This window comes from Crinia signifera, chromosome 3 (assembly GCF_055691185.1).
Source record: "Crinia signifera chromosome 3, ASM5569118v1, whole genome shotgun sequence".
NCBI classification, from domain to species: domain Eukaryota; kingdom Metazoa; phylum Chordata; class Amphibia; order Anura; family Myobatrachidae; genus Crinia; species Crinia signifera.
The window spans coordinates 75540553-75646222 of record NC_139219.1 but is presented as its reverse complement, the minus strand read 5'-3'; the positions used below and the strand labels follow the sequence as shown (position 1 = coordinate 75646222).

General features: G+C 43.6%; 1 protein-coding gene across 1 annotated transcript; it reads left to right on the top strand.

Annotated features, from left to right (window-relative positions):
- Nucleotides 1–7909: 7909 nt before the first annotated feature.
- LOC146063559 (regulator of microtubule dynamics protein 2-like) lies at nucleotides 7910–90044 on the top strand. Its single transcript, XM_083176033.1, has 10 exons — nucleotides 7910–8687; nucleotides 14035–14233; nucleotides 16432–16534; nucleotides 34393–34453; nucleotides 64732–64807; nucleotides 66005–66082; nucleotides 71691–71789; nucleotides 77204–77257; nucleotides 77353–77433; nucleotides 89595–90044. Exons 1-10 carry the CDS (start codon nucleotides 8254–8256, stop codon nucleotides 89646–89648), a joined length of 1239 nt encoding a protein of 412 aa, XP_083032159.1. The 5' UTR covers nucleotides 7910–8253; the 3' UTR covers nucleotides 89649–90044.
- The last annotated feature ends 15626 nt before the right edge of the window (nucleotides 90045–105670 follow it).

Sequence of the window (105670 nt, the reverse complement as noted above, 5' to 3'; positions counted from 1 at the left end):
TAGCCTGACTAAAGGTGGCACTTGAAAGGGTTAAAAAATTTGGATCATAATCCCTCGACACGTAACACACACACATATAATATGATTATGCATATATTTGTTATAGTTTGGCTATATAATCACTATGAGAGCCTGCGAAAATATGCAGTTTCAAGAATTAGATTAATAACCTTCTAATGGGGTGGGGCATACACACGGAGCTATTTAAGCGCCTTTTCTAAGCGATCTCACTTTGGGGAGATTCTCTCATTGTGGGATTCTCTAAAAAAAAAACCTGTTTGGTTAACGCAACGGGGGGCATCGCCAGCAAAAGCTGGCGATGCCCAATAGAAGCCTATGGGCTTCTACCGTGACCCACCGCCGCCCTGCACCAACCCCCTCACCTATGTCCGGTCAGCACAGTGCTGTGCTGCCCGGACCTGTGTCCTCCTCCTCCCTGCACTGTAATCCTCTTCCGGGTGCAGGGAGGAGGAGAGGCTGCCCGGCAGCAACAGCATCCAGGCTGGGTACGGGAGGTAGGGAGGAGGGAGCCGCCGCACATCGCCGGTTAGATCGCAAAGGACAGCTCTTAACGCAAGAGCTTTCCTTTGCCATAATTATCGCATATGTTACAGCATATGCGATCATTGTCACCGCGGTAGCCGGCGATGTGCGGCGGACGGAGTCCTCGGATGTTACAGCATCGCGCATTGCTATCGCTGGGTTAGATATTTCAAACATGTTTGAAATATTTAATCATCGCCAATGTTTGCTCCCGACAGAACACTGGCCTGCTAGATCGCTCAGCACACATTGCTGGTGCAGCATTGTGCGATCTTTGCTTAACTAGATCGCTCAACTACCCCATGTGTACGGGCATTTAGTTAAATAATCCAAAATCATTTGTGCAAAGAGTCATATAATTAATAATATTTTTTTAGAACTCTGGAACAGTCCTTACTAGTTTTAATAATACTTGTTGCACCTATTTTCAATAAATGTGCTCCCAATTGAATGCAAAGTATTTATTTTCCTCCCAGATAATCTCAGTGCTATTTAATTTACATTTCAGAAGAAATGACTGTAACTTTCTGTGAGAATGAAATAGGTCAGATGTAAACACTTCAGGTATTGCTCACCATTCTCACTGACTGCTTATTCTATGGGGGTAAAGGAATAGTGGGGGAGGGGAGAAAAAGAACAGGGTGTAGTGGGTGTGTGATAGGGTAGGGGTCATAGGGTTGACATGGCTTGGGTCAACGCATGAAATATATTGACAAGTTCGGAAGGTCGACACAAGCATTAGGTTGACAATGGGAAGGTCAAAATGTCGACATAAGGTTTTCATGTTTTTTTTGTGCCGAATATTGAGGTAAGTCGACATGAGCAATGGGCTCGGTGCCTCGCTGCGCTCGGCACACTATTCTGTTCTCCCTACGAGCTCCCGGCAGCAGGCCCCGGGGATCAGAGCTCCGGCAGCAGCAGCGGGTGGCCTGGGCAGAAGGCCCCGGGGATCAGAGCTCCGGCAGCAGCAGCGGGTGGCCTGGGCAGAAGGCCCCAGGGATCAGAGCTCCGGCAGCAGCAGCAGTGGGTGGCCTGGGCAGCAGGCCCCAGGGATCAGAGCTCCGGCAGAAGCGGGTGGCCTGGGCAGCAGGCCCTGGGGATCAGAGCTCCGAGTGCAGCAGCGGGTGGTCCGGGGAGCAGGACAGCTCTTAGCAGCATTCCCTAGGGATCAGAGCTCTGGCAGCAGCAGCGGGTGGCCCAGGGAGGAGAGCTATGGCAGCAGGCCCCGGGGATCAGAGCTCCGGCAGCAGCAGCAGCGGGTGGCCTGGGCATCAGGCCCCGGGGATCAGAGCTCCGGCAGCAGCGGGTGGCCTGGGCAGCAGGCCCTGGGGATCAGAGCTCCGGCAGCAGCGGGTGGCCTGGGCAGCAGGCCCCAGTGATCAGAGCTCCGAGTGCAGCAGCGGGTGGTCCGGGGAGCAGGACAGCTCTCAGCAGCATTCCCCAGGGATCAGAGCTCTGGCAGCAGCAGCAGGTGGCCCAGGGAGGAGAGCTATGGCAGCAGGCCCCGGGGATCAGAGCTCCGGCAGCAGCAGCGGTTGGCCTGGGCAGAAGGCCCCAGCGATCAGAGCTTCGGCAGTAGCAGCAGCGGGTGGCCTGGGCATCAGGCCCCGGGGATCAGAGCTCCGGCAGCAGCGGGTGGCCTGGGCATCAGGCCCCGGGGATCAGAGCTCCGGGTGCAGCAGCGGGTGGTCCGGGGAGCAGGACAGCTCTCAGCAGCATTCCCCAGGGATCAGAGCTCTGGCAGCAGCAGCGGGTGGCCCAGGGAGGAGAGCCATGGCAGCAGGCCCCGGGGATCAGAGCTCCGGCAGCAGCAGCGGTTGGCCTGGGCAGAAGGCCCCAGCGATCAGAGCTTCGGCAGTAGCAGCAGCGGGTGGCCTGGGCAGCAGGCCCCCGGGATCAGAGCTCCGGGTGCAGCAGGACAGCTCTCAGCAGCATTCCCCAGGGATTAAGAGCTCTGGCAGCAGCAGCAGCGGGTGGCCCAGGGAGTAGAGCTATGGCAGCAGGCCACGGGGAGCAGTGTGGGTATCCAGCCCTTCCCCTCACAGGATCTGGTCGCCAGGGAGGAAATTCTGGTGGCCGTGACGACCTGGTGCCCGGGATTTGTTGAGCCCTGCTTTAAAATAAAACTTATCTTATGGAAAGTACATTTTGGTCCAGAATAGGTTGAGGAACTCAGTTCCTGATGATGTCATATTTATTAAGAAGTTGAGGAACTGAGTTCCTGCTGGTTCCCGCTGAAAAATAGCACTGAATATTAAGTTTGGCTTACAGCAAGTTTTGTACATTTTAGGACCACAACAGATGCAGTTGCGCATATGACTATTGAACCGATTGTTTTTGCGACTGAAAGGAAATACATTTATATGATCAAAAGTGTGACTATTCCCACACGAGCGCACTAGAGGTCCCCATACATGCTGCAATAGCAGCATGCAATGCGACGCGATGCGTGCTCCCGTTGGCATCGTATCGCACACTACAAAAAGTATGTGCTGCACATACTTTTTGTACTGCCCGTGGATTGCATTGCGCCACACGCAAATCACATGCAAAACGCATGTGTTGCGATGCGATCCGCCCGATAACGCTATCGCAGCATATATGGGGACCTTTAGACATTGCTGCAACCAGGAGGGCTGTTATATCTGTATTTGTCTTCTGCTGCTAATCCCTCTTGATAGCTGTTCCCATTGTATTACTAGCTCCTTTTTTTTTCTCTTATTTTTTTTTTGGCTCTATAACTGTAAATTTGTAATTGAGATATTGACAAGCTATTCTATAACATGGGGAAAATCTGTAAAAGTACTGCAGTCATTCAGTTGGGTAGCAGACCAGTATTTTTCCATACAGAGAGAGTTTCCACCTCATCTTACCTGCTGAAATAATTAATTAAATTATTTAATAACAGATATTTATATAGCGCACACATATTCCGCAGCGCTTTTACAGAGAATATTTGAACACTCACATCAGTCCCTGCCCCAGTGGAGTTTACAATCTATATCCCCTACCACATGTATACACACACATTCATTCTAGGGTTAATTTTGTTGGGAGCCAATTAACCTACTGGTATGTTTTTGAATTGCGTCAGGAAACCGGAGTACCTGGAGTAAACCCACGCATACACACTCTGCACAGTTCGCAATGGTGCGAATCACACCCATGACCTCAGCGCTGTGAGGCAGTAATTCTAACACTACACCACCTGCACTGCCCTTAACCCTTTGAGTGGCAAGTGAATTTGTGAAAATTGACAAGCAAACAGTTAAATTCATCATAATGACCTGTAATGTTTACCATACTGTATATAGGAAATACAATCTTTTTTTGCATATCCTTATTTAATTTATTGATTGATTTTATTTATATAACAAATGTGAGCGACTCTGGCATTTTTAGCGGATATCTCACAGAGATGTCGGCATTCAATGGGTTAATAGCATACACCAAATCTAAACAGTTGTGTTCATTTCTGGATGTAAAATTTTGTATTTGGTTTTTGAATATACTTGTATTATATGCTGAACATTTACTGTATAAACATGTTAAATCTATGTAATAACACACAAAGAAGAACTTTAATGTCATGAATTCAGAGAGTATAGACATGTAAGTCCACCAGGTTAATTTATTGAGAAGTTTATAAAATGTTCGCTCTGTTCCAGTTGAACTAACCAATTTAAATGGCAGAACCTTTCCATTACAAAAGTTTAATATATTAACATGAATTAGAAAATCAATTTGATAGAGCACATAAATAACTACTCACCAATAGTAATAGTGTAGAGAATATCCAGTATCAAGTAAGTGAGAAGCTCTTTATCAAATGTACCATAATATACAGTATCACATGTACTTTCTAGGAAGCGAACGTATCCCCAATACTGGCGATCATGAGGGGAGGAATAAAAATGTTTGTGCTGCGGGCACCAACGGGCGGAGCGGCGGAGGGCGGTGGTAGGCTCTGACGAAACAGGGTGCGCGAGTGTCTCGTGCGCCTCCTTCTGTCTGAAGGTGGATCCTGGTGATTATCGATAGCATTCACAGGACCTGGCCAAATGAGAGGCTCTCCATCTGTATATCTGCCTCAACCATAAATCTGTTTCTCAGATTCTTTTCTTGCAGATTTATAGTTTGAAAGATTTGACGCGTTTCCCTTGCACTTTCCGCAGAAGATAACATGAATAACTAAGTTATTTTATTCATTGAACTTGAAGTACACCGCATCCCATCGCATCGCTCGCTATGCTTCGGGCACGGTGCCTCGCTACGCTGGCACACTATTTTATTCTGCCACCGCGCCCTAGTGGATGGTAGGGCATGAAATACCACCTGTCGGCACATGTCGGCTCAAAAAACAGTGAAAAACCCCATGTCGACCTTACTGCATGTCGACCTAGTGGTGTCGACCCAATGCTTGTCGACCTAGTTCTTGTAGACCTAATGACCATATCCCTCCTCGAGTACCACCAACAGTGCACATTTTCCAGTTCACATGGCAGGTGCACAGGTGCAGTCATTATTCACTGACACATTTTAAAACATCACAGGTGGAGCTAATTATTTTATCTGTGATTCTGTGTGGAGACCTGAAAAAAAACTGTTGGGAGTCCTTGAAGACAGAGGATGAGAACCACTACTGTAAGTAACTTCACTAATACCCCTTTCACATTCGCAGTCCCGGGTCATACCCGGGAATGTGTTCCCGGATGCATCCCGGGACACTACCCGGGAATGTACCCTTTCACACCGGCCACCTGACCCGGAATGAAGTCAGGCAGGTGGCGTCATCTTGAGGCTTGGCCGGGGTGGTGCTGGGAGGGGTCAGCACCTCCCAGCGGTGTATTTTCACTGCAGTGAACGGGATGTGGGTCACGCTGACCCGGAATACCCGTTCACACTGACCGCATCCCGTGTCGATTCCGGGTTCTACACAGGTCGTCCAAGACCCTTTCACACTGAGCTAAATCCCGGGTTGATGCGCTTTCATGTGCAAAAAACCCGGGATATTTTTGCAAGTGTGAAAGGGGTATAAGTGGTTTTATTAGTTGTGTTATTGCTGTTAGACTAATAAAAGTGGTACAGATTCCAGTTGAACCCATTAAGGCTTCAATGCTTTAACTCACGGGTGTCAAACACAAGGCCTGCGGGCCAAATCCGGCCCGCCAGACCTTGTCATGTGGCCCGCGCGAGGAGATAGCACGCAGGGGCAGTGTGTCCCAGCTCCTGCCTAGGCCACCTCCTCTCACCCACCCCCCACCCCGCGCGCACTCGCTCGCTCGCCGGAGCTGCGGGGTTGGTTGCTGGGACTGGGACGTCTTTCAAAAACCTAGCGAGGGGGAAACGGCATGTGAAGGGGGTCAGTTGAATACTGACCCACGAGATGTAACAGCGAGCAGTCAGCACTGCTTGCAAAAACCATTGAATACACCTCTATAGTGTGAACAGGGCCCAGGTAACTTGACCCGGGTTACCTGTTCACATTGCCCACAAACGGGGTCCAACCCAGGATTAACCCTTCTTTTAACCCGGGTCAGATTGCTGGGTTGCTGGCCCAGGATTTTTCAAAAGTCCCTTTGACACCTCACACACCTCACCTGGGTGAACCTGGAATCGACCCGGGTTATTTTTACAATGTCAATGGGGTACTACTTACTGTAGTGAGAGAAAGAGCTCTATTCCTAGAAAGGATAAAGCAGTGACCTGGAACATAGCTATACAGAAAATTCCTGTCCATAGTAAATATAATGATTTACCAGCTGTTTGTTGTATATATTATTCTAGTTAAGCCATAATTACAATAGTCCCACTAAAGGACAGCTTTGTGACCATATCATTCTCACATTTACAAGTGAGGCTTTAGGTATTTAGGAAAGGACTGAAGCAAAGTGCAGGGGTTTATAAATCCTATAATAGGAACAGATCTAGAACCACTACAGCCTACAACAACTGAGTATATTATTTTCCCTATGATTGTCACAAAATGAGGAAACTTTAAAGTTAACTAATTTTTGCAATCTTCTTTCAGGATGTGGATTATTAGATAGTGTCTAGATAAGCAGCCAATACGTCTACCCAAAAGGCCAAAATGCAATCGGTACGACACGGTCAAAGTGTTTACTTGGGAAAAGTTGGAAGGGTCAAAATGGCGACATGAAAACTGTCAAAATAAACCCCCAATTAGTGTAACACGTACCCTTGCATGGCTCGCTTTGCTCACCATGGTTCGAGCTCAGTGCCTTGCTACGCTCTACACACTTTTTGGTTCTCAGACTATAGTGAGCTGGATGATAAAGTAAGAACAAGGTGGTTAAAAAAAAAATCTAATGTTGACCTTGTCACACGTCTACCTTTTTAATGTCGACCTTTTGGAGTAGACCTATTGACTATCTATCTAGACCAGGCATTCCCAATCACGGTCCTCAAGGTACACCAACAGTGCAGGTTTTAGTGATATCCAGGCTTCAGCACAGATGGTTTAATCAGAATCCCTCAGATACTTATTAAGTCACCTGTGCTGAAGCCTGGATATCACTAAAACGTGCACTGTTGGTGTGCCTTGAGGACCGTGGTTGGGAATGCCTGATCTAGACACTGTATATCTATCTACCGGAAACAATAAGCATTGCACTCCTAGACTGTATATGTTGTTATGTTACCAGTGTAAAGTGGAAGTTGATAACGCACCAGCCAATGACAGTAAGGAGTTGATTGGCTGGCGTTTTATCACCTCCCACTTTATCACTTTACAAGGCTTCATACATCTGCAGCTAAATGTGCTGGGTATGAGGTCTTCTATGGAATGTAGTACAGTCTATTGGGTCTGTTATGCAGTGTTCTAGGCATGCCTTTTATGGTTAATGATGTGCTATATAATGTGCACTGCTGTAGTTCTGTCTATTATAGCTGCCCTGGCCATGCTATTTATTATCCCGCTATCCCTTCCTGAATGAATCGTACCACCTTTGCGATGTGTTGTGTATCTAGTATAGATTTTAGAATGTAATCATGTAAAAATCTGATGCATTATTACAGAAATACTTATGAATTTTCTTTACTTATTATTAAAACTAACTATAGTTTAATTTTGTAATGCGTATTTTACTTACCATTTCTGTTTTGTCATATATATATATATATATATATATATATATATCATTTTTAAGCATTCTAAAAATCTGCAACTCTGACCATTTAATTTTGTAATGCGTATTTTACTTACCATTTCTGTTTTGTCATATATATATATATATATATATATATATATATATATATATATATAATTTTTAAGCATTCTAAAAATCTGCAACTCTGACCATAATCATTCCTGGTTACTAAACAACTTTTTTCTGCTTGGCAGGATTACAAAAAGCTTTGAAGTTCAGGGATGACTTTGGACTTTGAATAGTGAGATGCTGTGTTTCACAGACCTCGGATCCATGTCTGTCCTACAACGATTGCGCTCTTGATGGCAGCCTTCATTTTCAGAACGTTATCTCATGATAGAAGGTCGTATAATAAATCTAGTAACAGAATGTAACCTTCTGCTCTGTGAACTTTGTCATTCCAAAGCTGCCTATTTTGCTGATAAAACCATCACGATAATAATCAGTGCTGATTGCTTAATTCTTAGTTGCGTTTATCATGAGCCATAGTTTTAATTTCTCATAGTAATAAAGAGCAGCAACAAACACAGCTTAACGAAAAATGGGTCAACCAGAGAACAGAGGATTGTTTTTGGGAGTACTTGCTGGAGCTGCAGGAGTGAGTATTGCCTGGCTGTGCTGGAGCAAGTATGGAAAACAGGACTACTTTCCTAGCTTGCTGGAGAGATTACCATCAAGTGGAGGCAACCAGATTCAGCACAACCAAGGGGCGGTCACTATCCTACAAGGTCGACAGCTGCAGATTCTGGAAAAACTGGGAACCCTTTTGAAAAATGTGGAGGAGCTCAAGGCGGAGGTGAAATTTCTAAAAGAAAGTATTCCAAAATTGGAAGAGCAAATTAGAGATGAGCTAAGAGGAAAAACCGATGCCCGGAAGACCAGTCCTCTGCACAGAACTCCTAAAAGAAAGAAGAGTGAAGCAAGCAAGGGTGAAGGTGACTACCCCAGCTCTGAGGATGCAGAGAGTGAAGGAGGGTAAGGATTAAATAAATATTATACCATATAAGGATTTGCCACCAATTTATAATTTTTTTTTTTTAAATCAGTGTTTAAAGATTACACTTTACTTTATTGGGGGCGATTCAGTTCAGCACATTGCTAATCATGCCGGGTTGGAGGTTCCTGAGCGATAAAACTGTCAACATCCTGCCCTCCACTTAGGCTGCCTCTACACTTTGGGGGTTATTCTTGTTCACTCGCAAAGGTACAATCACTCTCTAATGGATAAAACCGTATGCCCTGCAGGTGGGGCTGATGTAACGTGCAGAGAGAGAGAGAGAGTTAGATTTGGTGTTTTATTGTTTCTGTGCAGGGTAAATACTGGCTGCTTTATTTTTACACTGCAATATATATATCAGTTTGAAGTACAAATTCCACCCAAATCTAACTCTCTCTGCACATGTTACATCAGCCCCACCTGCAGTGCATATGGTTTTGTCCGTTAGATAGTGATTGTGCCTTTGCAAGTGAACCAGAATAACCCCAATTGCAGTTTAACAGGATGCAGTCGAACAGGCTCCTATTTCACAGGATGCAGTTTCTGTGTCTACCCATTGCGTTTTAGCAGGATTCAGCAGGCTGGTGTATATAGCCTCTTGAGTAAGCATCCTGCTAAACAGCTCCTGGTCAACTGCATCCTGCTAAAATGCAATTTGTAGACGCAGCCATAGATTTCAATGTGCAGGCTCCTTCCTGCCAAACGGATCCGTTTTAAAAGAGACCTGTCAAAATGCAATGTGTCGTTGCAGCCTTAGTCCGGAGATGCCAGTTTCCACGTAAACCAGGGTTTTGTTATGGTAACTGTCATTTTCTGACATAAGTGCAGGCTGCGATTCTGTTTGTGCCACACTGAAGGCAGAAAACATGTTATGTCTATGTTGACCGTTTTCATGTAGACCTTTGCCTGTGTCAACGTTTTGACCATGTAGACCTAATGCATTGTGACCGTTTTCATGTGTGGTCCTAATGCCTGTTGACCAATAGTGATCGATTTAATGACCACATCCCGTAATTAGAAGGTGTGGCGAGATGCTTTTGTCCATAGAGTATACCTTCGATGGTGGGAAAGCAATAGGTTCTCCCTCATCAATGGTAATAATATTTATCATTGGTCATAGACCATACAACTATCGATGGCCATTGGCCATCCATACCTGCAGATGCTGTCCTGCATCCATTCACCCACTACATTGCTGTACAGTACAGGGGTGAAAGAATGACCCTCCTGTTGTACACTGCCATCTGTGTGTGGGACATTGGAACAATTCTCAAAAAAAAGTGGAACTGTTCCCCCCAAAGCAAGATGGTTCATTGGGTATACTATAGCATTATTATACATGCTCATATTATATTTCTATGTTAGTTTCATTAATACTTTTAAGTGCAGTGTTTTGGAAACTGAAAACATCATGTTTGCAAAATAGTTTCCTTAGAGATATGAGATTTCTGTCTATATAATCTTCTTATTCCTGAGCTGAGATTAGTAATAAAGAGCTTATTCTACCTGCCAGCATAATTATGCACAGCATTGAAGCCTTTGAATTTTAGAAGTTGTTTTGTATACTTGTTTTCTGGGTTGGACAGAAAGCGAGGTTCCAAATAAAAGTTGGTATTTTTAAGGGTTATGCGTTTCTAGAAATAAATATGTGAAATATAAAACTTTTTGCTGGTTTGAAATGACCTAGATTTAAAAATCTACCTTAAATGACTTTTCCCAAGAAAGGAATTTCTGCGCAAAAGTTGTCTGTGTCTCGTGTACGCAGAATACATCGCCATCTGCTGCTCAGTTTACAAATTTTTTTTTTTTTTTTTTTAATAGTTCAGTTCCAGAAACTTTTACTGGAATTTTCATGAAAATAGAAATAATATTATTTATTGTATCAAGAAAGAAACTTAAGTATACCCCCCGGGGTACAACCATTACACTCATGCAGTCTGCTCGCTCATCTGTAGCGAGTTCAAACTGCATTTCTGGAGAGCTGCCTTTTATGCAGCTATTTTAGGCTTTTAACAGATGTTGTGATCACAACTGAGCTGATCATTGTGCCACTATCTATGAAACATGCGCTGCTGTATCCTCCAGGAAGGAGTTTTTTCTCCCTGGCTTTACTAAAAATAATATCCCAGAATAATTTCACTTCATGATACCACTTAGTGCAAATATTTCTTGGCTTCTGTGATAGGGGCTGTGTATGAAGCTGTTTAGTCTGTTTTTTTGTTTTGTCTGTGATGTTATCTTGAGATTCCGAAATAGCACATAACTCTCATATGATCATTTTTAATCATAAGCTCGTAACTTAAATGATCCATGGAACGGAAATCAGAGAAGCTCTATTATAATATTGAGATAGTGTATATATATTTAGGGGGTATTCAATCCCAGACACTATTTCCGCTGTCAGAAATAGCAGCCCTCGTCTATTCAATGCTGCCTTTTCTGCCAAAATACTGTAGATTGGATCTGTTTTGTCAGAAACAGCCACAGATTGTCGAATTCACGGGTGTTTTTTGGCAATCCGGGGCCAATTTTGATGATCTGCGGAGTTTCCTACACTCGACAGCCGGAACATTGAATTCCAGCGGTTGAGTTACAGTCGAAGTGAAAGAAAACGGCCCCGTATTCCGAGCAGGCCCGGTGACAGGGGGGGTCAAAGGGGACAGCTGACCCGGGCCCCAACGATCGGAGGGGCCCCAGAATTAGCCACTCGTCCCTGCAGTCAGCAGCCCAGCACTCGATTGCATAACACCCCCCCCCCCCCAACAAGAATTTATGCGGCCTCGGTGCTGCAGGGACTCCGGAGGGGAAGCTGCCTGAGGATGCCTGTCAGAACACGCAGCTTCCGGCCGCCGCTTACACACACTGACATGAGCGCCGCAGCAGCACCGGCTCATGTCAGGTTGTGTAAGCGAGCGTCGGCCGGGAGCTGCGTGTTTAAATAGGCGTCCCCTGGCAGCTTCCCCTCCCGATTCCCTGCAGCGCCGCGGCCACAGAAATTCTTGTTGGGGGGGGGGGGGGAATATTAAGTGCCAGCCACCCACAGCAGTCCAGTGCCAGGTAGCTGAATGAAGGAATGAGTGGCTGTATTGGGGCCCCTCTGATGCACAGGTTACCCCTGGGCAAGAAGCATATAAATTCCTCTGGGAGCAAACATTTAACCCCCCCTGGCAACAAGCATGTTATCCCCCTGGGCAACAAGTATTTAACTCATCTGGCAACGAGCATGTAATGATCCCTGGGCATTGAGCGGGTAATTCCCACTGGGCAATGAACAATGTACTCCCCCATGGCAACAAGTATGTACTCCCCCATGGCAACAAGTATGTACTCCCCCATGGCAAGGAACATAAAACCCATGCAAGGATAACCCCCCTAGCACCGAGCATGTAACCCCCTGGCAAAGAGCATGCAACCCCTCGCAAAGAGCATGTAGGTAAGTGGCATAATATGTAATGGGCATTATGGCATGTGGTATAATATGTAATAGGCTTTATGGTGTGTGGCCTAATGTGCAATGGGCATTACGACATGTGGCATAATATGTAATGGGCATTATGGCGTGTGTCCTAATGTGTAATGGGCATTACAGTGTGTGGTATAAGTAATGGGCATTTCCATGTATGGTATATTATGGTTTGTAGCCTAATGTGTAATAGGCAGTATGGTGTGTGGCATAATATGTAATGGACATTACAGTGTGTGGCATAATATGTAATGAACATTAAAATGTGTGACATAATGTGTAGTAGGCGTTACGGTGTGTGGCATAATGTGTAGTAGCTGTCAGTTCAGAAGTGAGACTGTTCTCACTGGGGGCAGCAATTAAATGGGACGTCTTGCCACCAATATGCCCACCATCCCTCCCTGCTCCAGCAACTAATAGTGCTTGAGGGAGTGGGGGGCCCCCAGAAATATCAATGTATGGGGCCCCAAGATTTCTGATTCTTGAAGTTTCGACAGTCGGAATCCCAGATTGACTACCCCCCTTAGTCTGTTTAACCACCTTTTACATAGTTTTATTTATATATTACTTCATGATCTTCAGTGCTTTAAAAATTGGAAATGCTACTGTATATCACTCGGTGGATTCCCAGTTAGCCCCGATAACCGGTGTTTATTGTTGTGTCAAAACCATAGACACTTTGTAATGATCATACTGTGTTCTAGAGACAAAAACCTTCACATATACACATAAAAATGCTTTGTGCTGCAAACATGTATTGCAGTGTGTTCAGCCTGATTCATATATGGTGGCTGCTGTGATAAATTGCAGAGGACTGCCATACACAGTGAAAACCCGCCCAAGCAAATCTTGCGAATAGATCACTGATCGCAGCATTCCATCTGCAAATCCATATGCAACTCACTCACCCCCAATGAGTTCCCCAGTCTGTGCAAGTGTGCATATCTCTGATACTTCCACAACTGTCAATCAGACTGAATTAAGGCCGGTACTGAAGTTCCTGAAACTGGCTGGACACGTCTGCGTTTTCCCTGGCGCTCCCAGAAAATGGCACATTACCACCCCAAACGGCGGCTTCCTGTCACTCAAATTGTGAGGGGATTGTGATTAGCTTAGGCCAGTGGTGTCAAACTCATGGCCCTCCAGTTGTTGTGGAACTACACGCCCCAGCATGCCCTGCCACAGATTTTATATAATGGATTGCTAAAACTGTGGCAGGGCATGCTGGGACGTGTAGTTCCACAACAGCTGGAGGGCCATGAGTTTGACACCACTGGCTTAGGCACTGATTTTTGTTAATGATTAGCCTTGCGCATGTCCATATCCATGCACAGTCATTCAATATTCGATAGGATTACCAATTTGCGCACCTGCAGGTATTTAACTTATTAGTGGGAACATGAGCCCTTCTGGTCCTGCGTTCATCATTAGTAACATTATATGTAACCCTTCAGCTACTCAGAAAATCTATCACAAGTGAGTGGTGCTTTTAAGCAAAACACCCACTAAGCGCTCCTGAGGTGCCCACGTATGCCGAAATTACGAATGCTTCTGAAAGTTACACCCAGTGCACTCTTTCTCATAGAGTAGTTCAATGTCATTGTGAATGTAATGGTAATCACATTTTACTGCTTTCATCAACACTAGCAGCGGTTTGTGTGTTCGCACTGAGCAAACTGATCACCAGACCATTTAGGGCATATAAAATTGGGCACTATGGCTAATGTTTCCTTTTATATGTTGAAATAAGTGGCTATCTAAGCTAAATAACATATAACCAGTTGCTAAACAGTTCTCGAATAAAATAAAATAAACACAATTTAATAACTTTAATTCTGACATTTTGGCTATTTGTCTTTCAGATACATCACTGCTCAGACTGACACAGAAGTAGAATCGGAAGATGAGCCAGGAGTGGGAAATGTCCGATCTGAACCTGCTAAAGTCAGAGAGGAGGAGTCTGAGCTGCTTTCTCTTCTCCAACGAGCAGATTCCAGCCATAGTGGCTCAGACTCGGAGAAGCAGGAAGGGTTTAGGATGCTGCTCAACAAGCAGGAAAAGGTATTTTAGTAGAAAACTAAACAATACCACTAGTTATAGGATGCCTACCTGGGCTGCATTTGGAAATTTACTTGTTTAGAAAATGCATTTACCCTAAGTCTGTGTTACTGCGAGCACTCACTCCCATGATGGTAAGTTTTGATATGTTCAGAATAGGTGCGCTCTGCATAGCATTATATTCAGTGTTCTTCCCAGAAAGTGGGGGCCTTTGTGCAAAAAATGGGCGCTGACTCACAGGAAATGGACGTGGTTACACAGTAGTACCAATTCACGTTATACCCACACAGTACCCCTTATAGCACACTATGCCTACACAGAAGTACCAATTCACATTATGCCTACACAGTAATGCCCCTTATAGCACACTATGCCTTCACAGTAGTACCAACTCACATTATGCCCACACAGTACATCCTATATAGCACATTATGCCCACACAGTAATGCCCCTTATAGCACACTATGCCTAAACAGTATGGGCCCCTTATAGCACATTATGCCTACACAGTATGGCCTGTTATACCAATTTTTCAATAAAGAAAGGGTCCCTTGCCGATCTGATACTAAACGGGCACTGCCTGCAGCATGGCTTTTTAAGTTACTGTAGTGCAGACTTTTGGGTGCCAGCAAGAAGCTGTGCTGCATCAGGGGACATTTGCTGCATCAGGGGACATTTGCTGCATCAGGGGACGTTTGCAGCTAAGAACTCCAGCAACAAACTCCAAGGTAGAGAAAATCAGCAGTTTTGGAGCTTTCTGCTCAAATGCTGCTTTACAGTACACTCAATAGAAAAGCAAAGGAGCACCGCAAGAAATCCAAGCCCAATCAAGAAAGGGATCGTAGGGAGTACCTGAGGAGGAAAGCACTAACCAAGGGGCTCCAGGGGCTGTAGAGCACAGGCGGAGCCCAGTTGCTGTAGTCAGAAGAGCCACACTGGAGATGGAAGCTTTGGTGGGATTAGACATTAAGCACATACAGTATGAGTACATTGTGTACCTTTGGAAAGAGAGCAGAAGTGTTATTTGGACAAAAAAAGGGTACTGCAGGCTGACATTTTGCTGTGTTCATGGGACACATTTCATGTATGCCTCTATATTGATGTATGTTAGTGTACTATCGATTCCCTGTATACCACATACTGTGCTGTTCTTTCCTGCTGCTCTGTCTGTGTAATGCACAGCCTTGTTTTGTTACACTTTTATTAAACCCTGCAAAGTAAGCTGGCACTATATAAATAAACTTTAATAGCTGATTGTGGAAGACTCTCACTGTAAAAGTGTAAAAGAATAGTATTTGCACCAGGCATACGTCAAACAAGTTGCATTCTTAAGCCTATGGTTGGTATAGAGATAAGGCTTGCAGTGCTAGTAGTAGATTACCCTGTTGGCACATAATATAATGATGTACGGTGTTATCATACACATAAGAGAAAAGTTTGTCAACCGATTTAATAAACATAATATTTTCAATGTGTGATATAATACAGCATAAACTTTATTTATTTTTTTTGCACAATTTTAAAATCAAATAGTAAATGTCTTTACTGCAGCGTCCACATGAAAATGTCAGTAAAGAATAATGTCAGTAGAGAATAATGATTTATGTGCTGTAATGGTCAGTTGGAATGGTCACCATGTAACCCTCCATTAAGAACTGGCACATGTTTTCCTTGTGTATGATGCACTATTGCGAGAGAGGGGGTCTTTAACAATGCATGGGAGCGCGCATTGTTAACAATATTCAATGTACACACTAGAAGATATACTGTAGTAATATATATATTGCTCAAAAAGCCCTTTCTGAGTGATATCTTTTTTACTATGTCCTCTTCCAATCGATCTCATAATCTCAATCGATTATGAAAATGGAATATTAAATATAGATAAGGGGTATTCTTATCCGGAGACTAATTCAGAAGATCTAAAGAAACAAAAAAAAGAAAGATTGCTACTGCTTAGTTATCATAGACATAAACAAAATCCTTCAGCACCTCCTTTTTTCCACTGCGAGGAGCACTGCTAAACCACTGCATGGAAATTGCAGTGTGCGCTAAGTCTGGGGTATTTTTAGAATGTGTGTTTTTTTTTTTTTATTTCAAGCTTGATGCTCCAAATTATTGCAAAATGATGTTATGATCATGAGCATAAAGGGCTTGTCACCATTATAATAGTAACTTTTTTTTTTTTTTAATTACATAAGTACGGACACAAAGTGGAGTTCCTATGGAGACTGGCTCGAGCGTACAGTGACATGTTCTTTCTTACCAGTGATGTTGAAGAAAAGAAGGGGTATGCTTCCAAAGGTAAGATCTATATTCAAATGCAACACACAGTTAAAAGTACTGTTGCACAAATGCATTGTACACAACGGCCAATAGTTTAAAACTGTTTTATTTACATTTAAGCAGAGATATACAAGGTGTGCATGAGATATCCTTTTGTATAGAAAAAGATAGGTATGGAATGCATGCATGCTTTTTTCTGTTTACATCTTGTTTAGTAGACTTATATCCCTTTCACACCAGAAAATACAGGGACTTACCCGGGAATATGGTCCCTAGATCATGCAGGGACATTCCCAGGTTGGCCCCTTTCACAACAGGCTAGTCCCTGCATTTTCTGGTGTGAGGGGGCAGGAGACAGGGTTTGTGGGATGATCGCTTGGCCGGCCTGGGATAGGCTTTGAGCTGTGAGTGAGATGCGGGGGGTGTGCATGCACCTGGGATTGGCCGGACCGGCACCAGTACCCCCACAGACCTGACCTCCCGGGGCACTCCAGCAGCTGTCACTGGGGCTCAGCTAGTGCAGCCCGGGGGCCGGGAGTGTAGTGGAGGGACCGCCCTGTATGTATGTGTCTTGCAGCCTATGGGGAGGAAGATTCCGGGGCCCGTTATGCTGCTGCAGAGTCCGGCACTGAGGTGGGGGTGAGGGGACAGCAATCTCCGCCTCATAGGGACGGGTCCCTGTAGCACGCAGCCGCCTGCACAGACGGATCCCTGCACCAAGCTACGAAGGAGGAGGGTGCCTCCGCTCTGTGAGAGGGTCTTTAAGATTGATGTCCAGCTGCCACGGTGCTCTCTTCCAGCCCATCAAGCCGGGATGCCGGATAAGTCCCTTTCACACCGGGGCTCAGCCAGTGCAGCCCGGGGGCCGGGAGTGTAGTGGAGGGACCGCCCTGTATTTATGTGTCTTGCAGCCTATGGGGAGGAAGATGCCGGGGCCCGTTATGCTGCTGCAGAGTCCGGTGCTGTGGTGGGGGTGAGGGGACAGCAATCTCCACCTCATAGGGACAGGTCCCTGCAGCACGCAGCCGCCTGCACAGCCGGATCCCTGCACCAAGCTAAAGAGCAGGAGGGTGCCTCCGCTCTGTGAGAGGGTCTTTAAGATTGATGTCCAGCTGCCACGGTGCTCTCTTCCAGCCCATCAAGCTGGAATGCCGGGTAAGTCCCTTTCACACCGGCTTGAAGTCCGAGAAGGGCCCGGGAGCAACCCTGCTAGCTAGCAGGTTTGGAATCCTGGCAGATTTACCCTGGAATTTGGGCCAGGAACCTTTCACACCAGAGCTAGTCGTGTGTTGTTCCCAGGCCCAACCCGAGAATTTAGGCTGGTGTGAAAGGGGTATATCAATCCTGGGTCCCCACTGTCGGCTACTTCTCAACAGTTTATCAACGAAAAGGGGGAATTTCTGTACAAATCGGCCTTGCAGGGGCAAATGCAGGATTTTCAGAAGGGGGTTTCCAGAGGGGCGGAGCAAAGCACAGAGATGGACACTTAGGTGACCCAGTATATGCCGGGACAGTTAAGTATTATAGATAGACCAAATATATTTATATATATAAATAATAATAATAATAATAATAATAAAAAAAAATATATATATATATATATATATATATATATATATATACATACATACATACACACACACACACACACACACACACACACACACACATACATACAGGGGCGTCAACAGCAGTGTAGACCCCTGGGCATAGCAATGTATTGGGGCACCTATCGATCCTCCAGCAGTAGGGGTGGGGGAAGCTTTGATGTCCCACGGGTGGTAGGGGGTATTATATCAACCACTCAGCATGTAGAGCCTGGAGCAGTAATTTTCATTAATTACCCCTTTACTGCACAGATGATGGGAGAAGAGGGCATTGGGCTGAATGAAGGGGCCCTGATACATAACTTCCAGGGTGGTAGAGGATGTTTAATACGCAGAGGAGGGGTGTATAGTGGAGTGGGCTTATTATTCATAATTTTCTGGTGGGAGGATAGCTTGCTTGACTGCAGATATCTCCAGTTTCCAGAAATAGATTTCTTAGATTTTAATGCAATTAAAAACTAGAGAATCCCACCTACCAAATGATATTGGGGACTAGGGGATCAAAATTCAGGAGGCAGAGCAATCTGCCAATGAGTATATAAAACTACATACCAGGTGTGTGGAGCTGGAGCAGTAACCAGCTGCTGGAAGGCTAATATCTCTGGTTCTGGGAATAGTAGAGACAAGCTACTAGTGTCCATCAAATGGAGAGAGTCCCAGCTTTTGGAATATATCCTCAGAAAAACTAAGTTAGACAGAACCTGAAATATCTGACTGGGAAGACCAATTAACAGGCTTGGATGAGGACCACTGCTTTGAAGTCAGATATCTCTGGTTCCCAAGGGCCGATTTTTAAAATTCTTGTACCCCTGGAAAGAGGGGACCCTCAGCTTTCAGCCTAGAGTCCTTAGACTTCTGGGGGGGTTTCTGGGTACTCAGAAACCCCCCCTGAGTGCGCTAAATAAACCTACTACTACTACTACTGCCTTGGATTGTCGAGATCCGGCCTTGATCTTGACAGGCCATGCCGTTTTCGCCAAAACGAGCCTGACTGCTTTTAAAGTCAGGTCCCCGACAGCACTGAATAGGCAGCCACCACCATTTCCGTTGATGGAAATAGTAGTGAGGATTGAATACCCCCTTAAGCTGGGTACACACTATGGGATACATTTACTAAGATGGGAGTTCTATTGAAGATGGGAAGTTTCCCATCGTAACCCATACAATTCTATCTGTTACCTTCGAGAAAGTGCTAAATAAATAAGCAGAATCTGATTGGTTGCTATGGACAACATCCCATCAATAGAACTCCCATCATAGTAAATTTACCCCTATGTGTCATTAGGGACAAGACAATTTGTAACAGTAAATCAGTCACGTTGCATACTGTGTACACACTATATGTGTGCTCCCGCAGAGTGGTGACAACATACTCCGTCTTCCATACATGCAGCTCATGTGAGGATATTGTCAATTACAGCATACTCCCGGATCTGCCCACTGACGACATATTGTTGGCTGTTTGGAAGATTGCAAAGTGTGTGTGTGTACTCACTATTGTGCATGAGTTCAAAGGAAATCATTGATGATATGGTCTTGTTTGCACATTGTATAGTGTGTACCCAGCTTCATCTTGATCTGCAGCTGATATTTTTGCAGATATTTTCCCACAGTGTCAGTGACTTTTTCTCACTGTGTAAATAATTAATAAGATTTAAACAAACCCCAAGTGCATTTAGAAGCTGGTGGAAAAATGGGATTAGATTCCTTAATGACATCTCTCAAACTTCCTCCTTCCCCACATTTGCAGACATTCAAACAAAACACCCTATCCCTCATAAATATTTCTTTCAATATCTTCAAATCAGACATTTTCACTCCGCAGTTAAAAATCAAGTCACTGCTAGGCCACTCTCTCCTATAGAACACATAGCCTTTAGTAAAGCACCTGCAAAAGGTCTAATTTCATCTCTATATCTTTCTCTATTACCTCAGACTTCTAATATTAATGATTCGTATGTGAAGGCTTGGGAATCTGATTTAGGTGAAACACTACAAGATGAAGAATGGTCTGAAATTTATTCTAACGTTGCCTCTAGTTCTTTATGTGTAAAGCTGAAAGAAAATGCTTATAAGTTACTCTATAGATGGTATTATGTCCCAGTTAGACTTAATAAAATGAATGCGGATATATCCCCTATATGCTGGAGATGTAAAAAATCGGATGGCACCTTTTTACATATCTGGTGGGACTGCCCGGTTTTGTCTCCTCTTTGGCGGAAGCTGGCTACCTTAGCTAACTCTATCCTATCTTTGCAAGTTCCATTTAAGCCTGGCTATTTCCTCCTCTCTATGGATATCCCAGAAACAACTCGTGCTAAGAACAAATTGTTCACTCACATGGTTCTGGCGACCAGAACTTGTATTGCAGGTCACTGGAGATCTTCAGCTGTACCGTCTCTGGATGAAATAACTGCTAAGATCTGGCATATTCATTCAATGGAGTACATAACTAGTATCTTAAAATGTTCTTCAGCAAAATTTATCAAGATCTGGGAACCCTGGACCTTGTATTTCAATATACCCCCAGCCTTCCACTAGAAAAACCAGTCGGGTAGGAACCCCTTCTTTCCGCCCCCCCCCCCCCCCCCCTCCCTCTTTTCTTCTTCTGGTTTTCCTTCTCTCTTTCACCCACCTTTTCTTTCTTTCTCATTATGGTTTCTGTAACTTATAACAGTATTTTTATGTAATTTTATAAGTGTATGTATGCATGGATATGTATATATAGAAGTAGATGTATGTATCTATGTATGTATGTATGTGTGCGTGTATATGTGTATATATATATAGTTTATGTATGTATGCATTTATGTATGTATGTATGTATGTATATATATCTTGTATTATTTATATCTGTTTATAAGTATTATATAATATCACCCTTAAAACCAAAAAGAGATGCCTCTATATTTGGTCCAGGTTGTCGAACCTTTACATAGTTCCTTCAATATTGTATTGATTGTACTCATTTGGACCGTTATAATGTCTTTATATCTTACATTCTTTTTATGTTTTTCATACATGTATCCTTGGCATCTCATTAATAAAATTTGTATTAAAAAAAAAAAAAAAAAAAAGATTTAAACAAACCTTAAGTTATGAATCCAAACTGATTGAGTGAACAGTATAAATCTAAGAACACAATATATGGGCATTGATCAAATTGCTACAGATCTGAGCCCAAAATGGTTAGCAATCCTGATCCACATACAGATGGAGCCCCTGTCAACTTTGCTCGGCGCCCGCCAGAACCTCCCCTCTGGCGAGCACCGGCGGACAGAGACTCCATTGAACTGGGACGCGCGTGCGTCTCACACACACACGTGTCCCAGTCTTTCGGCAGCGGGGCAGCGGCATCCTGCCCGTCTCCAATTCAGGGAGATGGGCTGGGTTAAGGGAAGGGGGGTTTAGGGGAGGCGGCGGTCGTCGGCGGGGAGATCCGTTGTCATGGGGTGCGCGAGCGTCTCGTGCGCACGCCTTCCCTGGCGGGGGCTGGCGATGATTTCGACAGCCCCTGCCTTAATGAGCCAGGCTCATCAGTATAACTGGGTTTTACTGGAATTTAGTCAGGCTTCTATAAAAAATCCATTTTTTTCCATGACCATCAACTACAATATACAGTAGTCACTGTAGCTGACCACCAATTATTGGATCAGTCAAATTTGATCACCCACATGGTCACCAACCATAGTAAAAGCAACTGGGTTCTTGCCTTAGCCAGAATATTGTAACAACATTTTGGTCATACATAATAATAGACCAGATGTTTTCTAGCGGCTCCTATAACCGTTCCTGCTGACATACTTCTTATCCGCGACAGGCTTTACTGGGCATGTTCGAGCTCTAGCTACTTAAGCAAGATCTCAAGTGTAGCCCGGAGCCGGCAGCAGGCGCAGCACTGTCCCTGTGCTGGGGATAGGGCATTGCCTCACTCCAGCTGTCAAAGTTGATAGCTGCAGGGGTTCATACATGTGCCCTGCATATTGGCCTGCTATTATTTATTTATTTATTTAGATTTAGATAGCAGGGGCGCATATCACCCCTGTCATTTAGCGCACACCGCCTCCTTCTTACGTGGGGGAGAAGTGATATCAGTGCACATAACATGCCCTGATACCCCTTCTGCCCCATAACGCTGCATCAAACATCTGCCCCGATGTTTGTTTTTTCATTCCTTTTAGTGCATGCATTTCTGCGAGTATACAGAGGTGTTTAAAGCCTTCTAAAAGTGGACAAGTGTAGACGTTGCCCAGAGCAACCAGTCAGCTTCTATGTATCATTTTATAGCATGTATTTGATAAATGGTAACTAGAAGCTGGTTGGTTGTGATTGGCAAATTCTCCACTCTTTAGTAGGCTTGTAACATCTCCCTCTATTATGTTATGTTCTTGAATAGACATAAAAACATTTTTTATTGTTTGTATGTTTTTTAAATGTTTAATTTCCTAAATTCCTATATATTTAAAGTACTGTAGAGGCATTACAGGGCATGGTGACACCTGCTGCACACTTTCTATATGGGGTTTCCGGGAAGGTTGCGCCGTGGACTAAAGGTGGTCACCTAGCTGCAAAAGTATGGGTACACTGCCAGTACCTGTGATAGTGCTAAAAAGGGGGGGAGGTTACACCTTGCGGTGTCACTTTTGCGCTCTGGGGACCCTTGTGAATATACAAAATAAACTCTTTATGGCTATAAGAAGTTAACAAACATGAGTGAAGCGTTATCTTTTCAAAATAAATAACATTTATTTCCTCTACCTCCCCATGGCAGCATACTTCTGGGTTTCCGCCCCCTTGGGTAGATATCTGAAAGGAACAAAAAAAGACACTGCCCCCCTATATAAGGGACCGCCCTCCTAGGCTCTGTGTCTTTTTTTCCTTTCATGGGTAGATGGATGGCTTACCCTGCGGAGATCAGGAGGGCTGGTTCCTCTGCCCAGTGCAGCTGTGAACTTAGCGTATCGTGTCTGGGACCCCCGCCATCAAGTGTGGTCTGGGACGTCCGTCTGCTGTAGCTCCCTGCCGCCCAGTGCGTCCATGGGAGAAGGTGCCCGGCGAGGTGTGCGGCGTCTGAAGCCGCAGGCTGAAGCCGGTAAGCGCGGCGTGTACATGGGGCGCGTCATCAGACGGCGCCCGGAAGCGGAGGTGGCGTCTGACGTCACGGGGATACACGCACGCCGGGCATGGAGTTAAAACTAGTCTGCAAACAGTGGAGGTTGCTGCAGACGTGTTCTGAGACCAGCAGACGAGGTAAGGCCCTGTGGAAGCAGCAGCGCTGCTAGGGCAATGGCTGTTCTTACGGAAATGATACTAAGTGTATGAATTTTTCTATTAGAGTACAGCGTATTGTGAAAGTGTCATTATGGAAGAGGACAGGAAGCAGCCTGCGGATGCAGGGTAAGCCAGGAATTATTGGAGCATTAGTGGAACATACTTCTTGTTGTTGTTGGAGCATACAGTTAGTGACTTGGCGTTTACTTATACAGGGCAGGACCCAGTAAAGAAAAAACGGAAGGGAAAGCCAAGTATAAAAAATTGCATACAGCAAAGTGTGTATTATGCAAAAGAATTTTACCTGAGAAATGTTCAGGTTCTACATGCAACAAGTGTGAGGGGACACAACAGATGGGATTACCCCAAATGACGGAGCTGGTCTCACTGTTAAAAACAGCATTAGCTGACACGTTTATGGCAAAAAAGGAAAGTACTAAGGCTTCTACAAAAAGGAGAAGAGTAGTACTCTCTGATTCAGATGACCCAGAGGAAGGGCCTGCAGCTAGACCAGAGGAGGAAGCAGAAGAGGGGGAAGTGTTTCAAGAGAAAGAAGAAATTGACTTCAACCCAGATCTGTTAGAAAGTCTGTTGTGTCTCATTAATAAATCCCTGAATATTGAGGATACACAGGAAGAAGGAAAACTTCAAGATTTACTGTTCAAAGATAAAAAGAAAAAGGGGAAGCAGTTTCCTTTATCAATACCTCTGAAAGAGATAGTGGAGGAAGAATGGCTTCACCCCGATAAAAAAGTACCTGTACCCATAAGAGTACAAAAAATGTACCCGTTTAACCCTGAAGAGGTTAAAACATGGGAGGAGCCACCAAAGGTGGACGCAGCGATTGCTCGCATATCAAGAAAGACAACACTGCCGTTAGAGGACGCTAACGTATTTAAGGATTCGATGGAACGCAAAATAGAAATGAACCTGAGGAAGCAGCACGTGACGTCTGGTGCAGCAATCAAAGCGTCATCAGCCATGGCTATTACGTCTAGGGTCCTAAGGTCATGGGTTCAGGACCTGGAGTCGGATATGCTAGATGGAATTAAAAGGACGGAACTGATGAAAATGGTACAGAACATTCAGATGGCGGTAGAGTTCCTGTGCGATGCCTCCCTAGATGGGGTACGGCTGGCAGCAAGATCCAGTGCAAACAACATAGTGACAAGGAGAGCGCTCTGGCTGAAGCCATGGGCGGCGGATAATCAATCAAAAAATAGATTACTATCTATTCCCTTCCAGGGCAAATACCTATTCGGACAGCAACTGGACGAAATAATTACAAAAATATCGGGTGGTAAGTCCGTATGGCTACCCCAAGATAAGGCGGTAAGAAGAGGACAGTTTAACAAAAACTTCAGGTACTCTACAACAGATTATAAAGAAGCCAAAACATATAGACCAGGTCGTAGTTTCAGGAGGCCCTGGTTTGGGAATAGAAGTACTTTTCGTGGCCAAAGAGGCAGAGAAGGCCGCTTTGCCTTTCGTCAGACACAATGACGCCAGACAGAGGGTTGGCGGCAGACTGATACATTACAAACAAGTCTGGTGCCAATCAACCCAGGACAGGTGGGTATTAGAAGTCGTGTCTTCAGGCTACAAAATAGAGTTTACCAAACTGCCGGGAGACTGGCTGGAAGAGTCACCTGTCCCAAGCAACTGGGAAGAAAGATCAGCATTATTAAGCAGTCTACAGGTCATGATAGACCAAGGTGTGGTAAAAAGAGTACCAAAACATCAAGAAAACCAGGGATGGCACTCAAGGTTTTTTGTGGTGAAGAAGGCATCAGGGGGTTTCAGGACAATACTAGACCTGAGAAGGTTGAACACTTTTGTCCACACAAGAAAATTCAAAATGGAATCGATCAGAAGCATTCTTCCGGACATAGAGAAAGGAGCCTATCTAACAACGATAGACTTAAAGGATGCTTACCTGCATATTCCGATATTTTTAGGGCACCAAAAATACCTGAGATTCAGACTAAAAGGAAGAACTTATCAGTTCATGTCTCTACCATTCGGCCTATCAACATCACCAAGAACCTTCACAAAGGTATTAGTGGTGCTGGTAGCCAACTTGAGAATTCAGGGGGTGTCGATATGGCCATACCTGGACGATCTTCTTATTATGGCAAGATCAGAGGTTCTGTCAGCTCAGCACACAAAACTGGTGCTAGACTATCTAAAAAAGCACGGCTGGTTGATAAATTATCAAAAAAGCCACCTCGAACCCGCACAAAAAGTGATATACTTAGGAATGGTTTTAGATACACAATCTATGCGTGTGAAGCTGACAGAAGACAGACGTCAGAAGCTGATCAAGGAAGTAAGAAAAATGTTAAAAGAAAACATAAGTCATACAGAGGAGTGTATGCGAGTGCTAGGCCTTATGTCGTCAGCAATAGAGGCTATACCATGGGCAAGGTTCCACATGCGGGCATTACAAGGATGCTTCCTAGAACAATGGAATGGAGAAGAAAAAGACAAGAGGCAAAAAATCTTTCTATCAAAAGAGGCAAAAGCAAACCTCAGATGGTGGAACAACATGGAGAGACTAAGTCAAGGGAAGTCGTTTGCAACTCAGACACAGATTATAGTAACCACGGACGCCAGCAAGCAAGGCTGGGGGGCCGTGTGCGAACAACGGATGGCACAGGGAGAATGGAATATAGAAGCAAGCCGGAGCCATTCCAATATAAGAGAGATGATGGCTGTACTGATGGCATGCAAAAAATTTCAGAAGTTACTAATCAACAAGGAGGTTGTGATAAGATCGGACAATCAGTCTGTTGTGACATACCTGAACAAACAGGGGGGAACGAGGAGCAAAGCCCTGATGATGGAGGCAGCGAAGGTACTACAATGGGCAGAGAGTCATGTGGTAAACCTCAAGGCTGTATTCATTGCAGGGAAGGAAAATCGGCTAGCCGACACCTTAAGCAGGAGCAGGATAGCCCCAGGAGAATGGGAGCTGTCACCAAAGGTGTTCGAGGCAATTGTGAAGAGATGGGGCCTACCACAAGTAGATCTTATGGCGACAGAGAAGAATGCGAAGGTGCCTTGTTACATTTCCAGGCACTGGGAACCAGGATCATGGAAGGTAGATGCCCTGACGGAAAGGTGGGAGATGAAACTAGCATATGTCTTCCCACCATTTCCGGTTATTCACAGGCTAATCAGCAAGATAAGCAGAGAAAAATCCAGGGTGATCGCGATTCTACCATACTGGCCGAGGAGAGCGTGGTTTGCAAAACTAACTCAAACGGCGATAGACGAACCATGGATACTGCCAGATTACAAGGACCTAATACAGCAGGGCCGGTATTATCAAAGGCAGCCAGAAAACTGGAGGCTAACGGCCTGGTTGTTGAAACCAGGACATTGAGAAGAAAGGGTTTTTCGGAAAAAGTGGTGAATACACTTTTAAAAGCGAGAAAATATTCAACATCCAGTGTATATTACAGGACATGGAGGAAATATATATACTTCTGCAGAGCAGGGGGCAAAGATGAGAGAAGAATAAATACAATTCTGGAGTTCCTACAAACAGGATTGGAAAAGAACCTATCAGCGAGCTCTCTGAGAGTACAGATATCGGCACTAAGTGCTATCCTGGATCTGAAAATTGCAGACAACAGATATATTCAAAGATTCGTGCAGGCAATAAAAAGGATCAGGCCAGTGTTCCATAACCCGCTGGCACCCTGGGACCTTAACATGGTCCTGAATGTGCTGACGGAGGCACCCTTTGAGCCGTTAGAAGAGGTGCCCTTGAAGATGCTCACCATCAAGGTAGTCTTCCTTGTCGCAATTACTTCGGCTAGGAGAGTCTCGGAGTTGCAGGCGCTATGGGCGGAGGAGCCGTTCCTCAACTTCTTCGAAGATAAAGCAGTATTAAGGACAAACCCGCATTTTTTACCAAAAGTTGTTTCAAAGTTTCATATGAATCAGGAAATAATATTACCGTCCTTCTGTAAGAACCCAGCAAACTCCAAAGAGGCAAGGCTGCATAATTTGGATGTAAGTAGAGCATTAAAAATATACCTAAAAAGATCAGAGGCCTGGAGGAAGTCAAAGAGACTGTTTGTGCTTACAGAAGGGATAAAAAAGGGTCTAGGAGCAACAAAAATGACGATATCCAGATGGATAAGGGCATGTATATGTGAAGCCTACAAGATTAGGAAATTAGATCCTCCAGTGGGGCTAAAAGCTCATTCTACGAGAGCGCTAGCAGCATCGTGGGCAGAAAAAGGGGCGGCGTCACTGGAAGAAGTGTGTAAGGCAGCATGCTGGTCCTCGTCACACACGTTCACCAAGCACTATAGGGTGGACGTGGCGGCTACTGAAGATACAAAACTAGGAAGAAGAATTCTTAGTGCAGTAATTTAAAAAAAAAAAAAAAAGGAGGAGTAGAAGAGAAGTAGTACTCATAAGAAAGACTTGGAGCACACTGTAGATACGGTGAAAGAAACCAGTATCCTTTTTCCTTTTTACATTATATTACTATGCCCTCCCAGTGAAGAAAACTGCTAGGGTAGACCCAGAAGTATGCTGCCATGGGGAGGTAGAGGAAAGTACAGATTATTACCTGTTAATAGGCTTTCCTCTACTCCACCATGGCAGCCGTTTTCCCAGCCCTGAACTAAAGGGTTGAGTGTGTTATTTAATATGAATAATTATATGAGTTAAGCTTGTAAAATGAAAGACACAGAGCCTAGGAGGGCGGTCCCTTATATAGGGGGGCAGTGTCTTTTTTTGTTCCTTTCAGATATCTACCCAAGGGGGCGGAAACCCAGAAGTATGCTGCCATGGTGGAGTAGAGGAAAGCCTATTAACAGGTAATAATCTGTACTTTAATTTCTGCATAATATATGTGGTATCCAAACAGTAACAACAATAAAAAAATAAATAACAATAAAAAATGATTATTAATAAGAAATGAAAAAAAGATGATGATAAAAATGTCCAAGTAAAAAATGATGTAAACACACTTATTAGAATGTGTTATGGCAAGATTTCTAAGCCTAATACCGGTACACACATACGCAGGGTAGGTGGGGTATGGGATAACACACAGGGGTTATGCCTTTTGGTGTGATCACACTGGTTTTCTGTCTGGCTGAAGGTTAATTTTTGTAGTCTTCAACCAGGATGCCGCTGTGGGCTGATATTAGAAGGCACGCAAGCACCTGGAACCGCCGATCACGCCTCACCTTAAATAGAGGTCAGTCGACGGAAGTCTGCCGGCAGACGTTTCCACGTTCATCTCCCACTTCTGGAAGAGGTAATATCAGCCCACAGCGGCATCCTGGTTGAAGACTACAAAAATTAACCTTCAGCCAGACAGAAAACCAGTGTGATCACACCAAAAGGCATAACCCCTGTGTGTTATCCCATACCCCACCTACCCTGCGTATGTGTGTACCGGTATTAGGCTTAGAAATCTTGCCATAACACATTCTAATAAGTGTGTTTACATCATTTTTTACTTGGACATTTTTATCATCATCTTTTTTTCATTTCTTATTAATAATCATTTTTTATTGTTATTTATTTTTTTATTGTTGTTACTGTTTGGATACCACATATATTATGCAGAAATTAAATAAATGTTATTTATTTTGAAAAGATAACGCTTCACTCATGTTTGTTAACTTCTTATAGCCATAAAGAGTTTATTTTGTATATTCACAAGGGTCCCCAGAGCGCAAAAGTGACACCGCAAGGTGTAACCTCCCCCCCTTTTTAGCACCTGCTGCACACTGCATTAACACCCCCACCATTATTTATTATTTATTAGCAGTTTCTTATATAGCGCACACAGATTCCGCAGCACCATGCAGTAGGAGTGGCTGTACAGAAAAGGGTTGTGGCCTAATTGAAATGTGCAGATGCCCCTTTTTCGTCACTTCAGGAGCATGTCCAGCATTCCCAAAGATGGGGATTTCTGCAGTGCCAGCTCCTTATCTATGACAAGAGCAGAGTACTGCAGAAGAGCAGGGCCGGACTGGCCATCTGGCACTTCTGGCAAATGCCAGAAGGGCCGATGGCCTTGTGGAACAATTTTGTGCATGGGTGAGGAGGATGTCTGGTCTCTCCAGCGTCATCAGCAGCAGCCCGTCACCCCTCGCAAGCCGCCTCCAATGTGCAGTATGTAAGGACGCGAGGAGTCCTGCTCACTGGAAAATGAGCTGTGCCCGGCAATGCTAGCGGCTCCACACTCTGCATCCCGCTGCTCCCCCTACGCTGCCTCACAAGTACAAAAGAGAGTTTGACAGGACTACCCTGTGCTCCTTTCCGGGACCCGCCATCTGGCTCCATCTGCTATTATAGTGTGTATATGTTGCTGCAGCCGGGGACGGGACGTTGGGCAGCCGCACTTTCACCCAAACCCACAGGCTGATTGTGGTGATACTGGCTTTGCCGCTGGATACACAAACTAGAATCCGTGCAGATGTATATTCATCACCCTGCTTGCTCCTAACAGCCACTACAGTCTGCACCCGCTTGCCCAGTTGTTGATTACACAGGGTGGAGATTCATGCTGCATGGCATTGATAGAGAAACTTAATTCCTGATGTGTAGATTGTGAGCCTTGAAAATTAACACCATGGGGCCAACCTGCAGCTGAATACTCGTGACCCCTGAGGGGACGGAGAACCCCGTTATTTGGCACCCAGTGCCAGCCCCCCTCAATAGTCAGATACAAGACTCTGTTTGAGGAAAAGTAAGGTTGGACACTTGAAATATATGCCCTATGCTTCCCTGACCTACTGGACCAGAACTCTCTGGGTAAGTCCACGCACATAATGGGCATTACAGTGTGCGGCAATGTTTAATGGGCATAACGGTGTGTTCCATAATGTGTAATGGGCATAACGATGTGTTCCATAATGTGTAATGGGCATAACGGTGTGTTCCATAATGTGTAATGGGCATAATGGTGTGTTCCATAATGTGTAATGGGCATAACGATGTGTTCCATGATGTGTAATGGGCATAACGGTGTGTTCCATAACGTGTAATGGGCATAACGGTGTGTTCCATAATGTGTAATGGGCATAATGGTGTGTTCCATTATAGTAATGGGCGTTACGGTGTGTTCCATAATGTGTAATGCCTCCTTTTTTTGATGCCATGCCTCCTTTCCATGTGGCCGCGCCCCCTTTGGAAGCGTGGCTTTGCCGCACAAGTGTCCCACCTTCTGCAAGTGGGCCTGGGTGCTCAAAATGCCTGGGCCGATTTTCTAGTCCCAGTCCGGCCCTGCAGGAGAGTAACACTCTGCAGCACCCAGCTCATGTCACTGCAGAAGAGCCGGTATTTGGGTGGGGTGCAGGTACAGTACATGAGGTGAGGAATTGATGGACTAACAGGGATGTTAAATGTTTGGCTGTTCTGGGGCTGCACATCCCAGCATGCCCTGCTGCAATTTTAGCATTCCCTAATCGTAGCACTGTGGCAGAGCATGCTGGGATGTTTGATTGCGCATCGGCTGGGGGAATATTGAACCCACTGGACTAGAAAATAAAAACTTTTCAACTTCAATATAACTACGTTTGTGTCCATCGAGAACGGCAATACTATAAATAACCCCTTAGCTTAGTCAGATCTGGGCGCAGGCACCTCCTGACATTTGGCCTATTAAATTTGGACAAAAAGCGCCTTCTATGCCCTGATATGCCCAATTCCAGCCGAGCCCTGTCCCTTAAGAAAAACCCTAATTGTGCAAACAACGTACAAATAAAAATAACAGCACAGTCACTTTATTCCTGATGAATGGACAGCATATGTATGCTGAAAGGGAAACAGCCCATGGCTACACCCTAATATCCCCAATCGCTAACAATAACACCCTAATGTGCATATTGGTTGGGCTATAAGGCTCTTATCTGCCTTCAGATTCTGTTTCTATATTATTGGATATCTGTTTTCCAGAGTAGTTTAGCGCCATCTGCTGTCATGTTTTAGTTATTACCAACATTTTATTAGCTTTTCAAGTCAGAGATTTTTTTTTACTTGAATAGGAAATGTTTGCATATTAAAAAAATATATAAATCATAAAAAAAATTGTAAAATCCGAATAATGATAAATCTTGGATTACAAAAGCATGTAGTAATTTTGTACAGCACAGGTTCTTAAATGTGGTCCTCATGACGCTGCACAGTTGAAGTCTCAACACAGAATCACAATTGAATTATTATCTTCAAGCAAGCTTATTAGTGTGTGTGTGTGTGTGTGTGCGTACATGGGCTGGTCGCGGTGCTAGTCCAGGCCACCCACCCGGTAGCTCCGCCCCTTTTCGGCCAGTCAAACCTTTGTTCCGGCAGGTCCCGATTTAGGTAATAGGAAAATTGGGAGGTATGCAATCCTCACAGCAACCATACCAATAGTTTTCACTGGGGACAGTATGTAACAATGGCCCTTATTCTGGTTGGTGCGGATATGTCCGCGTGCGTTCGTTCCGCCGATGTTTTGTGTTTGCGCATGTGCAGAGGCATATCTGCGCATGTGCGAAAGGGACATACGTCCAAATTCCGCATGAATTGTTTACACTACGAACACGGGGAGGAGAGGGGCGTGAAGGGCTGTTTGGCCTCATTAACATATGCATACGCCCCGCGTTTCATGGGCGTTCCCATGAAAACGCTGGGCGTACGTATGGTAATGCGGCCGTGACGCACGTGTAGGGGGCGGACATATGACATTGCCGGATGTCAGCTGCCCGCCCAGATCCCTGCTTTTGCACGGAGAAATGCCCGTGTGGTCTGAGCTCGCGGGAGCTGCCTGACCACTCGGTCCTGCATTCGATGGTATGCGACCATCGAATGATGGGGGGGGGTTCCCAGAGATGGAGGAGGTGTATACATGAGAAATCCACTCGTGCTCCGTGCGGTCAGTGGCTTACCGCATTCGGACGGAGTGAGCGATCCGTACGGAAGGCGGGGTTTAGGACGCACGGTCCTGGCCGCATATTCGGCTCCGGCCGCACAGACCAGAATAAGGCCCAATGTCTGCACTGTGTAGCTTTCCCTATCTTACATGTGTAAGTTGAACCATGCTTCAGATAGCGTAAACCAATTCACTTTAATTAGGTAATCTTGCAATCTGCAGCTGGTTAGCTGAAGCTATTTGCGGTTCAAATTGCGATATTTTTGCATTGCACATGTGCAGGGATATAGGAACATATGCAAAGTTTCCTGGCAGGGGTCCAAACTCAGAGGTAAAATAATCTCATATGTGAACACTTTAAGGTGCCCATACACGGCACGATGCGCACCGTGCGTTTTAAACTAGATCGCATTGCATCTAGTTCAAAACCCATACAATGCAATCTAGTTCAAAGAGTACGGGCAGCACATACTTTATGTGCTGTGCGATATGATGTGCGTGGGAGCGCGCATCACATTGCATCGCACCCATACATCGAACTGTGTATGGGCACTTTTACATCTTACTGATCCATTGAAAATATAGTTTACCATTATATTCATATATTTTGTAGTAGAAAAGTTAAGAAAAACTACTCATGCTTAAAAGGTACTAATTGCCATTTATAAAAAAAAAAACCTTTGATTTTTGCCATGTTCACACTGCCAGCTTTTACCCAACATTTTAATGCCGGAGACTGCAGCACTAGACCCCGATGTCACTGTTAAGGCAAATTCGCGGGTGAAGCAGTTCTACCCGATAATTTGCCTTTTAACGTGGTTTTTTTTTTTTTTTGCAGTGTGAACGGGTCAACCTGTATCTGCATACCCGGGTCTTCAACCCGGTAAAAAGCAGGGTTGAGACCTGGGAATTTCTACACGGGTTGAACAGTTCACACTGAAAAAAAAACCTGTGTTAAAAGGCAAATTACCGGGTCGACATGCTAGACCCGGGAATTAAAAAAGGAAAAAGAAAGTAGCGCTCACCAATGAGGAATTAAAGTAAAAAACATTTAATATACATATAAATCACAATCTAAATAAATTTACATGGACATATACATGAATAAAAATCGAATTCACGGCCCTTTGTTAGCCACTGTGTGGATATTGGTTAGGATCCGCTCCTATATTACCGCCTGAAAATGTTGTACCAATTTTGGACAGTACAGTTCTTAAGGGGGAGTAGGTTAACTTTCCACTGGATTCAAAAAGTTTTTTTTTTTTAGGGTAGATATAATTACCACTGCGGGTCACCATGGAGTCTTGTATCCATTTAGGATTGCGTAAATAGCTGTGATCTCTGTTGGGTGAAATAGATTTATCTTTCTCCGCTTTAAGAATCACAATGGTTGTGGAAAGAGGTGGGTATCTCCCAATGAGCAGTTCTCCAAGGATAAGGAGATGAAGGCGGCTGGTTGGGTCCAAAAAGTGCACAGTGCAACGATGGCAGTTGGGGGCCTGAAGGGTAGCAGCTTCCAATGCGTTTCACTGCCTCTAGGGACAGCTTTTTCAAGGATCCTTGAAAAAGCTTTTTGAATCCAGTGGAAAGTTAACCTACTCCCCCTTAAGAACTGTACTGTCCAAATTTGGTACATCATTTTCAGGCGGTATTATAGGAGCGGATCCTAACCAATATCCACACAGTGGCTAACAAAGGGCCATGAATGAGATTTTTATTCATGTATATGTCCATGTAATTTTATTTAGATTGCAATTTATATGTATATTAAATGTTTTTTACTTTAATTCCTCATTGGTGAGCGCTACTATCTTTTTCCTTTTTTATTCCTTAACCTAGGGACCTACTCAGTCCTTCAAGTAGCAGCTCCATTTTGACCCTACACCCCACGGCAGCGCCCATCTGACCGCCCTAGGGTGGTCCTCTGTTTGCTAGACCCGGGAATTGCCTAGAAGTGAGAACGGGGTATTAGAAGAAAAAAATCAACATTTAATTGCTACTTTAATAACTAAATAAGGTAAAATATGCCATATCAGTATTGTGTTTTAGTGAATACATAGCATCTATTTATATATATATATATATTTTTTTTTCTATCCCTTCAGGAAAAAATGTTGCTGGGAAGGCAATCCAATTAGATGACTCAAGTGCTGGTAGCCACAGATGGTAGGTAAATATTTTAATGAATGCAACTATTCCAGTTCTGCATTGATTGAGATGTACAAAATGTCATTAGTATTTACGGTATTCAACACTGTGCACTACAGTATATAAATCCTGAAAGCAATTCTGACAAGATCTGTGCATATATACTGCATACTTGCCTACCTGACCTTCTCCATGCAGGAGAAAATGTTCCTGGACTTCTCTGGTAATGTATGATTGCCATCACTTGTGGGGAGCTGAGTAAAGGTGTTTCACCACAGGTGCTGGCAATCATAGATTACCAGGGAAGTCCAGGAGCAGAGCATTGTAGACGTCTTCAGTGTTACTAATATATGTGGCTGAGCATATTTTACTGACACCTTTAGCTCAGGGTTGCCTACCTGACCCTCTCCTTCAGGGAGAAAATGCTCTGTTCCTGGACTTCCCTGGTAATGTATGATTGAGGCGGCGGTACGCGTCCTACGACCTTTTCATACCCCCACTATCCACGTCGGCGTGGAGTTGAGAATAGAATAGTGTGGCAAGCGGACGCGGATACCTTCACAGGTAAACGCGTCCCTTCGCAGGCTTCACAGGTATCCGCGTCCCCTCGCGGGGCTCACTGCGCTCGCCACGCTTCGGGCTCGGTGGCTCGCTGCGCTCGCCACACTATTCTATTCTCAACTCCACGCCGACGTGGATAGTGGGGGTATGAAAAGGTCGTAGGACGCGTACCGCCGCCCCTCGCGGGCTCGCTGCACTCGCCACGCTTCGGGTTCACGTTGATCGTGGGGTGGCGTTAACAATTGTGGGGGCCATTTCACACTTCAGGGTGGCTATTTGGCCTCTGTGGGCCATTTAACATTGTTTCCTATGGAAAAATCGGGTCAATTGAGGCATTGAACAGAAAAATCGGGTCAACTGAGACATTTAACATTGTTCCCTATGGGAAATCGCGGGCATCGTGTCGGTCGCGTCGCACCCGATTTTTTTAGTGCATTCAATGCCCGCGATGGGCGCCGTGATAAGTAAAGAGTACCGTGTTTTTCATTGAAGTTTTTTATTGAAGTCTTTTAAGAAAGCAATAAGGGAAGGGAAATACTTTTTGATAAATAGAGACTTCCGTTGTTTATGTTTGGACATCAGAGTGAAACAGGAAATTAATAAGTGAGATATATGCCACATCTAGTTCACTTGAAACCCATAAAATTCAGCACTGTGAGAAGTCCTGAAAACATTTAGAAATGTTTCTGTCCTGTGTATAGTTTACAGTTGAACTATTTTTTTGGGATGGACAAACAGCAGCAGGATTCAACATTTTTAGCGCTCAATGTTTTTTCTTGGTCAATTTTGTCTGTATGCTTGACTGAAATACCTGTCTATAGCTTGCATGTCACAGACTTCCTGACAAATCCAGGCCATATTAAATATCATAGCTGTTCTGTTTGATCTAGTCGCCCTCTCAAAAAATTAAACAAAGCACAAAGGATCTCATCTTGCATGCATCAGTGTGTATTCTACGTAAGGCAAGTGTATGAACTATATTTATGAAACAAAGCCTTCATGAAGCTTGTAATTATCGGTGAACGCATGCTGCACAAGATCTAAGGCGCCATATTTAATGTCTAATTTATTTTACAATTAGCTATACACTATTGTGAAAGCACTGCGGATTTATTATTGAAGCACATGGAAAGCATACGTCACAACTTTCAATCCTTTAGAGGGGATTAAACAAATATCAGAGAAGTATTGTTTACTTGCAATAATTAGATTGAAATTACAATGATCTGTTCTGTATTGTACTACTGTATTTGGGAACTTTTCAAGTGTCAATACATGGTCTTACTGTATGTATGAAATATGTTGTAGGTGCTATAACTCTATTGATATGGGAAACCTGTATTGCTGTGGATGTACGAATTAAATGTTCCCAGCAAGCCCAGTCAGAGTGAAACATTTGGGTGTGGTATGACCGACGGTCGGGATCCTGATGGTCAGTATACCAACATCGGAATCCCGGCTGCTGGTGCACCGACAAGGGGTAGAGTGCAAAAAATTCCTAAATGTGGGTTGTGGACCCCACGAGGGAATATAGCCATTGTCGGTCAGGATTAAAATATAGAAGCATAGAATTTGCCAATGGTGGGGGTGGCTGGTTGTCAGACCACTGGTTTAATGTGCTGCTTGGGTGCACAAGTGGCACAGCTCCAAATTCCAGACACCGCCGCGCACCTGTCCGGCGGGGGGCCGTCAGCAGGACCTGACCAGAGATCAGATGATGTCAGCTCAACACTGGAGAAGCGGTTGCGGTTGTGAGTACTGTGTGCACAGTGTAGCTTAGCCGGGAATCAGAGGGTATCAGCCCAGTTAATGAAAAGGCGGCTGCAGCACCATATGCACGGGGACCCGCTGTTGGTAAATAGCAAATAATAGGGAGCACAATGTTGCATTCATTTCCCACGGTTTTACCAAGGTGCCAGGTGTAGTGTGGATCCTCAGACGTGTTTCGCTGCGCTAAGGGGCAGCTTTGATTTCAGGATCTTTATTTGGTACTTGTTTCCTAGCACGGCGCCTCCGCGATCAGATTTTTTAATGTACAAGCATCCTGATGGGTGCTTTTTAATGTTAAATGCACCCCCATTGGCAACGCCACCCCCACTATCAACGCCAAACCGAAGCGTGGCGGTACGCGTCCTCCGACATTTTCATACCCGCACTATTCACGTTGGTGTGGAGTTGATTTTAGATAGTGTGGCGAGTGCAGCGAGGCGAGCACAGTGAGCCCTGCAAGGGGACACGGATTACTTTACATGTATTGCGGCTTGCTTCGCTCGCCATGCTTCGGTCTCGGTGGCTCGCTGCGCTTGCCACACTATCCAAGATCAACTCCACGCCGACGTGGATAGTGGGGGTATGAAAAGGTCGGAGGATGCGTACCGCCGCCCCTCATGTAATCAAGGCCAGCAACAGAAACCTAGGGGCCTAATACACTAATATTTCTGGGGACCGTCCCCTCTCAAACTCTAGTAGTAATGTGGAGTGGGGAGGGAGGATGGGAGTATTGGTGGCAAGAAGGACTTATAATGGCTGCCCCTCGCGCAAACAGCCTCACCTGATAGCTGCAGCCAATTATTCTTTTCAATAGGAGTACTCCCTTCAAAAAAAAAAACATCACCTCGGCAAGTGAGAGCACCTACCCCTTCATCATTACACCCTTTCTAGCAAATGAGAGTACCCCCCTTCAACCCCACCCCATTAAGTAGAGTGAGAGTACCACCTTCATCACTACGAATCTGTCAAAACTACCATCCACCTCAACACACATACTAAAAATAGGAACAGTAGAATGTCGATTACAAGATATTCACAAAGAGACTGGCCGAAAGATTAAAACCTGTTTTACCTCATATAATTCATAAAGACCAATCTGGCATCATTGCAGGGAGGGACTCGGTTGTCAATGTCAGACGATTATTAGCTGCCATTCAGCATTCGAATGCCTCCTCTGCTTCTCGGCCTACACACAATATGGTGGTTATGCTGGACGCAGAGAAGGCATTTGATATGGTCCTCTGGCCGCACTTTTTAAAAAAAAGAAAACAGTTTGGTTTCCCAACAACATTTATTTTGATTATACAAACCTTATATTCCTCCCCTTATTCATCTATAGCATGTAACGGCCTACCTTCAACCCCTTTAAACTCTGTAGAGGAACTAGACAGGGATGTCCCCTATCGCCCTTACTGTTCACGATAGCTATAGAACCCTTTGCAATAGCAGCTCGTTCATCTCCGTTAATAAGAGGAATACAAATTAACTCAGAAGAACTGAAACTAGCACTGTTTGCAGACGACACACTTATATTTATCTCCGACCCCGTACAATCTATACCGGCATTATTAAACCTTATCGGTTCGTTTGGAACAGTAGCTCGCTACAAAGTAAACTTAACCAAATCTGAAATATTAATATTAGGAAATACTGACCCCAAAATTATACAAGCCTTAAATATCCCATTTCCCATAACTACATCCTATCTTAAATACCTCTGTATTTATGTAGGGGTACTCTCAAAGTTATCCCCCAATTATCACACAGATAATTACTAAGTTAGACTCCTGGAAAAATATCCCAATAGCACTAATGGGTAGACTTGCAATAATTCAATCAATCATTTTTCCCAAAATTTGATATAGCATGCAGATGCTCCCAATAATTATTCATGAAAAAGATACTATTAGACTAGATGCATTATTTTCTAAATTTATCTGGCAAGGCAAGCGCCCAAGAATATCGAAAATAAAACCTAAAATCGCCAAATCCGAAGGAGGATTAAGCTGTCCCGACCTCAAATCATATACGCAAGCAATAATGTTCAGATATGCTAGTGACTGGATACTAAGATCTAACTACACTGATAACGCTTTAGAATGTGCTGTTTTTCAGCCTTATGCCCCTGGAGCCTTAATTCAAACCAAAGCTTCTAAAATCCCACCAAAAGTAAAACACCATATCCTCTTTACGGATACTTACACATGTTGGATGCAAACTAATAAAAACCTGAACCGCAATCCTTTTTTATCACACTTTATACCATTATGGTGAAACCCATCTTTTCCCCCATCTTTATCCAATAAGTTGTTCAATGCCTGGAGGGACAAAGGTTTGGACTCCTCGAACAAGGTATTTGATCCAGGAGGAACAATTTGATCTTTTTCGGAATTGTCAAAATGCTATGGCCTACCTCACACACACTCATTTACGTATTTTCAAGTGAGGCATTTTCTGACCAATATCAAAGCCCCACCCCCCTTACAAAATACACATATTATTTTATCACAATTCACGTCTATAGATATGCTCTTGAACTATATACTATGTAAGACATATAAACTACAATACCTATACCACGAGATTGTAAAAACAAGCTATTCTAAACACACAGTGGCAGTTGTTAGAGAAATGGAATAAAGATATTCCTTCAATCACTACTATTGAAGAGTTAACATTTTCATTCCACCCTTCTATGAAATCCTTAAATTCTGTATACCTACAAGAAGTTCATTTAAGGACCATTCATAGGGCTTATATACTGTAACTCCCCACTGACGATAATTTATGGTACCTAGTGAAGATGGGTCTTGTTTAAAATGTAGGCAACAATAGAACATTTTTCACACAGTATGTGAGACTGTTATAAACTGAAAAAGTTTTGGTTTAAGGTCATGGCGTTTATTAATAGGATATTCTATACCTCATATTCTATGGATATAGCTGCATGTATGGGACTTCATTTTTGTAACTGTCTCCCAATACAAAACCATAGAGGAAATATTTCCCTTCTCCTTACGATTCTGACATTAGCGAGGAAATGCGGGTTAATAAATTGGACGAAGAAAACTGCTCCACAGCTAACTACAGTCAACCAAAAATTACTACAAACAATGTACTCTGAAAGAAAATACGCTAGATTAGACCTGCAGAATGGAGTGAAAAACTTTTATTATAAATGGTCACCATACATTGAAATTTTAGATAATAAGACAAAAACGCATATACACTACATGGAAGAAAGTCATTGGACACCACGGGGGGAATTTACTAAAGGAAATTTGTAAAAAATAGGTGTATTTGTATCCAGAAATACCGTTATTTTTGACATTTACAATCCCGAAAATACGGCAATTCGTATTCGTATTGATAGCACATCAATACGAATACGAATTGCCGTATTTTCGGGATAGTAAATGTCAAAAATAAGTGTATTTCTGGATACAAATACACCTATTTTTTTTACAAATTTCCTTTAGTAAATTCCCCCCCCCCCCACATGTCAACGGAAACAATCAATAGGGGGTAGGTCCACCTTTTTCAGAAATAACAGCAGCTACTCGTCGTGGTAAACTTTCCACAAGTTTGTGTAGCACACATAGTGCGATATTGTGCCATTCCTCCTGCAGTACAGTCACCAACTGTGGTAGTGTAGAAGGGTGAGGCAATCGCGACCGCAACCTGCACTCAAGTTCATCCCACAGATGTTCTATGGGGTTCAAATCAGTGCTTTGCGCAGGCTATGCTAGTCGGGTGATGCGATTTTCATCATGCCACTCCATTGTAGCCCTCGAAACATGACACGTCGCATTGTCATCCTGGAACACACAATCGTCGTTCCCATAGAAATGCCACAGCGTAGGTAACATGGAGTTATCCAGAATATCTCGGTAGGTCGCCGATGTCATGTTCCCATGCACCTGTACGAGTATGCCCACGCCATGCCAGCAGAAACAACCCCAGATCATGATGCCTCCACCTCCAAATTTTACTGTTGGCACTACACATTCGGGTAACAGGCGTTCTCCAGGCAATTGCCATACCCACACTCTCCCATCTGATCAAAACAATGTGAAGCATGATTCATAGCTCCATAGGACTTGTTACCATTGCTCCACCGTCCAGTTTTTCTGCTCCAGACACCAAAAAAGTCCCTGTCGTGTATTGGTTTTTGTGATCAGAGGCTTGTGAGTCGCAGCTCGACCATGATAACCGAGTGCGTTTCCTGTCTGTCATTTTATCAGCAAATAAACCTGCTATGACGCTTGCTTTCATATTTAAACATGTAGGAAGAGTCCATTATTTCAGAGTTAAACCAGGGTATCCAATGACTTTCTTCCACATAGTGTATCATTTACCCTTGAACATACTACATTGTGACTGTAATGTATGTGAGAAATATATATATGAATATTCATGATTAACCCCTTCCCGACATTTGACGTACATGTACGTCATGGCCGGGATGTACTTCCCGACACATGACGTACATGTACGTCATGGCTTTGAACTGTCACCGCGTCTATAGACGCGGTGACAGTTTGGAGATGTCTGCTGTCCCTGACATCAGACATCCCCCCTCGCTGCCCAGGGGGGGCAGGGATGCCCCCCCCGGTCGGCGATCGCTGTGATTGGCTGTTTAAATGTGAACAGTCAATCACAGCGTTTCCTGTGTTACCGGCGGCTAAGCCGCTCGGTAACACAGTGATCGGTGGTGATCGGTGCTGTTAAGTACAGCACCGATCACCACCGATCGCCAGCACCCCCTCCCACCCACCCGGCAGCTCACCCAGCAGCTCACCCGGCTGTCCCTCCTTCCGGCAGCCGCAGCGCACGCAGCGCTTCCCCCCTCCCACCCCCCCGCCAGCTGCAGCACAAATAAAATAAATAAAATACATAAAATGAGATGTAAATGTTCTGAATTATATATATATATATATATATATATGTGTGTATATATATATATGTGTGTGTATATATATATATATATACACATATATATATATACACATATATATATATATGTGTGTATATATATATATATATATATACACATATATATATATATATATACATATATACACATATATATATGTGTGTGTATATATATATATATATATATATATATATAGACAGATAGATAGAAAGATAGAAAGATATTCCCGACATATGACGTATATATTATATATACGTCATGGTCGGGAGGTACTTCCCGACCGAAGACGTATATATACGTCATGGTTTTAAACTGTCACCGCGTCTATAGACGCGGTGACAGTTTGGAGATGTCTGCTGTCCCTGACAGCAGACATCCCCCCTCGCGGCGATCGCTGCGATTGGCTGTTCAAATGTGAACAGCCAATTGCAGCGTTTTCTGTGTTACCGACGGCTAAGCCGCTCGGTAACACAGTGATCGGTGGTGATCGGTGCTGTTAAGTACAGCACCGATCACCACCGATCGCCAGCCCCCCCCCCCTTCCACCCGGCAGCCCCCCCCTCCCTCCCACCCACCCGGCTGCCGCAGCGTCAGCACCCCTCCCACCCCCCCACCAGCCGCAGCGCCAGCCCCCCTCCCAAAGCTGGTGAGCAAAATGGGGTCACATGTGGGGGGGTTCCACTGTATTGGTGCTTCGGGGGTCTTGCTAATGCGACATAGCACCCACCATTCATTCCACCACCAAATATCACTCCTTCCCTTCTGAGTCCTGCCATGCACCCAAATGGTATTTTTGGTCACATGTGAGGCATTGCCGTACTCGGGAGAAATTGGGGCACAGATTTTGGGGTGCTTTGTCTCCTTCATTCCTTGTGAAAATGAAAAATTTTGAGCCAGATCTGCATTTTTGTGTAAAAGGTGCTTTGTCTCCTTCATTCCTTGTGAAAATGAAAAATTTTGAGCCAGAACTGCATTTTTGTGTAAAAAATTACATTTTTTTACACAAAAATGCAGATCTGGCTCAAAATTTTTCATTTTCACAAGGAATGAAGGAGACAAAGCACCCCAAAATCTGTGCCCCAATTTCTCCCGAGTATGGCAATGCCTCACATGTGACCAAAAAATACCAGTTGGGTGCATGGCAGGACTCAGAAGGGAAGGAGTGATATTTGGATTTTGCAGCACAGATTCTGGTTGAATGACCCCTGAAGCACCCATACAGTGGAACCCCCCCACAAGTGACCCCATTTTGCAAACTACACCCTTTAGGGAATTCATCAAGGGGTATAGTGTACATTTCAAACATCCAGGGGTTTCACCAATTTTGATACAACTGAGCTGTGAAAATGAAAAATTAAATTTTTTCATTTTCACAGCCCAGTTGTATCAAAATTGGTGAAACCCCTGGGGGTTTGAAATGTACACTATACCCCTAGATGAATTCCCTGAAGGGTGTAGTTTGCAAAATGGGGTCACTTGTGGGGGAGGTTCCTAACTTTTAGCATCTTATGGTGCCTAGAAACCTACATGGTGCCTAAAAAATAATCTCATAAAAAGGAGGCTCCAAAATCAAGTAGGTGCTCCTTCTATTATGAAGCCTGTGGTTTGGTCAACGTGCACACTAGGGCCACATATAGGATATTTATGAAAACAAAAGAATTGGGGGAATCAATTTTTAGTCACATTTCTCTAGTAAAATCTACTGTGTTCCTTAGAAAAATGTATTAAAATTAAAAATCTGCAAAAAAAATGAAATTTTGAAATTTCACCTACACTTTGTTTTAATTCCTGTGAAACACCTAAAGGGTTAACAAACTTCCAAAATGCTGTTTTGAATACTGTGAGGGGTGCAGTTTTTGAAATGGCATCATTTATGGGGGTGTCTCACATACAAGTCCCTCAAAGTCACATCAGAACTGAACTGGTCCCTAAAAAAATCAGAGTTTGAAATTTTCTTGAAAATTTGAGAATTTGCTATTCATATTTTAAGCCTCCTAGTGTCCAAAAAAATGAAAATGAGGTTGAAATAATGATGGCAACATAAAGTATACATATGGTCTATGTTAGTTATTAACTATTTTGAGTGATAAGATTATTTGTCTCACAAGCAGAAAATTTAACATTTTGCAAATTGCTAAATTTTCCATTTTTTTACGACATTTTGGTATTTTTCACAAAAAAACACAGACTGTATCGACGAAAATTTACCACTAACTTGAAGTACAATGTGTCACGAGAAAACAATCTCAAAATCACTGGGATAAGTAAAAGCAAAAAAAAGTTATCCCCACTTAAGTGATACATGTCAGAATTGAAAAAAAGGGCTCTGTCAGGAAGGCAAAAACTGGCTGTGTCAGGAAGGGGTTAAAAAGATAACGTAGCCCATAGCTTTTGTGGTTTTCACAACCTATTCCCTTCTCTTCCCTTCCTTTTCCCACCTTTGTATACAGTAGGTACTGTTGTTTTTATCTGGATAGAATTTACAGTCAATTCTCAATTTCTATCACTCCTGAACTAGTTAGTAATTGTATATCAACATGATGCTACTGTGTTATGTGAATGTGATTCTTTTTCATTTGGCATAATGTTTGAGATTCTTCTTGTCTAAATATATGTACCAGACACGTGTATGTATTTACCTTGTAAAATTTCTTACTTAAAAAGAAAAAATAGGAACAGTGCCTAATGCAGGTGCACAGCATAAATTTACACCATTATGCCTACTACACATTATACCACACACTGTAATGCCCATCACATATTATACCACACACCGTAATTCCCAAATCTAATTCTCTCTGCACATGTTACATCTGCCCCACTGCAGTGCACATGGTTTTGTCCATCTAAGAAGGATTTTGTCAGAAAGAGTGAACTAGAATAAGGCCCACTGTGTCATATGGAGCCTCTTAGAAACACTGCGCCAGGATTGCGCAAACTGTAATGCCCATTACACATTATCACACCGTAATGCCTATTACATATTATGCCACATAAGTGCCATGTACCTACATGCTCATTTCTAGGAGGAGTTACATGCTTGTTGTTCAGGGGGTATTATATGCTCATTGCACAGGTGAGGTTACATGCTGTTTGCCCAGGTGGATTGCTGTTGCCACAAGGAATTAAATGCTCATTGCCTGGGGGAGTTACATGCTCATTGCCCATTGGATGCGCACAGCACGCCAGCTCTCCCAGAATATGGGGGTTACAGTGTGTATTACAATTATGATTTCCATCCTTTCAAATCAAGGGGGTAACGTCGGCGTATCTAAATATATTTTGGGGTAAAAGGTAAAAAAGTTCCCTCACCCCTGCTCTAAACACTGCCACAGTCCTTGAGCAGTTTGTGACGTTAATTCATGTGACTATGTGCTCTGTACTTTGCCATTATTGCTGAACTCCAAAATATTACACTTCAGTGTAATATACATTTTTTTTGGCATGATCAGAACCTTTCATACACTCCTTTTTTCCGCTGCCAGCCAGTGCCGTCTTTCCCATTGGGCACGATGGGCAGTTGCCCGGGGGCCCTAGGACCTAGGGGCCCCCGGCCCAGCCCAATGGGAAAGATGGTGGCCGGGGTCCGGGAATCCCCTCACCCTCGCTGGGGGATCCGGGCAGGGGGATCAGGGCGGTGGCGGTAGCTAGAAGCCTGATTCGGCGAAGCTCTATTTGCCGGCGGGGCGGGAAGCGCTGTTGCATTTGAATAGACTGGCCGGACGCTGATTGGCTGAATTCAGAAAAGCAGCATCCGGCCAGTCTTTTAAAAGGCAACAGCGCTTCCCACCCCGCCGGCAAATAGCGCTTCACCTCCTAGCTAGCAGTGAATTTAATTTCGGGGGGCCGTGTGTCGGGGTTCTGATCACCCTCACTGGGTGATCCGGCAGGGGGATCAGGGCATCGGTGGCGGTAGCTAGGAGCCCGAAGCGGCGAAGCGCTATTTGCCGGCAGGGGGGGCGAGAAGCGCTGCTGCATTTAAAATGACTGGCTGAATGCTGATTGGCTGAATTCAGCCAATCAGCATACGGCCAGTCTTTTCAAATTCAACAGCGCTTCCCGCCCCCGCCGACAAATAGTGCTTCGCCGCTTCGGGCTCCTAGCTACCGCCACCGCCGCCCTGATCCCCTTCCCCAGGGAGGATGGTCGGATCCCCGCCACCCGGCCACCATCTTTCCCATTAGCGCTATTTGCCGGTGGGGCGGGAAGCGCTGCTGCATTTGAAAAGACTGGCCGAACGCTGATTGGCTGAATTCAGCCAATCAGCGTCTGGCCAGTCTTTTCAAATGCAACAGCGCTTCCCGCCCCGCCAGTTAATAGCGCTTTGCCACTTCAGGGCAGGCTCCTAGCTACCGCCGCTGCCCGGATCCCCCAGCGAAGATGATCGGATCCCCGGCCGCCGGAAGCTGACTGGCTGCCGCACGGAGCCAGAGAGGTGAGGGTTGGGGAGGTGACTGTGGGCTCCTGGGCAAACTAATTTGGGGGGGGGGGGGGGTCCAGTGAACTAGGTTGCCCAGGGGCCCTTCCTAATGTTAAGACGGCCCTGCTGCCAGCAAAGCATATTTCCTGTCCTTTAGTGGAGGAGACATGTTTATTTTCAAATATCAGATACCTAATTGAAGGGAAAAGCTTTTGTCTTGTACGCTGTAGTTTTTGCTTGCATTCCATAACGATAAATAAACTTAACCTAGGTTTGAGATCATAAAGAAGATTGATAATGTAACCATATCTAGTGGCAGAATGCCAGCGATCATTGAGAGGAAAGGAATGTCTGCAGAAGCAATGCATAGTGAGGAGTTAGACATTTTCTTCAGATGGAGGTGGCTGAAGATACTGTAGTCTCCTTTTTTGATAAATATGCAGAATGCCAGCAGAGCTAAATAAAATAAGAATGGAGATGAAATATTCTTTATACATTTTGGGGCAATTCATGCACAAGCAAAGTATTTGACGTGCCATTCTGGAACAGCACATTGCGTATATTGAGAATGCAAATTTTCCTTTGTACCCCACAGTGTTACATGTGCAGGAACACTTGCAAAGGCAACCGTTCAAATGCATCGTGTTCAGGGACAAATGCAGGACTTGTACTTGCATATACAGGTTGAGTATCCCTTAACCGAAATGCTCGGGACCATGAACATTTTGGATAAGGGATTTTTCCAAGTTTTGGAATATTTTTTTTTAGCATACCTGGTCTTCAGCGGTCCCAGGGGTGCATTGCGCGCCTTTCCAGGTGAGTCGGTGAGGTCAGCGGTACACTCGCACAATGCACCCCTGGGACCAAAGATGCCGCAGAACAGGGTCCTGAAGCCCGCTGTGGACGCCGGGGGATGTGGCGAGTATCAAAAAATGGGTCAAGGGGAAAAAAATAAAAAATAATCGAAAAAAACATGGTTTTTGGAATATTTTGGTTTTTGGATATTCAGATACGGGATACTCAACCTGTAGTAATACAACATAAAATATTATATGAGTACAGGTTCTGCATTTTATAAATTTTGGGGGCTAAACTGGATGTCCCAATGTCAGAATATTGAAAAGATTCTAATTTCTGGTTTTTACTGAATAGTGCTAATCTCACCACAAGATGGCGCTGCTCAGAGGAACTACCATTGGTGCAAGAGGGCCAGTGCACTGGGGCCCCCGGAGGACAAGGTGCCCACTGCTGCTGCTGTCAGCCTCTTCCTGTCACTCACTGTTTTACCTTGTCACATACTGCCTTCCTCTACCTCTCCATGTCACCCTCCGCTTCTTCCTGTCACCCACTGCTGTGTTGCATATTGTGAATGGTTGAGGTGGAGGAGGGGGCCCCAAATTATATTAAAAATACAACAACACCTGGTAATAGCAGACAGAGAGGGCCCTGCTCACAATTTATAGGAACTTGCTTTGCAACAAAACCTTCAGAGCTTACTTTATATCCGTCATCTAAATTCTGTTCTACTGTATCTGTCTGTTTATATCCGTTTTTCTATGAGCCTTGCATGGCTTCCAGTTAAATCTGTCATTATTGAGGTTAACATTTATGGAATTTTCAAGGTGTTCGGGGCCTGATCTTGTGTTTTCATCAGTGAAAGGCCTGTGGTTTGCTAGTTCTATTTGGCAGGGAATGAGCAGCAGTCTGGATGGATGGATCAGATGGAACGCATGTAATATTCCAGAGTAGAGATCCACATACACATAAATGTTGTAAAGATTTACCTAAAAGAAAAGTTTTTTGTGGTCTATGAAATGTACCACAGCACTTTAACCTGAATTCCGTCATTGTGGAGCTGGTGCTTACAGTATCTTAAGTGTTACTTAAAGGTGCACCGTTTCGATGCTATTGAGCACCTTCATCATGTTCACATACGCACATGACCAAAGTGCTCAATAGCACCAAAACGGCCGTCGTGCCATGAGGAGGACCGTTGCTATATCTGTGAATATGCTTATTGCTGCTAGGTATCTCTATGCTTTTTATAACAGACTCCTCTTTTTGTATATGCTTTTGTTGGTCACTATGCACTTTAAATATACACCATAAAATCCTCTTTGCAAATGTGATGTTCCTGGCTGCTAGTTTTGTATTTTTATTGCATTATTCCACATATCTCAGCCGGGCACTCAGAAGCTACAGTATATAATATACCCCTACAAAAGTGTCATCGGAGCCCCATGCAAGTAATGTCTATTAAACTATTTAAATAAATAAATTATACCATAAAGAATACACTTATAGCTTCTTGTTTTTGTTTCAAAGCCATGATAAGTACCCAACGCGTTTCATCTAGGTTAAATACTTCATCAGGGGTTTATGATCTAAAAAATGCAGTGCACATTGGTAAAAAAACACATATTGACATTACATGTATAGAATTTATAAAAAAATTATACATAATAGGATGAAAAGAAGATATAGTAATTATATACTTAATAGATAACATGGATTGAGTGGAGGGTATTAACAGATGGAAAAAGAACAGTGTGTCCATTATTAGTCTATTTATATCTTGAACTTCCATAAAGGCACATACCTTCAAGTTATTACTGCCCTTATAAGCCAAAAGAGAAATTCTCAATCTGATGTGTGGATAATCCCCCTCCCTCTACTCTGTTGTGATATTGGCAGTGGGGGGGGGGGGTCGCATTCCAGGGGAGCAAAGGCGGGGCATGATCATCGTTAACGAGGACCTCCATCATCTGAACATGCAGGGCGAGGGAGGGGGTCATTAACAATGTGCGAGAGTGGATATCGTTAACAATATGGAATGTACACACTAGGCCAAAAGTACAGTAGCTGATTCGGTACTAGTGTAGTTTCATGGCGCCGTGCTACTTCCGGGTTCTACGCTCTCCACAAACTATGTAAAATAAAGTAACTTAACGCCATGCCAACATGGATAGTTCATACCCCCACTATCCATGTTGGCATGGAGTTGATTTTAAATAGCGTGGCGAGCGTAGCGAGCCACCGAGCCCACAGCGTGGGCGAGTGAAGCGAGCCCCGCAAGGGGACTCAGACGCACGGCGCCATGCTGGCGCCGTGAAACTACACAAGTACCGCTGATTCTTTTGACTAAATAAACATACTGTATGTGTGCTATTAAATTACAGTTCAGAATGTTGGAGTGAATTGCAGTTTTTTATTCATCAGTGTAACCTCTACCCTATATAACACTGGCTTACTGACACATTGTGTGTTACTATAGACGCCTACTCACCCAGAACATTAACCCTAATAAGCCATCCCTGGCCCCTAAAAACTAACCTCTAATGGCAAACTGATAAACCAACCCTAATACCCTCACCCCTAACCTAAATCTCTTAACTCTTAATACCTTATCCCTAATGCCATAACCTCTACCCAATCCCTTATACTAATACAGGTTGAGTATCCCTTTTCCAAAATGCTCGGGACCACAAGCACTTTGGATAAGGGATTGTTCCGAATATAAGAATTTTTTTATTTTAACATACTCACCTGGTCCCCTGGTGGTCCCTCAAAGGTCCCCCAATGTCCACGGTGTTCAGTGGTATACCTGGTCCCAGGGATGCATTGCACAGGTGCGCCAGTGACGTCAAAATAAACCATAAATCTTCTAAAAGGTGGCTAATATCCTTTTCACAGTACAGAAGTAATGCATACTGTAGGTATGGTGTAGTGAACATCGTCCAGCAGGGGGCACTGTTATTGCATAGGTCTAGTGAGTTCAAAGAAAATTTAAAAATAATGCTATATGTGAAATTAGTTTTATTGCTTGCTGACAGTTTAATCACAACTGCCTGTTTTCTGAGGTACATACAGTATTATTAATTCTGCAGTTTATGCGTTTATCCTAGACAGATGTACATTTTTCAACTGGGTTATTAAAATGTTATACAGATTATCTACAATACTGTACATTGGAGTAAATTGTTATTGTCAGTTTTGTAGTTTTTTTTTATTTATTTTTTTACATGGGCTTTTTAGTTCGGAGGGACGTATGGATCCGGGCACTTCTCAGAAGTATGATTGGAGTTTTTCCTGCGTATATTAGGGTTATGGCCGGGGGAAATATCTGCTGTGATATATGCTGAGGATGGCTCCGTTTTCTATTCTTTCTGACAATGAACTGCAGCAGCAGAGTTGAGTACAGGATAGGAATCTGACTGCTATAAACATGATTTATTATGAGCTAATAACGTTCAGTTAGGTGGACATGGACATGGTCTACATGAGTTTTTCCCTTTGGATGTCCGTGTGTAGATTTGAACACATGGGCCGCCAATTAGTGGACCCCATGCCCTCTCTTTGCTCCCATAATTCGGGCCATGTGTGAAAAACCCTTGTCAACCTTTCAATGTTTTGACCATGACCATGCTGGTCCTTTGCTTGTGTTGACCTATTGTCCATGCCAACCAATAGTGGTCCACCTTATTACTGTCGACCTAATGCATGTCGACCCAAAGTATGTATCCCCTCCAATCCACTCTTAATATCGCTGGTTGTTTTTTTTTTCTTCTCTTGATGTCCACCACCAGATGCCTTATTCTGCCACTTGCCTGTTATCCCTTTTATAATAATCGTTCAAAAGGCTCAGCGCCACCTGCAGGGCCCTCAGACACTACTCTCCTCAGTGCATTTCCTGCCTCCTTCTGTCCTCTTACCGTCACTCTGATTACCTCTTCTCACCGCTACATCCAATTCTTCCCGCACTTCTGTAACTATCCCACACCCACTCAGCATATCCATGTCCTGCATCCCTTGGCTTCTATCCACCATCAGCTTTGGTCCTGTTTGCTCTGCCCAAGCTCCTTGGCACCTTTCGGTTTTGCTCTCCACACTGTTTTCTTCGGAATATGGTTATTAGGTTGACCACTGAAGGTCACCATGGCTTAGGTCGGCACATGAAATAGGTCGACATGGCTAAGGTAAACAGGATTAAATGGTCGACACAAGCATTAGATCGACAAATTGGAAAGTCGACAGTCAAAAGTCATGATTTTTTTTCTTTGAGCCGACATGTGCCGACAGGCGGTATTTTCAAACCCAATCCACTCGGGCATGGTGGGAGAATAGAATATTGTGCTGAGCCCAGCCTGCTATGTGAGGAGACGTAGTACACTTTGATAGTGTCCATGTCAACATTCGGGGGAAAAAACCTGAGAAACTGGTAATGGATTTGAGGTGAAAGCTTTACAAGTAGGACCCCCTGTCGGCCTTTCTTTATGCATTCTGCTTTTGAATGTTCTGTTTTTTTATGTTCTTTATGTGGATAAAACAATATTTTATGAGCTGTGTTTTATTTTCCTACACTGTGGAATTCTGTTTTAGAATGTTTAAATACTTTTATTAAAAGTTATAAAACTGAATTATGAATGTCAAATACTCATGTTATCCTGGAGGGAAGGAATTATCCACCTACTGTCTTCCATGATTCATCTCCAGTATTTCCAGTTACCTGCCTAGTAGAATGGAAATGTCCTTCACATCTTGGCATCTATAGCATCTTACTATTTGCAAAAGGTTATTTGGTGATTTAACACCGGCTGCTTTCTGTATTAATAATTCCTACTCTTTGTAAGTTATTGGTTCCGCTTCAGCTGTAGATTACAACTAGCTTCCAATATAACCACAATTTAGTTGTATAGAAACAATGAAAGCACAGCGGAGAGACCACACCTTTTAGTGGCTATTAAAAGACTAGTAAAATGTACCCAGCATATGACTGTCACCTCAGTCCACACCCTCCCTGTTCACTCCCAACCATATACTAACTAGTCCTCCTGTCATCTCCTGATGATTTGTCCTATCTCTATCGCCACTGTTGGAGCTGCTTGCCGAGTACTTGCCCCTGCTTTGGGGTATATTCAGTGCTCTTTAGTGAGCTTTGACGGCGAGCAGTGCTGATTGCTCGCCTTCACAGCTGATGGGTCAGTATTCAACTGACCGCCCTGTACCCGCCGTTTCCACCTTGCTGGGTTTTTACAGTGAGGTGGAAACTGCATGTGCGGCCGCCAAAACAGCGAGGCTCACAGCTAAATGCAGTGGGCTCTCTGCATTAGCCACAAACCTCGCCGTTTGGGGGAATCCTCGACTTCCTCTGACAGAGAGGATTCCCTTGGAATGTTGAATAGGGTGAGAGGCCGGCGCGGGGGTTAAACATCGAGGATAGCCGAAAACAAGCCACCCTCGCCACAGACACCCCCTCCTCAGCGGCATTAAATACCGCCCTTTGACTGCAGGGGATGGGGATGGGGATGGGACTACACTTGATGATTATTCAAAAACAATTGAATATACACTTCAGCGCTGTCCCATGGACCTCAAGCAGATATCTACTTGCTAATGAAAAATGAGGTTGGTTGTTGTCCTCTTTTATCTTTATGACAATTGGGGTCTCCTACTGACCTCCGTGGGGGTCCCTATATGCACATAAAGGTATCTTTATGTGACTTCAGAGATAGTCTCCCTTCCACTTCTTCTGTAACTTCCTGCCTTTTCCACGCTCAGTATGAATGTTACTGACCTGATAAATAGGCCCTATTTGCACATAAAGGTGTCTTTGAAGCAGGATCTTAATCTTCCAGTGAATCACCCGACACTTTATATCCAATCACCAAACCACCACATCAAACGCCTGATGAACAGACACTCACCCCAATATGCGGCCCTATGTGCACGTAGCGGTTTCTTTGTTTTTCCTTCAGGTAAGTATAGTCACCACAACCAGCATACTCCGTACAAAAATATTTATTCCATAGGTGTATACATAAAACAAACGATAAAATTGTATTAAAAAGCAATGTCACACTTTAAATGTGTGAGACCAAAAACTCTCTCTTCCTGCATCCGGAACAGGTTAAGATGAATTTGCTAGATGAAATACAGCAATAGGTCTCACCATTAAGTGTGCCTCCTTCCTCTCACCAACGCGTTTCGGGCTATGGCTTCAGCCCTTTTTCAAGGTGTGAGGTGTACATGATCTGGGGTGGTTTTTATACCTATCCCACAGATTACCTTAAGACCGTAATTCATAAAACCTGGGCCGGAGCGGAAGGTAACCACCTCCATTCAACCCACCTAAATACCTAACTAATACAGCATCGCAACCTGGCTACACTGCTAATATTAAAATACACACATAAGTATTAAAATCATAACAGAAATAATGGATGCGGTATAGATCGTTTATACTCCTGTCCTGGAGTTATGTCCATATTTTTGTCTCCTCCGCCACACACCTGTAGCGGTTACTATCACAGCGCAACGTCACTTCCGGCGCATTGGACGTGGCTTCCGATCTCCAGAACGGAAAACAAACGTCCTGTAATGTGGTTACCGTCTGGGTAGTTGGTGTCCGCTTCCTACTTCCTGTGATGCGGACCTTCAATTTCCTTTGTGTGAGACGCATATACCCACATATGGTATATGCGTCTCACACAAAGGAAATTGAAGGAAGCCACGTCCGATGCGCCGGAAGTGACGTTGCGCTGTGATAGTAACCGCTACAGGTGTGTGGCGGAGGAGACAAAAATATGGACATAACTCCAGGACAGGAGTATAAACGATCTATACCGCATCCATTATTTCTGTTATGATTTTAATACTTATGTGTGTATTTTAATATTAGCAGTGTAGCCAGGTTGCGATGCTGTATTAGTTAGGTATTTAGGTGGGTTGAATGGAGGTGGTTACCTTCCGCTCCAGCCCAGGTTTTATGAATTACGGTCTTAAGGTAATCTGTGGGATAGGTATAAAAACCACCCCAGATCATGTACACCTCACACCTTGAAAAAGGGCTGAAGCCATAGCCCGAAACGCGTTGGTGAGAGGAAGGAGGCACACTTAATGGTGAGACCTATTGCTGTATTTCATCTAGCAAATTCATCTTAACCTGTTCCGGATGCAGGAAGAGAGAGTTTTTGGTCTCACACATTTAAAGTGTGACATTGCTTTTTAATACAATTTTATCGTTTGTTTTATGTATACACCTATGGAATAAATATTTTTGTACGGAGTATGCTGGTTGTGGTGACTATCCTTACCTGGAGGAAAAACAAAGAAACCGCTACGTGCACATAGGGCCGCATATTGGGGTGAGTGTCTGTTCATCAGGCATTTGATGTGGTGGTTTGGTGATTGGATATAAAGTGTCGGGTGATTCACTGGAAGATTAAGATCCTGCTTCAAAGACACCTTTATGTGCAAATAGGGCCTATTTATCAGGTCAGTAACATTCATACTGAGCGTGGAAAAGGCAGGAAGTTACAGAAGAAGTGGAAGGGAGACTATCTCTGAAGTCACATAAAGATACCTTTATGTGCATATAGGGACCCCCACGGAGGTCAGTAGGAGACCCCAATTGTCATAAAGATAAAAGAGGACAACAACCAACCTCATTTTTCATTAGCAAGTAGATATCTGCTTGAGGTCCATGGGACAGCGCTGAAGTGTATATTCAATTGTTTTTGTATTGTATCTTGTTGGTGGGATTGTAGTGACCCACAGAATCTACACACAGCAGCAGTCCTGGGCGCAATCATTCACCTGTCGAAACTCTTTTTGTTGATGATTATTCAGTTATGTATTTTAGTATGTATTGATGTAGAATTTATTACAATGTGTTTTACTAGTAAAAGTTTTTCACTGTTTGGCCTTGATAATTGGTTTCTTTGTGATAATGAAAGGCTGCTATCAGGTCCTAAAACCCCCAATGTACCTTGCAGGGAAAAAGGTCTGTAGCTGAATTGCCCAGGGAGTTAAAGTCCAAGGTTGTCACCATTTCCCCAGCATGGTAAATTACCAAATGTATTTGAATCCGGCCCTATGGATCTCATTTGGATTTGGGAGCAAAGCTAAGCATTACCTAAGCATGTGGTTCCGGTTATTAGATATACAGTATCTAGGTAGACAGTCAGTTGGTTGACAGGGTTCAAAAGGTCAACATGCAATAGGTCAACCTGAAAAAAGGTAGCCACATGGAATGGTTTTTTCACAATTTTTGGGAACTGTTTCATACTTTACCATTCACGTGGACTACAATTAAGAATGGTAAAGTGTGCTGAGAAAAGCGAACCACCAGGCCCAAAGCATGGCCAGCATAGTTAACAGTAGCGGCACCATCCTCATACAAGGAGGGGGGCTGCCGCTGGCAATAATAAGTTACTGCAAGTCACAGTGTCATGGGCTGCATCTGGCTTCACTAAGGCTGTGCAGAGTGGCGGTTTTACCTTGGGGGCTGCAGTCCTGCAGCCCATGGTAGCGACCCATGCGAGGATATGCATTACACGAATTGGCGGTCCATGTCGACAGGTAGTGGGGGTCTACATTGACACCAAAAACTTATATCAACTTTTTCAAGTGTCTACCTTTTGAACCTGTTGACCTTTTTGTCCCTGTCGGCCTTTTGGTTTCAACCTATTGACTGTCTATCTAGACACTGTCTATATTATAATCCACAGCTCCATTGGCGGAACTTGTGAGAGGCAGGCCCTGGTGTACAAATATAAATATGTCCCCTCTTCTCTACCCCGTCCCAAGAAGCCATTGCTGGTCTGGGCCGCCATGGGCCCCTTAGTCCTCAGGGGACCTGGTGCCATGTTTTCCACCCATGGCACTGATTTTGTGGCCTGCATGCCTACCATCTTCACAATTTCCAGAACACACCATATGGCAAATGCATTTCTGAGCAATTTGTGGAACCTAGCAGAGCTTCCGGACAAATGATCTAGCGCTAAACAACTGAAATATATCATTAACAATATCATTCAGTGATGTCACCAGGACCCCCACCAAACATGCACTCATTGGCGATATTGCCAGAAATGACTGTTCAGACAACATAGGGGATCATTAACAACCCAGGGGTGTGTGCATTGTTAATAATAAAATGGGTACACACTGAGCAACATGCTCGATATTATCCTTAAAAATATCATTATTGTGCATATCATTCACATTTATCGCAGCTTTATTCTGTGCTTTAGCTAATAAATTCCTTTTTAAATCTGTTTTTGCTCAGGTGCAAAATTGCATATTCCAGCTTGATTAATTACTAAATCTATAGGAGGGCCTAAATCCTTTCTAGAAATGTTGCAGGTAGTGTAGATTTTGGTTGAACATTAATACATTTTGTTTGTAATAATCAGTGCACCATGTTTTAATGTGTGCTGAATATTAGGTTTTGCACCCGGCTAATAACAGATAATTAGCTGTGCGTGTTTGTTGGTGGAATATATGACAATCTCTTCAGACCACACATCGTAATTATCTGAAACTCTTTGGCCTTAACCAGTTTTAACTAGTCTAATTTTATCTCCTTGTCACGCAAAGAGAAACAAAGTCTAAGAGGTGTTGGATAATCCTGTTCGCTTTTCGTTGTTTTCTTTTTAGTTGCAATCCGTTTAGTGACGGTATGCTGAGTTTATATGATTAGCTCCTGCCGAGCAGGGGACTCAGAGGAAGCGTTTTCAGCCCAAAGACAGATGCGGTATTGTAAGATTACCCAGACTTTGTCTCAGTGCTTTATTATATAGCAATATGTCAAATTCCAAATGTAGGATTTTATTTTTTATCAATTTTCAGATCACAACTTTTAAATTAACAGATGAGTACAAACCTGCTGGTTTGTGCACAAGGTGGCGAGACGTGTTCGGCACTTCCGGTATGCCTATATATCTCCTATTGAATTAATAAGCTAAATCTTTGTTTAGCCCTCTGATTAACTGCCCCCATTGAGTACGTCAGGGGTCTCCCAAACATTTTTGAATCACAGCACCCCTAGGCCAAGAGTCTTGACATATTTTTGAAGAAATATAAAATTAAGTGATTTGTGTTTTATATGTTATCATTACGTTCAATTATATGGCGAGGGACAGGATTTGCTTCTGGTTGTCCACATAAATTATGATTGGAAGTCACAAGCACTGGTGTTGCCTTCTACTTTAACCATCAATTATTTGAGTTGGTCCTGAACCACCAACCCGAGGCACCCCTGCAAGTGTCCTGAGGCACCATAGTGAGCCATCACACACATAGGCGTGCGCAGGCCATTTCCTTAGGGGGTGCACCATTAGAGGGGCGTGTCCATCACCGCCTACTGGGCGTGTCCATCACCATCTACTGGGCATGTCCATCACAGCCTACTGGGCTGTGCAAACTAAATAGAAGGTGACTTATTTATGTACATGCATTTTAAATTAATCATCCCCCCATGCATACTAGAAACAGGGAATGTGCGGTGCCTTTACACTGTAATGCCCATTAGACGTAATGCCCATTACACATAATGCCACACACCATAATGCCCAGATGACACATAATGCTACACATATTAATGGCCATTCTACATAATGCCACACCCTGTATATTTGTAAAATAGGGACAATAGGGACAGTGCGCGCCAAAAATTTACACCGTAATGCCTATTACACGTCACACATCCATTACATAGTATAACACATGCCGTAATGCCCATTACACATTATGCCGCACACCGTAATGCCCAATACACATTATACCAAACACTGTAATGCCCATTACACATTATGCCACACAGTGATAGTGAGTGATAGTGGCATATGGGTGACAGTGGCGCCCGCAGCCTAACACTATGTCCCCTCTAGTGCCTAAATCTAATTCTCCCTCCTCCAACCTAATGCTAACCCACCTTACATACTTAATTTCACAAGACAAACACACACACAGTAGTACTCCCTCTACTCACTCTTGCCTTAGGAACAGAGGGTAATCTTCCTGATGGGCATGCCCTGGTCTGGATGGATGTGGAGCTGCCCCTCCTCTCCCTCCATGACAGCAGCAGCAATGAAAGCAGGTCAGTAGGGACTCCCGTGTAGCCCCGCCCCTGACTCCCGTGTAGCCCTGCCCACTGTCTCATGTGTAACAGTGCCCTCCTCCGCTCCGACTCAGAGTCCTCCTGCATGGCTAACAATGCCAAAAGTACAGAAAGTACCTGCACATGATTATCACTGCGCTCCCTGCAGCGCAGACTCCACCGCCACTGCTCCCTAATCAGACAGTGACAGGCTCTGTAAGAGCTGTGTCAGCTGCCATGCAACAGCGGGGATAAGCCGTGCAATTGCACGGCTTGTGCCCAGTGCTTAAAGTTGTCCTGGAGAGGTGGTGGATTTCACTTTCCCCTCCGTCGTGTTCTGCACTCTCCTGCAATTTTTACATTTCTGGCCTATCCAACACACACCGAAAAAGAAAAATGCGGGCCACAGTGCAAAACAGCCCGACACCTTACAAGAACGTAACAGTGCGCGCCGAAGGCGGGCATAAAAAATGTAGGGCATGGCTTTGTGGGACAGGGGTATAATCCAACACAGTAATGCTCAATACACATTGTACCACACCCTGTAATGCCCATTACACAATATGCAAAGTGCCAGGGGATTACATGCACAGTGCCAGGTTTTTTATGCTCAGGGCCAGGGGTTTACATGCACGTTGCCAGGTGTTTAACTGCTTAGGGCCAGGAGTTTACATGCACAGTGCCAGGGGTTTCATGCAAGGTGCCAGGGGTTTACATGCTCAGGGCCAAGGGTTACAAGCTGAGTGCCCAGTGTTTACTTGCTCAGGGCCAGGGGTTTACATGTACAGTGCCAGGGGTTTACATACACAGTGCGAGGGGTTTACATGCACAGTGCCAGGGGGTTACATGCTAAGGGACAAGGGTTACATGCACAGTGCCCGGTGTTTACTTGCTCAGGGTCAGGGGGTATCATGCTCAGGGTCAGGGGGTAAAATGCTCAGGGACAGCGGTTACATGCTCAGGGACAGCGGTAACATGCTCAGGGACAGGGTTTATGTACACAGTGCCCGGGGTTACATGCTCAGGGCCAGGGATTACATGCTTTTTGCTAGGGGTTACATGCTCAGAGCAAGTGAGGAGACAGGGGGAGGGGGGGGGGAGAGATGACTAGGGGGGGTGGGGTGAGCTGACAGGGGGTGAGATGATAGGGGGGCAAGAGGGCTGGAGGTAATGGGCGAGCTGACAGGATGCAAGATTGCATGATTTGCTGAGTGAGAGGGTATGAGGTGACGGTGGGTTAGAGAGGGTGGGGTGACAGATGGAAGTGGAGAGGGTGGGGAGAAGGCTGGTCCCTTACTATAATCAGCGGTTCTATGATTCCCCGGCCTCCCATCTCTCCTGCCGCCACTGCTGCTCTCCTGTTCCACGGCCATGGTCTTCTGTGTCCCAGTCTTCTGCTGCTCTTTGGTCCCCGGCTGCCGCTCTCCAGTTCACCAGGTGCTGCCATCCAAGGCTGCTCTCCTTCTTCTGCACTGAGTGCGCTCCTTAGTTCCCGCGATCCCAGCAGTGCAGCAGCGGTCAATTGAAATGTATGAAGCGCAAACCAATCGGCGCTCTCGAGGTTCGGCAGTCAGTCAGGAGCCGCCGCTGCCTGATTGGCTGGCGAGCTCCTAGCTCCGGACTTTGAATTTTTATTATGGACCGTGCCAAATTTTTAATGTAATTACGCTGCCCGTTTTATGATGCATTGCACCTGATAACTATTGATGGTGCTTTAATGGTAGGGCCAAAGTGAGTGGACGGAGGCAGAACCGTTCCACCGGCTCACTTTAACCCCTGCTTGTGCCCCTGTAAAATCGTGCGGGGGGATTGCCGATTATTAGGAGGTGCCTGTGCACCCCCGGCACCCCCCGTGTGCACGCCTATGATCACACACAGTTTGACAGTGTAGGTCACAAAACACTCTTTAAGTGTTGTAATAGAAAGCTTATTGCAGTCTTTAAAGCCTCAAATTGACTGGATTACCCTTTATGTACCTTACTGTACAACATTGGCGTGAAACAGTTACAGCATTATAGGGACAGGTTGTTTCAGATCACATCAACTGCTAAAATACTTTTAATAAGTGCTTGATTTTGATGCACAGAACATAATATAAGATCTTCTGAATGCTTTTATCTTTGAATAGTTCATGAGCATTATAGTTCATTTAGGGCTGTGGTTTTAATGTTTTTTTTTATGCTCTTTTATGCATTGAGTCTCGGATATAGACCCGCACACTAGGAATATATTCTGCCTAGCGAGCGGGTAAATGGTGGGTGTTCCCCTGATGCTGCCCCCTGCACACACCCCTACCCGTGGTAATGCGTCGGTGAGTGTGATAATCGCCGAAGGCGGTCACACGGGGTACACAAATACACGCATGCGCAGACGCCCCACCATCGGAACAGGGTCGAATTAAGCCCCTTCCGTTCTGGTCTGAATTAGGCCCTGAGGATATTTTTTTGTAAAGTAGAGTACAGATTGCATATCCCTTATCCAAAATGCTTGGGACCAGAAGAATTTTGGATAACAGATTATTCCTTATTTTGGAATATTTTTATAATGGAATGAGGTATCTTGCATTTATTTTGTATACGCACATCAAATACATGAAATACACACATATATATTTTATATGTGCATGAAACAAGGTTTTAAAACATGAAATAAAGTTTGTGTCCTATGTCAGGTACTGAATTTGAATGTCAAGCAATCATTTAGAACAATTTAAACATGCTTGGGATAGGCATATGAATATCCTTACAAAGAAATAAAGATTAAAAAGGGTTGAGATTACCTGAAGGATAAATAAGGGGCAGACTAGATGGGCCAAATGGTTCGGGTGCCGGATGGCTCCCCGACAGTCGGGATTCCGACAGTCATTACTCCGACGTCGGAATCCCGACTGCTCCCTCGTGGGGGTCCACGACCCCCATAGAGGGAGAATAAAATATGTGGCGAGCGCAGCGAGCCCGCAAGGGGCTTCATTGCGCTCCCCCCGCTGTGCAGTCGGGATTCCGATGTCTGAGTAATGACTGTCAGATTCCCAACTGTCGGTGTTTCATACCACACCCAATGGTTCTTATCTGCCGTCAAATTCTATGTTTCCATGTCCTTGCACATATTTAGTGCCAGTTACATGTTATTTAACCAGTAGTGCCAGTTACAGATGTACTCAGTAGGTTTTTAGCATGTACTTTTATAATTATTGCGTATGTTATTGCAAAAACAATTTCTATTACATTCCATCCGTTTTCAAAAATGTGGTTGGAGCTGCAGCATTGATTTTTCGGTACTTGTTTAGTTTCCCAGCGGCAACTCTACGCTACATTTCAATGTAGCCTAAGCTACATTGCCAGCGTAGCCGCCGCCGTGAAACTACACTGGGAGCAGGCTGGTGGGTGCTTTGTTTTATACTTACCGTCTTCTGGTTGGCGATCCCTGCGGGCGACGGTCACTCCCCGGTGGCAGCTTTCAGTCCCCCCTCCTCCGGCAGTCACTCCCCGGCGCCAGCAATGTACGTAATTCAGCGTATTGCCGCTGTGTGAGCATCACATGGTTTCCCTGCTCCCCCAGTGGCACTATGCTAATTGCATACATTGTCCGCTGCCAGTGTCGGAGGAGGGGGACTGCACGCTGGCGCCGGGGAGTGACTGCCGGAGGAGGGGGAGTGAACGCTGCCCATCAGTGGACTTGATGAACGCGTGGCGGGGCTGGAGGAGGGTAAGTATAAAGCACAACACACACACATTTCCCCCATTGTCCACGTCATATCCCCACTATCCACGTCATACCCCCAGTATCCACATCGGCTTGGAGTTAATTTAATAAAGTGTGGATAGTGGGGATATTTACAATTGTGTTGTTTCAGGGCTCCAGAAGCACTTACGTACTGTAGTTTACGTAGGCAGCATAGTGCTGTATTGGTATTCTCAATGCAGCACTACGTAAACTAGGTATTTATTTATTTTTTATCCAATTTTGAATGTACTTTTTATGCATTTATTTTATTAGCATGTAAAATTACTACAAAAGTGTAAATAAGCCCTGTGGGGGTGATTCAACTGTATGTTGTGCATCTAAAGTGACGGGACATCTCCGGGGGGTGATATTCAGTTTTTGTGTTTTCATTGCACTTCTCGCCAACCCAAAAAGTGTCATTTGGGCATCAACCTGGGCATTTCTCTCACATTTCACTCACCAGCATGGGGGGCTGCAAGCTGAAGTGTGTCTCCATGTAGCTCAGCGAACCCGAATGGAGCGACCGTTTATTTATTTATTAGGTGTTCCTTTTGAATTCTCCTCTTCGTTTTTTCACACTATCCTATGATATGTACAGAAGTCATATGATTATAGACTAGGAAAAGAGGTAGCAATATCAATAATTGTGAATAATAAAAAAAACATATCCCTTTAAATTCAAAATGAAAGGAGTAAATTAAGTAGATAGAACTGAAATTCACGCAGACCAGCAATAACATTATACAATGGTAAAACAAAATATTAGTATTTCACTGCATAATTGAAGGAGCTGCCACTTTAAGTAATGAACTCTATTGACCCTGCTAGCTACTATACCCCCTCCTTTTCAGAAGTCTTTGCACGCCACTGCTGCAGCTGACAGGAGCACCAGCAAGATTAGCCAGATTCTTTTCCCTGCGCTTTGATCACAGTCTGCATCCTTCCCCACAATGTTTGACAATCTCGCCAAGACTCACGCAAGGCCAACTACTGTGTTTACTTTTTGAGAAACTGTGGTATTGCCTTTCACTGGCAGATTAATTGCAACTACATAATTAGTTGCGTCCCTAGTTGTTTTCTGGGTTGATTTCGTTATGTACACACAATTTTGTCCCATATTAAACAGAATGAAACTTTGGAGTTTAGTGCACTGATGCCAGATGCTGAATTCACAACAGATTCTCTTTTTTTTTTGTAATGGTTTATGTATTAGCAGCTGAGCGGGAGAATAAAGGCTCTCTGAAAGTGTTTGGATGGCTTTGTTATATGAGAGAATGACCTGTGCCTGGTTCTCAGTGGGGAAAGCAGCATGTGTATAAGGTGACTGTATTGAATGCGTTTTGTGAGGGGCACAGGGTGAAAAGACACGGGAACAGACCTCCTCTGTCTAGGAACAGGAATGTGCTGTTCAGAGCACCGTGTCTCAAGACATTGATTTACATGCAAATGCTATTCTCTTGTGCAAAGATATGCCTTAAGTATTGCTAATGTGGTATTTGTGCGCCTTGTACATTTTCAATGTTTTCTAAAAAAAATTATCTAGATTTACACTCGAGGTTCTCAAACACAGCCTTTAAGGCACACCAACAGTTCAGGTTTTAAGTATATCCATCCTTGGCCACAGGTGATTATTTATCAAGGATCACATTTACAGTGCGACATACTTGCCTACCCTCCCGGAATGGCCGGGAGGGTCCCGCAAATCGGGTCCCCTCCCGGCCCCCCGGGAAGGTGGGGAATTCTCCCGCATTGTGGCCACAGCCCCTGCTCCCCCCTTCCCCGAATTTTGCGGGTCCACGGGGAGGGACGGGGCTTAATGACGCGATTTACGTCATTTAGCCCCTCCCCCATCCACGGACCCACAAATTAATGTGGCTGCCGGCTATGTGGGCTAGTGATATCAGCCTCGCCCCGTCCCCAAAACAGAGCCTCGTCCAGCCGGGCTTCTCCCGGAGAGGAGTTTTCAAAAGTTGGCAGGTATGCAGTGCGATTTGGGTGGAATATTAACGCCCAGGATCGCATTGTAAAATGTGATCCTATCGGCGAGATGTATCATCCCCCACGCGCAGGCTCCTGACCTCTTGTGGTATGGTGTAGGAAAGGGGTCAATGGAAATGTAGTCCAGTCCACCGTGTGAGTTAGTGCTTGAGCTTGTCCTGTTGGCAGGAGGGTTGTGTTTCTCCAAGGTACCGGAATCCACTGGAACTAAACTGCATCTGAGGCTGGTTCTCAGAGAGTCCAAAAGGGAGCCGGCTATATTACATACATGATAACATATATATATATATATATACCGTATATACTCAAGTATAAGTCGACCCGAATATAAGCTGAGGCACCTAATTTTACAACAAAAAAACTGGGGAAAATGATTGACTCAAGTGGGACCCTCACTCGAGTATAAGCCGAGGGGGTCCTTTTCAGCATAAAAAATGTTCTGAAAAAGTAGGCTTATACTCGAGTATATATGGTATGTGCTTAGCGATCCTCCCCTGCACTTCTTGGTTGGCACTGCAGTCGCCACTGGATACAATCCTGTTCTCACAATGGGGCTATCCAACAAAGAAGGTTAATTGTTAGCCAGTTTTGCCTATAGGAAATAGACAGGGTCCCCCTTCCCCCTCTATTCCTCCTGTGGCTAAGATGTCTTCGCCTCTATCACTATCACTCTATTTGTGCCAGGACAGCATTTTATCGGATGTACTGAGCCAGCTAAAGCTTGTTGATATATTCCCTCAATACATTGCTGAGTAAAATGATAAAGTCCTTCATATTTTGGAGTTTTAGATATTTATTATTCAAAGTTCATTTGGTAAAATGAAAACCCTATTAGGGTTTTGAAAGCTTTGTAACTGAATAGAAGGATCTTTATTTTAAAACTTTTCTCATACTGGGTTTCTAATACAGTTTCATACAGAGTGCTGAGTTGGGCATCATTGTTCCAGAATATCTTTCTCTTTAGATTAGAACATGACTAATCATGGTAGATGATTTCTCTTTTTCAGGTATGCAATAATGTGCGGTTACATGTCTGAATTCGACAATGTACAGAATAAAATCAAGAATGGCTACCTGTTTAAGGTATGTTTAATCGGATTTATAAAAAGTGAAATAAAATTAAGCTTGTTGACAGACACATGTGGGGTCATTTGGTTCAGATGCAAAGTGGTTATTGCATTTACAATATATGCTGGATTTCATCGCAGTATGGCCTCGCGCATGAGTACGACAATCTGTACACATGTGCAGTCTTAATGATAATCGCCCGGCCTGTGATCAGGTCTGAATAACCCCCATAGTTCAAATTACACCCACTACACTATTCTATAAGAACCATGCGACCACCATCTTGTGGTAAATATATCTCAATAGTAACAATAGTGCTGTCATTTGTGATTTTAAAGCTCTGAAATGCAGTTATAGGTCATGCAGTATCCTGTATGTAACTGAATTGAATATAAAATATTATTGTTGACTAAGCTAGGTAATTATCCTGACTTTTCAGAAGTAATTTATGTAACCCCTTAAAAAACTGCATTTCTCTGTTATTAAAATCTGCGCTCAAATAAGGAATTTGAAAAAGTACTTTAAGAGTGTGCTGCTTTGTAATACGAATTAGAACAATGCAGTGCTGTAACAGGACTTTACTGTGCCCTGTACCACATCCCCTGTTAATGCATGATGTTATGCAGAGAGGGCAGGACCACCATCACCGGGAATTACTGCAATGCCTGAAGTTCTGGGAGCTGGGAGAGCTGCACTGTGTACGTCTGGATAATCCAAAGGATGCTCCGGGCTGGCACTATAGTAACAAATCTGGCTACAGTGTTCCTGCTTGGGCACTCTGCTAGCTAGATGCAGGGTCAGTGGGTGAGCAGCGGTGGTCTGTGGGGGTGTGGTATGGGCTGACGACAGGAGGGATTCCGACGGTCATTAGACCAATGTTGGAATCCCAACTGCCGGGACTCCGACAGGGCGGCTAGTGCTACGAAGTCCCTTGGAGGCTTGCCGCACTGCGCTCCCTCTGTGGGGGTCGTGGATCCTAACGAGGGAGAAAAGCCCCTGTAAGTCTGGATCCCGGCTGTCAGGCTTGTAACAGTCGGGAGACCAACGTCAGTGTACTGACCATCGGAACCCGACTGTTGGAAGGCTATCCGACACCCCTCCACATGCACAGCTGTGATATTTTATTATGTTGACTTTTTATGTTGAATGCTTTTGCATGTCACTGTATTTGCTGTTATCTTTTTAAACAATAATATCTTTTTTACGTTTTAGGAGCATTTGGACAAAGCAATAGAGCTTCACCCAGAGGACCCTCTTCAGTACTACCTCTTAGGCAGATGGTGCTATGCTGTACGTAGTCTCAGCGTCTCTGCAGCTTCATTTTTTTTAAATATAGTGTCCTCCATACTATTAACTGACAATTATTAACTGATGTTACTGTATTGCGGAACTGACATATACATATTTTTTATTTGCCTAGCACATGTAGAGGGGATTTATATCCTGTATTATTGCTGTATAGCTACGGGAAATGTTCTTTGAGGCATTAGATAAGAATAGCTTATTTTCGTATGACTAATACGGTCCTCTCAGAAGACTGCAGAATGCCCATGGAAGTGAATACAAGCTACTAAAAATAGATGACTGTACTTTATACTAGGAGGAAATAAGATCAGTGGCCTCACACCCTGACACCTACAAGACACTTGACTCACACATACATTATTTGAACTTAATGAATTTCCTTCTGGATGGTGATTCATCAGGGTATAAAGTCATCACTCTAAACCTAGCTACCGCTATCCAGGCTTCTCTTTCCTAGCGAAATCAGTAATGCGTCTCTTTCACTTCATTAGTGTATTAATGAAAAATATATGATAGTTCCAAGTCATAAATCACTGGCCAAGATTCCCCAATTGCCCAACTTGCTGCCATTGCTAATTGGCAGCCAGCAATGATTGCCAATTCATAGGGGAATTAGGGAAATTAAAATGTAAAAATTGCCCGATTCCTCGCTCCCAACCAAACAATCAAGATGAAGATTTTTAAACATGTTCAATATACCGGATCCTCTGACCCATCTGTCAGGGGATCGGGCTTTGCCCCAATACTTCTCAGATGTATGGGTCTCATAATGTGGTTAAGAGAACTAACTGTTAAGTGACAACAGTATATGTGATACTGTATGCTTGTATTATGGTGTTTACATCATTGCTGCAGCCAGGGCCTGATCAAAGGTTCCAGGTGCCCTAGGCCAATACACATGTAGCTCCCCTTGTAATGCTACTAAAAACATGTGTATGGGCACTTAGGGACTTGCCTATTCCATTTGGACTGCCCATGTAACAAAGGTTATACAACTGCCATTTATGATCTAATGCATGTGGCATGTAAAGGAGACTTTGGCTTTAGGCTGACTAGCTGGTGCTATAGCATAATTTATATAAAGTAATGGTTCCACCAGTAAGTTACATTAGCGTAGTCACCTGGCAGTCACCCTAAGAACTTTACCCCCCACAGTACATCGGGACGGGTGATAACTAACAAGCATGGAATAACTTAGGCCTTCATTTTATTCCTCAGCTGTCACCTGCAAACACCCCCCAGTACTTGCACCCTAGGCTGCAGCCTAATCAGCTATTGGTTAATCAGGCACTGGCTGCAGCCCGGTGGCTTTTTGTCTGCTTTGTTATAAAACATAGAATAAGACTGAAAGGGTGAAGGGTATATGCAGAGGTATAAGAGGTAAGTAGTGGGCATTTGCGGAAGTATGAGTGGTATGGAAGGGGGTATGTGTGGAGGTCTGAGAGGCATGTACTGTATGTGCAGGAGTGGGTCTGTTTGAAGCAAGTTGCAGATCTTCATGGAATATGCATGAATTTTGTGAGAGGCATGTGCAGGGGGGGATTGATACTAAATCCCGACCGCCGAAATCCCGACAAGGGGGGGACGTGGATCGCCCCCCCCCCCTTGCAGCAGCCATGCAGCGGGCCCGGTGCCTTGCTACGCTCGGTATATTAATTTATTCTCCCTCTATGGGTGTCGTGGACACCCATAGAGGGAGATAGTGTCAGGATTTCAGCGGTCGGGATTCCGGCGTCAGGATTTTGAACGCCGAGATTCCGACTGCCAGGATTGTAACTGCATTCCGTGCAGGGCATAGGCATGAGTTATGTGGTAATACTGCTATTTTTTTAATAACTGAAATAAGGGGAGTGTGTAGCTGTTTTGGAGGTTGGACCGTTGGGGGACATGTCGGCATTGCAGTACATCAGTTTGCCCATCACTTCCATTTAGATAAGTGCACAATAAAATTCTGGTTTTGCACTTTAAAAAAATATCAAAGGCCACAACTGGTTGCTTTATGTGTCTTAACACCAAAGTTGTCCTACGAATCTCTGGAACTCTTGCATTGTCTTCTTTACTTGCACCCTTAATAATTATCCATACAACAGGGCAAAAAAATCCCCTAGCACAGGGGTCTGGGAGTGCTGCTGTTGGCTAAGCTTTGGATTTAGTTTATTTACCTATGCATGCTACTGTAACTATGCATGTGTCCACATCTATCCTCCATGTGATACTTGTCACATTATAAGTAAAGCGGGAACGCTGTGTGACTCTGTATCTGCATAAGAAACGTAACGTTGCAGCTTTTTCCTGGAAAACAGTGTAACGTAGCCTTTCATATGCAGATACAGTCACACACTGAATATAGACATGCTGCATACCATTTTAACCCGCAGAAACTGCTTGTGTTTCCTATGTTCCTCATTTTGCAAATAAGACTAATCTTAACTGAAACACAATAAAGACGCCTGTTGCTGCTAAGTTTCACCATGGTATTGTGACTAAAGGGGCTGATTTATGCAAAAGGAAGCTAGATGTATGTGGACACATCTGTACCTATCGCTGATTGCTAGGAAGTCCATTGCTGGAGATGCAATGGCTATTTATTAACATGATACCTACTGTATGTTGGCATGGGTGTAACTACTGTGGGCTGTCTTACTTGTCTGTCCCATGTTTCTGTGTGAGTTTCTATGCCTCTGGGCTGTATATGGGACCCTTACTAATGTTATGGGGCCCAAAAATGATTAGCAATAACTTTTTTATCATTAAGCATTCCATAAACCATTTGTTGAGGCCATGTGTAACATTTCAGAAGCCACACCATTCACTATTACTAAGGGTGAATTCAATCGCAGTCGCCTATTCAATTATGCTGTTACCAACAGCATTGAAGACCGTTTCCGACAAAACAGATCAGACTTCGACAATCCGCGGGCGTTTTCACCAATCCACAGAGTTTCCGACACTCAACTGTCGAGTTACAGTTGAATGGATGAAAAAGGCCTGGTAATACTGGATTAAATACCCCCCTAAATCTGTGTATTTGTTGGGTTTTGTATAAATTTATTTGTGTATAATTTAGCATTCTTAGGAAAGTGGAAACATCATAGCCATAGTTAGACAGAAAGCCTCTTGTGTGTGTGTGTTTCTTAATGATATATATAACAGACACACCCAAATGTATTCAGTGAATTTGTGCCCTGTTTATTCATGCTTGCTCACTTATACCCCTTTTACACTACCACAAAAACCTGGGTTTTTACCTTGTGGACCCGGGTTAGCGGTCGTAAACGGCTCACTGAAAAAAAAAGCAGGGCAGTGTGAACGGTCCCAACCCATGTTGGGACATTCGAGTAGCACTGAAAGGCCCTGATTGGAGCTTCTGGGGCACTTGCAGATGATGTCATCTGCCTGTGACCCAGAAACAGAGCAAAGAGACACATGGCAGTGCGTTGATGCGCCTCCAGAAGTGTCTGGGCCCCCATACCTCCGTTTGCCTGAGCTTCTTGACCCTGCTTGGCTGGTATGTGCTTCCCTAGCCCAGGTAATTATTACAGATTTCAGTGGGGAGGTGCTGTCTGCTGCTGCAGGGGAGGGGGTTGCCCACATTTTAATTTAATCTAATTTTAAATTTGAGGGAAGGTTGGCTGGCAATTTATTTGCTTTAAAATGGCCATATTTAATTTCATCCACAGGGAAAAGCAGATCTGACCCAGGTTCAGTGTAAACGGCACAGACCCGTGTCTAAGTGCTGTGAAAATGGGGACTGAAGCAGGGAAATATTATAGATATGGTTTTGAATAGTGTTGAATTATATTTGTGTGCTTCATTCTCCTTAATCCTAGAAAGAATGGTCCTCTTTCGTCTCTGTGTCACTGTATTTACATTAGTTCTATTTATCATTGCTGCCTTCCTCATTGCTCTGCTTTAGTGAAGTATAATGCGTCATAAATGTGCAAAATGTATTAGGATTCCATTAAGGCAATGTTCTGTACTTGTCAAGAAAGTTACATTAATTACATAGAGCTCAACACTCTATGTTATTCTACAATATACAAGAAGAAAGAGTGTCTGTCGGTGGTACACTTGACAGAACTATAACAATGTACTTTTATTAATAATTAATATAAAAATCTGTGAAATATAAAAAGACAGACAAGAAAAGTGAAAAAGTAAAAAAAAAATGTATGACTAAAAAGGTTTAACATGAGGAGGTTCCAGTGTCAATGTATCTCTATCGCCTAGGTAGGTATGATTCCACCTCTCTGGAGTCATACATTTTTTCTTACTTCTTCACTTGTCACCTTATTAATAATAGTTTATTTTTATAGTTCTGTCAAGTGTACCACCCACAGACACTCTTTATTCTTGTGTTATTCTGACCCAATACTGTCCGGTGGTAGTAGCACACCCCAGCTTCATGAGATACTGATCAATGATGAACTAAATAAAGGGGTTTCCCATGTTATTTCTGCCTGTACGACTGACAAACCCAATCTTTTTCGCTCACATTATTCTAGAATATACTATTCTAGAATTATTGGTATCAGTGGCATGTTCCATGATTGTAACAGGGAAAGAGCTAGAATTAATAATAATTATACCAGTAATAATATGCCCTTTGTTTGCACCGACTAATGGACAAACTTGTGACAATAATTGACGTCTAAGAAGCTGCAATTATTTAGGTTTGTAAATCTGGTGGTTGTTTTACATTATTAACACCAGAAAATTAGAAACTGCATGTTCTCTACCACCTCCCTGTCACAATTCCTAGCTTAATCACGGTTGAGAACCAGCATCTGTAAACTAAAGATTATTTTAAAGTCTAAAGTAAGACTAAAGTCTTATTTTTTTTAAATGTTAATGACAAACTCATTCGTACTTTTGTCTTGATGGTGATTCTGTCAGAAAAAAAATACTAGCTAAAGTTTGTTCTATGAAAGTGACATTATTGTGGCAATCCATTTTTGTAATGCTTACTGTCCGGCTGCCTGCAGCAGCGGCAGGAGCGCTGTCCAAATCGCCAGAATAATGGTATGTCGACCATTTTTCAGGCGATCTGTTCATGGGCACTGGAGTCTGAGCGCTCTAGTGCTCAAACTCTACAATGATGCACTACGAAAATCTCCGGAAAAATGGCCACCATGCAATGCAATGCACATGCTGCACCAATGGTAGTTCCGCCTCTGCTCCTGTGTGTATATTTACTAAAGAGCCGGTTTACAGGAGTGGAGATGTTGCTGATAACAATCAAGTACATTCTTGTAGAATCCGATTGGTTACTATGGGCAACATCTCTTGTAAACCCACACTTTCGTAAATATGCCCCCCTAATGACAGCCATCATTAGAATTCTCTATTAATAAAATATCATTTTAAAACGTCTTTATTTAATGTATTTCAGATTGTTATTTGTAGCTTTGAAGTTTTTTTGTGTTACAAATTGGATGTGGTCAACAGAATCAGCATCATGTCCCAGAACTGGCATAGTGTTCTTCTGTTGGAAGTGATTGTCGGTGCACATTACTGACAGATGTAACCGTAGACTATAATAACAGGCTGGGTGTTAAAATATCAAGAAAATATCATTGTTCTCTCTTCTCAGGTTTCTCAGTTGTCCTGGATTGAAAGAAAAGTTGCTGCTACTCTTTTTGGAAATCCTCCCACTGCAACAGTACAAGATGCCTTGCAGAATTTTCTTAAGGCAAATATTTAAACTTTCTTTAAAAAAAAAAAAAAAAAATATGGAATGCTATCATCTGTTTACTTGTGTTTATTTCTTATATGATTAAATGATTTCTATCCATCCTATTGCAAAATACACAATCATTCATTAGGTGTCCATGGCAGGAGTGCATTAACGCAAATGCATTATTGCAGCTCTTAACTGCTATATAAATGCTTTGTGTAAGCATAGTTATGTTTGAATATTGATGCACTCACCATGTCGGCAATTGGGATGCTGGTGATTGGAATTCCGACATCACTGGAGATGCTGACGCTGGAATCCCAACAGCTGGCAATCCCATTGTATATTGGGGTTTCTTAACGTTACGTTAGGGGGATTTAGGTTTCATCACTATTGGAGGTTAATTTCCGTTAACTGTATTTTATTTTTCAAGTGCCCCTAGTATCCAGATTGATTCCCTGAAGGAGCTTTTTGGAATTGTCAGCTTGCACCTTTAATTAAATAGAGGTGCTTTTTGAGGGGGACCTCTAAGTGGCTTTGGAGTGTGACATACTCCTATATATATATATTTTATATTATGACATATATGCATATATTTTTTAAGGAATATTAAAGGTCTACAACAAATGTGAAAAAAAAATATTTTGACGTTTAAAGGAGATGTTTTGTAAGAGGCATCATAACTGTTACTAAATGCTATGTGCCAATAAACAGCTTCCTTTTTTTAATTATCACAGATCATGAGTTCTGCCGGTAATTATCATAGTTCCTACTAGCATGACATAGTGTAGAAATGGAAAAAAAATATTCTTAAGCACACTGAGGGGCAGATTTATTAAGCTTGGAGAAGAGATAAAGTGGAGATAAAGTGGAGAAAAGGTAAAAGGAGATAAAGCACCAGCCAATCAGCTGTGTTTGAAAAAGACAGTTGGGAGTTGATTGGCTGGTGCTTTATCTCCTTTTACCTTTTCTCCACTTTATCTCCAGTTTATCTCTTCTCCAAGCTTAATAAATCTGCCCCTGAGTCACAATATTTCTGCATTTTCTTTCTTAAAAACAATTTGTAGTATTTTAGTTGTTAGATAGCATGCCTGGAATCAAACATTATTTTGATAGCTATGTGTATTGTAATAATTTTGAGCAATAGTGTTAGGACCTGCAGAAAAGTGGGGTCCAGTGAATGGGGGCTGCAGGCTTAAATGCATTGATCAAATTATGAACTAAATCTCCACTATTTATTAATATCCATTAATTTAGTGAGTGCAGAGCCGGATAAAGCCTTCGGAGGGCCCGGGCACTTTAGAAAGGGGGGTCCCCTCCTACTTGTCATTACTGGATGCAAACTGCATGGGAGAATATTACACTGACAAAACACAGAGTAAAAGCAGTATAAACTTGGTCAATGGTCAACTTCAGGGGGGGGGTTAATATTAATATATAATTCCACATGAAAAGCCTTTGTTTGTTCCTCTGTACCTTACTCTGTAGGAGCCCTGACAGGCTCAGTGCTGGCTCTGATTAAAAACCCTCCCATGACAAGGCAGCTGCTGCTATCCTTCATGGGCCTGAGAAGCATATGATGAGCTCCACCAAGCAGATCTCAGCACAAGCCTCTCAGCCTCTGACCTGTTGTGCAAAGTCTTATGGGACTTAGTCAACTTCCAGTAATGCACTGCACACTTGTGCAGTCAGTGTGCCTTGGCAACCGATGCTCAGCACCATTAATCATTGTCACATTGGCAGATAGGTGAAGCTGCAGCACTACCCCACTCCCATGGACAAAACCATTAGCTAAAAATAATATATATATATATATATATATATTATTTTTTTTTTATTTTTTTTTTTAAACACAGAGGGGGGCCGAGGGGTACTGACCCCCTGTGCCCCCATTATAATCCGGCCCTGAGAGCCCCTACAATTGCTCTTTCTCTCTCTCTCTCTCTCTCTCTCTATCTCTATCTATCTATATATATATATATATATATATATATATATATACTAGGTGATTCATCGCGCCCTACGGGCGCTCTTCACACCGTCGTAAGGGGCTGCGCCCCCTTAATTTGTGAATGTTTGTATATGAGAAATATGGTTAGAATTGTATGAAAGATGCCTGTATTGCAACTTAGGTGTCCGCGAATCGCGGGAGGGGGGTCGCAGAGGGTGCCGCGAATTGCAGGAGGGGGGGTTGTGGGGGGGGTGGATGCTGCGAATCGCGGGAGGGGAGGGATTGCAGAGAATTGCGGGAGGGGGGTCGCGGGGTGGGTTGCCGCAAATCGCGGGAGGGGGGTTACGGGGGCGGGGGTTGCAGCGAATCATGGTAGGGGGGGTCGCGGGGGGTGTGCCGTGAATCACGGGAGGGGGGGTCACAGGGTGGGGTGCCGAGAATCGCGGGGGTGTGTGTGTGTGCCGTGAATCACGGGAGTGGGGGTTGCGGGGGGGGTGGGGGGGGTGTGACGCGAATCGCCAAAAGAAAAAATCAACACAGAAAGGTCAACACATGTAAATGTTGACATAAGTGTGGCACTTCATTGGTGTCCATGTCGACACATGAGAATGAATATGAAAACATTCAAAAAATGAAAAAAAAACGTCAAAAACTCATGTCAACCTTTTTCATTGTCGACCATAGCCATGTCAGTGTTTTCCATGTGCAATTTAATTCTGGAGCTGCCGCGAATCGCGGGGGGGTGCCGCGAATTGCGGGAGGGGGGGTCGCGGAGGTGGGTGCCACGAATCGCGGGAGGAGGGGTTACGGGGCGGGGGTTGCGGCGAATCATGGGAGGGGGGGTCGCGGGGGTGTGCCGTGAATCACGGGAGGGGGGGTCACGGGGTGGGGTGCCGAGAATCGCGGGGGAGGTGTGTGTGTGTGTGCCGTGAATCGCGGGAGTGGAGGTGTTGGGGGGGGGTGACGCAAATCGTCACAAGAAAAAATCAACACAGAAAGGTCAACACATATAAATGTTGACATAAGTGTGGCACTTCATTGGTGTCCATGTCGACACATGAGAATGAATATGAAAACATTCAAAAAATGAAATAAATCTTCAAAAACTCATGTCAACCTTTTTCATTGTCGACCATAGCCGTGCCAGTGTTTTGCATGTGCCATTTAATCCTGGGGCTGCCGCGAATCGCGGGGGGTGCCGCCATCTGCGGGAGGGGGGGGTCGCGGGGTTGGGTGCCGCGAATCGCGGGAGGGCGGGGTTCACAGGGGTTCCGGTGGGGGGTTGCCGCGAATTGCGGGAGGTGGGGGGTCACGGGGGGTGCCGCGAATCGCGGGAGGGGGGGTTGTGGGGGGGTGTGACGCGAATCGCCACAAGAAAAAATCAACACAGAAAGGTCAACACATGTAAATGTTGACATAAGTGTGCCACTTCATTGGTGTCCATGTTGACACATGACAATGAATATGAAAACATTCAAAAAATGAAATAAATCTTCAAAAACTCATGTCAACCTTTTTCATTGTCGACCATAGCCGTGCCAGTGTTTTGCATGTGCCATTTAATCCTGGGGCTGCCGCGAATCGCGGGGGGTGCCGCCATTTGCGGGAGGGGGGGGGGTTGCCGCGAATCGCGGGAGAGCGGGGTTCATGGGGGTTCCGGTGGGGGGTTGCCGCGAATTGCGGGAGGGGGGGGGTCGCGGGGGGTGTGACGCGAATCGCCACAAGAAAAAAATCAACACAGAAAGGTCAACACATGTAAATGTTGACATAAGTGTGGCACTTCATTGGTGTCCATGTCGACACATGAGAATGAATATGAAAAAATTAAAAAAATTAAAAATAAATCTTCAAAAACTCATGTCAACCTTTTTCATTGTCGACCATAGCCATGTCAGTGTTTTGCATGTGCCATTTAATCCTGGGGCGGGAGGGAGGGGGGGTCGCGGGGGTGGGTGCCGCGAATCGCGGGAGGGCGGGGTTCACAGGGGTTCCGGTGGGGGGTTGCCGCGAATTGCGGGAGGTGGGGGGTCACGGGGGGTGCCGCGAATCGCGGGATGGGGGGTTGCGGGGGGGGGGGGGTGACGCGAATCGCCACAAGAAAAAATCAACACAGAAAGGTCAATACATGTAAATGTTGACATAAGTGTGCCACTTCATTGGTGTCCATGTCGACACATGACAATGAATATGAAAAAATTAAAAAAATTAAAAATAAATCTTCAAAAACTCATGTCAACCTTTTTCATTGTCGACCATAGCCATGTCAGTGTTTTGCATGTGCCATTTAATCCTGGGGCTGCTGCGAATCGCGGGAGGGGGGTCGCAGGGGGGGTGCCGCCAATCGTGCAAGGGGGGGTCGCGGGGGGGTATTTTTGCCGTGAATCGCGGGAGGGAGGTCGCGGGGTGGGTGTTTTTTCCGCGAATCGGGGGGGGGGTGTCACGGGGGAGGGTTTGCCGCGATTCGCGGGAGGGGGGTCGCGGGGTGGTGGTTATGCCGCGAATTGCGGGAGGGGTCGTGGGGGGGTTCTTTTTGCAGCGAATCGCGGGAGGGGGGGTCGCGGGGGTGTTTTTGCTGCGAATCGCGGTAGGGGGGGTCGCGGGGGAGCGGGTGTTTTTGCCGCGAATCGCGGGAGGGGGGGTGCGCGGGGGGGAGGTTTTGCCGCAAATCGCGGGAGGGGGGCGCTCACCTGGTGGCTGTGGAGTAGCAGTGCTGGGCAACATGGGAAGGCAGTGGGTGTCTGGCACTGTCTGTGGGCTTACTGGGCTGGTTCTCTGTCACATACCTCCCAACATCACCCTCTCCAGGAGGGACACAATGCTCTGTTTCTAGACTTCCCCTTAATGTATGATTGCCATCACCTGTTTTAAACAGGTTAATTTCTCAGAAAGGTGTTCAGCACAGATGAAGGCAATCACACATTAAGAGGAAAGTCCAGGAACAGAGCGTTATAGACACAGACACCCACTTTGAGTGACAGATGTAGCCAAATATATAGGAGATATAGATATATATAGATATATCTATATATATATATATCTCTATATATATAGATATATATATATAGATATATATATATATATGTATAAGCTGATATCCCCTCCTGCTGCTGCACCAGCAACGAGATAGCTATAATAGGCGGCACTCCACCAGATTTTTGATAATAAGTTTTTAGTGCATGTAAAAAAGTAGTTTACCACACTGACGACGTTTCAAAGCCGAAGCTTTTTCATCAGGTCAGATTATTTTGCCATACAGGCGTGTACAATATGCTAAAATTGCAAACAGATAAAACCGTTTTATCTGTTTGCTATTTTAGCATATCGGTTCTTCCTTTTTTGGGTGGGGGAAAGGTACAAACAAGTTATAGTGTATATAGTTATTTATTTATTTATTTTTACAAAGGACATTTACATTTCTTTTATGTACCTCTCTTGTTGCCTTGACATTTACCATTTTAATATTTTGCTTATATTATAGGCTGAAGAGATGCATCATGGTTACTCCAAATACAACTATGTTTTTCTGGCAAAGGTAATCGGAACCTTTTGTTTAATCATATCAGAAATAAAATATAATGTAAATATGTGCAGTTACAGCAGCTTTTTGTCTTGTAACTTTCTCCCTAGTGCTACAAGGATCTTGGACAGAAACCACTGGCTTTGAAGTACTGTGATGATGCATCAGCAATGCGATCGGTTACTAAAGAGGTGAGGACTGTAACATACACACAGTTCATTTAATAAATGGTTTGCGTAAGAAGGCCAGTCTCATATCTCAGTCATTGAAAATATCATTATGTTCCTTGGTTTGATCTTTTTGGCTAGTGAACCGAAACCATACAAAAACATAGCTTTTACAGTTTATCCTGTACATTTGAAACTACTAACTGCATCCAGAATAGGAATACATTATGGGGTATAAAATTTGTGTATATATATATATATATGTATGCAGATAGTGAAACAAAAGCGCCACATATACTTGCTGAATTTCCCAGCTGAACAAAACCTGTGAATCACACAGGGGTAATTAGCACTAGAGTCTATGATATAAGTCCCAGCAGCAACCTTTCTTCAATGGGGAAAACCTCTGGGATCCACAGAGGGAAGAATCTAGGTAGAAATGGAAAGAAAGGTGCGCTTCATAGTGCATTAAAAGGAGTTTTATTAGGATAAAACACAATATCCCAGGTACGGATCAAGAAAGCCTCGTACCCATTCAATGAACACTGTGGACTGGGTACCACACGGTATGACAAATAAGCCAAAGGCAAAGCTGCTCACGTCACAGGAACACTGTATGTAGCCGGACAACCTCAGATAATCCACCTGGCTGGAGTGCCGTGCAGGTCAGCGGGGAGGCCGGGAACAGAGAAACCTGGAAGCGGGTGCAAGCCGGTCGTGAGATCAGACACCGATGGAGGACGTAGGCCACGCCCTGACGCGTTTCGTCACTGGGACTTCGTCAGAGGGCGTGGTCTCTACGTCCAAGCCTCGGTGCTTTAAGGTTGGCCAACCTTAACCCGGCCTCCCCGCTGACCTGCACGGCACTCCAGCCAGGTGGATTATCTGAGGTTGTCCGGCTACATACAGTGTTCCTGTGACGTGAGCAGCTTTGCCTTTGGCTTATTTGTCATACCGTGTGGTACCCAGTCCACAGTGTTCATTGAATGGGTACGAGGCTTTCTTGATCCGTACCTGGGATATTGTGTTTTATCCTAATAAAACTCCTTTTAATGCACTATGAAGCGCACCTTTCTTTCCATTTCTACATATATATATATATATATATATATATATATATATATATATATATATATATATGCCAAAGTGTGCTATCTAGGGACGCAACGAATACATTTTATGTAAGTATCCATATAAGTATGATTTGCAGGCCATTCAAATCAAAATATATGTTTACGTCTTGACAAATACACTTAGCATGGAAGTAATGAATCATTATCTTTAACACATCAGCATACTAAAGAGCTTCCAGCAGCACAGAACTATTAAAGAGGTTGTGCTGAACCTGTGGGTGCCAGTCACCCCCCCTTCTGTGATTTTAAGGTGGGTATTCAATTAGCCTAATTGCCGGCAGATTAAAGACTATTCAATTAAATAGCCTTTTTCCTGCACCGAAAACTCGAGACTCATGTGCAGTAAGTGGCTTTTTTGTGGATAGTATCTCACCGCTCCATGAGCTGCAAGGTTTTAGTCCATCTGCAGGGACTTGTGTGCGGTGTATTCACTGCTAATGGAATATCTAATACCTTATAAATTACCTGTGGAGTAATGCCCGCAGTTAATTGAATACCCCCTTAGTAATGTTATATATGTGACGGGACAGTAGCTTGGGGCAATATGTAATAGCGTGTGAGGTGCCGGCTATTCGGGAATTTCTATGGGTTGGCCCATATTGTTATATTGTCCTATAGATTGTAAGCTTGCAGCAGGGCCCTGTTACCTCCAAGTCTGTCTGTTGTTACCCTGTTTGTTTATCTTTGTTTACAATTGTAAAGCGCAACGGAATCTGCTGCATTATTTAAGAAACTGTAAATAAATTTTGATAAAGCAGCAATCATTTTACATGCCAAAAATGACTGTTTTGCTTTATAAATGACTGACAATTTCCATAATTCCCATATGTCAATTTTGACATAATTTAGTTTAGCAAATAATGTTTTTATCATCTGCTCTAGATTCAATAGGTTTATTTATGTATTTATTATTTATTTGTAAAACTGACACTAAGGGGGGGTATGCAATCCCTGTCAAAGTCTTTTTTTTTTTTTTTTGGTGATAGGTTTAGTTTTTTCGCCCGTAAATGTTGTCGTTTTGCTTTCGCGTATTCAATGTAATGTTTTCGCAGCTGATGTTAACACATCGCCAGTTTTTGCTTGTCGTTTCTCTCACACGTCGAAATGTTGTTTTTGTGACTAACCGAGCCGATTTGTGCTCGAACTGTTGATATATCTTCATAAACCTATTCAATGTTCACTATTCGAGATGTACGGCAGCTTACAAACACTTTTACGTCCATTTCATCTAGACAGTTTTGATTGTCGTGACAAGGGTACTTTGCCAAATGTAACTATAAATTTTGATGTTCATGTTCTTATATCATGTATTTATGTGTCTCCTATGTATCCTGCCAATGTCTATTTTGTTTCTATGATTGGGTCGATTGTCCCATGATGCATTGTTGTTTGTTTTTGCCATGTCATTTTTTTTTTTCACCATAATCCTCTGTTTACCTTAGAACTCTTACTGCTGTTTTGAGACTTCAGGGAGATCACAGCATTTTGCAGTCTATAATGACACACATTATAATGTACATGAAATATCTTATGCATTATGGGCAAAAATAGATTACAACGTAGGCCACCAAGCCTTGGCTAATATATGCTTACTATCAAAAACCTTACCTAAGTTAAAATGCAGACAAATGCAAGCCCAGATCTCCAACACAAGCTTCTCGTGCCGTCCCTGGTCCTGCTTCTGCTTTCCAAAAAAAGGACTGGCCCGCACTCAAACTCCAAACTCCAATTCACTCCCAGCCAAATTGAAACTACCTCCTCTATACTCGAAAAATGGCTGATAATTTGCATCGGTGTGGAAAGAGGCAGTGCAACAGCCATGCAAAACATAAACATACAAAATGCCAGAAGGGCCGATGGCCTTGTGGGACGATTTTGTGCAGAAAGTTCTCAGAACTTTCTGCAGTAGCACTGAGCCCGCTGTCTCCTGGGCTTCACTGTGCGCACGTCATTTGCATATTGAGGCCATGATGCGGCCGCACCTGACCCGCCGGCACCGCCATCCAGTGTGAGTCTCCCCCACCCCCCCTGTTCCAACCAGTGGCAATGTTGTGTGAACCAGCAGGCCTTCCTATCAGCAATCTCCTCTCCCCCTCCGCGAGTTTCAAACACCCCCCCCCCCCCCGGGTTTTGTCTGTGAAACCCCCCGGGCTCTGGCCTTCACTGCCCCACTGTGGCCCCGTTGCCTATACTGACTGCCTCTCCCATACTCCACGGTGGCTTGGTGGAGCAAATGCCAGGAGTTTGCAGGGGTGAGTGATAGTCATGGAGTAGCTGGAGCCAGCTGGAGCATTAGTTATCCAGCTGCACTGATTACCTGCTCCCTGTGCAGCCAGTGTAGCACCCCGCAGTCCCTCTCATGGGCCCTTAAGCAGGAAGGAGGGGTTGCTTCCCCCCCCCATGATCAGCCAGCCGCTGGTATCTGCTAAAAGCTGACTGACCACCATTGAGGCTGAGGGCGCCCTCAGCCTCAATAGTTCCCAGTTCCCTTCAATGGTCCACTCCACCTTTTGCCCTGGGACCAGCAGGGAGAGAGATTAGCAGCATGCAGAGCATGAAGACTGCTGCTGCCTGCATTAACACATTACATCTCATGAGAACAGCCACGAGCCACAGAAAATCCCAAACAAGTACAGTAGGTTAAACATGCATAGTGTCATGTTATATCTGGTATATAAGAGGTTTCTGTGGAGGTATTAAGGGGGGGGGGGGCTGGCAGGTGTGCTGGCAGGTTTGTGGTGATGCTGGGGGCAGGTGGCTGACATCACATGGTGTCAGCGCCCGCCCCCAATTTGGCGATCTGCAGGTATCTGAAAAGTAAGTATGGACTTACTTTTCTGAGTGAAGGCTAAAGTATGACCATCGAGTGATTTCCCCTCGCATGCTAGGGGTCTGAATCAGGCCGACTTTGTGCTGTACTGAGAATGTCATTTACATGCTAGTCCTGTCCCAAGTACTTGCACAGATTCAGCCGTGCAATGAGGAACACCATTGATGTGATTTTGTGATACCACGCCTCCGCTCCATGAGGCCATGCCCCCTTTTTGCCGTGTAAGGGTCTTGCCTGCTGAGGGTGGGCCTGTGGGCTCAAAATGCCAGGGCCGATTTCTGGTCCCAGTCCCCAGCCCTGGGCAGAAGCTGGTTGTTTATCACTCTCCATTTTATCACTTTTGAAGCTTAGGGCATCTACCCCACTATCTGATTGCTTGGAGCCCAAACACAGTAATTTTGAGTTTGTTTATTTTAAAGAGATCAGGTTGGCCATATACAGTATATTACAGGTACCTTTTCCACATTTGTTTTTTAACTTATATTAACAAGGGATTTACAGTTTATTAAATTTTATTACTTATAGGATCTATATTTTTTTCTTTAGAAGCACCACATTAATGTATTTTTATTTTTTGTGATGATTCCCCCCCCCCCCCCCCCCCCATGATGCTTTTTTTTGGCACTGTTTATTCTACCTATGATTCACCTAATTTATTACCCATGATTCACCTCTTCTTCCTCACTCCTTCATTTAACCTTTAAGGAGATACACAAAGCATTAGCAGTCTGCTGATTTTTGACCAATTTGCGTTTTTCTGCATTGCTCTGCAATATTTAAACACTGCCTACAAATAGAGCATTTACTCTTTTGAAGATGACATACCTCCCAACTGTCCCGCTTAACGCGGGAACATCCTGTTTTTTGGTGGACGTTCCCACATCCCTCCCGCAGCCGGTAGTGTCCCGCTTTGGGGGGGGGGGGCAGTTGTGAGTCCCCAATCTGACAAAAAAAACGCTGTGCCCATGCGCAGAGCATCTATTCAGCGTCGCAGTGACCGAAAACGGGGATGTGGACTAATTTGCATAAGCCGTGCCCTCATTTGCATACACAACGCCCACTTATCGGATGCTCGCGCGGCGAAGACTCTATTCTTCAATTGAAAAAGTTGGGAGGTATGGGATGACCCAAGGGAGAATTTAAGTTGGCAATACTTTACTAGTGTCGCCTTCAGTTTTTAGATTATTTGATGGTGGAAGAAAATCGCAGTAAACTGTATAAAAAAACTAACAATTTAAAATAGGTGACTAAGAGTTCAGTTATTCTGTTTATACTAGTTATATAATCACCTGTAGATCGTATTACTGTCCTAGTAGCCCCCATAGTGGGCACTTATTGGGGATTGGGCATGCAAAGCAAAATTTCATATAACCAGCCCTAGGAGACCCATTTTGTTCTGATAACAAATTGGTTTGGAAAATTATCCTGAATCCCATGTGCTATTGCCTGAAAACAGGTCCATTTTTTCTGGAAAAAAACGGTAAATAAATGACCATTGAGCTAAAATCGCATTAATAGCATGCTTTTTTTTTTCTACCTGAAAAAGTAGCACAACTAATTGGATACCCAACTTTTTCTTCATAATGCAGTACTAGTGGCATCCATTAACTGTTCTATACATATCCCAGTTAAATGATTATGGGGTTTCTTTAAATAGAACAGCTGTTAAAAATAAACTTTTAAAAAAAGAATATGAAATGATTAGCTCATATAACACAGACATTAATATATTATATGTTCATTCCAAACACAACACCATAACCTAATTTTTGGCATGTTTTATTACAGTGCTTGTATTAATCAGTGCTGCTGATTCAGACCTGAGATGGATTCATGCTGTGCTGAAATACTCAGTTACTGTTTACGTTACCATAATACAGTTTGTAACTATGAATTTTGCCCCTTTGCCAAAAAAAATTCTGCTGCTCACCCTACTATTTGTTCTATATTTTCTGTACCTAAATGCACTTTACCATGGGTTTCATGCTCATTAACAGGAATTACATGCTCATTGCCAGGGGTTTCCCGCTCGCTGGCAGGGGTTACTTATTTATTGCACTTTTTTTTTTTTGCTTGTTACCATGGGGTTACATGCTCGTTATTATATATGTATAATCGCTACCCAGAATCCTTAACGTCTGGGTAGAGATTATATGCTTCCCAGTAGGACCTAGTGTTCATTCTAGCACCCGCTATCTTTAAAAACCCATGCAGTTCCTGTTCCCTGCCTGGGGTGTCACTGTCTGCTGCGGTGTTTCTAGCACAGGTCTGGTTTGCATATCAGTGCTGATATACAGATCACACTGTGCTAGAAGCACTACAGTAGACAGCGACACCCCAGGCAGGGAAGTGGAACTGCATGGGTTTTCAAAGATAGCGGGTGCTAGAATGAACACTAGGACCTCTAGCATTGTCTCCTTCAAAGTGGTGGCCATTTTTGGAGGGACATTTTGAGCAGATTCCATACAGATCCACTGGAATCTGCAGAGACCATGCGCCCTCATGGTGCTGGCTCCCCCAAGCCATTGCTTGGGCTGCAGTGCCATTAAAACGCCACTGAATTTGTTGATTTGAATTTTATATAATGTAGGGGGGAGGGGTTGTTTATACAAACAAAGTATTCAGTTTGTTTGTATCCAAAAAACATCAATAGATTCGGTACTTGTTTCCTAGCACGGCGCCCAATTTTAATACGTATGGTACCGTACTGAAATCGCATCGCATGCTGCGTTATAGTACTTTGATTTTAAAGTTCTTATATTGTAAATATTCTCATTAATTATTGTAATCAATGTTCTTAATTATTTATGCTTCATTAATGAATTTAAGTAAATGACAGTTATTAGTTAACACATGTCATCATTACTGTGTCAGCTGTATGATTTTGCAGGTGTGAATGTGTTCCTAAAACACCAGCACTACCCACGCCACCCCGAAGCGTGGTGAGCGGCGGCAGAATGTGTCCTCCGACATTTTCATACCCCCACTATGCACGTCGGCGTGGAGTTGGTTCTATATAGTGTGGCTAGCGCAGCGAGCCCGAAGCGTGGTGAGCGGACGTGGAATACATGTTAAGTAATCCGCGTCCCCTCGTGGGGATCACCACACTTCGGGCTCGAATAATATCAACTCCACGCCGACATAGATAGTGTGGGTATGAAAAGGTCGGAGGACGCGTACCGCCGCCCCTCGCGGGGCTTGCTGCGCTCGCCACACTTTGCGGTGGCGTGGATAGTGGAGGTGACACAAACAAAATGCCTTAGCTGCTTTCGATACTAAGCACCCATCACATCTATTCGCATGGGTGCCTGTACAATGAAATATCGCATCGGATCGCACCCTGTCTAGGGTGCCCTCCGATCCCATGCGATATTTCAATGTTTAAGCACTCCTGTGCACTTAATATGGACATCGCATCACACGGCTCTATAGACGCTGTGCGATCCGATGCGATGCGATTTCACTACGGATGCGTACTGGGCTCCCTGAAAAGAAACAAGTACCATAGATTCTAAAGTTTTATTATGCAAGATGGCATCCCAACCACCGGGATTATTACTGTGTCCCCCAGAGCCGCATAGGTTTATAGAATATTCCATGTTTAATAGGATGCATTCTTATAACTTGTGCCACCCTAAGATTATTTGTCAAGGAACTGTGAATAGTTGTATTCAGGGGTGACACTATTTGCATATTTGCTGCATCTTATGCGCTGCTGGAGATGCCTGAAGAAATAAGACATCAGGCATCCTGCTGACATCGCAGATCTGAATGCTGGGTCCAAAGAAGCAGTCATCGTCCTATGCTCACTCAGGATATCTACTAGAACTCCTTTTCTGGGGTCAGGAAATCTGGGGTAGATGTGAAGCAGTGATAATGGAGGAGAAATGAGCCGGAGGAGAAGAGGCCCATGGCAACCAATCAGCACTGAAAAAACATCTATAATTTGCGTAATATAAAATTATATAGAGCAGATTACCATGGGCCACTTCTCCTCCCTTATCACTACTTCATACATCTACCTCTGTGTCTGAAGACGAGGATCCTAGCCTCGGCATGCCAACCACTCCCTTAGCATGCCAATTATGTTGTGGCTTAGGAGGCACTGTGAGTGAACTCACTTTACAATCACTTTACAGATCTTGCACATGTGCCAATAAAAAAACACCGGAGTTGTGTGTAAGTCATCAGGTTTACATACTATTCTGAATAAGGCCCAATGTAAGACTCTAAAAATGTGTCTCAATATCGATACTTGAAAGGACTTGGGTTTGCTACGATAAATACGGTCTGATATTAAAGTGAAACAGTCAGAAATATTGGGTCTAGATCAGAGCAATGATGATGAAAATCGCTTAGTCCTCACTATTTTCGCAGGGGTGGGCGGCTTTCCAAAGCAGGATGCTATGTAAAGCTGTCCATCCTGTCTCTCAACTGTTGGTAATACCAGCCGAAGAGCAGCGGCGGCAGCCGGCGATGATGAGGGAGCGCGCCATACAGACTGGGTGGCTTTTGAGCTGAAAGCAGCTTAAACTGTAAAAGTGAGCTGCTTTCAGCTCATAATCACCCAGTGTGTCACCCAGTGTGTATGGACCTTAAGACTGCAACATAGGTTTACTTGGCTTACTAATATGTACACAGATAGACCTTCAGAAAATGCACTTATTGACTATTACGCTGCCGTTTCAACCCAAGTTTTTGCCAATTTAATGCAAGTCTGAAAGGGTCCCACCAGTGGCCAAATGTAAAAGTCACCCTGTTCAGAGGCCGTGCAGGATGCTAGCCAAACTCTGAGTTCCCGCACAGCTGAAGAACTCTGAGGCTATTATATTTGGCCACAGATGACTGTTTATGGTGTAATGCTAGATGGAGAGTCCTCTAACCGGCACTTGGGGATGCTGTAATCTACGTATACCGGCAGAGGAGAAGCTTTGGTAATAGCCTGCAGTGTGAATGAGTTTCCAGCTGCTGTGACACTGCTTGAAACCTGTGTTCGGTGACTATGATTGGACCTGGAGTTTTGGTTTTAAAGCAATATTACAAGCAATTTGGCAGTAGCCATGAGAAAATGTTATTTCTAAGAACACGAGTGCTGAAGTATTGGGACTATCTCAACTAATAATTATTTTAGCAGTAAAGCAAGTTAAACAGTTGTTTTATTTTACTTCTAATGAACTTGTTCAAACATATCTGTACTCAGAACAGTATTATGAAGATTGCTTTTGACAGGTGAATAACAATATTCTAATTCCCATTCATAGATTCTTGTTTTTCTTTCTTTAGTCTAAACCAGTAGCTACTGTAATAATGATCGGGTATGTGCCAAGTCTACTTGGGTGGTGGGGGTGAACTGTGTGCACATGTAATATGGCAGAAGCTTTTTTAAACTTTTAAATGCAGGCTTGAAGAAATATGTGCATCTGAAATAAAATATTAATTTAATCAACGATTCAAAGCTAGACAAACACATCCTAATTTTCTATAAATAAACTTTAACAGGAATCCTTCTATTAAAATTAGGGCCAACACAAGGGAAAAAATAAGAGATATTATCTTTAAAAAGTACAAGAAGAACATTGAACATAGGTGGTGCGAGGATGTGTAATCTCCCCTCCTCCAGGGACCGAAAGCAGATAGGCACCAGTCTGCCCGGCTGTCCTCAGAGCAGGTTCACGGCTAGTTGAAATTTCCCGCGAGTCATGAGGAACATACTTGTGAGATCTTTCATTCTAATGGGATGAGGCTAAGGCAACAGGGGGTGATGCAGTGCTAATGTGGATGTAGGGAGGCTAGGGTATTGGTAGGAGGATTAGGAGTAAGACTAGTAGCCTTTGACAAACAAGAGGGTTTTTAAATAGTGTTTGAAAACGGGAAAGCATATGGAGAATCTTTTTGGGCAAGGGCTTGTTCTTCTTTTGTAAATGGCATTATGGGCCTTATTCTAGTTCACTCTTTCTGACAAAATCCTTCTTAGATGGACAAAACCATGTGCACTGCAGAGGGGGGGGCAGATGTGAAATGTGCAGAGAGATTAGATTTGGTGAGTTATTTTGTTTCTGTGCAGGGTAAATACTAGCTGCTTTATTTTTACACTGCAATATAGATCTCACTTTGAAGTAAAACTCCACCCAAATCTAACTGTCTCTGCACAAGTAACATCTGCCCCACCTGCAGTGCACATGGTTTTGTCCATCTAAGAAGGATTTTGTCAGAAAGAGTGAACTAGAATAAGGCCCAATGTTTGAAGGTTGGAGTGCAATGTGATTATCAGTGGGGAATTAAGCACTGGTGTTTGGTAGAAAGGAAAGGTTGGCATGAAATTAGGCCTTTAATTGTAAAGAGCCGAGTAAAACTTAAGGCAAGGACAAATAGTTTTTTAGTTTCATTACAATTGAATAGGAATTGATGGAACAGCGAAGGAGAAGCCAAGTGGCGATAGAGAATGGATTGAATTGGGAAGAGGTTGATAAGAGGGAGGCCAGGCAGGAGGCGCTTGCAGAAGTCCAGTTGGGAGATAATGAAAAGTTTACATGCTGCAATACATGTAGGCTATACTTTGGCGGCAGCATGTAAAATAAAGCATACATGTCTGCTATATTTTGGCAGCAGTGTGTAAAATACAGCATAAATTTATTGCAGCGTGTTAAATATTGCGTTCATGTAAGGTATACATTGGTGGGATGTGGGTGCATACATGATACAAAGGTATGCATGCTACATTGGTGGGCAGGGGGTGCGTGCATGCTACAAGCATGCATTCATGCTAGTGAAACTGGTGGTCAGTGTGGAGGATGCAAACATTGAAGGCCAGTGGCCTATAAAGTGGCCATGCATTCTTCAAACATTGGTGGGTATTGGGGAGAACAAACTGTTAATACATTGATGGGCAGGGGGAAGGAAAAAGTATTAAATCATTGGTGGCCAGTGGTCGGAAGATGATTGAGCTGCATGTCTGGCAGACACAGATAAAACTTTAACGACGTGCGGAGGGGGCACCTTGTTAATGAGATTAGGCATACACACTAGAAGACATTGGCCTCAATATCACTCAGAAGCCCCTTTCTATTGAGGTCAATGTCTTCTGTGTGTATGGGCCTTAAAGTCTTCTCTCTGACAAATAGCACATAGCTGCAGCTTTCATTGGGGCACCCAGTTCATCTATTGTGTCCAAGCAGATACTAGTAATAGCATGTCTGAACTATCAGAATGATCTGTGCACAGTAAAATGCAGCACTTTCCTGCTGACTGTCCTTGATACTTACCCACACAGAACAGCTTTAGTCTGCTAGAAATGTTGAGAAAAACAAACTAGTTCCAGTCTTGCTCAGTATCTGTTGTCTATTGGATCTGGTTTTACAAAAACTAAATACATGCTGTGTATTTTTCTTTTTTTTCAATATCGCTCAGAAAGGAGTGTGTAGACTCCATGACATTAACGATGCGCGCTCCCTCGCCGATCCCCTCCCTCTTCTAAACATGTTCGAGGGACATTAATGCGCACCTCTCAGTCGGCCTTCTCCCATGGGCGGCATCGGAAAGTGTGTATGCAATTGCCAATGCTGGCCCCACCACTGGGTCCCTGCTGCTGCCAATATCGGTGTCGGTAGGAATCGGGTAATGTGTATGGGGCTGGGTACACACCTAAAGATTTATCTGTCCAATCGGTTTGGTGGAAACAAAGATCTGATGATTTATGCATGGAGCATATGACAATCAACAATTTTCTCCCAAATGCTGTAAAATGGACAAAATAATTGTTCATATAACTATTAAATCCAAATGATTTAAACTAATTTGTTTGAGCTACCAAAATTGTTGTTTGCTCCAATACATTGCCAGATTTTTGTTTCCACCAGATAAATTGGACAGATAAATCTTTAGTTGTGTGCCCAGCTTTATTGTTTATTTTGTTTATATGGATTCTTGGTTGGTTTGTGCTTTTTTTTCTATCCTATTTTACTGTTATTATCAATTCAATTTAACAGTCTCAACCTTTATTATTGCGATTATTAATTTAGCTTTTTTCACATTGATTTAAGTCTGAAATACACCTGTATTTCTTGTTATAAGCTTTTTATACTGGGCTCAATGAAATGTCCATCATCAGATTTGTTTTGCAATATTCATGACACCAGTTTGTTGTCTTAAGAGCCATTTTGTAAGTGAATATTTTGATCAAATTATAATCTTTTTTTATTTTTTATTTATTTCTTTCTTCCTAGGATAATGATGCCCAAAAAGATTTGGAGGCCTTAATTGCAACCCTGAAACAGTAATTCCATTCCAACGAACAATATTTACTGCACAGTGTATCTACAGTATATCTTACCAATACATTTGTGGACTAAATACTTTTTTATTACATTGTAAATAACTACTGCCATTATTATCAAAAACAATTATAAAGCACTGATTTCTAGTAATGATTTAACATAACTTAATTCTTAAAATATAATATTGAAGTATCTCTAGAGATTTAGGACTAAGTACTGTAATGTGATCATGCCTGCATGCATACAATATTACCTCCAAGATTTCACTGTGGAATAAGTTTGTACATATTAGTATATTTTATAAAGAAAGAAAATATGGTAATGAACTAAATAAGCAATACTTGGAACTTGTATTAGTTCTAGTAATAAAACACAAAACAGTATTTTGGTTTAAACAATTTTTAATGTTTTATAGATTTTTTTTATATACAAAATGTTAATAATGTACTACATGTGGATTTGATTTTGTTTTTGTAATTTATAAGAAACACAGACCATCAACAGAAAATGAAGACCGCAATCTACAACTCAGATGCTTAGAACATTATTGGTATCCTATAAATCCTGCACAGAGTGCTAAGGAGAAACGAGTCTAAAATAGACATAAATATTTCTTAACCTCTGCCACTTGGTGCTGTAACACGTACCAAAGTAAAATGTGCTGACAGATTTAGAGTTTACAGAAAGGCGCGTCCCATCTTATTTCTAAAATATAAACATAAAGCTGCTGAAATATTGGGGTGCTACATGCTAAACTGTATTCCCTACATACAAATACGTACATCTGCTCTCATAGAAACTTGGTTTATTCCATATACCAGTGATTTTCAACCATTTTACCTTGCGGCACACTTTAAAAAATTGCCAAGGCACACCATGAGATCCCCACAGGAAAAAAACAAACAAACCTATTGGCTCCCATATAAAAACAATCACACTGGTCCTCACAGGTAACAAAATACATTGGCCCTTTACATGAAAAGAAGAGACCAGTAAATAACAGCTGAACTGGTGTTGACTGTAAAATGGGTTGGGCATCTCTAGATCTGGGGGCACACTTGTGGTTGAAAAACACTGCCATATACAATCATAATGTATCAGTTCTGTAAAGTGGCATATTATATGCTATATATTATACATTTAAAATTAAGGTGCCCATACACGGTGCAAGGGTGCTGTGCGATGCACGCTCCGGCGTGCATCCCATCACACAGCGCATAAAGGCCCTTATTCTGCTTGATTTGCATTTGCACAGGGAACCGATGGTGTGCACCTGCGCATGTGCAACACGTTTCTGCGCATGTCCTGACGCATGGTGCATGCACCCTTGGCGAACAGTCTGTTCACATTATCGCATGTACCGGAATCTGGAATTTAAAAAAAAAATCAACTATTTAATGGGATGCGAATTTACGGGTGAAAAGTGCGATGTGGTGCAATTTTAGTCATGAAAATGTGCGAATTAGTGGACATGTGCGATTTTTTATTAATGATAATGTGATAATGATAATGAAAATGTGCAGTACTTAGTAAAAAATAATGGCATGGAGTCACCCCTCCTGAGAATAACCAGCCCCAGGCTCATTGAGCCGGAACTGGGGGTCCCCCATATTTTGCAACCAGCACCGGGCTCCAACAGCCCACATTGTCATGCAACCGCCAACAGTACCAAGCTCATTGTGGCTGGTCAGCCTTGGATGAGGTACATGGGGGAGTGGGGATCCCCTCAATAAAGGGGTCCCCCCAGGCGTCACCCATCCAGGGCTGAAGCCCAGGGCTGTCCCCGGCATCCCTAGGCGGTGGATGCCGGGCTGATACGTGTAAAATTACATTTAAAAAAATGCTTTTTACAGTTTAACTACAAGTCCCAGCAGGCCTCCCCCGCATGCTGGGACTTGGCAATGAGCATGGGGCTGGTTATGCTCAGGAGGGGGACCCCATGGCATTTTTATTTTATTTTAACTTTTACACATTTTTTAAGACAACCATGCACAGATCCCACTGGTATGTGCATGGTTCTGTCAAAATAGTCTGTCAGAACCTGGTCTGTTGCGATTTTTGGTAATGTTTTTTCCAAAATCGCATCCTATTAAATTTGAGAGTTGTATACTTTTTAATGGGAAAACATCTGGATGCGAATTGAAGTGTGTTGAAAATTGGACAGTTCAGAATGTGTGATTTTCGCAGCAAAAACTGCAATTTTTACCTCAATTCGCATCCTATTAACCCCTTCCTGACAGAGCCAGTTTTTGCGTTCCTGACAGAGCCCTTTTTTTCAAATCTGACATGTCTCACTTAAGTGGGGATAACTTTTTTTTGCTTTTACTTATCCCAGTGATTTTGAGATTGTTTTTTCGTGACACATTGTACTTCAAATTAGTGGTAAATTTGGGTCGATACAGTCTGTGTTTTTTTGTGAAAAATACCAAAATGTCGTAAAAAAATGGAAAATTTAGCAATTTGCAAAATGTTAAATTTTCTGCTTGTGAGACAAATAATCATACCACTCAAAATAGTTAATAACTAACATAGACCATATGTCTACTTTATGTTTCCATCATTATTTCAACTTCCTTTTAATTTTTTTGGACACTAGGAGGCTTACAATATGAATAGCAAATTCTCAAATTTTCAAGAAAATTTCAAACACTGATTTTTTTAGGGACCAGTTCAGTTCTGATGTGACTTTGAGGGACTTGTATGTGAGACACCCCCATAAATGATACCATTTCAAAAACTGCACCCCTCACAGTATTCAAAACAGCATTTTGGAAGTTTGTTAACCCTTTAGGTGTTTCACAGGAATTAAAACAAAGTGTAGGTGAAATTTCAAAATTTCATTTTTTTTGCAGATTTGCAATTTTAATACATTTTTCTAAGGAACACAGTACATTTTACTAGAGAAATGTGACTAAAAATTGATTCCCCCAATTCTTTTGTTTTCATAAATATCCTATATGTGGCCCTAGTGTGCACGTTGACCAAACCACAGGCTTCATAATAGAAGGAGCACCTACTTGATTTTGGAGCCTCCTTTTTATGAGATTATTTTTTAGGCACCATGTAGGTTTCTAGGCACCATAAGATGCTAAAAGTTAGGAACCCCCCCACAAGTGACCCCATTTTGCAAACTACACCCCTCAGGGAATTCATCTAGGGGTATAGTGTACATTTCAAACCCCCAGGGGTTTCACCAATTGTGGTACAACTGGGCAGTGAAAATGAAAAATTATTTTTTTTACACAAAAATGCAGTTCTGGCTCCAAATTTGTCATTTCAGAAGGTATGAAGGAGACAAAGCACCCCAAAATCTGTGCCCCAATTTCTCCCGAGTACGGCAATGTCTCACATGTGACCAAAAAATACCATTTGGGTGCATGGCAGGACTCAGAAGGGAAGGAGTGATTTTTGGATTTTGCAGCACAGATTTTGGTGGAATGAATGGTGGGTGCTATGTTGCACCAATACAGTGGAACCCCCCCACAAGTCACCCCATTTTGCAAAGTACACCCCTCAGGGAATTCATCTAGGGGTATAGTGTACATTTCAAACCCCCAGGGGTTTCACCAATTTTGATACAAGTGGGCAGTGAAAATGAAAAATTACATTTTTTTACACAAAAATGCAGTTCTGGCTCAAAATTTTTCATTTTCAGAAGGTATGAAGGAGAAAAAGTACCCCAAAATATGTGCCCCAATTTCTCCCGAGTACGGCAATGCCTCACATGTGACCAAAAAATACCAGTTGGGTGCATGGCAGGACTCAGAAGGGAAGGAGTGATTTTTGGATTTTGCAGCTCAGATTCTGGTTGAATTTTGGTGGGTGCTATGTCGCATTAGCAAGACCCCCCAAGCACCAATACAGTGGAACCCCCCCACAAGTGACCCCATTTTGCAAACTACACCCCTCAGGGAATTCATCTAGGGGTATAGTGTACATTTCAAACCCCCAGGGGTTTCACCAATTTTGATACAAGTGGGCAGTGAAAATGAAAAATTACATTTTTTACACAAAAATGCAGTTCTGGCTCAAAATTTTTCATTTTCAGAAGGTATGAAGGAGAAAAAGCACCCCAAAATCTGTGCCCCAATTTCTCCCGAGTACGGCAATGCCTCACATGTGACCAAAAAATACTATTTGGGTGCATGGCAGGACTCAGAAGGGAAGGAGTGATTTTTGGATTTTGCAGCTCAGATTCTGGTGGAATTTTGGTGGGTGCTATGTCGCATTAGCAAGACCCCCCAAGCACCAATACAGTGGAACCCCCCCACAAGTGACCCCATTTTGCAAACTACACCCCTCAGGGAATTCATCTAGGGGTATAGTGTACATTTCAAACCCCCAGGGGTTTCACCAATTTTGATACAAGTGGGCAGTGAAAATGAAAAATTACATTTTTTTACACAAAAATGCAGTTCTGGCTCAAAATTTTTCATTTTCAGAAGGTATGAAGGAGAAAAAGCACCCCAAAATCTGTGCCCCAATTTCTCCCGAGTACGGCAATGCCTCACATGTGACCAAAAAATACCAGTTGGGTGCATGGCAGGACTCAGAAGGGAAGGAGTGATTTTTGGATTTTGCAGCACAGATTTTGGTGGAATGAATGGTGGGTGCTATGTTGCACCAATACAGTGGAACCCCCCCCCACAAGTCACCCCATTTTGCAAAGTACACCCCTCAGGGAATTCATCTAGGGGTATAGTGTACATTTCAAACCCCCAGGGGTTTCACCAATTTTGATACAAGTGGGCAGTGAAAATGAAAAATTACATTTTTTTACACAAAAATGCAGTTCTGGCTCAAAATTTTTCATTTTCAGAAGGTATGAAGGAGAAAAAGCACCCCAAAATATGTGCCCCAATTTCTCCCGAGTACGGCAATGCCTCACATGTGACCAAAAAATACCAGTTGGGTGCATGGCAGGACTCAGAAGGGAAGGAGTGATTTTTGGATTTTGCAGCTCAGATTCTGGTGGAATTTTGGTGGGTGCTATGTCGCATTAGCAAGACCCCCCAAGCACCAATACAGTGGAACCCCCCCACAAGTGACCCCATTTTGAAAACTACACCCCTCAGGGAATTCATCTAGGGGTATAGTGTACATTTCAAACCCCCAGGGGTTTCACCAATTTTGATACAAGTGGGCAGTGAAAATGAAAAATTACATTTTTTACACAAAAATGCAGTTCTGGCTCAAAATTTTTCATTTTCAGAAGGTATGAAGGAGAAAAGGCACCCCAAAATCTGTGCCCCAATTTCTCCCGAGTTCGGCAATGCCTCACATGTGACCAAAAAATACCATTTGGGTGCATGGCAGGACTCAGAAGGGAAGGAGTGATTTTTGGATTTTGCAGCTCAGATTCTGGTGGAATTTTGGTGGGTGCTATGTCGCATTAGCAAGACCCCCCAAGCACCAATACAGTGGAACCCCCCCACAAGTGACCCCATTTTGCAAACTACACCCCTCAGGGAATTCATCTAGGGGTATAGTGTACATTTCAAACCCCCAGGGGTTTCACCAATTTTGATACAACTGGGCAGTGAAAATGAAAAATTACATTTTTTTACACAAAAATGCAGTTCTGGCTCAAAATTTTTCATTTTCAGAAGGTATGAAGGAGAAAAAGCACCCCAAAATCTGTGCCGCAATTTCTCCCGAGTACGGCAATGCCTCACATGTGACCAAAAAATACCAGTTGGGTGCATGGCAGGACTCAGAAGGGAAGGAGTGATTTTTGGATTTTGCAGCACAGATTTTGGTGGAATGAATGGTGGGTGCTATGTTGCACCAATACAGTGGAACCCCCCCACAAGTCACCCCATTTTGCAAAGTACACCCCTCAGGGAATTCATCTAGGGGTATAGTGTACATTTCAAACCCCCAGGGGTTTCACCAATTTTGATACAAGTGGGCAGTGAAAATGAAAAATTACATTTTTTTACACAAAAATGCAGTTCTGGCTCAAAATTTTTCATTTTCAGAAGGAATGAAGGAGACAAAGCACCCCAAAATCTGTGCCCCAATTTCTCCCGAGTACGGCAATGCCTCATGTGTGACCAAAAAGTGGCAGGACTCAGAAGGGAAGGAGTGATATTTGGATTTTGCAGCACAAATTCTGGTGGAATGATGGTGGGTGCTATGTCGCATTAGCAAGACCCCCAAAGCACCAATACAGTGGAACCCCCCCACAAGTGACCCCATTTTGCAAACTACACCCCTCAGGGAATTCATCTAGGGGTATAGTGTACATTTCAAACCCCCAGGGGTTTCACCAATTTTGATACAAGTGGGCAGTGAAAATGAAAAATTACATTTTTTTACACAAAAATGCAGTTCTGGCTCAAAATTTTTCATTTTCAGAAGGAATGAAGGAGACAAAGCACCCCAGAATCTGTGCCCCAATTTCTCCCGAGTACGGCAATGCCTCATGTGTGACCAAAAAGTGGCAGGACTCAGAAGGGAAGGAGTGATATTTGGATTTTGCAGCACAAATTCTGGTGGAATGATGGTGGGTGCTATGTCGCATTAGCAAGACCCCCAAAGCACCAATACAGTGGAACCCCCCCACAAGTGACCCCATTTTGCAAACTACACCCCTCAGGGAATTCATCTAGGGGTATAGTGTACATTTCAAACCCCCAGGGGTTTCACCAATTTTGATACAAGTGGGCAGTGAAAATGAAAAATTACATTTTTTTACACAAAAATGCAGTTCTGGCTCAAAATTTTTCATTTTCAGAAGGTATGAAGGAGAAAAAGCACCCCAAAATCTGTGCCCCAATTTCTCCCGAGTACGGCAATGCCTCACATGTGACCAAAAAATACCAGTTGGGTGCATGGCAGGACTCAGAAGGGAAGGAGTGATTTTTGGATTTTGCGGCTCAGATTCTGGTGGAATGAATGGTGGGGGCTATGTGGCATTAGCAAGACCCCCGAAGCACGGTGAAATTATGAACCTAATAATCCATAGATGTGTGGTATATTTTAAAACACTCCTTTATACATAGGCCGGGTTTGTCGGGGCAAGTGTCACACTGGAAAATAGTTTGCTTTCTTATTCCCTTTTTATAGCAAACTTTGCACCTTTTTTGTGTCCTGCCCTTTTTTCCAGTGGAGGGGATTTCATCAGGAAAATGCTGCCCTGGTACAATACGGGGGCCAGTACTAGAAGTACTGGGGCCCTCTGCCTGCTGGTTCCCAAATATTAGGCCCTTTATGACTTCCTCTTGAAAGTGCATAAATGTCCCCCTCTGGCCGGTAGAACGGAATAGCACGTAAGCGTTATACAGTGCCATCTGGATGATATACACGGCCAGCTTCTTGTACCAGATTTTTGTTTTCCGCAGGGCACTGTACGGCTTCAGTACCTGATCTGAAAGATCCACTCCGCCCATGTACCTATTGTAATCCAGGATACAATTAGGTTTTGAGGTGTGGGTACTGGTACCTCGTACAGGGACGGAGGTGGTACTGTCTCCGTGAATTGTTGTCAGTATAAGGACATCCCTCTTGTCCTTATATTTGACCAACAACATATTTTCGGTGCATATTCCCCTGCTTTCACCCCTTCTCATTACTTGGGCAATGTGCGTTTTTGGGAGGCCTCTTTGGTTCTTGCGCACAGTACCGCAAGCTGCTGTACCTCTTGAACCAAGGGCCTTAAACAGGGGGATGCTGGTGTAAAAGTTATCCACATAGAGGTGATAACCTTTATCCAGGAAGGGGTGCACTAAATCCCAGACAATTTTTCCACTAACACCTACGAGGGAGGGGGGGCATTCTGGCGGTTCAATTCTTGAATCCTTCCCTTCATATACCCTAAACCTGTGAGTGTACCCTGAGGTGCTTTCACACAGCTTATACATTTTTATGCCATACCTTGCCCTCTTACTGGGAAGGTACTGGCGGAATTTAACCCTTCCTTTAAAATGTATAAGGGACTCGTCTATGCAAATGAATTTATCTGGGATGTACATGTCTTCAAATTTGGCACTGAAATGATCAATGACCGGCCTGACTTTGAATAGCCGGTCAAAGGTGGGATCATCTCTGGGTGGGCACTGTGCATTATCGTTGTAATGCAAAAATTTAAGGATCGTCTCAAATCGAGCCCGGGGCATGGCCATACGGTAAAATGGGGTGCTGTACAGAACATCTGTACTCCAATATTGCCTAATTTCTGGCTTTTTTACTATGCCCATATGAAACACCAGACCCCAAAACGTCATCATCTCTACTGCATCTACAGGGGTCCACCTAGCAAATGATGACGTGGGGTTTTGAGCAATAAACTGCTGGGCATATAAATTAGTTTGGTCCACCATTAAATTTATAAAATCATCAGAGAAAAATAATTTGAAAAAGTCAATTTCTCTGAGACCTGTGGAATCAAATTGGATTCCTGGCATGGCCAAAAACTCAGGAACCTGGGGCTCAAAATTGTCTGGTGGTGGGGTCCATACGAGATCAATTATTGGGGGGGGGGTCTCAGCTGCTCTACGGGGGCGTCTTTGAGGGGGTCCCTCATCAGCAGAGGAGGAAGAGGAGCTTAAGGCGAATCCTTCAAATTCCCCGCTTGCATCACTGGCTGTGTCAGAGTCAGAAGCAAGCATGGCATATGCCTCCTCCACTGAATACATTCTTCTGGATGACTGGGATGACATTTGGGATGACATTTGGGATGACATTTGGGATGCCATTTTTATTTTTGTGTTACTGGTAGTGAAATGTTTCAACACGTGTATAGTGTAGGGGGGGGTACAAACTTTATTTCAACCAGGGGGGTATGTAGTGTGTAGTGTGTATGTAGTGCAGAAAAAAAAAATACTTTATACAAAAAAAAAAAAATGAAGGGGTTAAAAAAAAAAAAAATTGAAGGGGTTAAAAAAAAAAAAAAAAAAGGTCCTGCGCCAAAAATTGAGCACAGATGTTGGTCAGTAACGTCCGTCACTGAACAGTGCTCAAAGGCAACAGGAATTTGATCAAAAAAAAAAAAAAATAGATCAACCCTGTGCCGAAAAAGATGATCAGTGATGTACGTCACTGATCAGCGCACAGCGGCCACAGGACACCCACAAAATCACAGTGTGTGTAAAAAAAAAATTAAAAAAAGACCCCACAGCACACACAAAAAAAAAAAAGGTGATCAGTGATGCGACACTGATTACCAGTGAGGGGCAGCAGGTGCACAACCTTTGGTGCAACTGACAGTGCAACTGGCAGGTATATATAAAAAAAAAAACCTCTGCACCCCCAAAAAGTTGCTGATCACCTCAGATATAGTGATCAGCACAAAAGGCGGGGGCAGCAGACACAAAATTTAGCACTCTCTATCACTCTCTGTCACTATCTCTCTCTATCTCTCTATCTCTCACTATCTAACACTCTATGACACTGCAGCAGCAGCAGTGACAGGTATATATATATATAAAAAAAAACCTGCGCCCCCAAAAAGTTGCTGATCAGTTAATTTATACTGATCAGCACAAAAGGGGGGGCAGCAGTCAGTTATATAAAAAATATATAGCACAATCTGTCACTATCTCTATCTCTCTCTCTCTATCTCTCTCTATCTCTCTCTATCTCTCTATCTATAACTATCACACTGCAGCAGCACAAAATATAGCACTCTGTCACTAGGCCTCTCTATCTCTCTCTCTATCTCTCTCTATCTCTCTCTATCTCTCTCTCTATAACTATATCACACTGCAGCAGCACAAAATATAGCACTCTCTGACACTATCTCTCTCTATCTCTCTCTATCTAACTAACGCTATTACACTGCAGCAGCACAAGTTCACAACACAGGAAGTCACAAGTAACAGGATCCAGGAAGCATCCAGCACACTACAAGCAGTGATGAAGCAGGCAAGATATTTGCAAGGATCAGGTAAGTATTTTGCAAGGTTCTGGTCAGTATATCGCGGCAGCTAGGCACGGTGACCGCACTGCACGCTATTCCAGACCGGAATGGCGTCTGCAGTGCAGTCACCGTTAGTTTAAACCCCCCTCCATGGCTGTGATTGGTCCGTCGGTCCGACGGACCAATCACGGCCTTTGGGGGCGGGCGGGGTGAGGTGGGGTGACACCAGTGTCACCCTTACACCCCGCGGTGATTGGTGCTGTACTTTACAGCACCAATCACCTCCGATCGCGTGTCACCGGCGAACGTTATTCGCCGGTGACACAGAAAACGCTGTAATTGGCTGTTCACACTGAACAGCCAATCACAGCGATCGCCGACGGGGGGGCGGCATCGCAGCCCCCCCTGGGCATGCACGGACATGTCTGCTGTCAGGGACAGCAGACATGTTGAAACTGTCACCGCGTCTATAGACGCGGTGACAGTTAAATGCCATGACGTACATTTACGCCATGTGTCGGGAAGTACTTCCCGACCATGACGTAAATGTACGTCAATTGTCGGGAAGGGGTTAAGTAGGTGATTTCGGAAAAATTAGCAAATTCGCCCGTTTTTTATTACTAAAAATCACAGAAGTTGGAATATCTCGTTCCTTTAAATGTCACCCTACATCATGGGTCTTCAACCTGTGGCCCTCCAGATGTTTTGAAACTACATGTTCCAACATGCATTGCCACATTTTTTCCTATAAGAGCATGCCAAAACTGTCAGGGCATGCTGGGACATGTAGTTCCACAACATCTGGAGGGCCACAGGTTGAAGACCTGTGCCCTACATCTCTTTCTCTCTCACAAAGCTAGCAGACTAGCTTTGCAAGGTTTCAAGAAGGAATAATTAGGCCTTAAAAAAGGATTTAATTAAAATAAAAAAGTCATTTTCTTTTGTCTAATTGATGTATTTCAGGGTTGCCGACTTTTACAGTCTCCTCTCTGGGAGAAGCCTGGAGAGGAGACTGTCAGCATCACTTCTGGGGGCAGGGCCTGATGGAGACATCATCAGTCCCTGCCCCTAGTAATGTAAATCCCGCAATATGCGGGTACCCGGGAAGGGGGCGGGGCTAAATACGTATGAGTAGCATATTTAGCCACTCCTCTTTCCGCCGAAAAGCCGCGAATCACAACAATTTAGAGCTTGTGCAACCAGGTAAGTTAAGGGTGGAAGGGGGTCTGCCGGAATCCGGGGGGCCGGGAGGGGGACCTGATTTTCGGGATCCTCCCAGCCATTCCGGGAGGGTTGGCAACCCTGATGTATTTACATTTTATAAAATTGTTCAATACAGCTACATAAGATAGTACTAATGTAATTATGTAGGTAAAGGGATGCATAAGATACACAAATATGTGAAGGATATAACAGAAAGCACCGTTAAGTATAACATATCCACACTTGTCTAAAGTTATTGAGGTATACCACAGAGAATCAGTATCAAGCCCTTGTCCTTTCAGTATTTTTATGATTTCTAGCATTGGGGCAGATGTAGTAGTAGTAGTACGTTTATTTATAAGGCGCCGCAAAGTGTCCGCAGCGCCGGACATAGCAAACAAAAAACAAATTACAAGGTGACGTACAGGGTGTGTTGAAAAATACAGTATAAATAGGGGTATAGCTGGTAGAACTAAAATCAGCATCAGTTCAGAAGTAGGTGTCAAAATTGTCGAGGAGACTGAAGATGAAGTAGAGGAAGGGAAAAACAGGACAGGAGCACAGGTGAGGTAAAGAGGTAGGGTGAGTACGTGAGGAAGGACGACTCTACTCATAAGAGTTAACATACTAAAAAAGATGTATTAAGCTTTAACAAGAGTTAATCCAAGGGTGATAAGGAGAGATAAACGTCCAGCCAATCACCTGCTAACTGCCATGTTACAGGCTGTGTTTGAAATAAGTGAGTAAGGAGCTGATTGGCTGGATGTTTATCTCTCCTTATCACCCTTGTATTAATCTCTTGTTAAGGCTTAATACATCTGGCCCATTGTCTGGGCTTAAACGCAAGGTGTATTTGCTGATGACACTAAAAGCTCTCATACTGTACATCAGAGCCCTGTCCCCCCCTCGCTGATCCCCCATCCCCCTGGACATCAATGATTGGTGATCAATCGAAATTCTTAATTTTAAAAATCCCAGATTTGCTGGGAATTAATCATTATTAATGTTTACTATTTCTGGCCATTGGGGATATGAGCATTAAAGCTATATATATCTGTGATGTATGTGGACATTAAGTTATGTACATTGTTTTAACACACCAAAATCATACCTTGCTGCAGAAAGATTTAGACAAACTGGTAAATAGTACTATAGCCTGGTAAAATGGTAGAGGCTGTGCACCTGGGCTGTGGTATTATCTGTTAATTACACAATAATACCCCTTTACACCGAACACCGTTCTACCCGGTAATTATGTAAAAGGGTCAACCTGGGCCGCTTTTTACCAGGGACGGCGACTCAGGATTTGTGACACAGGTTGACCCTTTTACACTGAAGAAATAAACATGTAATTCAGCAAATTACCGGGTTGACATTTTTAACCCCGTAATTTGCTGCTCAGTGTAAAAGGGGGTCAGACTGCACACGGCAAAATTACCCGGCACTCAAAATGCTGGATAATTGCCGAGACGCAGGTCTAAAAGTGCCTTAATGGATTTGGAGAAACATGAGATGGTAAAATACTAAAGAATTTTAGTTGTCTTTGTCTTTGCCCCCCGCCCCGCAAAGAAGGTGTCAGTGCATGTACAAAAACTCCCAAACCCTGTTCTACTGTACCAAGCCTTCTGCAATGTGCTGTATATCTGCATTCGCTCACACAACAGGGACCAGCTCTCGTATTAAGAAGAAAAAAAACAGTAGTGGAAATGATCACATAAGCAGCAGGTGCACTGTACTAATCAAATGTCATCAGGGGTCTAGTGAACAACATAGAGCTGCTAGGATGCCTTGACATTGCCATGATAACATTTTCAGTTTACAGATGCTGTGCCGCTGAAGTGGCTGTGATCAAATCATATGGTGCGGTGTTGCTGCACCTCTATGGCTAGAAACTAGTGTTTTATACTTGCCACCCTCTCCCTTCTCAGCACCCCTGTTGTGGCTTCTCACTGGTTCTCCCTTCTCACAATACCTCCATTCTGCAGCCATTATACAGTGATGGCCAAAAACTTTCACATCTTTAGGTGATATTTTTGTTTTTAATAAATATCTTTGGTATATTGATGCATTTTAGCCATTTTTTTCGTCTTTTAATCAGAGAGAGTTTGTTTTGATATGAGAGTTCATCAATGGGTATTGTTGAAGGGTAACTTGAAGATCACTTTGATATTTGCAATAAAATAAGTACAGAAAAACATAACTGAGTTGTTAATGATTAACCTACTATGCCTTTGAGATAGACTTTCATTTTAAGTTCTCTGTAAAGTGCTGCGGAATATGTATGTGCTACTGTATATAAGAAACTGTTAATAAATAAATAATGTAATGGGATGCAAAATGACATGAATAGATTAAAGTAAACATTACTTATAACATAAAAAGGATGGGGCCCCAAACCACGCTAGTAACAAGTCAGAGCAGCACCTCAGAAGGGGATCCTCTGTTAGGCAGGACCCAGAGATAGAAATTAGAACAATAGAGGAGATCTCTGAGGGCGCTAATGTCAAAAAGATTCAGGTTAACATTCAATGAGAATATATTTATATTTATTTTCTTCATGTTATTAGTTATATGTTTACCAATTGAATGGTTCTGTACTATTACCCCTTATGAAGTCTTGTTCAACGAAACGCGTTGTGTTTTGCCATCTTACTGATGCACACTTGGCTGTATATGTATATGAATTCTGGCGGATCATTGTCTACAATTGTCTGCAAGGACACTGAAGCTGTCACATGTTAAATTTGTATCAATACATTTTTAAATCACTATTTTTCTCATTGCATGTCAACCTGAATCTTTTTGACATATAGGCCACCCAGTGTAAGAAATATTTATTGCAGCTTGTCTCATTTTGAACATAGTTAAATGAAGACCTATCTATACAATGTTACACAATAATTCACTCCCGGAAATTGGGGGCCCATTTTCTTATTTATATTTTAGCTTGTTCAGTGCAGAATGACCCTTGTGACGCCCAAAACAACCCAAATACATCAACTGTTGCCCTGGTGTCTAGAACAACATCCCTTGTGCACAAAATGTAACAAATAGTGTAGGTGTCACAACACCCTGGATAGACATGAATAGTTCAATAAAAAGGTAATAAAACCTCTCACTGTAAATTTGATACAGATTATTTTTCCACATACAGCAGTCCCCATACTTGTCTAAGCATTTGCTCCAACAGTACACAAAGGCATCTATCCCAGCATAGCAGAAATCAGTGTCAAGTGCCTGAAACCACGACATAACGGCTTTCTAAACTTTGTAAACTTTCTAAATGATGTTGTGTACAGATTACACTGAGATGTTTAATTTGTCAGCAATATCACTAATTCAAATGCAAATTCTGTCCTTAATCAAAAATTCAATGCGGCACAAATTGTCGTCTCTGGAGGATGTGATTGGCTAGCTGGATCGCTGCTCATCTTGAACAAATGTCCTGCCATTTTCAAAGGCAATATAAAACAACAAAACAATCAGGCGCAATAATTAGAAAGTTGCTCGACCTTTCGATCTAAATATACACATGAAAATACTCAAAGTATTTTGCTAAAGGATTGAATAATGCGGCTGCTCCCAGGTGCAATTCTGGAAATTGCCTGTGATAGCAAAGGGGAAGGGAATGTTCACAATGATTAATTGAATAAGACAAATCTATATTCATGTATATATATATGAGTGAAAAAGAGAGCGCCACACACCTACAAGGCACAGACTACCCTGCTAGTTCTCTGCCCGGACTGCCTGTCATCATTTGTGAGCAGCCGCTCTAATTTCACTTTCGTGATCCAGCGAAATCGGATCTTTCACCTGCCTAATTTGGAAGCCACAACAACGGAGCACCTGAGACCACATCTCAGGTTAGTGCGAGCTCACTCCCTGCTCAATCTCCATCGGCGGCCCGCCGTCCACGGCTGACCGCCTGGCGGGTTGTAGTTAGAGCTGCACTGAAGATACAACATCCTCCTGGCGACCGCAGGTTTTGTGGAAACCCGTTAAAACCACTGAGGTATTATAACAAATATTTTGAGGGTCCCTCACTACTCAATATTGACTTCGGAAAAATCTCTTTGTCACTAGACAAATAGTGGCATACTATTCCTGTTACTTTATAACAAAAGAACTGACACATAAAGAATCCATTCAATCTGATGCCACCTCATAAAGACTTTCCTCTTTATTAATTTCTGGTGCAGGCACTCATTCGGAGCTGAGTCTGGCTTTTTTACAAAAAAAAATTTTGAATATCCCCTTATGTACAAGGAGCTTATTATGTTTTATTATTGTTATTATTGTTATTGTTTTTATATGTACTGATTTTCTATATTATAGTAAAAAGATTTTTTATCAATCCCAAAAAATTTTTTTCAGGTGTGTGGCGCTCTCTTTTTCACTCATATATATATACATGAATATAGATTTGTCTTATTTAATTAATCATTGTGAACATTCCCTTCCCCTCATTTTCAAAGGCAGTGCACCAAAGCCAAACCTTAGATGCAGAAACCTGATCAGACTATGCACCCCAATGTTTGACCATGTTTTTGCAAGCCACGCCATCTTACAACTGATATTTGTATAGTATGACTGGTGTGAGGAGCAGTCTAGTAAATGTAAGAGGAAGCTGTGGTTTACCTGCTATGAAAAAAGAACAACAAAATTGCTACCTGGGTAGCTAAAAAAGGGCGTTGGAGTGGGGTGGTTCGGCAAGCAGCTACCGTAAGGAGAGAGCAACTCCTTTAACAAGAGGTGGGAAATTAGAACGAAACAGAGCAATGCACATTGGGGAGGTCTTGTTACCTTACTTAATGAACCACCGTTGTACAGGCTCCACTCCCTGCACTGATTGATCACCTCTGCAGATAGAGTAGACCTATCTTCTCCCAACCAATGGTGTAACTACCATGGGTGCACGGGGTGCAGCTGCTATGGGGCCTAGAGCTGAGGGGGGCCC

Coding starts and splice junctions, on each gene's coding strand:
- LOC146063559 (XM_083176033.1), top strand. CDS start 8,254: ATGGGTCAACCAGAGAACAGAGGATTGTTTTTGGGAGTACTTGCTGGA. Junction 8,688..14,034: donor GATGCAGAGAGTGAAGGAGG/GTAAGGATTAAA, acceptor TTTGTCTTTCAG/ATACATCACTGCTCAGACTG. Junction 71,790..77,203: donor CCTTGCAGAATTTTCTTAAG/GCAAATATTTAA, acceptor CTTATATTATAG/GCTGAAGAGATGCATCATGG.